At 32.5% G+C, this 144,179-nt stretch overlaps 6 protein-coding genes and 3 long non-coding RNA genes across 11 annotated transcripts; 1 reads left to right on the forward strand and 8 right to left on the reverse strand.

Moving 5' to 3' along the window:
• Positions 1–11,302: 11,302 nt before the first annotated feature.
• Positions 11,303–17,682, reverse strand: LOC136272103 (interferon alpha-inducible protein 27-like protein 2). The gene is made up of 4 exons (XM_066073067.1): positions 17,389–17,682; positions 14,123–14,275; positions 13,184–13,323; positions 11,303–11,879 (listed from the first exon to the last, which is right to left on the reverse strand). The coding sequence occupies exons 1-4, from the start codon at positions 17,465–17,467 to the stop codon at positions 11,727–11,729; spliced, it is 525 nt and encodes a 174-aa protein (XP_065929139.1). The 5' UTR covers positions 17,468–17,682; the 3' UTR covers positions 11,303–11,726.
• Positions 17,683–17,897: 215 nt separating this feature from the next.
• On the reverse strand, positions 17,898–20,449 carry LOC136272104 (interferon alpha-inducible protein 27-like protein 2A). Its single transcript, XM_066073071.1, has 4 exons — positions 20,290–20,449; positions 19,541–19,697; positions 18,440–18,576; positions 17,898–18,108 (listed from the first exon to the last, which is right to left on the reverse strand). Exons 2-4 carry the CDS (start codon positions 19,683–19,685, stop codon positions 17,956–17,958), a joined length of 435 nt encoding a protein of 144 aa, XP_065929143.1. The 5' UTR covers positions 19,686–19,697; positions 20,290–20,449; the 3' UTR covers positions 17,898–17,955.
• Positions 20,450–24,611: 4,162 nt separating this feature from the next.
• On the reverse strand, positions 24,612–29,058 carry LOC105346734 (interferon alpha-inducible protein 27-like protein 2B). The gene is made up of 4 exons (XM_011455443.4): positions 28,878–29,058; positions 25,881–26,033; positions 25,271–25,407; positions 24,612–24,922 (listed from the first exon to the last, which is right to left on the reverse strand). The coding sequence occupies exons 1-4, from the start codon at positions 28,954–28,956 to the stop codon at positions 24,770–24,772; spliced, it is 522 nt and encodes a 173-aa protein (XP_011453745.3). The 5' UTR covers positions 28,957–29,058; the 3' UTR covers positions 24,612–24,769.
• An 11,063-nt stretch (positions 29,059–40,121) lies between these two features.
• Positions 40,122–44,206, reverse strand: LOC136272490 (tripartite motif-containing protein 2-like). Its single transcript, XM_066074118.1, has 2 exons — positions 44,136–44,206; positions 40,122–42,733 (listed from the first exon to the last, which is right to left on the reverse strand). The coding sequence occupies exon 2, from the start codon at positions 42,699–42,701 to the stop codon at positions 41,043–41,045; it is 1,659 nt and encodes a 552-aa protein (XP_065930190.1). The 5' UTR covers positions 42,702–42,733; positions 44,136–44,206; the 3' UTR covers positions 40,122–41,042.
• Positions 44,207–51,608: 7,402 nt separating this feature from the next.
• LOC136272462 (uncharacterized) lies at positions 51,609–53,405 on the forward strand. The gene is made up of 2 exons (XR_010710468.1): positions 51,609–51,750; positions 52,350–53,405. It is a non-coding gene; the product is annotated as an uncharacterized lncRNA (long non-coding RNA).
• On the reverse strand, positions 52,856–86,819 carry LOC117686458 (uncharacterized). Of its 2 annotated transcripts, none has more exons than XM_066074068.1 (23): positions 86,785–86,819; positions 82,094–82,370; positions 79,833–80,531; positions 68,603–68,710; positions 68,290–68,457; positions 67,771–67,904; positions 67,198–67,392; positions 66,632–66,763; positions 66,250–66,410; positions 65,817–65,888; positions 65,210–65,386; positions 63,494–64,583; positions 62,531–62,670; positions 62,218–62,355; positions 61,398–61,527; positions 60,397–60,540; positions 59,778–60,028; positions 58,942–59,089; positions 57,967–58,572; positions 56,053–56,105; positions 55,460–55,586; positions 55,014–55,129; positions 52,856–54,541 (listed from the first exon to the last, which is right to left on the reverse strand). In XM_066074068.1, the coding sequence occupies exons 3-23, from the start codon at positions 80,474–80,476 to the stop codon at positions 54,341–54,343; spliced, it is 4,935 nt and encodes a 1,644-aa protein (XP_065930140.1). In that variant the 5' UTR covers positions 80,477–80,531; positions 82,094–82,370; positions 86,785–86,819; the 3' UTR covers positions 52,856–54,340. The 2 variants fall into 2 exon arrangements, with proteins under 2 accessions (XP_065930140.1, XP_034317218.2); XM_034461327.2 differs by having other exon boundaries at positions 56,674–58,572; positions 86,785–86,817.
• Positions 86,820–98,478: 11,659 nt separating this feature from the next.
• Positions 98,479–103,960, reverse strand: LOC105336931 (sulfotransferase 2A1). 2 transcript variants are annotated; one of them, XM_011441429.4, is made up of 6 exons: positions 103,831–103,960; positions 102,141–102,388; positions 100,805–101,122; positions 100,143–100,246; positions 99,139–99,322; positions 98,479–98,605 (listed from the first exon to the last, which is right to left on the reverse strand). In XM_011441429.4, the coding sequence occupies exons 2-6, from the start codon at positions 102,313–102,315 to the stop codon at positions 98,502–98,504; spliced, it is 885 nt and encodes a 294-aa protein (XP_011439731.3). In that variant the 5' UTR covers positions 102,316–102,388; positions 103,831–103,960; the 3' UTR covers positions 98,479–98,501. The 2 variants fall into 2 exon arrangements, with proteins under 2 accessions (XP_011439731.3, XP_011439730.3); XM_011441428.4 differs by having other exon boundaries at positions 103,742–103,870.
• Positions 103,961–114,817: 10,857 nt separating this feature from the next.
• On the reverse strand, positions 114,818–116,270 carry LOC136272299 (uncharacterized). Its single transcript, XR_010710269.1, has 3 exons — positions 116,119–116,270; positions 115,805–115,894; positions 114,818–115,007 (listed from the first exon to the last, which is right to left on the reverse strand). It is a non-coding gene; the product is annotated as an uncharacterized lncRNA (long non-coding RNA).
• A 15,576-nt stretch (positions 116,271–131,846) lies between these two features.
• LOC136272361 (uncharacterized) lies at positions 131,847–133,236 on the reverse strand. Its single transcript, XR_010710350.1, has 3 exons — positions 133,151–133,236; positions 132,836–132,925; positions 131,847–132,036 (listed from the first exon to the last, which is right to left on the reverse strand). It is a non-coding gene; the product is annotated as an uncharacterized lncRNA (long non-coding RNA).
• Positions 133,237–144,179: the final 10,943 nt, after the last annotated feature.

Here is a 144,179-nt window from a genome sequence, read left to right on the forward strand (position 1 = left end):
TTCAGCTTTCCTGGCTGATTAGTTTTTGAGAAAAAGTTTTATAAAGATTTTCTCTATAAATTCCTATGTAAAACTTCGACCCCCATTGTGGACCCACCCTACCCCAAGGGGTCATGATTTTCACAACTTTGAATCTACACTACCTGAGAACGCTTCCACACAAGTTTCAGCTTTCTTGGCTGATTAGTTTTTGAGAAGAAGATTCTAAAGATTTACTCTATATATTCCTATGTAAAACTTCGACCCCCATTGTGGCCAACCCTACTCTGGGGGTCATGAAGTTCACAACTTTGAATCTACACTACCTGAGGATACTTCCACACAAGTTTCAGCTTTCTTGGCCGATTAGTTTCTGAGAAAAAGATTTTTAAATATTTACTCTATATATTCATCTGCAAAATTTAAACCCCATTGTAGCCCCACCCTACCACCGGGGTCATGATTTTCACAACTTTGAATTTACACTACCTGAGGATGCTTCCACACAAGCTTCAGCGTTCCTGGCTGATTAATTTCTGAGAAGAGGATTTTTAAAAATTTACTCTATATATTCATATGTAAAACTTCGACCCCCATTGTTGCCCATACTACTCCCAGGGGTCATGATTTTCACAACTTTGAATCTACACTACCTGAGAATGCTTCCACACAAGTTTCAGCTTTCCTGGCTATTTGGTTTTTGAGAAGAAGATTCTAAAGGTTTACTCTATGTATTCCTATGTAAAACTTGGACCCCCATTGTTGCCCCACCCTACCCCCAGGGGTCATGATTTTCTTAACTTTGAATCTACACTACCTGCGGGTGCTTCCACACAAGTTTCAGCTTTCCTGGCTATTTGGTTTTTGAGAAGAAGATTCTAAAGGTTTACTCTATGTATTCCTATGTAAAACTTGGACCCCCATTGTTTCCCCACCCTACCCCCAGGGGTCATGATTTTCTTAACTTTGAATCTACACTACCTGCGGGTGCTTCCACGCAAGTTTCAGCTTTCCTGGCTGATTAGTTTCTGAGAAGAAGATTCTAAAGATTTACTCTATATATTCCTATGTAAAACTTCGACCCCCATTGTGGCCCCACCCTACCCCAAGGGGTCATGAATTTCTCAACTTTGAATCTAAACTACCTGAGGATGCTTCTACACAAGTTTCAGCCTTCCTTGCTAATTAGTTTCTGAGGAGAGGATTTTTAAAGATTTACTCTTTATATTCCTATATAAAATTTAAAACCCCCAATGGTGGTCTCTCCCTACCCCAGGGGTCATGATTTTCACAACTGTGAATCTACAATACCTGAGAATGCTTCCACACAGGTTTCAGCTTTCCTGACTGATTCGTTTCTGAGAAGAATATTTTTCAAGATTTACTCTACTCTATATATTCCTATGTAAAACTTCGACCCCCATTGTGGCCCTATCCTACCCCCGGGATCATGATTTTATTAACCTGGAATCTATACTACCTGAGGATGCTTCTACACAAGTTTCAGCTTTCCTGGCTGATTAGTTTCTGAGAAGAAGATTTTAAAGATATACTCTATATATTCATATGTAAAACCTCGACCCCAATTGTGGCCCTACCCTACCCCCGGGGGTCATGAATTTCACAAATTTAAAGTTACACTACCTGAGGATGCTTCCACACAAGTTTCAGCCTTCCTGGCTGATTAGTTTCTGAGAAGAAGAATTTTAAAGATTTACTCTATATTTTCCTATGTAAAATTTCGGCCCCCATTGTGGCCCCACCCTACCCCCGGGGGTTCATGAATTTCACAAATTTAAATTTACACTACCTGAGGATGCTTTCACACAAGTTTCAGCTTTCCTGGCTTTATGGTTCTTGAGAACAAGATTTTTGAAAATTTCTCGAAATTTTTCATTAATTTCTAATTATCTCCCCTTGAAAACGGCTGTCGCCCTTAATTTTCACAACTTTTAATTCCCTTTGCCTATGGAAGATTTCAGCTCAGGTGAGCTAAAAATGAGTCAATTCGTTCCTTTAGTGAGCGATTTAAGTTTTGATACACATTCGCCAGAACTCGCCAGAATGGAGTAACCAAGAACGCGGATTTACTATTTAACGAAAAGTGAAGGACGAGTTTATCATGCATCGCAGATACATTGGATCGGACTTCTATTAATTCAAAAGGTTAATAAATAAAATGGACAATTAATGCAATTTTACTATTAATGGAAAGAACTTTCAAGAACGGGGTGCCCGGAAACGGGTTGACTTACTGATATCATGGCGGAAAGTGTAGGGCGAGTTAACCATCGGCCAGATTCTTTAAATCTGACAACTTTGGTTTAAAATATGCATGCAAATGATTAATATTTTATAACCTAGCGTGTTTTAATTCATACTATTTTACACTACGTTTTACTTGAACCTTCGGTTCAGGTAAGCTTAATATAAAACAGGATTCCTTGAAAATAAATAGGGATTGTGCTTCAAACATGATTATGAATTGGACGAAGTTTGATAAACATGCTTCCGAGGTTTTTTTAAATCTTGTTTAAAAGGCCGAAATGGACCTACCTGCCTACCCAACCACCACCTACAGTGTATATCCAAAAAACCAATTTGTATGCAGCTTCACGTATTGTGAATGTTTTCCTCTTTATAAATTTTCTAATAATCAACTTAATAATAGTGATTAGCGTGATGAACAAAGGACCTAAATGAAACATTCAAATTTATGTTTTGTTTCGTCTTACATACAGAGAGACCAATAAAACGCAGTTCGACGCTGACACCATTTTATTAGATATTTGCTAGTCTGGTTATGTAAGTCTAACAAATATGGGGGGGGGGGTGTTTTTTTCACACTTCCAACCTCCGCCGAGAGACAGCAAATGGCGTAGAGGAGGGTAAAACTATAGGGAAAATCTGGCGTCAATCTAATCAAATTATACGTGTAGCACGTGTTTGAAGAATAAGCTAATATAAACAGTCATATGGTTGGCGACTTGAATTCATAATAACAAGGTTCGATTATTCGATTTTTCACCGGAGAGTTGAAAGGTTTAATAGGGTTGGAGATTTTGATTTTTTCATCATCTCTTTACCAAAAAACAGGTGACACAAGTCATTTATATTATTACGCAATTTCAAAGTTTTACCAAAGCATGAGAGATGGGCCGGAATATAAGTATTATATAATTTGGTGTATTAATTTTCAAGGTGAATTCATGTGCTGAATTTAAATTTTAATATTTTTACCGGCTTTGTATAAACGTTCATGAAAATTTGTTCCATTACTTTTGATAATAATGGGGAATTTGCGATTTTTAGCATTTCAACAATAGTTTGAGCATTTTTTATCCAATCAACAATCGGTATTTTTTTTAAGTGATTTATTTTAGTCCACTTCAACGTCAAATGTTTCATTAACAAAAGACAGATAATATTTGATTGGCGAAGAACGTTAGATCAGCCAATGAACAAGTGGGTTACATGTATGTTCTAAGTAAGTTCAGATCAAATTTCAGCGACTAAGAAGGGGTTCGGTCGCCTCGCTCCTTTTGTCCCTTCTTAGTGAGACTGAATAGACAAGTAATAAACTATTAGCCTTAGATCGATCAAAATTTTTAATATAAGATTTTTTGTAACTATTTTTTGTTAAGAAAAACCCCATTAAGTTTACTATAAAAAGGGGTATTTTTCTATATTTTTATGCAGAGCTCTTTTTTCTAAAAAATAAAGAAAATCAGTACATTCGAAAAACGGCCACGAGCATCAAACCCCCTTAATCGCTAAATTTGTACTCTCTATGCTCTATTACTTAATATTAAAACACTTCTATGAGAGGCGGATCCAGGGTTTGAGGTTAAGGGGGAAAAATAACAGGCTGAGTGTGTTTTAAGTCAAAGAATAATTGCCTTCATTTTTTAAAGTAAAAATTGACAGGAACAAGGCTTTAATAAATATGTGAAAATACTTATTTTCTAGAACGTAAGAGTAATCTTTCAAAATTAATTAACTTAAATCTACAAATCCAACAAAATTCATTTATCTCAAAATAACGATAGCAACTTGATATTTTTATATAAGTCAAGTCAAATAAAAATTGGTCATTCCTATTCACAATTCGACCAAAGACGACCCCCACCCCTCCAACCCCCAAAAAAGAAAGATAATAAGATAAAAAGATGAAAAAACTCATGAGTCTCTGAAGAGAAGAGATAATTTAATGAATTCACTGAGTATGGTTGCTTTTCAAACAGTTACACAAGCTACTCTGCTTCACAATTGGAGAGCAAAGAAAACGTCATATAGGTTATCGTCCCTGTTACAGCTCCTATAGGGACTCTCTGTGGCAACGCAAACCAATCTCCCGCCGCTATAAACGGATTCTGAAAAAGAAAGAATAATGTTTTAAAGCCATTAAAAAGTTTTAAAATATAATCTTATAATTTTATAAAAATGTTAAAATGTAAGGAACACCGATACGACTTTCTTTGTTTGCTCCTACCTGATTCAAAATTTTGAAGTTGGGTTTACTATTATTTTTTTATGGCATGTGGTTTGAAAAATAAAATTATTTACTTTTTCCAGTGTCTTTATCTGTGATTGATAAGATCATTCACCATTACGAGTGTGGGATAGTGAAATTCCACCGAGGGGCCAAGATTCACGGTCTAGGACGACGCTCTGCCGACTCCTAGACCGTGAATCTTGACCCCGAGGTGGAATTTCACTAACCCAGACGAGTATATAATGAATGATAATTTTTCTCGTATTATCTTATATTAAAAACGATGTCTGACAACTTTCTGTTATGACGTTCAAAAGATTACTTTCGGTTTATTTCTCCGCGTGCTTCTAAAAGTGCAATTCAAAATGAGAGAATACGACAGTTTCTTTTGTAATTAAGCAAAACAATAACATAATGGATAATTTCAGTCTATCTTTTTGCAGTCCCCAACAGCAACTGACAACGTTTGTTTACGTTTTAAAGCGGCGTAGTTATACACAGTGTAATACACACTGCTGTCACACAAGAGACAAACTGATCTCACATCGGTGATAATGCGAGAAAACAGGATTACTGTGAATGAAATTTGTAACGTATAGTTATATACTTTTCATCAATGACGCAAATGATTACTTGGGGTGCAAAAGGGGTTTGTATAATTATACCAAATTTCAATATCTAATTGAACAAGTAATAAGGGATCATTCCACAAATATGTATTATACATGTATCAGGTGATCAAATACGGTCGGATGTGATTAAATCTATTATTAACCCTTTTGGGCTTAGCCTTATTAAACTTGATCTTCCCTACCATATTTGATCGATTACTTATTCTTAATATGAAATCACATCATGCTCTGTTAATGATTTTATTTACGAAAATGAAAGTTTATGTTTTAAATCATTGGAGCCTAAAAAGTAAAGCACTTGTTCTGATATGAAATGATAATTATTCGAGATAAAGTTTCATGATTTCATTAAAAAGTCAGCGTTCTATAATAGTAAGAAAACAAATCCAGTCCATAGCATACGTGTACATGTCGCATAGCGGTTATAAAACCTGCTGCCACTCCTGGGTTCATGAATCTAGCCCCGGCTAAAAGCACAGGCGTGACTACCACGGCGGCGACTCCAGTCCCAACCACCATCAGAGTCTTTCCTGATACAGGCCACTCTGATAAAAAAAAAACCCTCAAAGATTGTAATCATTTAAGGAGCCTGGATGGTCAACAAATTAACCATCATATCTACCTTAAACATTTTCCACATTACATTTTAGTGTATAAACTATTGTTTAGTGAGAAAAAATTCACATGTTTTACTTTAAATCTTGACAACTTTTAACATTAATAATCTTTATGCAAAGCTCTGAAAACATTTTATTTTGATTCATGATCATATAAATTGGCTAAAAGTCAATAATAATTGAATAAAACAATTAACTACATCTTGTGTTTTTGAAATAAATGCATCCTCTTTTTTTGGCTAAATTAAAAATTTTATTTTTTGGTTTGCATATATTTAATATTAATAAACAAGTACATGTGATCGTCTTTGTTGAGCTCTTAAAATAACGCAAACACAAACAAAGATGAAGTACATTAATATCTTTTATATAACCTGAACAAAACTTTAGCATACCACAAACCTAGTTGATGAAAAGGGAAACAGTAATTATTCAGATAGAGAGTATGCAAGAATCATCAACACGAAACAAAATTTCAATTACAATGTACTACTTCATCAAAATGATACTCTAGGATCAAACAAAAATTGATCACTTTAATTAATACTCTGAAAAGACTTCTTTCCTGGAATTGGTAATGATTTCTTTTTTAATAAATAAATTTGTAAAATAATTTTAAAGTACACTTAAAAAGGTAGGTTTTTAAATCTTGAATGCAGCGTGAACCTTTATTTCTGAGGTGAGGATGTATTTAAATGTAACTTGCTCATGTCTTTTTTGTTAAAGGAGTGTGTTTGTTTCTTGTAAAGTTGGGGGGGGGGGGGTACCTAGCTTTAAAAAACAAACTCATGTCTTTACCTTTTTGACAACTAGGGACATCATGGTTCCATTTCCTTTGTTTTTGTGAGTATCGTATGATATGACAGCCTGAAGGTTCATATCCACTATCACATCTTAATATACAACGGTTATTTCTTGTATCTTCCTCCCAATAGCCATGCAATGGGTCACCTGTCAAAAGATACAAATATTACATACATGTATGTAATTGTATAAATCGATTAACATTTATAAATAATAAAATATAGGTACAATCGTGGATATATCTATGGTAGAGCGTTTCTTTACACAGGGGGTTAACAAATAATTCATTGGCAACGTTAAACATTAAGGACTCCGATACGATTTTGGTTCCTCCAACCTGATTCATTTTTTTGTAATTCGGGAAGGGGGTTAAAAGGCGTAATATAACATGTAACTTGCTCATGCCTTTACCTTCTTAGCAAATAGAAATACCATGGTTCCTTTTCTCTTCCCAGTAATTGTATCCGATAACATAACATTCTGAAGGGCGCTCACTACGAAGACATGCTTATGCAAAGGAAAGCCCTAGATCTTAACTCATAATAGTTTAAAAATCATTGTCGGAAATCCCCAACCAATCTCGCATTCAATTGATCAGTGTGTTAATTTCCAACGATGATTTACAAAGTGATTTCCCAACTAGAACATATTATCGTATTTTCGGATTAATGATTCGTATTTGACGATATAATTAATTTATTTCATTTATTTAAGGAGGCCGACTTAAGTTTTCATTGCGCATGTTTTTGCGCATTCTAGTATTCTAATGCAGTTGATTTATACTTCTTATGAGATTTTTTCGATATTATTTATAAAATTGAACACAATAAATAAAATACAGATAAAAATATTAATATTTTAAAGGAAATTTTTATTTCTAAAACTATTTTTCTGATGTGGGGAAGGGGAGCGTTTTCATTGCGCTTTTATGACGTAATGATTAAATTAAGTTTATGGGATAATGTTATAAGAAATAACATTAAAGAAAAAGTAGAGATTGTGCGCCGCTGAAATTTTATCTACAAAATGATGCTATCCTCGAAGACATTTCCCTTATTTTTGGAATGAATCCATTATACAAGTCTTCATTTGTAATGATTCAAATATATTGCAAACTTTGGTGCATTGTAATATTTTGAGATGGTCCCACTAAAATCCAGACGGTAGAATTTAGAATGTTTCACATATAAGGTAGGAAATGATTTTAATAATCATATATAACAATTGGGAAAAAATATATTGTAGTATTTTCTAAATCTGCTTTGATGTGCGAAAAATGACAGTTTCCTATGTATTCCTATAGTAGTTGTATTTAGGCCTTTACTTTGAGATGGTCCCAGAAAAGAACCAGACGGCCGGTTTTCTTGAAACTTTGCAAATAAACTAGAGTTGGTTTGAATTACATATGACTAAAAAATAAAAAGTTTTGCTATTGTAGTTTTTCTGCAAAAAAAACCCAAATCGGCCTCTTTAATGATTATTTGTAATAACTGACTGAAAAAATATGTTAACCGTGGCATCTAAGGTAGATCGGACTCCAATTATTCAAAAACACAACACAGAAACAGAAAAAAGGAAAAGAAAAGAAAAAAAACTGCGTGTTCAATACTGCAACCTTGACGTCGTTTTCTGAGCATTGTGACGTCAAAAGATAAGGACCCTTTTCTCGTGACGGCAGTCATATGTATTGCGGTCTAAGATGATAAAATTGATCAGTTGATGCGTCTTAGATCCTAAGATATGATGTCCAAAATAAATCAAGATTCTTTTCACAAAATATTCAATGTATTGTAAACTCGTGGATTACATGTTTTTGAGAAAAGTTTCACATTTAAATAAAGTGTTGTTCAGGCGTGCGTTGTCGCCCATGGGTTTCTTGTTTTCATGTATAAGTGATTAATGATTAAAATCAATAGAGTAATCTTTCACAGACATTTTAAACATATATTCTAAATCACCATTAAACTACCATTGTCACAATACTTCACAACCGCAATTATGTTAAATGTTATTTGTGTATTGCCAAACTTTTTATTATGCATTTAATACTTGAAATATCCAAATATGTGAACCTGTTAACTTGACAATTTCAATAGGCACGCCATTTAAAACTCACAATGCCTTTTAAAAAAAGATTGTTTTCAACCGACAGAAAAAGAAGTGTCATGCATTAAAAATTCTGTTTACTAGTATTCATACCTGAAGTACAAGTGATATCGTAAGAAACATCTTTACGCATGCGTGCATTGCACGTTGCCAAGGACACCGTGCAACGCCAATTAGGCCTTATTTTGTTAGCGTAATTAAAGTCAACAACAACAAAGTCTTTCAAAGAAGTCAACTTTCAAGAAGCCTTTTAAAATTCCCCTATGTTATCAATTCCCTTTTGGTTTATTTGACTACTTTATCTATTTCTTTAAATAGAAAATGCTCATGTTTCAAAAACGAATGAAGCTGAATAAGATTGGTAAAGATTGGGAAGAAAGAACCTAAATAACAATCTCTCTCTCTTCTCTCTCTCTCTCTCTCTCTCTCTCTCTCTCTCTCTCTCTCTCTGAACATCTGAATATTACAAAGTAATGAAGTATTTTCCAGAAATATTAATTCGAAAGTAGAATATAGAATGCATTGTACATGCTATGTGTTTGAACATCGTCTCGATATGCGTAAGTTAAAGCATGACAATAGAAAACTTACTTGAACATTTGGAATCAACGAATTAAGTCTGTCCCATACACAGATGACACAGGCGGAAAAAATATACACAGTTCACCGCCGACACAATGTAAAAATGGATTCTAGTCTGATTTCCCCCAAACAATTAAAACAATATGATTTTCCGTTCCAATATTTTTTTAAGAACATTGATAATGCTTTTATCCTCATAATAATAATGTGTCGGGACTATGAAAACTGTTTAAAAGACATCTGTGTTTAAAACACCTAAAAAAATTAAATTCTAAAATATTGACGATGGTTCCTCTCAAGTTAAAATAAAAAGAAACTTAACATGCTAAACAAAAATTAAAACAAGCTAAATCCACCGTCACAAATGAAAATGTAAACGCACTGAAATATTTAACCTCAATTTACTTCACATAATTGGCACAAATATATTTTGGATGTTTCAAATATTCCCTTCGCACAACAAGCAAATTCATCTCCGTTCAAGATGGCTGCTTCTAACATAGACTGGTCCTCTAAACTACTACATGAAATATCAAGGCCGAAGTTAAACTGATTGATCCCCATTCTCTCTGTCTTATTATTAGTTTTGTAAATTACTCAAATTTGAAACAGTATTAGCCCTTTATTTTTGCAATGTACATTTTGCTTCCCATCAGGATGATTTATGCTAAAATACATTGAATTTGACTCAGTAGTCCTTGAGAAGAAGATGTTTAAAAATACGCCCCCTTTTACAGTTTCGAGGTTTCTCCGCTTTGAAAAAAGATCGGTCATTCATTTCTGCGATTGATATTTGCCTTCCTATAAATATGCTTTGTGCCAAATTCGGTTGAAATTAGCCAAGCGGTTTTAGAGAAGTTCAAAATGTAAAAAGTTTACAGACGGACAGACGGATGGACAAATAGACGGACGACGGACAAAATGTGATCAGAATAGCCCATTTGAGCTTTCAGCTCACGTGAGCTAAAAATTGCTTGGAATTTCTTTCTTCACTTTATAACGAGTATTCGATTAATAAAAACAATTTAGTCGATGATTCGCGTGACCGAGCGATAGGCGAGTACTCGTTGACATCCCTAGAATTTATTGATCCCTCTAGATCTCTTTTCGCAAACCCTAACAGTGGAAAATTGATCATAGGGTGTATTGGATATTCTGGCCTCGAGAATCGAAGTTGTTTACTGTTCTATATGTTTTACTACATGAGGCTTTTAGAAGTTTACAGACTCCTGTACACAATTAAAAGCCTTAAAGTTAATAAAAAAAAGTTGTAAACATATCGCGTTGTTACAACGCACTTTGAATTAAAAAAATTCCAAGTGCGTTAGTTTTGGAACAAAGTCAACGTACTTTGAAAAAAGAATATTTTTGTATCGTCGATATTAACGCACTTTAAATAATAATTGTTCAGGGATTTGTCGAAATAAGTGATACTTTTATATATAAGAAATAATTGTTTTAACCTCGTTAATCTCAATAGGGGATGTTTAAAAAAAGAACACAAATGCATTCTCAGCTATCTTGATAAACTGTTTCTGCATTAGAATTGTTTTCCTTTCTCATAAGCTTGTGTAGTTTGACAATTTACATATAAAGAACATATCGTGAGGTTTAATTTATCCAAATATAACATAAACTGCATCGCTTAACAATTGCCTAGTCCTTTTTTTATGTATGCAGATACAAATTTATTTCATCTCTGGTACATCAGGCTATGCCAGATTGATGCACATGTGTATATATATTGATAATGGAGATCAATGTATAACATATTTATAAAAAAAAAAACAAGATGTGAAATAAGAATACAATAGTAATGTTTATCAAAAACAATACGACCTTTTGGAACTTCAGTGCAAGAAAAAAGCCCACATCTTATGCTTATTTCAAACTTTATAATTATTGAATGTTTGGCAACGTAACTTTTTTTTATATCTAATGAAGCGATATATTTGATTAGAATTTGAAAATAGGGTGTATGTTGAAACCCTTACAGACGCGGTTAAAAGGACAATATAACGTTGTGTTTTCAAGTCAAAGGATAACCATCTCAATTTTATAAAGTAAAAATTGACAATAACATGGTCTCTGTAAATATGAGAACATATTTATTCTTTAGTATGTAAAAGTAATCTAAAAAGAGCAGAACATGAGTGTTTCAAAATTAACTTAAAATGTACAAATCAAATGAAACTCATTAAACTTTAAATAACGATATCTACTTGTTATTTTTAGGTAAAAAAAAAATCCTCCCTTCCCCCGGAAAAAAACTCTTAACGTCGTGCAGGTAACCGCCCTTGTGCCAGTTCCTATAGCACTTTTTGGTCTCGGTAAAAAACCTAATAGAGAACCCTGTATAATTGTAGTATCTTTGCTAAAAAAAAAAGAAAGAGGGGAAAAAAAAGGAATTATTTAAAAAACCAACCCAAAAACAAAAATGTCACAAGTCTCAAAAGAAAGTATCTAATGGGTATAGTGATTAAGGTTGCTTGTCACAAACAGTTTATCCAGCTATTCTGTTTCACAATTGGAGAACGCAGAGGACGTCGCATAGGTTATCGCCCCTGTTACAGCCCCTACTGCCCCTTTAGTGGCGACAGTCGTCCCTACCACACCAGCACTCTGTGCCAAAGCAAACCAGCTACCCGCCGCCGTACAAGGGGCCTAGAAAAAGAAGAATAATGTTTTAAAGCCGATAAAAAGTTGATATAAGTTGATACAGGTGACACTCGATGGCTCGAACTTCGATCTCTTGAAGTGAACTCACTGTCCCGATTTTTTTCTTTATATAACTAAGCAAATTTACTCTTGGTCTCTCGAACTCCGATATCTCGAAGTTCTTGATCTCTCGAAGTAAAACCCAAGTCCCGTTATACATATTTTATTGTTTTTCACTCTTGATAACTCGAAGTGGGTGTTGCATGTGTACACAAGGGGCGTATCTAGCGTATAATTATAGCTCCGCGTGGACCCTACCTGAATGGTTGAGTGAACTCTTCGGGGTTAGCGTGATAGTGATAATTGGTTGATTACGTAAGTGACATTATCCATTGCTCACTTCAAAGGGTAGATTGGTAATTTGTTACTGATCTATGAATTTCAACAACTTGTGAAAGTTACGGTCAACTGCTCTTTATTTAAAATATTCTAACGTTATGATTAAGAAGAAATAATATGCTTGAAAGTTTTTTAACGTGAAAAAAATATACTTAATAACCACTCAACTAAGTTTTGTATTGTATAAATTGAATTAATATAGCAGAAAATACGATCGAAATCATATCAGACTATCCTTCCATGCTATAAATATAAATTTCCGGCTACTATAATTTTAGAACCAAAATGACCGGAACAAACATTTCCGGATTTTTTTTTAACTTTCGATCTCTCGAACTCTTGATCTCTCGAAGTTTAATCATGGTCCCCTGAAGTTCGAGTTATCGAGATTCAACTGTATTTCAAACGTGTACGGGTACGTGTACTAGGAGAATAACCTAAATTCTTCGCGTATTGCGTCATCAGTTTTTGTGAGGACATGGTGTCCTCTACACGTAAGTATAAACGTGTAGCTTTTTACAACAAATAATATCTTATTGCTGAGTAAATGTATTCTTGTGATACATTATATAGATATTTAAACTTCATTTGCATGAAAATTGATAAAAAATTAACCATTTATTTTGAATTAACTAATAATTACCTTATTTGATTACCTCATAATACTAGAAGAATGATTTTTAAACTTTTTTTAAAACCCACAGTCATGCTCTGATAATGATTTTTTTTACGAAAATGAAAGTTTTACGTTTGAAAACACTGGAGCCACAAAAGTAAAGCACTTGTTCTGATATGAAAAAGATAATTATAGGATATAAAGTTGCATTGTTTTTTAAAGGCAGTGTTATATTCAACAGTAAAAAAAAATTAAAAACGAATTTGTATTTAATCTTCTCCAGTTTAAATTATACCTGAAACATAGCAGCTAAAGAACCCGCTGCCACTCCTGTGGCGGTAAATCCAGCCCCGGCTAAAACCAAAGGAGTGGCTACCACAGCGGCGGCGACTCCGGTCCCTACCACCGCCATAGTCTTTCCCGAAACAGGCCACTCTGTTATTAAAAATCAGAGATTGGAATCATTTAAGGAGCCTGGATGGTCAACAAATTAACCATCATATCTACCTTAAATATTTTCCACATTACATTTAAGGGTATAAACTATTGTGTAGTATGGAAAAACTCACACGTTTTACTTTAAATCTTGACAATTTTTAACATCTCTACACGAATCTCTAAAAAAAAATTTAATTTACAAAATTTGCTAAAAGTCAATAATAATTGCATAAAACAATGCAACTACATCACGTATTTTTGAAATAACGACATCTTTTCCTCTTAATTAAAAATCAAATTTTTTGGTTTGCATATGTTTAATATTAATAAACAAGACTTAGTACATGTATCAAAATGCATGTGATTATCTTCGTGGACGCTCTTTGAATAACGCAAACACAAACAAACAAAGATAAATTACATAAATTTCTTTGATATAAGCCAAACAAACAAACTTTTTTAGTATACCACAAACCTTTTTGATGAAAAGGGAAACACTTATTATTCAGAAAGAGAGTATGCAAGAATCATCAACATGAAACAATGTTTCAATTACTACTTCATCAAAATGGTGCTCTAGGATCAAACAAAAATTTATCACTTTCATAAATACTTGTAGGTGACGTCATTCTTTGAATTGGTAATGGTTTCGTTTTCTATTAAATAAATTTGCAATTTAAAAGTACACTTTAAAACTCTTGTAGAAAGGTAGGTTTTTAAATCTTGAATGCAATTTTACGTGACCCTTTACTCTGGAGGCGAGGATGTATTACATGTATTTAGCTAATGTCTTTACTTTCTTGACAAGTAGGAATATCGTGGTTCCATTTCTCTGTGCAGCAATTGTATCGGATAACATGACAACCTGACGGTTCATATCCACTATGACATTTCAAAATACATCGGTCTTTCTCTGTGTCTTCAGCCCAATAGCCATGCTCAGGGTTTCCTTTCAAAAGATAAAAAAACTAACATACATGTGAATATAAAAATGTTTAGCATTTATAAATAATAAGATATAGGTCCAATCGTAGATCTATCCTGGTAGAGCGTTTCCTTACACAGTAAGTTAACAATTAATCCAACCTTAAACATAAGTGACGCCGATACGATTTCCTTTGTGTGTTCCAACCTGATTTAAAATGTTAATGGGGAAGGGGCTTGAGTGTGTAATACAGCTGTAACATGTAACTTGCTCATACCTTTACCTTCTTAACAAAGAGGAACACCATGGTTCATTTTCTCTTCCCAGCTATTGTATCGGATAACATAACTTCCTGAAGGGCGTTCATTAGGAACCGATAGGCTCTGTTGAGATAGGACATGATAATAGGAGATATTATTTTCACGATAAAGAAAAAAGTAATCACGATTTGAGCAACGATTAGACCCACGAACAAATTAATCAATATAGCCTGACTGATAAAAGTGGCAGGGGGTAGTTTCGAACGAAAGACCTGGTCAAAATTTGAAATAAAAGGGAGAACCTGAGGCGTGGCTGGTTATTTGAGGGGTATAAATTGTTAAAATATCTATGGCATTCATTTTGTGGTTAGAGGGGCTCATGTCAATTTCATTGATATATGACACTTTCATACTGGTAGCACTTTTCATTAGATATGGAATGAACATGCGAAACAGTGGCCAAAATTTTCACTTTCGGTTTTGTGCTTGAAAAGTAGAGTGGGTTCAGAACACGAAATGTCACCCAAAAAGGTGATTGACCCCCATCAATTGGTAAATATTTGCATGGATATACATTAAGCTACCAATCCTATGGTAGTTTATGGCAGTTGCTCGGGACTGGAGCGTGGTGCTGGACCCGTGATAATGTGAAAAAATGGCAATTTTCAGAAAATTTTGAGACCGTCCCTGGCTATTCTATAGAGTGCTATTTGTCATTTGTACTTGTTTTATTCTGAAATGTTTAAAAATTCTCAAGAGTCGGGACCATGTGTCACCTGCATGCAAACCAATTTTAGCAAATTTAAAAATCCACTGAAAAATTAAATCAAATATATGAGCACTCACATTTCCTCGACCAAAAAAACTATCCCCTGCCACCAAAATTGACACATCGCAACTGAACGCAGCGTATTGTGCAGTTTGTCTCCTCCAAGATTGATCCAGATCATCAAAAGCAGGGGCACGATTAAATGCGACATGTTGCGCTTGGTAACGATGCGATGCGATCTAATACGATGGTAACGAATAATTACGATTGAAATAGTGGTAGTGATATATGAAATCTAGTACTAGTATCTAGTAGCCATGTTAAGCATACAAATGATAATAGATAAATATTTTTTGCTTTAAACTAAAACCGAAGGTTCATATGAGTGTGTCTGATCATATCCGTCTGTTTGTAAACATTTCACATGTACTCACATGTACTATATGTACTTCTTTAGAACCACTGGGCAAATTTAATCAAACTTGGTACAATATCCTTATAAGGAGATTCTTAATTTTTAAAACAAAGGTAGATATTCACAAAACTGAAAATATGGCGTGTGTCTTAAAAAATATTCTTATCAATACAATGTAAAAAACACTGTACCAGAAATTTCAAAATTTAAACCAAAGCATTATATAAAGGAAATATTCCAAATTGTTCAATTCCTTACCTCAGACCAATATTGAGGCCCAAAAAAATCCAGCAAAAAACTAAGATTTTTTCCATAAATATTGAATGTATTGCAAACTCTTGGAAAACACGTATTTGAGAATTTTGCCGGTTTTACAATATGTTAGAAAAGTTTTACATTCAAATAATTTGAAAGGGATACACAACTGTTGTTCATGCGAGCAGTGTCGTCCATCGGCCTCTTGTTTTCATGTATAGATATTCATTAATAAACAAAATTAATACAGCAGTCTCTCACAGACTTGTCAAACAAATATTCTAAATAATCATTAAACTACCGGCATTGCCACAATACTTCACAACCCCATTTAAGTTATAAGTTACATTCAGGACGGTTACTATGTTTTCAAGCGGATCGAACGAGATCACACATTATGTTGAATTTTATTTGCGTGTTGCCAAACTTTGTATTATGCATTTAACATTTAAAATATACAAATATGTGAACCTTTCAACTTGACAATTTCAATGGGATCGCCATTTTAATCTCACCATGCCTATTTAAAAAGAAAAAAACTGTTTTGAACTGACACATAAAAAATGTGTCATGCATTAAAAAACTGATATATAGTTGAATTGGGTACAAAATTCAGAAATTACGAGCAAATTAGACATTATATATATATATATATATATATATATATATATATATATATATATATATATATATATATATATATATATATATAAGAGTAAAAATATGTTTGACTCAGTTAAAAAAAAAGAAATGGAAAAATGGAAGCGTGTGTAGGTGTGGGGGAATGCTGTGTTATAAATATTCATAAATGAAGTACAGGTGATATCGTTAAGAAACATCTTAAGCATAGAAGCATGCATGCATTGCACGTTGCCAAGGACACCGTGCAACCCAAATGAGTCTTCACTTTCTTAGCGTAATTAAAGTCAACAACAACAAACTATAAAGCTTTGGAGAAGCCTTTTCAAAATATCCCTATCATAGCTTCCCTTTACGCATGCGTGCATTGCGCGTTGCCAAGGACACCGTGCAACGCAAATTAGTCTTCACTTTCTTAGCGTAATTAAAGTCAACAACAACAAAGTAGTTAGCTTTAAAGAAGCCTTTTCAAAATATCCCTATCATAGCTTCCCTTTTCGTTATATTTGATTATTTGATCTATTTCATCAAATAGAAAATTTCTGTTTCAAAAAAGAATGAAGCAAAATAAGATCGAAAAAGATAGAGAAGAAGGAACCTAAAAAACAATATCTCTCTCTCTCTCTCTCTCTCTCTCTCTCTCTCTCTCTCTCTCTCTGAGCATCTAAACATTACAAAGTAATGAAGTATTTTCCAGAATTATTAATTCGAAAGTAGAGTTTAGAATGCAGTTTACATGTTATGTGTTTGAACAACGTCTCGATATGCGTAAGCTAAAGCATGGCAATAGAAAACTTACCTGGACATTTGGAATCAACGTATGAAACCAATCCCATTCCCAGAAAGACCAAAAATGCACATATCACCGCCGACACCATGTTGCAACAATATGTCGTGCTTGTTTGTTTGTTAGGAATTAAGCGTATTGAACTGTACACTCAAACTTTCAAAACGTTTTGATCGACGGACTGATATTAATCAGACTGACATTAAAATAAATCTAGTTCCATTTATTGATCCCTCTAGATCTCTTTCTGCAAACCCTAACAGTGGAAAATCGACCTGAGGGTATATTGCATAGATTTATTCTGCCTAAAAAATCGAATTTGTTTACTGTTCAATATGTTTTACTGCATAAGGCTTTTAAACGTACAAAGACTCCTTAATTTGGTCCCAACTTTAAAGCACCTTCAATTTTTTTCGAATGCGTAATTTTTTCGAAGTGCGTTGCAATTTTAACAGCGTATTTTAGAATGTAAACTACAAAAAAAAAATAAGAGGCGCATGCAATAAAATAATAACTCAGAGTTTCTCAAGAAAGATTTAATGAATTCGCTTATTATAAGCTTGTGAAAACAAAAGCTAGTTATTCTTTTTCACAGTTAGAGAACATAGAGGATGCTGCATAGGTTATCGCCCCTGTTACAGCCCCTACTGCCCCTTTAGTGGTGGCCGCCGTCCCTATCACACCAGCACTCTGTGACAAAGCGAACCAGCTACCAGCCGCTGTAAACGGGGTCTGAAAAAAAACTCGATTTAATCTCAATTACTTATTGCGTCTGTACAGTGCTTGCAGAAAAAAACCCCAACTAACACAGTCAATCAGTCCCCTTACTTTTTAAGACAGAACGTGTGTCATTTAACCATATAGTTACCCCATGTGCAATTCCAGATTTTTTTTCGCCAGGGGGAGGGGGGAGGGGGGGTTAAGGATCCGAGATACAATTTTCTTCTCACGGGATGGGGGGGGGGGATTCATAACTTAAATCAAGTAATTTTAAAATGTGAATTTAATAAGTTTAAATGTGTCCCGTCCCTTCCCCATTCCAGATTAGCACCATGTTACTTACCTGAAGCAGAGCAGCTATGGATCCAGCTGCCACCCCTGCGGCTGTAAACCCGGCCCCTGCTAAAACAGCGGGGGCAGCTAAGACAGCCGCTACCCCAGTCCCCACTGCTGCTACTGTCTTCCCCGACACAAGCGTCTCTTGAAAAAAAAAATGAAAAATATAAACATAAAGTCACATGGAAATTAAAATTTCCCTCGCAACGTTTCTCGAAACGTTCGAAGAACTGATATGTAACGATGGAGCTTTGTTTCAAGCTTCAGCAGAACGTTGAATTTACGTTGAAATTTTATGTTTATTATCCTATAGAAAGGAATCCTGGGTAGAAATATTTTGAGTCTTCTTATAGGTCTCCGAGATCTTCCAGCTCAACTTACATGTAGTTATAAGTTTCAATGAACATGACCAATGACCAAATATGATGCGGAAATTTCCATCACAATAAGACACTTATATTTAATATTTCTTTCAGTTTAAAATACAATAAACAACTAAATTGATGCGTCATATGTTTAAAATGCATGTAACACATAAATAAAACATGTTAAAGATAAACATACAACTAAATCAAACACATCACAGATCTCGTTGTTTGAATATGATAAAAAAGGAAATGCAAATCATTTTCATAGAACTTTAAACTTACATTTACATGTATCGTTTTGAAGGAGAGTGTTTGTTTTTTATGTAGCCGGGGAGGGGGGTGTAATGAATAAATGACAATAACAAACCGTCAACAGTCTCAAAAATCCATAAAACGAAATACAAATTCAAAGCAGAGCAACACCGACCTCAAAAAAGATAGAGGTACATGTAGGATCAGGTGCCTGGGAGGAGTGAGCATCCTCTGCTGACCGGTCGCACCCACCGTGTGCTCCTTGTCACAACTGGGCCTGTCCTAATCGAGGTCAGAGTCAAAATCGGGAAAATGTCACAATAGGGAAGAAACGAAACGTTGATGATTTGGTTTGTTTGTAATGATCAAAATACAAACATTGAGCAAACACGGACCTCCATTAATGTGGAGGTAGGATCAGGCGCCTTGGAGGAGTGAGCATCCTCTACTGACCGGTGACTAACTTTAAAAATAAACTCATGTCTTACTTTCTTGACAATCTGGGACATCATGGTTCCATTTCCCCTCTCTGTATGAGTATCGGATAACATTACATCCTGAAGGTTCATACTCTCGAAAACACCTCAAAATTAATACACCGCCCATTAAGTGTATCTTCATCCCAATAGCCATGTGTGGGGTCTCCTGTCAAAAGACACAAATAATTTCTATGTTGATAAAATATATTACTATTAATAACGGATGCTGCTTATCGCATTGTAAAGTTCGTTTAATCCCTTAGTACTTTATAATCCTTGACCTATTTCTCTTTAGATTTGATTTGAACATATTTTTATTGTATTACAAATAAATACAATTGGTACTGGGCACACGTTCCAGACTTAGACCACCCTCTCGCAATGCAATTTGCTTTTTCTCTCAGCAAACATAACATGTTTCTTAAATTGTACTTTAAAAATGAATTATCAATAAGAAGCCTCCCTCCATCCCTTTATGGAAAATAGAATTGAAAATAAGGAAATACGAGTAAAATTGAAGTTAGATGTATAGTAGTCTTCGCTACTCTCTCTCTCTCTCTGAAAAAATCTAAAGTCTAAGACAAAGTTTTAGAAATAAGCCAAAATGACATACATGTATATTTAAACCAAAATATAGACTGTGATTCAATTAAAAATTCTCTGTTGATCTCTGTGTCTCTCAGTTCAATATCAGCTTAACGTCGTCTTGATCCTTGTAAGTTTATATTATACCTGTACTGATGTCAAGAAAAACTTACTAGGACAAAAGGAATCAACGTATGAAACCAGTCCCACACACAGACAGACCAACAATACACAATTCACCGCCGACGCCATGTTGTCTGTTCTCTACCTATTGAAGGTTTTCTGAAAACAGTTATCTTTGCTTTGCCTCTAATATGATTCCATTCCATGAAGTCAGAGTTTATCAGCGGCAAACCCAGGTAATGCATGCACGAACCAACGCACTTTTTCAAAGCGCGTTAAATTTGGGACCTAGTCAACGGTCTTTGGAAAATTAAAGCGAGGTTTTAAAATCCGCGACAGTTGCTTCTCGCGATTTTACGCGGATATTAATTCCTCGTGTTTCATTGAAAATCTACTGTAATGTTCGAAATAACTTTGAAAGCCTTTAAAGTAAGTGAATAATCATTATATTAATAGGTTGTTCTGATGTAAGATTGGTTATTCTGACTATCTATGATTGGTTTTGACATTATTAAAACTCTCATGTAGTAGAGGATGCAAACATTTCCTCTTTAAATAACGTTTCAAACTTACTTTTGCATTTAGTAAATACATATCATAAAAAAGATGTGCCGGTCACCATGTTGTCGATTGAAATCACCAGTTCCTTTTTGGGTAACTAGGTAAACAGAAAACAATGCTCTTAACGCGCGGAATGGTAATTTGCCTACACGGCTTCGGTGTGTTATAGGGCCGACATCATCCAAAAATAGCCATTCAATTCTAAATTTGCTCGAAATATGCAAAATCTTACTTCAAAGAATATAATTTTAAATATTCTTAACAATGTTTTGACCAATAACTCCAATGAATTCCTCTTCATATACGGAATCATAGTGACTTAGCTTTTTTCTCAGTACATTATCTGCATTCACTTTTTAGCTCACCTGAGCTGAAAGCCCAAGTGAGCTTTTCGCATCACATTTTGTCTTTTGTCTGTCGTCCGTCTGTCCGTAAACTTTTTACATTTTCAAATCTTCTCAATAAATACTGGGCCAATTTCAATCAAACTTGACTCAAAGTACCCTTAGGCAAAGGGGATTCAAATTTGTGAAAATTAAGGACCACACTATTTTTCAAGGGAAGATACAAGGGAATTATTAAAAATGTTTGAAAAATTGGACCAGGAAAGCTAAAACTTTTGTGGAAGTATTCTCAGGTAGTATAGATTCAAAGTTGTGAAAATCATGACCCCTGGGGGTAGGGTGAGCCCACAATGGGGATAGAAATTTTACATAGGCATATTTAGAGTAAATCTTTAAAAATCTTCTTCTCAAAATCTAATCCGCCAGGAAAGCTGAAACATGTGTGGAAGCATCCTCAGGTAGTGTAGATTCAAAGTTGCGAAAACCATGATCCCCGGGGGCAGGATGGGGCCACAATGGGGGCGGTCAATTTTTTTTAATCTTCTTCTCAAATACTAATCCGCAAGGAAAGCTAAAACTTGTGTAGAAGTATTCTCATGCAGGTAGTGAAGATTCAAAGTTGTGAAAATCATGATTCCTGGAGGTGGGGCCACAGTGGGGTGTTAAAGTTTTACATGTATAGTAATATATAGAGTAAATTTATATTAAAAACAATTTCTTCTCAAAAACTAATCAGTCAGATGATTCTTTAAAATTGTTTAGACTTTGGCCCTTGAACGATTCTTTGACCTCACAAGGAGTTCAGAGTTTGATGTTGGTTTATATCCTATATATAAACAATTATTTAGGATCTTTTTGAGAACTGCAATACTCAACTTTACTAGAAAAGGGACTAATGATTATAAACACAATACTGTTATTGTGTTTCAAATACAGTGTCATTAATAAAACCAAGCAACGCCATTTCAATGAAATATATAGTAAAATGCACATTTTTACCGAGAAACGCATTACAAAACTATGCTTCAAACTTTTAAACGATTCAGACGAAATTAATCATACTCAACACAAAAACAGAGGAGATAATTATGAATCAATTCATAAAAAAATATCAGTATGTGTTCTCGGCCAATTTTTGGCAAAAAAACTTTAAAGATTTAAAAGATTTCTCAAAACCTTATATTTTCATTACGACGTTAGCCTGACGTCATCATTTCCTTACTTCTTAGAACACCAAAATTGAAATGCATTTATTGACAAGACTAGCTGTTTAACACATGTTAGAACATGTTAATGCTTATTAGGCATTATTGTGAATGTTATTTAAAAATGCAATTAATGTAAGGCTGTAAAGATACAGAAAATTGCTATTTTTGTTTTTATGAAACTCTGAGTCAATCAATGCAAAAATAAAATGCTAGGCAACTACTGACATTATAAGTAAGTAATCGAATAAAACCGTTATCTCAAGCCAAAAGAATTTTAAGAATTTAATCGGTAGTACAGATAATTACGGAAGTTATAATTGTAAAAAAAAAAGCGAAGTTAATGCATTCATTCTATTTTAAAACATGACTTTAAATGGAAGAGTTCTAATGCAAACTCATTCTTTATCTTTATAGAACAAAATGTGACAATGTATGTGACATCTTTAAATTTTCAGCACTTGATATTATAAATCTTTGTATAAACAGTCATAAACAAAATTATGAGTTTACTATGACGGTCAACATTTTACATCGATTCCTATTGTGACGTCAGCAAACCCGCGAGCTACGTTAAAACCTTCCTTCACTTTAACTTTTCTCATGAAGAAATGACGCAGTCATATGACATTCAGTTGTACACGATGGCATATACTATATTTAATATACATTTTATATCTTGGTAACACGAAAGACAAAAATTTTAAGACATATAATTTTATGGATGATTTTAACAGCTTAATATCAGATCTTTCAAACAATATACTATATTTTGGCATAAAAGAAAACTTTAATACAAATATTTTCGACTTGATATCATAATATTTTAATTTGGAGAGCAAAATTAGCTAAAAAAGCATTTACAAGTTTGAAAATATCGACTGTTACAACAAAGTATATAAGCATTTCCAACATGTCAAACTAAGTTTGCATAGTATTTGACTCAATTTATTATTCATAGCTTTAAAGTTAATTTCATTTCTTAAACCATTGCCATGACCGCAGAAAAATTTAAAATCGACCCATATTTACTAGCTGTCTATAAAGTTTTATGCAAATGTGTTCCATTACCTGGAGATATTCGTTAATAATGAAAATTAGCAATTTTAGCATTTGGAGGGTCAACAGGGTTATCAAATTGAATAGTTGAAACATGTTTTCATCCAATCAACAGTCGCTATAAATGTTACATTGAGTGGGTTTTTTTTCCAAGTTCACAGCGACGTCAATATTTGATTAGAGAAAATCTTTGATCAGCCAATAAACAAGTAGATCATGTTTGAAGTTTTAAATTTTTACGATTTAGAAAAGGCATGTAGCATCAAGGGGGGGATGTATGCCCTCCCCCTACCCCCCCCCCCCTTTTCTCGCAGCGAAAAGGAGAAGAGCCGTACAATGCCTTACGAATCCCCCACACATAGGATATTTAAACGACTCTAAATGAATCTTACATTTGCAGGTGTGCATCAGTATATGTATAATATAGAACTGCATCATCTGGCCATTAACAACACTTTTATTTTCATTTTTTATGAATATTTTCTTACATTTCAACGTGATCTCAAACAATCTTCAAATGTGTATTAGTTTCATAATTATAAATAAATGAAGTTTTGTGAAAAATATGAATTTTGACCCATAATGGGTCTAGACTCCACTTTAATAAATTAATAATAAAAAAGAATGAAAACTTAATCTTTTAATAAAAGTACTTTTAGGATGGAGTCTAGACCTATTTATACCAAAATATTGCAATTTATCACTGTAAATGGTCAAGATTTCGGCACTAAACGTCGTGTGGCTTACTTTGGAAACTTATACTTCTTGTGTTTTTAGAAGAAAAACACATTATTAACATGGATCGTGAAAATTTAAAGCATAAACAATGTATAGATGCGAAGAAAACATTATGTTTTTATTAACATTGCTGTAAGTGTAGGACACATAACGTCTTGTACGCCCCTGTCCTTTTTCTAAAATAATTACATATAGAAAACTAAATGATCGTGGAGTTGCCCCCTTTTTCGGGAGATATAAAAAAAACATGTTCAGTTAAAGAAACCCCCCCCCCCCCCAATTTATTTTTGAGTCAAAACGATGCTATGTGTTTGAGGAAGGGACTTTAATTGCTCCATCCATCCTCTTCTTAATCGCCAAAATTTTACTCAACATGCTCTATAATACAAATTGTGTATACATATATCAAGGGCGGCTGCAGGATTTAAAGTAAAAGAAGGCAAAATAATAATGTGTCTTAAAAAATATTTTTCTCAATTTCTTTTATTTTTAATGTAAAAAGTGACAAAAACAAGACGTATTTCGTAAATATTAGAAAATATATTTTCTTTAAAATGAAAATATAATTTTTTTTCAATAACGATATCAACTTGATATTTTAAAGTAAAATCAATTAAATTTTGTCATTCCTTTTCACAGTCCGACAAAAGCCCTAAGGTTGCGTAGGTAATGGCACTTGTGCTAGCCCCTACAACGCCTTTAGTAGCAAGAGCCGTTCCCACCACACCAGCACTCTGGGACAAAGCAAACCAGCTACCCACCGCCGTAAGCGGGGTCTGAAAAAAAATTGTACCCCATTAATGTCATTAAAATACTATTACTTGACATCAACAAGTTAAATCTCTAACCTTGCCCTTAATATTATAGTTGGGCAAGCAGTTACGTTGACATTTTATTTTCTACTTACATGTGAATAAACAAAATACATCAAAACACAACATACTGCCAGACTTTGTCAATTTTTTTTTCACGACCTTGACACTTTAACGTTTAAACCACTGAAGCCTAAAAAGTAAAGCACTTATTTACTTGACTTGAATCATTTTTACAAGATAAAGTTGCATGATTTTGTTTAAAAGCCAGCGGTCTATAATAGAAAAAATATTATCCAGTCTATATTATACCTGAATCATAGCGGCTATGGAACCTGCTGCTACTCCTGCGGCGGTGAATCCCGCTCCAGCTAAAACCACAGGTGTGGCTACCACAGCGGCGACTCCGGTCCCTACCGCCGCCAGAGTCTTTCCCGATACCGGCCACTCTGATAAAAAAAAAGAGATTTTCATAGTTATCTGTTATCTTTAAAGGTGGTTCTACACACCTATTTATATTATTTTATGAATCTATTTAAGTACCTTTTTTGACACATGATTTCATAATTAAAAGACTGAATCGTAACCTAATTATTTTATTTCAATATAATTTAAGTCTCAGAAACTATTGCAAAGAATGTTATGTATAAGTGCAAACACGGCATCTTAACGGCTAACTACATGTGTAGGAGGTATTATCAATGCATTAATAATAATCTAATTATCCATCAACTTGACTTAGAGAGTCATGAACACCTAATCTAAAATCAGAGGCCATCATCTGAAGGAGGAAACGAATGATAAGCTTGACATCCATAAGTCCTTTACAAAAATTAAGATTCTTGTTTTTCTTACTTCTACTTTTTTTTGGAGGTGGGGAGGGGTCTAGCGTTAGCAAACACGCCCATGCCCATGTCCTTACCTTTTTGACAACTAGGGAAATCATGGTTCCATTTTCCCTCTCTGTGTGAGTATCGGATAACATGACAACCGGAGGGTTCATATCCACCATCACATCTCAATATACATCGACCCTTTACTGTATCTTCATCCCAATGGCCATGCCTGGGGTTAACTTTAAATATATTCAAATATTCATTTAAATGGATTGGAAGTACATGTAACTGCAGTTATGTATCTCCCAGTCTGAAAAAAAAATCATCGAATCATTGAATGAAAGACAGGGAGAGTTCTACAGTTATTCGATCAATATATGCGGTAGCAATCTGGCAGAATTTTTTCGTACTGTCGTAGTTTCAATAAATACGCTTTAAAATGAAATGCAACCAGCGATATGCAAACAACTTTCAATATCACGAAATGTACATCTGCGATCACATTCAATTTTTCCCTTATTATTTTTTAGACATTTGCCTTGCCCGCTACAGTCACAGATCAGGCAGATTTCCGATTTTGTTGTATCTTTGACGGACTCTTTAGTTGTCAGTCAAAAATTTCTTTTTTCACCCACGAACTGTCTCAGTAATAACCCTCATCTCACCCATAAATTTCCCCGGCCCAAGTCAGTAAAAATCTGCATTTAATTTACCAAATGATCGAGATTTAAACATCGCTATATATTTACATTTTCCAGTGTCTTTGCCTGTGATAACACTAGACAGAAAAGCTAATATATTGACCATTTAATAAGGCAGAAAAACTGATTTTTGTGATTTTTTTCTTCACAAAAATCAATGTATAGAATGGGCGCTTTAAAAAGCTGATAAAAATGTAATTTGATATTAGGCAAATTATATTTAAAAAACATATTCTGAAACCCAAGTATCATATCATTAGTTCACATTAGTAAAAAAAAATCCAATATTAATGTTATTGTTTTTAAAATGCTAAAACAGACTCATTAATCTGCAGCAATTCTGAATTGCGAAACATGTGATATTTTCCTACGCCAATATTACACCAAAAATATAGTCCTTGTTAGATTCTAATCATTGATTACTTTTTCTATGCCAGGTTGTATAAAAGTAAAAAAGGAAGAAAAATATATCATTTTAATTTCCGTTCATCTTGATATATCAAATTTACGTTTGACAAGACGAAAACCAGAAAAGACTCCTTCCTTGAAATTATATAAATGTAAGTAATAAGGAATCATTCTTTGAATACTATGAGGTGATAATTTCGGTCGGGTCGTGATTAAATCTATCAAAAAGCCATTCGGGCTTTATTGGATTTCATCATGCCCCGACCGAAATTATCACCTCATAATACTCAAAGAATGATTCCTTATTCCTTAAATAAGATCTGTTTTCTTTAATATTCTCAACCTGCTTCCCAACCATTTTTACAAGTCAACAGTAATCAACGCCTGACTCTAGTGAAATGACTGCAAGTTAAGAATTATGTACTTGAATTTATTAAATTTACAAAGAGATTCAAATAATCCATCTAGTCCTACTTACATGTATTGTATTATACCACAGAACCTAAACCTGTATATAAATCTTTTTATTTGTTTGTATTTTTTCTCTTTTTTTTTAATATTATATTTACTAGTTACTTAACTATAATATTATAATATATAAATAGTGCCTGTTTGAGAGGGTAACAGTTGAAATTGACACCCCGAGAAAACCATTGTCAACCGACGCGAAGCGAAGGTTGACAATGGTTTTCGATGGGTGTCAATTTCAACTGTTATCCTCCCAAACAGGCACTATTTATTTTGTTATACTGAATGTCTTAATTTTAAAGAAAACTTAACTGCTTTTACATAGGAATAACGTGAATTCTTCGGCGAACCGTACGCGCATAATTTTCGCGCATGTAACAATTTTTAATGTTACCCGTTGCTAAGTGCGTTGCTAACGCTGAGGGTAATAGAAAAAATTATTAACTGCGTCTAAACCAATCAGATTTCAGAATTTAACATGAAAGTATAACAATAAGGATTATTATACCTATTGTTATTTTACTATAGCTAGGTGGATCATCTTAACATAACCAATGCTGGGTAAGGCCTAAAAAACAGTTGTGTGTTTAGGGTAACCCAACCTAACCTACAAAAATGCCCCAATCCTACCATTTTTAGATGTCTGTTTTAATCCGATTGAAAATTTTATATTAATTCTATCAAAAATTCTGTTTTTAGATATGACACAAACAAACATTCTTAAGATTCAAGCAGAAAAAAAATATGATAACAAATTTAAAAAAAAATCCCGATAGCCTATAGCTAGTACCTATCTAACCTAATTTTTTCATCAGTATTACTCTGAACCATACATTTTTTTTTAAAGGCCTACTACTTACACCGAAGAGAAAACTGTATTTGTCTGCGATGCAGGGGTTTTTGCATTGCATCAGCCATGGCTAGGATGATAACATTTTACATCATAAATCTCCTTAAGAAATGTTTCCGTTCCTGTGAACTTTTATGAGTGAAACATGATAATGTGTCAATGAAGAAATCTTGGATAAATTCCCTTTTATCGAATTGAATTGAACTTCATTGATGGGTACGCTTATCTTAATCATCAAAAAGTACGTTACATGAACTAGCCTACAGGGAAAATATCCAATATTTCTTCATTGACACAATATCATATTTCACTCATAAAAGTTCACAGGAACGGACACATTTCTTACGGAGATATATGATGGGAAATGTTTATATTTTTTTAAAGTTTTCACCATTCTTTTTCGACGTTATCATCCGAGCCATGGCTGATGCAACGCAAAACCCCAATACAGTTTTGTAAGTGATGATTGAACGTGCTGTACATCACGTTACTGAGAATGTTTAATAAAAAAAAAAACCAAAAACAAACCGAAAGTAAAGCAACATGCATATAATATCCCCTGTTTTGGACAATATACACCCCCCTCCCCCAAACAAAAAAGTGATAACAACAAATCGAAAGTAGGCCATTTTAAAAATAAACACAAAACAACCTACCAGGACAGAAGGAGTCAACCTTGGTAACCAGCCCCAGACACAAGAAGAAAAATAGAGCACAGCCTGTCCTCGGTGTCATTTTGAAGATAGGGACGTTCCTGCTCTCGGCAGAGAGGGGCCTCCTCCAATGTTACACTCTATGACGATAATCGTATTTACTCGTCAATTTCCGAACCGAAACTACTCGTTAATTTCCGCTAGGGTTATTTTTTTCGCGACGGAAAAGGCCGAGTAGTTACGATCATGGGTACTATATAGGTACTCGGCAATAAAAGGTACCCGCTTGTTACATATGTATCTTTTTTTTTTTCAAAGGAGAAGGGTTCAGAGGGATAATTTTGTTTGCGGGGGGGGGGGGGGGGGGGGGGGTTATAAAATTCTTAAATTAGACATAGTTTTGTGACTTAAAAATTATGTTAAAATTTTTTTCAAAATAGAAACTTTTTAAGTTTTAATGGCGAAACAGATTTCTCGGGCCTTTGGACATGCAAAAACGGAAAACAATCTTAATATGCTCTTCTAAACATTGTCAAAGCCCGCATGGTGCGATTGCGGCTATCAAGATTTTATTTTTTAAAAAGACGACATTCATTTTATAGTCCAATGCAAAGCAAAAGATAACTCTGTATTTGCAGGTCTTTGTATATATCCCCGAGTACCCAAACTCCGTCACTATCAGCAGAAAGCATTCCACGTTTCTCTGTAAATTATTTTTTGCGGTTTTTATCATTTGCAATTACTAAATATAATCTGAAACGTAATAATTTATAAAATTATTAACAAAAATATATTTATTATTATTCAAATAAGCGCTCTGAATACGACGTTTATCATACGTGCTATCATAACTTGTGAACCTTACTCTGTCACCCACATGATCTATGATACGCCAGGGAATGGAGACACATTAACAATTTAGTTTAAACTCAACTTGTATCTAGCCCAGTTATAATAAGTAAAATCGGTGTACATAATTGTATTTAATTTCATCAAAGTAAAATGATCGACAGAATAAAAAATGGGTCCTTGTAACAACAATCACAATGACCTTTTCGGAATGTATGGATGCCGTTTGATTTCTGTCCTTATATATTTCAAATGTATCATATCAATAATGAATATATTAATGATTATATCATTTATTTATTACATTTTTAATAAATGTAGTTTATTCTTAATACAGACAAACCGTATATATCTGTAACCAAAAGGCAAAAATTACGACATGAGCGATTTGACGTTATCATCAAGAGTAGTGCAAAAACGCTATCGCGGACTGAAAAAAAATGTATTAATAACCTTAATAAAAAATAAATTACATGTGAAATGTTTCATGTTGACCTCTCTTAAAATGACTGACCACCGTAAATCATCGAATGGGTCCGCATGTCAGAAATATCGTTATTTTAGTGCACCCGTGCAAAAGTATTAGCTGATTTCACGCAATTATTGTTGCATATTTAATGAACAAGGTGTAATTTTGTTATGTTTTAACGCATTCTTAAATTTAACCGTTGTAAATTGTTGACATTTGATTGAAGATATTTGACATGCAAAAAATGATGTCATAATCGCACGTGATTTCAAACGGCGAGGAGTTTCCCGAAAGTGACGGAGTTAGGGGGCTATGCGATATATGTAGGTTGCGGAGAAAAAAACCACAGAGTAATTTAAAAGGTAAAGACACAAACGATTCGATTCGTGCAAGATAAGAAACAAACCAGGTTGTACATGAGTGCGTACTTTAACTATTACATGTACCCAGGATTCTCGACATTTTTAACATGCGTATTTTTAGAAGAAGAAAAAACCGACTTCGATGCCAGCTGATAGGGTGCTAGCAAAACGTAATATTTTTCAGAAGAGGAAAACAATTCAAAGTAAATTTAAAATTTTAATTAACGTGGGCTTTGTATCGACTTTTCGCGTAAGTTTATAACGTTTTCTTCAAGTATAGAACACAGGTACTAGAGGACAGGATCGACCCCCCCCCCCCCCCCCCCCCCCCCCCCCCCCCGTGTATAGACCCCCGGGACTTTATTCATTTTTTGTTTGTTTTAGGCAATTTTGTGCAATGAATGTATAAATTAGATTAGAAATATTCCTAAAAGGATAATAGTCTAGCACTATAAGACTTAAAGGTTAGTTTTTTCACACTTCCAGTCTAGTTGGTTCCATAAGTCTTACAAATACTAGAATTTTTTTTTCTCTCTTCCACTCTCCGCCCACTGATATCAACAAAATGACGTAGAGAGTAGAACTATTGAAAATCGGGCGTCAATCTACATGAAGTCGACCTACCGGTATTGCTGGTAATCGAACTTTAAGCCAATCTAAACAGTCATGTCTGGCGGGCGACTTAATATGCATAATTACAAGATTCGTTTTTAGATCGATTTTTCACAGAAGAGTCATTTTGCAATCAAAAGATTTTAAAATATTTTCATATATAGGTTAGGAAATATTTACATAATTTTTTTAAAACAAAAGCGCATATGTTACGGGCTTTTATCAGTACCCAATTTCAAGGTGCTACCAAAGCATGGGATGGACCGGCATATTATTCAAAAGATATATTTGGCAGAATCTGTACATGTATTGCTAAACACTGTAGTTAAAGATGCGTTTTGACAACGATGCACAGCAGTTCGTTTAAATTGGCTTGCCGTTTGTCTTAGTCAATAAATCGACATTTCCATTATATCCTCTGGTTTCCTTATTTATTTTCAAAGTGAATTCAACTATTGAATTTGAATTTTTATATTTACTAGCTGTGTATTATAATAAACTTTCATAAAAATGACTGTTCCAGTATTTAAAGACTTTTGTTAGTATGTGTATAATGGGTAATTTGCGATTTAAGCATTTGGATGGTGAATAGATTTTTCAAATTGAAAAGCATCAAGATTTTTTCATCCAATAAGCAGTCGCTATATATAATATTAATGATTTTTTAAAGTTCATAACGACGTCCAATTTTCCGTAAACAAAAGAGAGAAAATATTTGATTGGCAAAAAACTTTAAACAGTCAATAGACAAGACGGTTAGTGGGCTATGTTGTAAGTTTTGAAATTTTGCGATGAAGAAAGTACTCGGTCCCTTCATCCCTTTTTTAATCGCAAAATATTTTACTAAACATGTCCCATTTCTTCATATTGAAATACTTAAACTAGTATCAGGGGCCCATCCAGGGTTTGAGGTTAGAGGTGAAAAATAACATTGTGTCTTCAAGTCAAAAAATGTCTTCAGTTAAATTGTTTAATTTAAAAATGTAAAAAAATTGACAGTAACAAGTCTTTCTTACATAAGTGAAAATAAAAATTTATTCGATAGTATGTGGAAAGAATATGTTAAAAGATCAACACAGGAGTCTTTAGAAAAATTAACCAAAGATGTATATTCAAACCAAACGAAATTCATTTAACTTTCATCAAGATATCAACTAAAGTCGATTTAAAGTTTGTCATTCCTTTTCACAGTTCGACAAAGGCCCTAAGGTTGGGTAGGTAATGACACTTGTGCTAGCCCCTACAACGCCTTTAGTAGCAAGAAAAGATATAATGTTTTAGTGCCATTTTAAATATATTTCTTGACATAAACAAGTTAATTTGAGACATGAGATTCTGCGTTTTTTTCTAACCCTTCCCTTAACTCAAAAGTTCGATTAGCAGGTACGTTGACATTATTATTTTTTTTTGCTTACACGTGATTGCAAAAACAAATTTCAAAAGATCGCATACTGTCACGCTTTATCAATGATTTTTTTCCCCACGACAATGAAAGTTTTACGTTTAAAGACATTGGAGCCCAAAAAGTAAATTACTTGTTCTAATATGAAACAATATTTAATAAGGAATAAGGAATCATTCTTTGAGTATTATGAGGTGATAATTTCGGTCGGGGCGTGGTCAAATCCAATAAAGCTTGAAGGGCTTTATGATAGATTTGTCCACGCTCCGACCGAAATTATCACCTCATAATATTTAAAGAATGAATCCTTACATTCATATTATTTCTATTTTGTACACTTTAAAACAAAATTATTTTAAAACCACATCTTTGTATGTACATGTAGCACATGCTTTGTATTACTACGAGGCACAGCCAATACCGTTTTTCGGTTATACTATTATAATAAGACATGCCCATTTTGTGTCACTCATGTTTTATGAATTATTGGGTTTTAGGGTTCATAATTGATTCGTAATGCTATCACAGATAAGGACAAATGAAAATGTAAATATTACAAGATAAAGTTGCATGCTTTTATTAAAAATGTCAGCAGTCTAAAATAGAGAGAAAAAACGAAAATCATGCCGCACTGAATACTCTCCAATCTTTTTTTTTACATGTACATACCTGAAGCATAGTGGCGATAGAACCTGCTGCCACTCCTGTGGTGGTGAGTCCCATCCCGGCTAAAACCACGGGTGGGACTACCACAGCGGCGACTCCGGTCCCTACCGCCGCCAGGGTCCTCCCCGATACCAGCCACTCTGATAAAAAAAGAAGAAGATATATTTAAGGTGGTTCGACCCATTTGATTACATTGATTTCCTTAAAAAGGAAAATTCTGCATCACATATTAATTCAAGTAATATATTTATATTTTACAATGCCAAATAAACCTTATTGAATAAAACTGTTAACTTTTTAAAAAATTTCATTTTTACAGGGTTTTGTAAAGGACTATATTTTGTGGCGGAAGGTTTTCAAGAAAGACATGAACAATTTTCATAACTCACTAGTTTTAGAGAACTGTTACTATAGCTTCGTCATTATTTTGTGTATAACTACATATTCATGATGTTCTAAAAACATATTTAAACAATATTTTGATATTTCTATCGATATATTTTCCATATTCATCTTATATTTCATAGAAGTTAAGAAAAAATTCACTCCAATTTTGGCCTAAAATTAGCTTATTTCATGCTACAGATGTATATCTCAAATTTATGAGATGTGACCCCTACTTGTTTTACTTTTAAATGAGACATTAAATGTATGGCTATTTGTATGCAAAGGTTTGGAAAGATGACATTACTATATCTTTATTTAATTTACGTTATTATTATAATTCGATTACTCCAAAATTTTGTTGAATAATCTGTTGTTGTATTCATTACATGTATGTACATTTGTTTGGGTGGGCGGGGCATGACACCAAACAGCAGAATATGCGAGCACACACATGTAATTATGGCGTCACTTACGTAAAATGACGACATTTTAAATCGCTTCGTGTGTCTATTTGTTTCATCAATTATTAATCTAACCTGATTTTCAGTGCAAACTATTTCATTTTTAAAGTAGTTAATCTTTATTTCATTTATTCAATACTGCTATGAGCAAGAACTCGTTCGTATCATTAACAGAGCATACATGTAACATGGAATCATTCGTGTCGCAAATTTTATTTTCTTAAAATATTACATGTAGGACATATGTACATATAAATAAATATTTTTTCTATTGTTAATTTATGAAAAAATCATATATAATCCAAAAAAATTGCAATACATTATAGCATTGAATCATGATTTTTTTGAAGCATACACTCTCATAACTGCAGCGGTGTGTGCATACAAATTGAGTAACGCGCGTTAGCGCGTTATGAAAATTTGTATGCACACACCGCTGCAGTTATGAGAGTGTATACCTCAAAAAATCATGATTTAATGCTTATATTTACATTTTCTTGCCTTGTCTGCAAATGTGATTCATACCTTAAAATTTCTATCTTATCCTATGGGTAAGTTAATATTAATGGAAGAGCCCCAGTAACAGCCACAAGCGTGAACTTTGATTTTCGCTTGTGACGTTGCAGTTTACAGCGTTCAACGCTTGTGACGTCATAATAAAACTCGTCATTTTAACCTTTGACCACTTGGTGCATTTAGAGACATTTGAAGATCACATAATTTAATGGAAAAACACAGTAGAATGTAAATATAATATTTCAAATGGCAAAAATTCCATTACTGTTATCTTTAAAACCATGAGAGATGTATAAAATATCTTATGTTTAAATCGGCCCAAAATCGGCCCCGTGGCACTCTACGCAACTGTGGGATCGGCCCAAAATCGGCCCTGTGGCACAGAAGTGGTTAACTTTTATTTTGTTCAAATACATGTAGCAGGTTTTGTCATTTTTTTAAACCAATAAATAAGTTATCATTTTCTGATGCACATTTTTTTAAACTAGAAAACATACCAGGACAGAGATAGACGACCTTGGTAGCCAGCCCCAGACACAAGAAGAAAAATATAGCACAGCCTGTCCTCGGTGTCATTTTTGAGGTAGCAGTTATTATCTGACGTAACTACGTCAGTTTCATGACGTCAGACATAGTTGCATTCTCCGAAACATTACTGCAGTAAAGGCTAGCAATATTTTCCTAAAAAAAGAATTTAAATAAAAAAAACTAACACGATGCATGTTTAATATATATGCCAGCATTTAATTCGTATTTAATGAAAATGTTATTTGGAAATTAAGAATCGACAGCTAAAAATAGTTTTCAGTCAGGTAATAGAGGTTCTCCATGCACGTGTGTAATCCTGATTTAATCAAATATTAGATAGCCAGCAGGTCTTAACGTTGGAAAGGGGGGGGGGGGTCGGTATTGACAACAATTTATCTACTGTCTACTTTGATGAAATGTAAGTTATATATGATTATCATTATTAAAAGAATCATAGTAAAGTCACTGTATGAAATATTTACCGGTGGAACTAGAACAAAACCTTGAATTTTCGGTTGGACGTAAGTATTTTTTATACCCCTGTAAAACAGTTACTATATAACTCTATACAAAAAAAGTCCAGCATTTTGACTGTTGGACTGGGACTGATGGATTGAAACGTTTAAAATCGACTGTATTAAAAGACTGCTGTCCGGTGACGTTACATTCAGCGAAAACGGGTTATTGATTGGAAGGGGTATAACAAAGCAGTTGTTGACTTTATGTTCTTATTCGTTTCACTCAAACGAACATAAAATATTTATGAAATAAACACAAACTCGTGAGTAGGATGTGAAGCGCTCTGAAAGTGCAGTTTTAATTAATTTCAATATAACAAAAATTTCTTTCTTTCTTAACCAAATCTTCCACATCTACAAAATAAAATTGCAAATTTTAGACAGTGGATACATCTATATATTATACAATATGAAGCAAAGGGCGGGTGGGTGGGACTTATATGACTGCACGAAAAAGAGCCTTCGAATGGCTTTACTAGTACACAATAACTTTCACGGTCATTCATAGCCCGTGCTATGAATACCAATATTGTCACCTGACTAGGTGACAATAATAACAACCAATAGATGTAAAGAATAAACAAACACTACCACGTGCTTAAGTAACATTAATAAATACATTTATGTTCTTATTCGTTTCACTCAAACGAACATAAAATATTTATGAAACAAACACAAACTCGTGAGTAGGATGTGAAGCGCTCTGAAAGTGCAGTTTTAATTAATTCGAAGATAAAGAAGAAAAGAAAACGCGCTAAATGCCAAGATTTTTTGTGACTTTAAGTTTTTCAGATAAATTTTCTTTCACATAGTCATCTTTTGCCCTATCCGACCGCCACCTCCCATGCTTTTTAAACAGTCTATCACAAACCCCTGCGGCTGCTGCAGAAGTAGCACCGCCCGATCTTAAACTATGTACACCAAATTTTGACTTCTCTAAACCAATCTTTTCTAGTGCGTCCAATATTATCTCCCTTGCTCTTGTATATGAAATCGGACGATTATCCGTTCTAAGTCTATAAGAATTAGACTTTTTACAAAAAGACACCGACCTAAACAAGTATTGAGAAGAATGCATGTCAGCATTTGACAATCTTAAGAACTTTTCTAAGATATTTACAGGACATGTGTCACAGAATGATCTAGCTATACAAACTTTTTGACCAGTTTTATACACATCTGTCTTGCTTTTAACAATGTTAATTTCCACACAATTATTCTGTAAACATATATCTAAATAACGAATATTTACAATTTCTGAGAATCTCAGGAACCCAGCAAAACCTAAAAAACACATAAACAACGTTCTCAAATTATACAAATTGTCATTCTTTCCAAATGTAGAATTTCTACGTCTACGAACTTTAGTAAATATGGGTACAGGGCCTTCAAATGTTCTGGCGTAATAGGTTCTTTTTTGGTCACAGGTTTTGATGTTTCTCTGATTGCCCCCTCCTTAATATTTTTGACGAGGATAGAATCACATGGGTCTACATAGCCTGTAAAGCAGTAATATTTATTATCCCACTGAAACCCTAGATAATTCTGATATTCTTCAGCTATATCTATATGATGGTATCCTGATTTCAGATCAAATTTTATGCAATAAAAACCCTTTTCGAAATAATCTAATGCCGTCTTCCAGTCTTCAAACTTTATTTTTTTCATACTTTACGTACTTATTTAACCTACTGAGATCAAGAATCAACCTCTTTTTGTTTTTATTTTCTGCGACACTCAGGGGACTGCACACAAACGGCTGAAAAGGAACTTCTATAATACGTATATATTTCAGCAAGTCTGAAATTTCTGAAGAAACAAATTCAACATTGTGAATGGCAGATTTGTTATTACGAAAACACATTGTAGGTGGATTTGAAACGAAAGGAATTTCATAGCCAGATTCAATAACTTTCAAAATGAATGGATTTGTACCAATTTCTCTCCATTTACCAATATTTCTTTTCAAATTGTGTTTTATCAATGAACTTTGGTTTAAATAATTATTCTGAAAGCATTTCACCTGGCCAGCAATAGAAGAATTGCCATTATAACCTTTATACTTATCATTGACTTTGTGACTTGTTTTTGGGACAGTTGGTTTTCCAGTGTCATGTGGAAAAACAGTTGAAGCACACGTCACTGGGCTGTGGTTGACGCCGTGCAGATTTGCCACGAAAGGGCTGTTGCTGGTATGTGAATGGCTGAAACGAAGTAGCAGAAGGCACAGAAGAACTAAGCTGGGCTGCCGAGCCTGCCGCCGCCGCTGGGGGAGTCTTGTAGGTGCCATATGGGTGAAACGCCTGTTCTGTCCTTGTTTTTGTTGTCGGAGGGCGCGGTTTTCCGCACTTCGAATTTTCTTCTCGTCATCCGAGTTGTCCGCAATTTCTCTTGACTGGTATTCATTTACTGTTTTCCACCCGGCTGGAGAGGAATCGGCGATTCGAATATGTTTCTGGCGCGTTTTTAATTTTTTCCGCAAATCTCCTATGATAGTAACTGAGTCGCTATCTTTAGTGTCAAAAGCTCTTGTTTCTAGTTTATCTAGACCCTCGAGAATCTCGGCATTAAATTCGTACTGTGCACGATTCCCTTCAGATTTAATTTTCAAAATAGAATTTTCTTTTAATTTTTTAGTGATAGACTCCGACTGTTCTGCTTTGAGCTGACCTGATAAATTTTGAAATTGGGTCTGCAAAACGCCCGTGACGAGCTTCACCACATCAGCAATATCCAGTGGAGGATTTCCAGCAGCTTCTTTTTGAGTTTGGTTGGTTTCGCCTTTTTCTAATAAGGAAATTTCGTCGCCAGAGTCGTCCATGACAAAACGTGTCTTGACTGCACGAAAAAGAGCCTTCGAATGGCTTTACTAGTACACAATAACTTTCACGGTCATTCATAGCCCGTGCTATGAATACCAATATTGTCACCTGACTAGGTGACAATAATAACAACCAATAGATGTAAAGAATAAACAAACACTACCACGTGTTTAAGTAACATTAATAAATACATGTGTCTCGGGCAACAGTTGATCTGTCGGACCGGCTCGCCTTCGGCCTTGGGCAACAGTTTGCGAGTCGGTCTGGCAGATCAACTGTTGCCCGAGACACAGTCAACAACTGTATACTATTTCTTGCGTCAAACAGTTTAAATACGACGCTGGTTTCGAGTGAAATAATTATATGCATAGATTGCAGTCTTAGCGCAAAAGTCAAACCAAATCCGAGCCATCGCCAAGTGGTCAGCAATGAATCGAAATAGACAGCCGTACGTGACATCGCTGTTTGACACAACTACCTAAAGTGCAAGGTCTTGTTGAAATGGTTCTAAATCGCCGAAACGGGGTGCTTTGTTTCATATATCAATTACCTGATTTTGTGATAGAAAGAAAAACTGATTATAACATACTTTATTGTGTAAATTACATTAGATGATTAGAAACGAGTTCTTGCAACTTACATGTTCCTCTCCTAATGATAATACATACAATTTAATGTTACCGTCATTACCGATAACCTGTCAGAACCATTGCAGCTTCAAAAGTTCATATGTTGCCTATATTGCTGCAAATGACAGCTAATCAAAGACAGGAAATTGTTTTACTAGAGCAAAAAAAAACTATCTATACATACTTTTAGGCCCACAAACAACTTCTTCAGCTGCAACCGTCAATGTAACAGGCACGCGTCGCATACTATTTCTTCCCGCCAAATTTATCATATGAATCAACCAGAGGTGTTCCAAAAAGAAAAAAAAAAGATTCCGGGGTATTTGTTTTGGGGAAAACGCAACAATTCGTAGTGAGATAATCCAATAGGGCATATTAGGGGAAAAATGTTTTTTTTTTTGGTTTATATTTCACCAATGATTTTTAAGTGTAAAGTTGTTATCGCGAATTTTCCGTGAAGTTGCGGTTAGCCCGGTAGCATGCCAATCGGCTTTCTACTAAAAATACTACCCAACTTTCACGAACGTATCTTGTATTTGATTTGTATTGTAAACTGTAAATTGTTATGTAAAAGTTCTTAAAATCCATATGGTGAATTCAGGGGAAAGCTCAATTCGTTACATTCGCTCAAGTTTACGCTGAATAAAAAAACTCCAAAACGAAACAAAAGTTCAACAAGTTGTATTTAAGTTAAACGGCACATGGTATTCCAATGAAAACCGATTCTCGGAGTTCCGAGAGAACAACTTAATCACGTGCGGAGATTCCAGCACGGACAGTCCGATATAATTCTTTGCACAAAATCGACACTAACGTGCGGAAATCCAGCACAGCTAGCCCGATATCACACACACTCCACTTAACCGTGCGGGGTTCCAGCAGTTAGCCCAACATAACACTCTATGCTAACGTGCGGGGTTCCAGTACAGTTAGCCCAACCGTTCTCTTCCAGATCTTAAACCAATCTAGATTGTTATAGATAAGTTTAGAAATCTTCGATTTTAAACTTTAAATGTAACATATATACATAATTTGCGCATGCTTTTTCAAAAAATGCAAGTGGTAGAATTATTAGGAAAGACCATAAAATGTAATATTCCTTATAACGTTGGTGCTAAATATGTATCAGAGATTGAGTCCCCATAAGACAAGGATTTTGAGTGCTCTCTCTCTCTCTCTCTCTCTCTCTCTCTCTCTCTCTCTCTCTCTCTCTCTCTCAATGTAAAAAGTAAACTACTAAAAAATAAAGCTATCAGACATTAACATTTTGTTTTGTCATTTAGATGTTGACAATTATGTACTTAATATCTTTATTGAAATTAATGTGAATTTCAAATAAAATTCACGCCAGCCACTTTTGTCTCTGTGCTGTACTAGATGAATGCAGCTTATTCTTTGCAGCTTTTCTTCAGATTGGGATGAACTAATCTAGTATCTTTATTTGTTGCCGTTGTTTTGGGAGCCTGAACCGTACACGAAGAAATGGAAAAGAACTTCGTTATTTTCGACAGGAAAGGATCTACATTTAGGATTCCATATTTGAACCATATCTGAACCTTTCGGACCCAGGGACAGACAGAGATTTTGAATACTGCTCCCAAGATAACCTTATAATATGAAATTTGCTATTTTCACCAGGCTTGCTATACTTGTTTATGGCCGTGTACACCCATTTCCTTTTAATTGAAGAATAATTGGTAGTCTCGGAACCCCATCCTGACCAAAAAGTTCATAAAATATGGAATGTGAGAGTTAATATATTAATCTGAATATTTCACAATTATGAAAAGTATAAAGACATACACTAAATCCAAAAGTCAGCACAGTATCTGAAGTTCATGATCTAATGTGTGTTGAGGGGCATCTGCATATGTTCACTCATGAACACACGTGTTACGCTTCGAATTGTATAAGCATAGTTAGTTGATAAATAGAAGCAGAGTCTCTTTACTTATAATATCGGATCTTTTTCACGTTACAGGTACTTGTTCCACATTCAGCCACCAAAAGGTTGTCTCTAGAGTCTACACATATTCCGCATGGATAGCATAAATCGCAGTTGTCAATGTAGCGGAGAAACTGTCCGTCTTTATCTATGATGTGAACAATGCAATTACACCTTTCTGATATCAAGATCCGACCCTGGCTGTCTGACGTGATGCCGACTGGATCAAATAATTTGTTAGAAACCCCTGTGTAAGTAAATCTGAGTTTTCCGGCCCTATTAACGACTACTCCTGCAGAGGCTCCATTGTCAGTTACACATATATCTTTGTTTCTGTTTTCAGTGATGTATTTTGTGTAAGCAAATGGAGGATTTGATGAAAAGAGAGGCTGCTTTCTTTCATTGAACTGAATGCTTTGTTTCTCTTTGGGACCATCGTATCGTACAACTTTTGTTTGTGTGTTATCCATTTTGAGCATAAGAACCAAAAAGTCACCAGAGGAAGTGCTGCAGACTTTTAGAGGGATCCATTCTATTAGTTTGATCACAGTTTGTATCGCACTATTTACTATATTCAATGATTTATCTTTGGGGTCAGTGTAAACTAAGTTTCCCCTCTTTGTAACTGCTATGTCTTCCGGTGCGTATCCTGACTTGGTTTTGATTGACTTTAGAAGTTTTCCCTGCAGGTTGTGGAGGTTCATCGCGGTGCTTTGACCGATGGTCCATATTCGCTCATCACTCAGACAGGCTACACTGGATAAAAATGTAAGCCCTGTGTCTACAGTTTTAACGATTCGCGATACGTCCAGTAATTCTCTGCTAAAGAAGCCCAAAGACTCTATATACACATGTCCTTGTGTTGTCATTGAAGGAACTGAAAGAGAACCGATTTGTTCGCAGAGTATATCTGTGTCAATTTTAGTTCCAGAGAAAGTTGGTAAAGAAATATTTAGTAAAGGGGGCAGTTTTCTGAATTCAGAATTCCTGGATTTATAATCAGAGACAAGACATACATCATTGGAGCGCATTAATTTTTGCAGTTCATCAATGCTCTGTGTGATTTCTGAAATATTTTGTGCAATTTCATCTTCCTGTTTTTGAAGGGCATTCAGGTACTTCACTTCCATTTCACCAATTTCAGATTTCATTTTGTTGATAATGGTGTCTATTTTTCTGTGTATGTCTTCACCACGTTTATCAATGATTGTTGTTAATTTCTGGGAGTTTTTAATCAATTCCGATTTTTGAACTGGGATTTTTGATGCTATCTCTTTATACCTGGGATAAATTGACTTTTTTAGTTCTTGTAAATCCTTTTTTACAACTTTTTTCTTGCCTTTGAAAAAATCCAAAATTTCTACGACATCATGACCATTATGTGTTTTAGATGAAACACAGAGTACACAAATATGAACGTCACATTGTTCACAGTGGAGCTCACAAAGTTTTGAGGTATGTGTCGGACATTTCGGACAAATAGGATCAGAACTTCTGTTCTTGATCGACACCACCCTATGTTCTTTGGATTCATCCAAGAGGTGTTTCCCGGCGCAGACCGTACATAGGTGTACGTGACCGAGTTCGCAGTATAGCGTTGGAGATTCTTTATCGCAGAGATGACACCTTATGATGTCCTGGGCACTGAAGCCCGTTCCCATTGCTCATGAAACAATCATAATATGGACCAGATCTAAAATGTATTCATTACATTTTTAAATTAATAATTTTGTTTTAAAACAGAACGTGTACAAGATTTTATTATCATCATGGTTTCAGGTTAAGTTAAGTTATTAAATTGTGTCAAAGTTTTAGTGATACCAGTATATTACATATAATTCATTTTAAGTGGTACAATTCTAAAAAAAAAATTCACTTTTTTTCCTCATGATTAATTCCGAATTCCAAAAATAAGAGAATCTGAACCATACTACCCTGATTGTGATCGCCGATACCAGGATTAGGTACCAAGATTTAGATAACAAGTAACAAGTACCAAGATTAAATTAACAGGTATCAAGATTAATATAACCGGTACCAAGATTAATATAACCGGTACCAAAATAAAGATCGCCGATTCCAAGATTAAGATCACTGATACCCTAACTAAGATAACTATGATCAAGACCACCGGTACCAAAATCAAGATCATCGGTACCAAGATGAAGATCACGGAACCAAGATTAAAATCACCGGTACCAAGATTAATATAACCGGTACCAAAATAAAGATCGCCGATTCCAAGATTAAGATCACTGATACCCTAACTAAGATAACTATGATCAAGACCACCGGTACCAAAATCAAGATCATCGGTACCAAGATGAAGATCACGGAACCAAGATTAAAATCACCGGTACCAAGATTAAGACCGCCGGTACATGAACCAACATAAAGATCTTCGGTATTATGATAATAATTAAAATCACCAGTACATCGATTAAGATCACAGATACCGAGATTTAGATCACCAATACCAATATGAAGATCACCGGTACCACAAAAATGAAAACACCAGCACAAAGAATAAGATCGCTGGTACCAAAGTTGACGATAGCAATTTTAAGACCAAGATCACAGGTACCAAGATTAATTCAGATCACGGGTCCCAAGATTAAAATCGCCAGTACCAACATTAATATCACCAGTACCAAGATTAAGATCACCAGTGCCAAGATTAATATCACCAGTACTAACATTAATATCACCAGTACCAAGATTAAGATCACCAGTGCCAAGATTAATATCACCAGGACTAAGCTTAAGATTAGTAGTACCAAAATTGTTACCGGTAAAAAAAGATTGATATGACTTTTGATACACTTTTAGACAAAAGACCACTAGCATGAGAAAAAAGGGTAGTTGAGATACATGTAGCTACCTAAAGGCGAATAATATCACTACTATTATAATAGTTTTAACATGTACATTGTATTTTATCTTTTTCCAATGACTAGGAATTTCAGAAACAAAACCGTTGGAGTTGGCAAAATGACTGTTAAACCTAACAATTCATTGGCATGACAAATTGTGATAAAACAATTAATAAATGATACTGTTATACCGGTACGTGTGATTTATGTTGAAATACATACCATCAAATTGAGTGGAACCAGAGTTTTTTCGTGTTACCTATCCAAGACCACGCACTCAACTAAAATACCAGGTTCTAGCGCAGTACGGGTATAGAAAGTTAGCGATGCGGGCATTAAATATGAATGGCAAAGCGGGCGCATGTCGAAATTAAAAACGGAAATGTATCTCGTTTCAATTAATACGTACATGTATTACATTACAATATTTAATTTACAGTTCCGTGAAAGTTCTTAATGTTGACAATATATAATAAATATATTGCATACCGAATTAACTATCTTCCACGATGACATAACTCATAGATAAATAAATTGCATACGGGAACATAGATATGCCATTATAGAAATTCAATATTTTGGAAAATACTGGTAAGATAAGGCTAACAATGATTACCCTTTCAAAATGATATCAAATCTTCCATGTGTTTCTTTGCTGCTCTTGCAGTTAAGGGTGTCCTCTACTTCCTCTATAATGTGTTTTGCTTATAAATATAATGTATTTATAATGTATTATAAACAAGTTAGGGTTTTGATTAAGTTCGACCCCTCCTCACTACCCATTCGCCAAGATCGTTTACATATCTATACATTAAGTTTTAAAAAGCGTATTTCATTGTTGGCCTCCTACTTCGGAAAAAAGACTTGATTCCGCCCCTGGTACATTCATTCACTAGCTGCCTTGTTCAGCATCAAGCGTTGTTAATCATTTAATGCTTCCGTAAAGAAACTAGGGAATATATGGTAAATACGATAGCTCTTATAATACAGATATTTATGTAGACAAGCATGATCCAGCGTCAAAATTGATAAAAACTAAAAGATATAAAGTTATCGTTTAACGAGGATGCCGTTTTAAGCATCATATTTTTACCTTTGAGACTGGTTAACTTTAAGTTTTCTAACTCATATTTCATAATTTGAGAGCGTGAACTAAATTATCGATGAGAATATGATCGCTTGTATAAGTCCATGCAATGACCGTTGAAATCAATGCCGCTTGATCTCGAGAATGGGTTCGGGTTCCATCCTCGAACGACCTCTTCATGAGATTTGGCATTAACTGTTATTTATCATTTTAGGTCATAAAATATTACTAAATAAAGAAAAAAAAAAGAAATGTCAATGTTTTAAAAGCTTTAAAGTAATTGAGTAATTGGTTAATTTTCTTTATCATTATACGGATCTCTTCATATACATGTATAAAGGATGCAAATGTAACCTAAAAATGGCTACTGTCCGATCCAGCCTTCGTAATTAATGCATATGCAAAGGATGTGCCTGGTTAATTGTACTTATCGTGTTATGTACAAGTCAAGAGATACACTTTTACATGTACATGACATGATTTAAATTCCTGTCTTTTTGAAAGTCATTTGAGTAAGAAGAATCTTTGTTTAAGGTATCTCACTCCTCATGTTTTGATTTCATTGCGCAGATTATCATTTTATTTGAAATAAATATGATTTTATTTATTTAATCATCACAGATAGATTATTATTTCATAATTACACAACATTCATAAAGAAAATCCATTTGAATTCAAGAAACAAACAAGTTTTTTGGGGAACTATTTTTTCGTGCGGAAGGTTTTTTAGACGAAAATGACAGAAACAAGCAATTTTATGAATTTTCAATATACTTTTCTTTTTATTATACTTTATTCATTATTCACATTTTTAACATTTGATAGGTTTGTAACATATTTTATAGGTTCTGTGTGACATGTACAAAATCAAATCTTGAGAATGTGATAGCCGTTTAGCATAAAATCATGCAAATATATAGAACATGTCTGAATTTTTTTAAGCCAAATTTTGCGAGAATTTTACCTTTGAAGCCCTATATCTAAAATTTGACATCACTGACCCCCATGTTATATTCTGTCAAAATGATACTGAATACATATCTAGGCAAGTCAGCTCATTTTGTTTATTCAGATCGTATTTCAGCGGATAAAACATAAAGGTTTTGAAGGGCTACTGAGTCTTCACATGTAGCGACTTATAGAATAAACCCAAACCGCATATTAATTGATATTTTGTTCGTTAATGAAAATCCCGATGATATGTGTATCTAGAAAAATAGATATACGTACCATATGCATATGGATATGCGTACCATCAGTAAGATATACGTACAACTATTATACAAATGATTTTGTAGATGATAACTACTTATGTTCTCTCTTACCTGTCGGTTTAGTTCATCATCTGAACTCCGAATAAAGTACTATATCATACCTTGAACTGTCAATGGACACAGAAAAATGAGAAATTTGGCATAAGACAAAAATTGTTTGATAAAAGTGTAGGAACATTAATGTACCGAAGCATACACTTTGGCATCTTGGTTAGTGATATAAATCCAAAATTAAAAATGGACTAAAATGTAATATAAATATCCAAGCAAGAAATCTTTCTTTCAAACGATCATCGCAGGAAAAAAAACCCCATGAAATTGATAAAATTACAGATAACAATTATTTTTCTGAGAGTTTTCAAACAGATACATGTATGCATGAACTTTATGAACTCATCATGCAGAAGCTATCCTAGTTTGCAAAAAAACAACATCATTGAAAATTTTTATTCCTGCTGTTAAGTGAATTTGTTCTGGCCAACGTATTGACAACATAATGATCTAATTGTTGTTCGATGTTGCTAATTTCTTTTGTTATTCCTGTTGTTAAGTGAATTTGTTCTGGCCAACGTATTGACAACATAATGATCTAATTGTTGTTCGATGTTGCTAATTTCTTTTCAAACCCCACAGCATCTTCAATGCGGTATTGTGAAAAAAATGGCATTTTGGTTGACAGTTAAGGAACTTTTCTAGGGAAGAGGAGTAATTGTTTTCGTGGGTATACTTATGGCGATGGACTGGGAAATGTTAGAAAAAGCACATCAGAATGTAAAATTAACTTCGCCGTTCCATCTGATCCTGTTTTGTCAAAAGCAGCAGCCCCTTACAGAGACGACGCCACAGAACCAGGGATTTTGACACTAATCCTTGATGCATTTACAAAAACAAGGATGTTAAATTGTCTATTGATGGGAAGAGACTTGCTATTGGATTTGGAAGAGTTGGCGATGAAGATATGATTGGTCATGAAGCAAGACCTACATTAAATGAAAAGAAATGGAGACTGAAAAATGAACTTATAATCTTGTGCAGAGTGTGATATCATCATTAACTGCTGATGATTTGCACAATCAGCAAAGTCTTAAAATATGCAAGAAAAAGCTAAGAAGAACGCATTACTCATTACAATTTCAAACATGAGTAGTATAGGATTAAGGAACTACGAAATCTTATCTTGAGCAGAAAACTATATTATTAATATGTTGAGACCAACTTAAATCATTAGAAAAAAGATGTCTCTGGGTGGAAACATAGTCCATTTACACCCTTGAAAAAAATAACCTCGGAAATTCTTCTACATGTTTCTTTGTGAAAAAAAGCTTTTGTTTTAGCGGGATAAATTTCAATAACCACTTTTCAGACCAGTTGCTGAGAATTTTAAGAGATCATGGTTCAATACAATTTCAATGTTTTAGTGTATAATATGGTGTTCCGATGGGGCCACTTCCACCTTCGCACTTTCGCCTTTAAGTCGAGATGCGATAGTGCGAAGTTGCGAAGGCGAAAGTGCGAAGGTGCGAAGGTGCGACGGCGAAGGAGTGAAAGTGAAAAGATGCGACGGCGAAGCGCGAAGATGCAAAGGCGAAAGTGAGAAGTTGCGAAGGCGAAGAAGCGATACTACTATCTCTCCTTCGCCATCGCAACTTCGCACTTTCGCCTTCGCATCTCCGCGCTTTCGCCTCGTCTTTTTATAATTGTGGAGCTCTCTATCGTTTAAAGACAATTTTAGCTGTATAAAAGGACATATGAGGCAGACGATGAACTTTTTAGAATTTATTTTCAACAGCCTGCGCAGATCCATAACTTTTTCTCGGGGGGGGGGGGGGGGTCTGAGACATATTTTGGAGATTTTACAATATATATTTAATAAAATTAAATTCTCCGGGGGGGGGGGGGGGGTGGGTGGGTGGGTGGGATCCAGACCCTCTCTCCCCCTTTACTTCATGTGTGAAATTATTAATATTGAATTTTCCGGGGGGAGGGGGGGGGGGCGGACCCCCTCTCCCCCTCTAGATCCATACATGAGCAAGGAGTGTCGCATAATGAAATTAGAATGTTACTGTGTTTGATCCACGGTAAACAGACAGCTGGTAAGTGACAGGAGTCTGGAGGTGCGTATGTATACATTATGGCAGACATTACATTTAATGTGGAGTATATAATTAGGCATAGCCAGCACTGGTTAACATATATGTCACATATACACATTAAAAAATTTATAAACATTCATAGTAAGCACAATGGCCTAGCGCATGCGTACCAATAATATCATGGATTAATCGGAAAACCTTGGCGTGTACGGTGCCAGCATCAAATTCTATGTACATGTAATCAGTAAAGGTCGAAGTGGCCCCATCGAAACACCATAGTATAAATTACAATGCTAATTGATAAATGGTAAATGACACATGCTTCCAATGGAATAAGTTTGTTATTGGGGGACACAGTAGCTCAGATAATATTAACATTGGTTCCCCAAGCGTGATTTATAGTATCATTTTTTATTGAACGAGTTTTATGCGTTTTATGAATAAATGCGTTTCCTCTATTATTAGTATCCCCGAGCTGTAGCACCGTTGACAAGTGAACTACTACATGTATTTATAATTGTCCAAAACAGCATCAGCTGGAGATGACATCTGTATACTAGTACGTGTTGATCGAACATCACGCCATAAGGACAAGTAGCTAAAGTTCAACAATATCTGAAATATACTCCTTAATATTAATATCAACTACATGTAACTGGTACTAGGTATGATTTCCTTTATTTCTTACGAAAATTAACTGTAATCCATCGCTATATACTAGTATTTATATTTTCCGGTGTCTTTTTGCGATAACACTATGAACCCGAGAGTCCAATGAGTAAAATACGTCTCATCAATGACTGTTTTAATTTTTAATCGTATTATTTCCCTATTTCTCTTACGTCGCTATAGGTTTCGACCAATCGATAAACAGGGCGTGTAGATATTAGTCCTGTTAGTTTCTATGGAGTTATGAATTGACTAGCTGCAGGTCTGTAGCTCCCGGTCTCAAAAAATTCGGATAGACGACCCAGTTCGTTCATCCGAATTTTTTTCAGACCGGGAGCTACAGACCTGCAGCTATGAATTGACTAAAGTGTCCGTAAGAAATAGAATCATACTTGGTAGATATCCACACAAAATATATATATATATATGTGTGTGTGTGTGTGTGTGTGTGTGTGTGTGTGTGATATAGATAAAATCTAATTACTTGTACTTGTAGATAAATATAGTGGAATTTAAGGATTTTTTTTTTCCTTTTTAAAACACATATCTAGTTGCTCATACTGCCCTTGTTGTATTCAAATAAAAGATATTGGGCGGGGACGGGGGAGGCAAAAAAAAAAATGCAATATTTTCAAATCAAAAATAGCTTTTAATTTAACGCAGCTGGGACAGTGCCCAGTGGCTTGTTGAAGGATTAATATTTCATTTTAAGCGGTGAACTGACAGCAAATTATACTTACTTATTTGTTTCAACAGACAGTCGCAATCAGTTCACAGTCGGTTCATCTGTTTCCTATAGCGCCATGAAAGTCGTCTGCTGTTTGTCTTTTTTAATAGGCAAGCCTTTTAAATTCCTTTTTTAACCAAAGAATTCAGGGTTGTTGTTTTTGGGTGTTTTTTTTTTATTTATAAATTTGAAGATGTGTGAATTAGATAGCGCAAAGGCCTATTTTGGTTTGGATGTAAAATAAAATTTTGAAATGTATTTGATAATATAATCATATAAGTTTGCAAAAAGACATGATCATTTTAACTATTTTCAGCTTTGAATATCTTACCAAAAGATTATTATAATAGGGATTAGAAAAAAGAGTGTATAAGCTTTGATGGTGTCGAACTAACAACCTAAAAAGTATATTTCTATACGGTTTCCTAAAGTCTGATGCTCTAACCACTAAGCATTATAGTCTCAACAAAGTGCGTTGTCTAAATGCTCTATAAGCGACTTTTGCCATGAATTTACTGACTTTTTTTTTATTTATTTTTCTTAAAACGTTACATTTTGGGGATGCAAAAAATATTTTTTAATATCTAGTGGGTAATCTCTCCACGTTTTTTTTGTTGACCGATATATATCGGTAATTTGTTTTTCATTGGGCTTTATTTAGACTATGACAAAAATATGAACACAGACCAACTCTTTAAAAGAAATTACATTTAAGTTCTAAACAATGACACTATTTAGAGGTTTTGATACGCATACACCTGTTCAAACCAACATATTCCACATATTGAACATATTTTAAGGGCAACAGCTACAAATCGATTATATGTTAAATATACGTTGTTTTTAATGATTTATTTAAAAAATAATCAGACTTGTTGATATATTAATTTTAGTGCATCATATCCGTCATATTATAGGCATTTCACACGCCTTATCCAACCATCTTCTTTATTTGACCATTTATATATCATCTCTAAACATAAAATTATTTCTGTTGTATTGCAACGTTTGATTAAACGAATGGATGTTAATACAATTCTGTAAATTGCCATATAACATTAATCACGATTGTTTTTCTAATTTACCATTTTCGCTATTTATGATTTTTTTTTTCGCGAATTGAAACACGTCGTAAATACTGTACAGTCTTGTAATATTAGTTTAAAAAAAAAAAAAGAATTTTCCTATTTAACCGAGTATTACTAAAAGCGGTTTTGGACTATAATGGTAGGGGCCGACCATATTTTTTTCTCATAAACCTCTATTATTATGTTAATCAAACTAAACTAAACAAGTTTATATAACAATCAAATTTAAAAAAAAAATTGTATACATGTACAATGTACATATACGTATATTTGACTTTTGTATATATTATTTGGTTTCTCTTATAAACTTCTAACAAGAGAAAAGCTGTTAATATGACAGCAAACCAGGTCTTGTTTTGTGTGAACTGTATTCATAATCCATTTGTCATCCCTGAATTGATAAACACAACCTTTTCAGGGAAATGGAGTACTCTATATATGAAATATTTTTGCAAAAAATTAACTAAGTTCAAAAGCTCGTCTGATATTTTTTTCCCCATAAATTATCAGAAATCAAAATCCTAGCAATATGAACACTTCTAATATATGTACAATTGATCCACAAAAGAACAACTTCCTATCTTGAAAACTGTAGGAGGAGTTATCCGCACAATAGGATATACAGCTGCCCACCTGCCATTTCAATAACCGGATTTTTCCTTCGGAAAACCTAGTTGCTAAATAACCAGAATAAACTGAAAACCAGATGCTTTTTTTTTAATTGTGCATACGTGTACAGGTACTTTATAAATATATGACTTCTGTCTATGTAGTATTTGGTGCGTTCCGTGCGGTACGCGGCGAGATATGCCATGCTGTAAGCGACTGTGATATTGACTGCGTCCCTCCCCATTACAAAATCTGTGAAGGGGGACAGTGTTACTGCACCTCATCCTACTGTAAGTAATCACTAGATATCTAAAAATATTATACAAGACAAAAATAATAATGGTCATTGAATACGCTAAAACGGTTTCCATATAATTTTATTTCATCCAATTAGCTAGGGAGGCCGAAATTGGTCATTTTATTGCCTGGTCTTTTTTTTTTACTTCTGCTGTCAAAATGTGTAACAGTTAGCTGATGAATTTGAATGCGACATAGTGTAAACTATATTTTAAGTAGTTTTGAATATGAAGATGCGCAATAAATCGCAAACACATGATGTAGACAATCTCAGCATAAATTATGTCATGTAATACGCACTTCTCAATTTAATTAAAATTAGATCCTTCACGCTCTCGAATTTGATATGTCGCTGCGAGGAGATCCTCACATGGGCGACATATCAAATACGGGAGCGTGAGTAGTGATCTAATTTTAATTAGATTGCGCAATTCTGTGCATTCTAGTTTCCTGAAAGCCCCAAAAGAAAAAAAAAATATCGCATTTTAAACTTTGCTGAATAAAAAAAAAGATATCCGTTCTATCTATGGCACAATGAGATGTAATGATTAAATTTCAAATTAGATTTTCACTGTCCTTTTCCTTCCTACAGTTTGTACAACAGACTCGGACTGCAGTCAGCAGTGTGCCGTGGATCCACGCAAACCAAACTACAGATGTCTGCAGTTCAAGTGTGTATGTTACAACCCCAGGCATTGAACGAATTAAAATAAACTGAGAAATCGTATTTTAATAAACAGTTTTCTGTAAAATTACCAAATTTTAAACTTGTTGGTAATTTATGGAACTGAACAAAATATGCACATAATATAAAAAAAACATATGTATATCCCATGCTGACCGGCAGTGTCCCAAAAGCAGGGTTAACTGCTCTTTTGGACATGAAAAAGTTTGTCTTTTGCTTCCAATGTCCAGAATCTCAGCATGCATGTCTTCTGATATTTTCAGAAATTATTGGTGGGCTGAAGTCATATTGTAAGTGTTCAATCAGATATTCATAAAAGAATCATTAAAAGACCAAGATTTTCCATGATGTTTATAACTTGGAAAATATGTTTACAGGTATATGGTTGATTTTGGAGAAGAAAAAAAACTATATATATTTCATATGATAGATATTTTATTGTGCAGAAAGATTGGAATTAAAGTGAACAATACAGACATTTTATTGTATATCACAGATTTGTAAGGTATACATTTATATGGCCCCAAAGATTATTTATAGTTGTATGGTAGAATTACATTACATGTATCATAAATGAAAAATATTGATGACAACCATTTCAATCTCTAATATCCTCCTTTCTTCATTTATAAAAAGGCAAATTCGAAAAAAAATGAATGTGAAAGTATGCCAAATAAATGAAAGGAAAGGAAAATTTGAGACTCTGGAGAGATATTTTATTCAAAAATAAAAAAATTTAAGAGGTATGAAGGCTCAACGCCATTTTCAGAGTAAATTAATCTCCTTTTAAAAAGATGGGCACTATATAGAGATTAAGAAAATATTCTCAAATTCTAAAGCTAAGAGCAATGAAATTTTTCCTTCCTGGATTACATGTATAGTTTTGAGCTAAAACTATCAAATCTTAGAGTTTAAGGTACATCTGGCAACCCAGCCACCTTAAATGGTGTAACAAACAAAAACCCCATTTAGTTACATGTAATGAATAGAGCATTTAAAGCTTAGACACTATAATCATATAATAGATACATGTAATTACATATAAGATGTAATTATATACATTGTATAAGTGATAACAAACATTTGAAAAAAAAACCCCCAGAAATAACATTTATAAAACTTGAGGAAGTTTATAGGTTCAAAATCATGGAAGACAAAATCATTTCAAATCAATATGATGTACACAGATTTAAAGAGGGAAAGTCATGGAGTAACAAAATCATAACGAATAACCTCCCTCCCTTGTAAAATCTAAAGCAATAAACATATTCAAAAAAATAAACTTTCCTTAGTACAGTATAGTATATTATGTATGTTAAGTCATGGCAAATTTTTTATACACTCTCTTTGGAAAAAAAAAAACCACATCAAAGAAACAACTGCACTCATTGGCAAAATGAAAACAAATAAAAAATAATCCTCTTTTAATTTGGATGTCTAGCTTGTAAAAGCTTTTGAAGTTTTCACAAAAATTAAATTAAAAAAAACATTTTTGGTAGATAAAGCTATGAAAAATTAAAGTAATGGAGGAATAAAATCCTTACAAAAAATAAATATCCATCTATCAAACTTTGCAATCCCTACAGCAAAAAATGTCATATTTACCAAAAAAATGATTATTGAAACAATTTTTCTTCTTTTAACATTCTAAGTTGATACCCACTCCCTTTTCACATAAACGAAAACAATTTAAAATAGAGTTTTACAAAAATCAGAAACTAGTATGTAAATGTCATTTTCACATAACAACAAGTCAAAATAACAAATGTGCCATCATAATTCAAAAGTCCTCTCTTGGTTTGCATCCAAATAAACATGACACATATAGCCACAACTTCGGTCTACAAGTTGCTCACTTCTGATTGGTTACCATCTCTACGCGTGACACGGTCCAGCGATTACACTGGGATTCCCCCGCCCACCCTGCAGATCCCATTCTGACAGTACCAAGGTAGATCGTCGCGCCCATGCTCGGTGACCTCTACGACCTTTAAGGTCACATGGTTGTTTCTCTGGCAGTCGATTGGTCGCTCCTGTAGGTCCAATGCTGAGTCGTCCAGAAAACACAGGGTCAGCATCTCGACACCATTTGTCTGCATCTGTTATAATTAAACACTTTATTCAGGTTTTCAAAAATGTTTTAAAGATTCTTTAATTAATAAAACAATATCTAAATAATTATGTAGATCTAGGGCCGAGTTAAGAAAAGTTCAATACATATTCTTGGATGTGGTAGTTATTCCCTGTCTATCATATACAAGTATTAATCCAGTAATAAGTAAAATAAAAATATTTAGTAGCTTACTAATCATTAACCAATACTAACCATGTAATAGTACACTGGTAATCAAAATTGATTTTTTTTTAATTTACATATTTACAGTACTTTTATATCATATGTCAAAAAATCATTTTGTGTAAAAAGAAGTCCAAGCATAACTTAATACACAAATGTAAATTAAAAAAAACATTTTCCTGCTGAAGGAGGTAAATATAGCCTAACAATGGCCACGCCCACCCAGCCCTCTTAATCTCATTGAACTTAATCATGATGACAATTTTTACACCTACCATGCAGAAGTTTTCCTCCACAAAACTCTTCCACGACTTGTTGCTATACTCATAAGACAGTTTTGTAGTGAATTCGCCCCCATCTAGTTTTCGAATGGCAACTTTAACATATTTTTCTATTAAAAAAGGAAAGGTAGAGATTAATTCCATTCATAACATAACTTTCTCATCATTGATCATATATTATCAAAATATCAAAGGACATGACAAAAAATCATTTCAAATGTCAACCAAAGCATTATTACTTTAATTTCAGCCAATAAGTTACAAATCATATGCCGATGGCTCATAATTCTTTGCTATATGTCATTATGGAACGATCGAGCCTTGTTATTCACCGCTTTTACAAAATTTAAGCACAATAAATTTTAAAACAACAATTAAAATTTATCAATAATCGTATTTTCCATGGCAACAGACAAGTATAATATTAATGCAGAACTTGCCATTTGTTTCCATGGTGACATATTTTCCCATTACAAGTTGAAGACTGTCTTCATAATCCTGTTCTTCTAATTTCTCGTGCAGAATCTCACCTTGTGCAAGTGAATAATATGAATCCATATAAAAATCCTACAAAAAACAAAGCACATAATTATACAACTTACGCATATACCGGTATTTTTCTCCAAAAACTCATCAAGGAGGTAATATTTTCTCAAACCAAGTACATTTTGAGAAATACGTGTAAAATTTTGGCTACATTTTACAACAGAAATTACAACAAATGACCAAATTCAAAAATGGTCATAATACCAAAGCTGGTAAATGTGATTTAAAACCAGCTAATCAAACTTACAAGAATCGAAATTATCTGGATATTAAAGGTTATACAATTGTTGAGGATTCTTTCATGATTACCATGAAAGAATAACGACTGTTAAACGCAGGTATACAAGAATGTATAAATTAATAAATGTCTATTTTGTAGAGAATAAAAACTCAACACAATTTTAAAGGCAGTAAATTGCAATAGATCACATGAGTGCATTTATGATAAAAAAAAAAACCCAAAACTTGACAATAGTTCAGTACTTACCATTTCAGCAAAATAGGTTTCACTGTGCTGTGACAAAGCTCTCGTCAACTCTTCTGTAATTTACAAAACAGCATGAAAATAACACCGCAACACATCTCCAACATGTAATTAACCATAGATATATTTGTAACCGGTACATATTTATTGACTGCCAAGTAATTCTCCAAATATATTTTATTAATATTAGTTAACCATAATTTGTACTAGCTATTCCAAACAATTAGACTAAGTATGAAAATTGCATTATAAAAGCTCTTTACAGTTTACAATGGTTTTTATGAAAAAAAAAAAATGTCAAGACTCCTTGATTTCCAACATTTTTCCACCACCCAATTAAATATCACTCAATCAGATATGTTGATCGAGTCAACTTGATTTCCAACATATCCCCCTCCCCCCTTTCCGCTAATTTTTTCAAATTTCAAGACACCTTGATTTCCAACATTTTTCCTCCCTCTCTCAACTAGTTTTATAAAAAATGTTTGAAATCATGGTGTTTAGAGATCAATTAAGACACCATGATTTTAAACATTTTTTTCCCTTCTCTGTTTACTTTTCCATATATGTTGAGGCATCAAATATGATGAGCCATCTTGACTTCAGACATTTCGTCCCTCTTACCTATTTCTTCATCCTGTTGGCTCCTGGGAGAGGATGATCGAGGCGAGGGGAAAGGACCGGGCTTCATCATGCTGTTCGGAGAGGACGTGACATAGCCAGAAGTGGGAGTGCCCAGATAATTAGGAAACGGCTTGCGTGCACTCACCTGGGGGGTGTAGTAATTCTGAGGGGTTAGTGGAGTGTAAGGTCCTCCCACATCCGGGTTGGAAAAGCGTTTGGTGTTGTCCTTGGGAGTCTTGGGCTGACTTTTTCTTAAGTTTAAGTCAAGTTTTGGGAGGGCCTTTTTGAAGGAGGTTGGTGGGTAGAGGGCCTTACTTGGGTCAGTGTCCACAACCACCTGCTGTTTACTGGGGTCACGAGGATCTTTTTCTATCGTGAATGGCCGTATAGGTCCAGCTACCATAGCCTCGTTTTGAGATGCTCCCGATTCCTGCCCGCTTAGGTTCAGGCTGGAGCTGTCTTTCAGGGAGTTTCCTGACTTGGTTTTATTGGTCTCTTCCTCAGACTTGCTGCTATCTAGCGGAGTCTCATCAACAGCAAACAGATCGTCGTCGCTGATATTCTTGTCATAATTATCAAACATGGTGTTGTGCGGCGATATATCCATACCTTGTAGGTCCAATGGAATCATCTTTGATTGTCCAAGTCCATCATTCTTTTCCTTCTGTCCTGAGGAAGCTTGAACTTCACCTTCCTCTCTCGTTACCTTGATAGATTTCTCTTCATCTGTGTTGTCTTTTTCTTCTCCATCAACTTTTTCTTTGCTGCCCACTTTTTCTTCGCTGCCCACTTTTTCTTCATTCTCCTCTGGAATATGTTCCCCAGGTGTGTGAAAACTCTCGCTCGACTTCGACTTGGAGGAATCAAAGTCAAACAAAATGGAATTGGGGAGGTTTCCTCCAATGGTACTGGTACTTGGACAACTTGTCTCAGCAGTCGGCACTTCCAAGAAATTCATTATTGACTCATCAATGGCAGAACTGGAGGAATTCCTCGACCTATTGCTGGTGCTCTCGCTCCTAGCTGAACTGCTTGGAGCCTCACTGTCATTTTCAGGTTTCTCCATGAGGGTCTGTATGATGTGATCCTGATTGAAATCGCTGCTTCCGCCTTGGCTTCCACTGTTGAATTGTGGGCTTGGGCTAGCAGCTGCAAGCAGGTCACTGTTGCTGCTGGTCTTGGAGAGTTGCTCTAAAAGAACCTTGGTGTGAAGTCTCTCTATCTCTGTCTCATTGCTTAAAATGCTCTCAAACATAGGAATATTGTTAGGGCTTTCCGGAATTTGTACCTCACCTGTCACTGTTGTGTCTAAATGGTTTGGAGCCGTCTCGTCTTCCACATACAGCGGCAACACAGCCAGGTTCGTTTCTTGGAAAGGAAAGTGATTCAAGATCAAATCATCATATAGATATTGCTTGATTAGCTCGCTGGGATCCTTTATGCTGTCTGACAATATATCCTCCTGTGTGGCCAGGGTAGACTTCTTCAGACTTTCCAGATAAAAAGAGTTTTCCCGACTCTTAAAATCCCCCTGGCCTTGTTCTACCACCGTTCCAGGTATTCTTAAAGATACAGCGGTGGCCTCCTTTGGCGAGCTTGGAGGAAAGTCCTGCGTAAAACTCCCATTCTGCAATATAGTCTGTAATTGAAAATCCTTGTCCGTGACTGCCGACGCGTCTTCTACCTTTTGGGACTTTCCCAGTATACTGGTGATGTCATCACAGAGAACCAGCCTGTTGTTAAAGATCTCCTCGATTTTCTCCGGGTGGTTAATGCTCTCCTCGATCTCCTCCAGAATTTCCTGGGTTTGGCCAGTCAGTCGCGAAGAGGGGAGGTGGGTGTCGTCCTCCGTCAGATTTCCAGAGGGGAGCACAGAATACAGGGTGTCACCACGCTCATCTGTAGTAGGTAAACAAAACAAAAATTCCAATGATTTTCCTAATTATTTCATTCCCGGTAACCTTGAAAAATTTAATAGGCTGACTTTGTTTTCTTACTTTCATTCAGTGTTTCTAACATTTCTTAACTTTTTCTACTCTGTAATTGTAATTTTACTTAATTAAAGCAAAAAAAAATAAAGATATGGTAAAAATATAGAACAAATTTAAATGATATTTTTTTTTATGAAATAAAACTGCCTTATTGGCAAACAATCTAATGACTCTAAAAAATAATGTGATGAACCAAAACCCTAATTATAACATAATTTTTTTTTTTCTTTCCATCAACCAAAAGAACCCCCGAAAAGCTAGTTTCATTTTCACTTACTGACAAGTTGGAAGGCGTGGTGTTGGAGGAGGGCTAGAGCAGTGGGTCTGTTGATTGGCTTCTTCTCCAGGCCCTGCTCAATCAGATTCCGTACATCTGTGTAGATGTTACGTGGAATGTCCTCCAGTGGAGCCGGCTTAGTGGCTATCTGCAATCAGATTTAAAAAAAAAAGAATTATAAATTTATCAGCGTAATATTACCAAGCATGTACTTTAACAGCAACCTAAATTACACATGGTTTGCATATTCTGTATATTATATTATATTTTCTTCTTTGTGACATTCATAAACCAGCTCCATCTATTTTCACAATTGTTGTGAACCATAAAATATTCATACATACCGGTATATAGGTTCCATTGGATTTATCTAATTAAACACTAATTAAACTACTGAAATATTAGAATTTGAAAATGTGATTTCCTCTCCTGTCTCTGTCTGTTTTTTAAGCAGAAGGGGAAAGCTACAACTAGCTTGAACACTTTCACTTTCTTAAATTTAATGTTAGTGATTTTGGTCCTGAAACGGATAACAGTACAGTGTATAGAGATAATCTTTGAAATACTCATTACAAACAAATTTCCCCAAAAACTCTATTAAGATTCAAAATACAGAAATACTCAAAAAAAAAAAATTTCTGTAACTTTACTCCGATTCCAAAAACAGAAATACTGGTACTTCAAAAACCTTAGCAAAACAAACAACTATTTCTATTACTCTATTCAGTTTTTAACAAATTTTACCATCACTTTTTTTCCTTAGCTACACAAACAACTTTTTCCATTACTCTATTCAGTTTCGAACAACAATCAACCATCCAAATCATAAATCATACCAGGAACTGGAGGGCAGTGGCATTGGGGTAGCGCTTCACCCAGGGTGGGTCCCCGCTCAGGATGTGTAGGAGGACACACACGGACGCCCACAAGTCTGACTTGTAGTTGTGTCCGCTGCTCTCCGCCTTCTCGGGGCTAAAATGGGTCGGTGTTCCAACCAGACCGGACACTTTCGTGGTTTGACGTCGTGCAACTCCGAAGTCGGCCAGCACAATCTCTCTGCCATCTTCTCTTAATAGAATGTTGTCAGCTAAAGAATGAATAAAAATAACGACTTGTTCAAAAAATCAATTTTATAAGCCCATGAAAATTTTGTTTTCAATTCTGTGTTGACTGGTTCATGTAACATGCTTGATGAACATAATACATACATGTACAAATGATTATTTTGAGAGTGTTTCTTTCTCAATTGGTAAATTTTTTGCAAAAAGCAATTCAATTTCATCAATGCTGCTTTAATTAACTGAACTATTTCTTTTGTGTCTTTAATTTAGAAATAGCCAAAATACTCATTCCTTCTATTATGATAATTTACCTATTTCCTAATTGTGAAGCCTATACATGTTTATGCAAAATTTTTAGGCTTAAAATCTTTTTGATCCAGCTATTTCTACTTACATTTGATGTCTTCATGAATAACAGACTTTTTCTCTAGATAAACCAAAACACGTAGCAATTGCTGAAAAAGCTGCAAAGCTTTCCTCTGACTCAGACGCCTCATCAGGGTCTTCTGTGAGTTTATGATCTCCGTAAGATTACCCCCTGTAATATTAGAAGAATTCATCAATATTTTGTATCCTTGAAAAACCTCGAGGAAAAATGACAGAAGAAGAAAAGATGCAGAAGAAGTACGGTACCATTTAGTAGAAAACTTACAGCCTGTTTCAAACCTGTTAGAAACCTGCTAGCTGCAGAACTGTAGCTCTCCGGGAAAAAAAATATTGACAGACCGGAGAGCTACAGGGCCACCCATTGAAAAAATTGTATCTTTATTGCTCAGAAAAACGTGCGCTAGTTTTGGACTGATTTACCTTATTTATACGCAAATTCTATGAAAACAATTAGTACCATTAAATTCTTCATGCAATTTACTACTTATATCGCCTCTTTATTTGCCTCAGACTTTCTCTGAAACACGCTACCGACCTCGGAAAATCAAGTATGTTGAATTTACATCGAGATCGAGAGTCGCCATTTTTGCATGTAAACAAAGTGCACCACATGAATTTACGGGACTTGTGATGGTGTTTAAAAGACTATCCGAGGCAAGTGAAGAGACGATATCAGTAGTAAATTGCATAAAGAATTTAATGGTACTAATTGTTTTCACAGAATTTGCGTATAAATAAGGTAAATTAGTCCAAAACTAGCGCACGTTTTTCTGCGCAATAAATATACAATTTTTTCAATGGGTGGCCCTGTAGCTCTCCGGTCCGTCAATATTTTTTTCCCGGAGAGCTACAGTTCTGCAGCTAGAAACCTGCCTAATAACATATTACATGTATTTTGCTTCGTTACCATCATTCAGATTCTGAACCTTTTTTGTGAACCTTTTTTGTGAACTATACCCGTATTAAGGTTACACAAACAATTCTATTAACATGCTGAACTACACGCACCTGGAATGAACTCTGCAAGAATGTAAATTTTCTCCTTTCTTCGAAGGGCGCCATGGAATCGGACAATGTTGGGATGTTCCAAGTCAGACCAGATTTTGATTTCATCCTCTCTGTACTTGGAGATGTGAATCTGTCATGAAGAGAGAGATAAAGCCAAATAAATTATAGGCATCTGTAGCCTGTCAAAACAGCGACTGAACAGATAGTAAATACATGTACCGGGGTATATCATTGTATATTGACATGACATTGTGTTATAGTAGTAAGTCTTTATTGAGTAGAATGTCAAAAAAGGGAAATTTTTCCAACTTAGGCCAAAATTAAAAATATTTATGTTTCCTTTAACGCGACCAACCCAATCAAATCCTGCCTACTGAACTGTTTTTTTTTAACACATTAAAAAGAATTTTTTTAAAAGAAACTTAATTTTATCCAAATTTGTTTTTAGAAGACCCACATCTTTTTCATTTTACAAGCATTTTGATAATCTTGATGATCAACATGGGCGAAATACTCGCTTTATGATCGGTAACTTCGCCGGAATTTCCTTCGAAAGAGTTGAAGTCGCCAAGTATTCTGAGTTCAATATCGTTTTAATTAACCCCAGATATGTTAAATTGATAATCATTTAATTTAAAGGCGTTTCCACAGCCTCCATTAACCACTGTTGTGATTTAAAATCGATTGTCTTATCTTTTATGAGTATAAATACTGGGTGGTGCAACATGTAGCCTACTTTGCATTGAAATGTCAACCGATATGTTTATTACTTCTACAGTATTTGATGCAGTATGTTTTCATTATTTGATGCTATACATACCTTTTTGATACAGAACTGGTACTCTGTATTGTAGTCGCTAGCCAGGTGACAGTTTCCAAACATGCCTCTCCCCAGATGAGTCATCCTCACCCACTGGAAGTCCTTCTGGTAGCGGTGTCCCATGATCATTAGAATTTTCTGCAGGAATAAAACCCACAAAAAATTAAATTCGTGAATCATTAGTAGGCACTGTTGCAGTTGTAATTATGTCTTCCTGCAGTCAAAATATTCTTTTCATATAGCTGTAACTGTAAATTCATTAACTGTGTCACAACTATGAAGTAAAGAAACTCTGACTCGTATTAAATCGTACTTTACAGTCAGGGTAGATAACTCCTTCCTCCTTGACGCTCCTCTGCAGCAGCTTGCCGTACTCCTTGTACTGCTGTCTGAGAACCTCCCAGTAATCAAGGACCGCCAACAAAATGTCCCTGTAGCCGTACACCACCTCTCCTACAATTTATAACAAGAGATCCACCCACATAAAAATAAGTTAAGAGGGTCTGATGGCCGTGGCCATTTTTCAACTGAATTGATCTCCTTGTAAACAAGAATTCAGTATAAAGATATATAGAAGAATGGTCAAATTTTTGGAATTTTTCTTTGCTAAATAAAAGTTTATGGCTTAATTTACGAATCATACTGTAAGTTTCTAATTAAACGCAAGGAATTAATATCTGCAAAAAATCGCGAGAAGCATCCTACGCGGATTTTAAAATCTCGCCATTATTTTCTGAGAGTTGAAAACTATCAGAAATAAGGAGAAAAGTTCAAAGTTCGCGATTTTATATTATTGCTCTTTGATACAAACTAGTGGGATTGCGGAATTAAGTACTTGCGTAATATAAGGAATTTACAGTATATACAAATTCAAGGTAGATCTCATCTGATGGATAACTTGTTGACCACCTAGCCTCATTAACATTAATATTGCTTTATAAACGCAATTCAATTCTAACAAAAGTTGCAGCGAAAATGTAAAGGTATAGGATTCCCTCCCCCCCCCCCCCCCCCCCAACCTTTCAAATAAATCTGTTTTTAAAGAAATCTAAAAGTGTGAACTTGTGCCCATTAATGCAGTAAAATAAATGTACTTTTATTGCATTCCTGCAAAAACTTGCGCTCCCAGTACATGTGCATAATAATTCGGGTAATATTGTGGTATGGACTGCATGTATCAATTAATTACTGTAAATAAGTTTTTTAAAGCCTAAACCCAACTCTCTTGACCCCCCCCCCTCCCTCCAAATAAAAGAAGATTTCATGTACAATGTACCTATGCCAGGAGATCCAGTCGGCTTCTCTTTTAGGGACAAGAATTGGGTTTCTCCAAAATGAAACGGGTTGCTTCCTTCCTTAACACTATTAAGCTGCCTGCCATAGGTTTTCTCCAAGGAAGAGGGTTCTGATGAAAATACAGATTCCTCACTTTCTACGGCAACCCCAGTGGAGGAATCCGGGAAAGCATCAGATTCCACGTCAAGGGCCTTCTTCAAACTTTCAGCCCTTTCATTTCTAAAAGAGACTTTTCGTACCAGTTTTGTCCCTGGCGCAGTGGTATTTTTTGGCATCGTAAATGATGGTGGGGGCCCTGTTACCACTGGTGATGGAGGATGGATGGGTAGTTTCTCCGAAGATGCAAATCTGTTCAAAGCTTTGGATTTTAATTTTGGTGTGCGAAAATCAATAGGCCGTAGGGCCTCAATGGTTCCATCAGGTCTTTTCTTCAAGATTGGCTCTGATCGAGAAACACGCTCTGGGGGTGGTTGGGGAATGTTCTCCTGCACATTCAGACTTCTGTCCTGGTCTTCAGGTATGATAGTTAAAGACGGCATGTACATCCAGCTGGGGCGTTTGGAAGGGGCTGGTGGATTCACTGGGTTTCCAATCCCTTGGAATCCGAAAGATGTTCCGGGATTGATGCTGGTCAAACTGGTCATGGAGAAAAATGTCTCGCCGTCATCCGCTTTGCTCTCTGCAATTTCCTTTCTTTGAATGAAACCACCGATGTACTTTTTCAGTTTTCGCCATATCTTAGCTTCCTTAGTGAAGATCAATCGCGGATCCTCGTTGATCAAAAACGAGATTTTCCTGCAGACCAAAACAGGACACTGTGCGCCGTCATTGCTTCTGGCTCTGCAGAGAAGAACGTGTTGCTGAACCAGGCGGAACAGCTGAGTGCACAGGTTGCATTTCTGGACCTCACTGTTGCAGCTTCCAAAGTGGGAGGTCAAGGCCATAAGGCAAGGACATATGTCACAGTTTTCAAGGTCGTTCCCTGACTGTGACCTCAGGCAAATAACAAGGCACGGATTGATGTCCTCTATGAAGTCTTTTATCTTCAACATTAAATCTGGAGGAATATCCTGCAAAGCAAATGCAACATTGTATAAAGAGATGAACATAAATATTAACTGACGAAATTTTTTAATCAAACTTCAAAAAAGATAATGAAAAACAATTTTAATTAAACTATTAATAGGATTAAGCTTATCGAGATTCAAATGTCAATTTTTTTTTTTTAAACCACATGCAAACTTGTATTTCTTTCCCTAAGCACATGACTAACATATTCTAATACATTATAGAAGTTATCGTCAAATCTATTGATCTGTAAAACAGTTATTTATTAATAAGTGTACATGTAATGGAAAAAAATACACATCCTCTGTTAAGAAATCCTGATCTTTGATGTGTATCAAATTGCAAGAAAATAAAATCACGAATAGGCAACTTTTATTTCTAATAGATCTGAACTTTCAGAAAATAACCATCATAGTGAGATTTTAAAATGAACAAATGCAAAAATAATTGAAAATATGGTTCCTCAGCTGACCGTCAAATTTTGGTTGCTCATCAAAAAGCAATGAACCTTATTAGATAGTTAAACGCAAATTGAAAACATACAGTGTAATAAACAGAAATATTGAAATTCAAGGATTTTCAGCTCAAATCGTTACCATGCCTCTCAAAGCAATCAGAAGCTGTTTACCTGATCCAGATTCTGTAGTATTCCCAGATAGTCAGACAGCTCATGCTGACCATTTCGTAGCTTGCCGTGTTTTCTGCGATATTTAAAATTCGGATCCACCGCCCTTGATTTACCGGAGAGATCATTACTTGGTCCCCTTCTCAACTTGGGTCCTCTTTCACTGAAAGGAGGGTCTTCCTAATCAAAATAAATTTAAAAAATGAACTTTTTATCTCTTTCTTTTTTTGACAAAGGATTAGTAAGATGCTGAATATTATTCAGCATTTTATGAACCAAATTAAGTCAATTGAATATCTATATATTCTTAATTCTGCATTTTACGGAGCTTGTTTTATGTACATAACTTTATATGTACATGTAGAAGAAATTTCTGTAAGTTGTACATGTAGAACTAATTTCTGTAAGTTAGGTTCTTTTTAAAATTATTTAGAATTAATTTCTAATTAAGGAAGCTAGTAAACCATGAATACAATAATGGAATGTAAAGATGTTAAAAACACCACTGAAAGGATTTTAAAATGATCCAATTCAAGATAAAATGATAATCATTCATAAAAAAAAAAAGTCACCATCTAACGAGTGAAAAAATAAATCTAAAACAATTCACCTTTTCATCTCTGTCTTTCTCATCATCATTGTTTCTATTTTCTTTTTCACTGAGATCTGCCTTGCTTGACTTCTGTCCACCAAAAATAAAGTTAATTTAAAAGTGCAATTAATTCTAGAGACAAACATGAAGTTAAGTGTGAAATTTCCACTTCAAATTTCAATCTTTACATCAAGTTATCTTTCTTTGTTCACATACATGTACTTGCATGAATATTGCCAAAAAAAAATAAATCTGTTCTTTAATCAGTATTTTTTGTTTTAAATTAAAAAAATTTGTAGTTATGAATCAGATTACATGTAATAATTACATAGATTTTAGTAAATTGTAAACTATTTACTTTTTGTTTAAATATGGGTAGATGTATTTATGCAATTTCTTATTTATTACATGTGCACAAGTAAAGATCCAATATATTTTCACACAGACATACCCCTGAATTTTTTCTCTCTCCTTCACTGTCCCCTGGGGAAGGGCAGACAAATTTATCCCCCTTTCCTGCACAGGTTAATACGATGATGCTGGCTTTAAAAAATGGACATACACACGGCTGAATTCTCCTCTTGGATCTTCTCCCCTTGTATTTTTCTGGTCCTGTAAAATCAAAATAAAATTTGAAAGCAAAGTGATTAATGGATTCAATATAGGCAATGCACATTACAGACTATGAGAGATACCGTACTATATCCATTTTTTTGTGTGTAACAAAATTTGTGAAAATGGAGGTAAAATATGTAAACTTCATCTCTTTGTCTCTACAGTCATTTATGAAAAAAAGTGAAAATTTGATCACTTTTTAGTTGAACTGTAGATACCTTTCGAGAACAAGTGTCTATTTTGTAACTCTGTGCAGACAAGCAAAGAATGGATATTTGCTTCCTCTGTCCAGACAGACAGCCAATTCTTTAGCTCGTCATAAGATTTCTGAATTTGGTTTAATCCATTTTCTGCAAAAAATAGATACAAGATAAATATTCATACATGTATCGGTACAGACAGACAGCCAATTCTTTAGCTCGTCATAAGATTTCTGAATTTGGTTTAATCCATTTTCTGCAAAAAATAGATACAAGATAAATATTCATACATGTACATGTACATTAAGGTATTATCAATAGATTTATATTCTGTACAGTAGATGATAGCTAGCTGACACGAGAACATTACCAATAATATATGCCATATATCTGCCTTTATTCACGTCCCAAATTTTGCCAAAATCTAGTGAATGGACTATGTTTTTTAATAAGTAATCTTTTAAATTCTTAATTTTTTTTAAGCCTACAAAAAACCAGCAAAATGATATTTTCTGCCTAATATTATTTTGCAAATATATACGATATTTATTGTGTTCATACATTACTACATTGTATACAAATACCAGCTAGCTTGATATCCTCTCGGAGACCAGACATTGATTTGTACAAAGCATGGGGGTTGGAAGAGACGTCTTTCTCACAATCATTCTCCTTTTCTTCTTCAAGATCAGCGTCAGCAGACCGTTTTAATAGGGCATCGTCATGATCCACTTCCCTCTCAGCTTTTGGTTCAGAATCCTTGGTGTCAGAAAGCTTATCTATATAATTATAAATTAGAGCACAACTTTCTTTATTGTCCATTTAATTTAAATTGGTTTTGATCTGTACAGGGCAATAAACCAGATCATTCAAAAAAATTTTCAATTTGAAAGCTGAATCATACTATTTGTACAGTGTACATGCAGATAAAAATAACATTCCAATGGTAAGAGATACATATGTACATGTACCATATATCAGGTCTATCTGCATTTAAAATTTATGCGACTCTGTATTGAATTTGAATGATTTGAATTCAATTTATCGATTCAATTTCAAAAGTAAGAAATTAAAGCAGAAATTAGATGCACATTGATATCTCAAAATATCCAGTAATCCAGTCTGACTAAAAATCAAAATACTAAGATCATTATTACTGTAAAGTTCCTTGGAAAGGTCCTCAAAGTTAAGAGAGAACAGTTCTTTGGAAGAGTTGAGAGAAACCTCCAGACTCAACGGGTGGGCGACGCCCACTTCCTTTCCCAGGTCTCCATTGTGTTCCTCAGCACTTCTACAGAAATAAAGACAATTAAGGTAGCTCACTATATCAAGACTTATACTTTTAAGAGACAATGTTAAAAATGGCGATTTAAATGTTTAATGTTAAACTGTCTGTATCAATCGATTTGTTTGCATGAATATCACAATAGTTCATTGGTTAAAGTATCCGAACTGCAGATCTCCATTGGAGAATGAAGATCTAGCTCTGAATAAAGATATATGGGAAATCGTTTCAATTTTAAAGGTAATATATTCTTTACCATATAATGATTTATTGCCAAAAAACCTAAAAGATAAATCATTATCTAAAAATTTCAGGTAGATCTAAAGAGCAATTTATTGCCCACCCAATCCTCTTAAATTGTAACCTTTATTTATAAAAATCTCAAACAAACTTTTGCCTATAGAGCTGGTATGACTTGGAGTACTGGATGGACAGGTGAGCCGGGGCCTGTGATAACTGTGTTGGCTGGTTCACTGTCATAACATAGCTGGCTGTCAAGTTTGCATGCTCTTTGGTATCTCTATTAAACATATTACTTTCTTCTTTGGCACAGCCATTTCTGCAAACAGAATTTGAAAAGCACAAAATTAATTTGTACCTCAGTTACGCTTTTCTTTTTTTTTTTTTAAAATACTGTCGGTTTTTAATTCGGGTACAGAATCACATGTGTGTTTAATCACAGGTGTACTTATTTCCCTGCTTACCTTTGGGTAGGATTTTCCTTTGGTTCGTCAAGTTGGCTTTCATTTGCACCTGTTTCTTCGTACACTTCACAAACAAGTTCTTTCGGTGATGTCTCTTTCAAATTCAACCTGTAATTAAAAATAGATTCAATTGTAATATCTGAAAGAATTTTTTTTTTCTTTTTTAAAGAATTCTAGATGTGTTAGTTGTAGTTAGTAAAATTTTCATAGCTATAAAATTCTGTAAATACACATGAATCAAATTGCACAACAATAATGTAATGTGTATATATACATTCAATGTGCAATCATATCTGTTGTAGATTGATGCAAGCTTAACAAAACATAACTGCATAATTTAATCATATATAAGCTGCCCGGCAATATTGAATAGAGGTGAATATATATTAGACACATTTTTTCAATATAAGAATTCAATAACATTACAGACAAATCATGTGAACCAAAGAAGGAAAACAAACGAGTTGCCAAATAAAGAAAGGAAGGAAATAAAAAAAAGCAATTAACATCATGCAGTCATGCACTGCGATAAATATAGTAATTACATGCTTCCCTGTGTGTGACTTCATTAACCCCGCATACATGTTAAAATACTTCCCACATTTAAGCACTTGATGGTACCTTAACATAATATTGATTGAGCCCCATAAATTGAAAAAGACCCACCCTAAATAGCTTATAATTCCTCCTGTTAACTATTACCAATAGCTTAATTGACCTCTTCATAGTAACTGCTCTCTTGCAGGGCATTTTGTAAAAAATTTTTGTTTTTTTGAAGGTTGACAATTCAACGATGTTAGTTGATAAAACAAATGCAACAACGTCATATTTCAACAAACCATGTCAATTTGCCCTGCAAAAGAGCAGTACCTCAGTTACCTGATGAAGGGGTTTATTATTACTCTACCAGTGTGAGATATGGCCTTGACTTTTGCTTCAATATTTATCTTAATTTTGGGAGTGTTTATATATGTATACCTGAACAGTACTGTATTACTGGTACTTATTTGCATAAATTTGGAATTAATTGGAATCTTGGGATTTTGGGCTTTCATGAAAAATGCCCTTTATAGTCAGTCCATAACTAACTAGACTAATGATACTGCATCGTATGATATTGTATCATATGATATGGTATGTTATCCTATGATATGGTATTGTATCGTATGATATTGTTAGTATCATATGATATTGTATCATATTAAAACATGTAACAAGAATTTTTATTACCCGGTTATAAATGCTTGATCTAAGCTATTAATTACTAGTATATGTCTTCATTTTTGGACTATTTATACATATGAATAATCAGTCTGCTTCCTTAATATGTACATTAAATTACTTTTATAAAATATTAAATGCATGTACATGAAGTGTTGGTTTGATGAAACTTGTGCATCAGTTTTTGTAATCAATAATTATAAAGTTTAACATTTCCTGCATTATATGTTTTATTTTCCATAATTTCAGGTTTAATTGTGTCAATATTTTGTATATTATAACTAGCAGGGCTTAAAAAAATCAATAGTTCAAGCTAGCTGATACATGTGCATTGCGAAATAACCACAATTCATCACTCAACTATGCTTTTAACCGCAAAATTGAATTTCAACTGCTACATGTAAGAGCCACATTGTGGTTGGCTTGGAAAAAAGTTTCAATTACTTCCAAGTGCATGGGCAATTTATTTAACTATTGCTCTATCTTTCGCAATGCTCATGATCATAACATTGGATATCTAGCTATAATGCTTCAATATGCATGCATTTATAATGTCCACATCATGCTTATAAATAAAAAACAAATGTTGTGAAATAACAAATAAATTGAAGTCCCAAATGATATTTTTAAAAATCAGTAAATATTTAGTTTTAGAAATTAAAATATAAATTAAGTGGATTTAGACTATCAAATCAAAATGCGCAGTGTAAATTAAACCTCTATTTAACTACTTTAAATACTTTTAAAAGAGGACATATGGTAAAATCATCATCTGTTTATAGAAAAACAAATTCTATGCAAAATCCCTTTTTAATTGCACTATATAATCAATTATTAATTATGATAATTGCAAATTGGTTTGCAATACACTAGCTGTCTTTGGATGAGTAATTCATTAGTAATGGTACATTAGACCTAGCTTGTAGATACAGTACTGCTCTTCCTTGAACTACTGTAAACAGTAGTTGGCCATTTCGAGTAGTCTTACTTTATATTGAATGCCTTTACATCGTTAAACGAGGAAAATTGCAAGAATATTTCATATCCTAGGATATACTACAAAGTAATATATTATTATATGTTTGCCTATAGTCATTTTTACTTTGTTGTTAGAAGTAGTTAGTCAAAAAACTTCAGGTGATATGACGAGATCTACGTTAATGTCGACCATTTTCATGATTTTGGGAACTAAATTATGGCCAACTACTGTAACTTACTAAATAATCATAAAGATTTATTTGAAATCAGAATTCATAAATTGACATAATCGCACGCATTTATCTTCAAACATGGTTTTGTTCTGTGTATTATTAGCTACAGAACAGTACAATATTAAGTAATCCCCATCACACTGTGGGAAGCATGCGGTGCATTTTGCTGCATGTTCCACTGTGCATGTACACAGTGTTTCATATGGTGCATGTATATTTCAAATATTGAACAGAAAATCCATTCGGGTCCACCAATTCTCCGAGTAGAAACCCATGGAGATGGACTGTGTTGACATTGCATACTATGTCGGGCATTTACGAAATAGATACATCAAATTTGCACACCATGTTGACATTCAGAACTATCGGAATTTCTTTATATTAAACGCACTGAGTTAGAGTCATCTTCCGTATTTTCTTTCATGAACAGAATATATAGCAAATTTTTAATGAAAATTTACACGTATTTGTATCATCGTTTTTGAGTTTATCCATGCAAATGTGATATTGTGGAAACATAAACTACAGCGCATCCCGTGATTTAGCCTAAATGTAATGCGCATGCGCAAGATTGTAAAATCTGAAAAATTCAAACGATTTCCGAATTTTTTAAAGGAATTTTCGTTGATTATTAACAAAGCCTGGTTGAGAAAAAAAAAAAAAATGGTTATCTCCAAGTACCAATGATGTTAAAATATATAAAACGATTAAAAGACAGTACTCTTCCGATTTCTCTGTATTAAAGCCCAAAATTTCGAGTCTATTATTTTAATATAGTAGTACAGATGTCTGTTAATTTATTAATATTTACATAATGTTTATCTAGTAAATCAATTCATTTGAAATTGGACATTAAGTGACCTTTTTTTTTTTTAGATAATTGCACATAGTTATTAGAACTGACCCAGGCCTATAGATATAATTAGCACAGTGTCTGGGTCCCTTCCTGGAACTTAATATTAACAAATGTTAGATTTATTTGTAATGAGATCAAAATTCATAGACACCTGCATGCATGTATCTTTAACCTAGATGCACATTGAAGACAATTGATTAATATCAAATACCATGTTGACAGTTAGCAACCCAAAGGTTCAATTCCTTTCAGTCATTTATATAAAAGTCTATGATTTTCAAATGTCAGCCATCTCACCAGGTTACTTGAAATTTCAAAAATTTTAACTTGCATATTAATATCATTTAATGATATTTAATATCCACCCCCTAAATTAAAGTTTTAATTTAATTAACAGGGTCACCATTCAGCAGGGCATTCCTTTGTGATACAGCTGTTTGTGTTTTACGAATTTAAAAGTGTAAATAAAGTAACAAATCAGGTTTATTTCTTTGGGGATCATCGTGTTCTTATTGTTATATAGTTTGTGCTTAACAATAGTCCCAATACTAGACCTTGACGGTCCCAACCCGAGTACCACAGTCCCTAGATGGACCTGTTAGGGAGTCTGGTGTTCACATTTTAAGCTTCATTTTTGAGTCTTTTAACCCTAAATCCAAGACTCCTCTGACTGTTACCCCTGTTTTTATTATTGGGTGTTTACCAATGGTAGTAAGTTACATGAGTAACTCATACGATTAAAAATAAAATACATGTTCATCATATGGCTTATTTGTCATCCCCTCCCAAATAAAAAGCCTGAGCCCCTGCCCAATAGGTAGTGAATAATACTCAAAGAATGATTCCTTATTCCTTATATACATGAACAGTGTATTACAGGTATTTATTTGCATGAATTTGGAATTAATTGGAATCTTTGGATTTTGGGCTTTCATGAAAAATGCCCTTTATAGTCAGTCCATAACTAACTAAAGACAAATGATACTGCATTGTATGATATTGTATCATATGATATGGTATTGTATTTTGTTATACTTTCATGTTAAATACTGAAATCTGATTGGTTTAGACGCAGTTCTTATTACCCTCAGCGTTAGCAACGGGTAACATTACAAATTGTTACATGCGGCTAACTGTACGTGCATAATTTACGCCCATGTAACAATTCATTGTGTTACCCGTTGCTAAGTGTGTTGCTAACGCTGAGGGTAATAGAACGGATTATCATCTGCGTCTAAACCAATCAGATTTAAGTATTTAACATGTAAGTATAATAACATATGAAATGGTATTGTATCATATGATAGTGTATCATATGATATTGCATCATATGATATTGTATCATATTAAAACATGTAACAAGAATTTTTATTACCCGGTTATAAATGCTTGATCTAAGCTATTAATTACTAGTATATGTCTTCATTTTTGGACTATTTATACATATGAATAATCAGTCTGCTTCCTTAATATGTACATTAAATTACTTTTATAAAATATTAAATGCATGTACATGAAGTGTTGGTTTGATGAAACTTGTGCATCAGTTTTTGTAATCAATAATTATAAAGTTTAACATTTCCTGCATTATATGTTTTATTTTCCATAATTTCAGGTTTAATTGTGTCAATATTTTGTATATTATAACTAGCAGGGCTTAAAAAAATCAATAGTTCAAGCTAGCTGATACATGTGCATTGCGAAATAACCACAATTCATCACTCAACTATGCTTTTAACCGCAAAATTGAATTTCAACTGCTACATGTAAGAGCCACATTGTGGTTGGCTTGGAAAAAAGTTTCAATTACTTCCAAGTGCATGGGCAATTTATTTAACTATTGCTCTATCTTTCGCAATGCTCATGATCATAACATTGGATATCTAGCTATAACGCTTCAAAATGCATGCATTTATAATGTCCACATCATGCTTATAAATAAAAAACAAATGTTGTGAAATAACAAATAAATTGAAGTCCCAAATGATATTTTGAAATTAAAATATAAACTAAAGGGATTTAGACTATCAAATCAAAATATGCAGCGTAAATTAAGCCTCTATTTAAATACTTTTAAAAGAGGACATATGGTAAATCATCTGTTTAGAAAAACAAATTCTATGCAAAATCCCTTTTTAATTGCACTATATCATCAATTATTAATTATGATAATTGCAAATTGGTTTGCAATACACTAGCTGTCTTTGGATGAGTAATTCATTAGTAATGGTACATTAGACCTAGCTTGAAGATACAGTACTGCTCTTCCTTGAACTACTGTAAACAGTAGTTGGCCATTTCGAGTAGTCTTACTTTATATTGAATGCGAGCCTTTACATCGTTAAACGAGGAAAATTGCAAGAATATTTCATACCCTAGGATATACTACAAAGTAATATATAGGTTTGCATAGTCATTTTTACTTCGTTGTTAGAAGTAGTTAGTCAAAAAACTTCAGGTGATATGACGAGATCTACATCAACGTCGACCATTTTCATCATTTTGGGAACTAAATTATGGCCAACTACTGTAACCTACAAAGATTAAAGATTTATTTGAGATCAGAATTCATAGACATAATCACAAGCATTTATCTTCAAACATTGTTTTGTTCTGTGTATTATTAGCTACAATACAGTACAGCTCACATTAAGTAATCCCCATCACACTGTGGAAAGAACGCAGTGCAATATTTGCTGCATTGTCCACGGTATACAAAGTGTTTCTAATGGTGCATGTACGTGTATTTCAAATATTGAACAGAAAATCCATTCGGGCCCACCGTTTACCTGAAAATTCACCAATTCTCCGAGTAGAAACCAATGGAGGTGGACTGTGTACCAAGGAATACTTGAGCCATTTAACCAATTTTAGCAATCTTGGTATATACCGGTAGTCTATAAAACTAATTAATTCTTTCTGTTTTTAAATTAAATCTATACACTTCCATTAAACGCATGTCTCTTCCTTGAACTATTAACTTACTAATCAATACATAAAGATTTACTTGAGATCAGAATTCATAGACATAATCGCACACATTTATCTTCAAACGGACATTGTTTTTTCTGTGTATTATTAGCTAATAAAAATAGTTTTTGTTTTCATCAATTATAAATTAAATTCATATTTGCACATGAAAAATTAATTTTATGATCAAGCAGTTCTTGTATATAAAAGCTAACTACAGTAAAACTCATTTAGTACAAACAGGTTTTTTCTCATATATAGCAAAATTTGGGGAGTTGTAGCGAAATTTACTTCTTTTAGAAGGAAGTGTTTTATAGTTTAATTTAAACAATTAGCATTAATACCAAATGAATTATTTATATTCTCTGAATAAGTTTTTTTTCACATAAATCTCTAATTTTGTTACTAAGTAAAGAGGGTAACTTATTTCATGCCACAATAAGCACAAATGGTAGTCATATGGAATAAAAACATGTATAGAGCAAATTCACTATAATAATAATTACAAATTCATTATACGGATGTAATGAATTAGAGATACAGCAAAGTAAATCTAATGGTCTCAAGGACTTCACTATACCCGAGATTTACTGTAGTAGAATGTCATACAATTATGCACAATTAGACTTTGACCTGTGCATGCACAGGTTGACATTGCATATTATGTCGGGCATTTACGAAATCGATGCATCAAATTTGCACACCATGTTGACATTCAGAAATATCAGAATTTTTTTATATTTAACGCACTGAGTTAGAGTCATCTCCCGTATTTTTTTTCATGAACAGAATATATAGCAAATTTTTAATGAAAATTCACACGTATTTGTATCATCGTTTTTGAGTTTATCCATGCAAATGTGATATTGTGGAAACATAAACTAAAGAGCATCCCATGATTTAGTGCTAACATAATGCGCATGCGCAAGATTGTAAAATTAAAAAAAATTCAAATGATTTCCGAATTTTTTAAAGGAATTTTCGTTGATTATTAACAAAGCCTGGTTGAGAAAAAAAAATTAGTAATCTCCAAGTACCAATGATGTTAAAAATATATAAAGCAATTAAAAGAGGCTGAGTGAGTACTCTTCCGATTTCTTGGTATTAAAGCCCAAAATTTCAAGTCTATTATTTTGATATAATAGTAGTATACAGATGTCTGTTAATTTATTAATATTTACATAATATTTATCTAGTAAATAAATTCATTTGAAATTGGACATTAAGTGACTTCTTTTTTTTTTTTAGACAATGTCACATAGTTATTAGAACTGACCCAGGCCTATGGATTTAATTAGCACAGTGTCTAGGTTCCTTCCTGCAACTCATTTAAATAAATGTTAGATTTATATGTAGTGATAATTATCAAAATTCATAGACACCTGCATGCATGTACATCTTTAACCTACGTACACCAGACCGTTGCATGATGGAATATTGAACTGTATCTGCAGCATGAGTCTAGGAATTAATTTAATTACTTTGTAAACAAAAATTTAATAAGAAATTATGAAATATGACGTCTTTTTGTCAGGTGATAATTGTAGATGTAGATTGATGACAATTAAGCTTAATTATCAAATACCACCATTAGCAACCGGGGGGTTCAATTCCTTTCAGTCATTTATATAAAAGTCTATGATTTTCAAATGTCAGCCATATCTCACCAGGTTGCTTGAAATTTCAGAAATTTTCATATCATTATGATATTTAATATCCTGTCCGCCCCCAAATTAAAGTTTTAATTTAATTAACAGGGTCACAATTCAGCAGACATCCCTTTGTACATGATACAGCTGTTTATGTTTAACAAATTCAAAAGTGTTAGAAAAGTAACAAATCAGGTTTATTTCTTTCGGGATCATCGTGTTCTTATTGTTATAGTTTGTGCATAACATTTTAATAGTCCCAATACAGTAGACCTTGACGGTCCCCACCTGAGTACCATAGTCCCTAGATGGACCTGTCAGGGAGTCTCGTGTTCACATTTTCAGCTCCATTTTTGAGTCTACTGTTACCCCTGCTTTTATCATTAGGTGTTTACCAATGGTAATTAGTTTAACGATTAACTCATACAATTAAAAAAAAAAATACATGTTCATTATATGGCTTTATTTGTCATCCCCTCCCAAATAAAAAGCCTGAGCCCCTGCCCAATAGGTAGTGAATTTTACTATTTAAGAACAGGACATGGCATGGCACAATTATGATGGATGAAGACCAATACCAATTCACCTGAGGGACTCAAGTGACCTTAAAATTGAGTTGAATATATACTTGAAAATAATTGGTTACCTCAAGAAAAAAATCAGACATCTTAAGAAATATTGAATAGCGTTTGACTTTAACATTACTAACAATGCTTATAAAATATATTGAGTAATACACTACTGGCAGTAACTTGTGTATGCAACAATGTACTACTGGTAGTAACTTGTGTATGCAACGATATGTTATAATAAGTTTAAAATTAATTCTAAAAGCTAAGGCTTTTCTTTCAATCTTTTGTACACTTAATGTCGGCTTGAATGGCGTCTATAGCCTTGTCAGAAATCTTGACAAGCAAAAACAAGAAAAGAAAAGAAAAGATTTTTCGTTATGGTTATATGTATAACTTTGCAAAAAAAGGAGCCCCCCTCCCCGTTCTGACGCCTATGTGCTTACATGCTTACATACTAACATACATGTACTCGATAGCAATATTAACTGTACGTGATAAAATATTCCCAGCATTTCAAGCTAGACTTTTCTATTGACCTTCCTCGGCTTGCTTACAAACTTTTGTACACTTATTAATTTAGACAGTGTCTAACTAATTAACATGCAAATGTACTGATAAATTAATTAATACATGTGCGTCTGCACCCACATATGGTTAGCAATATAATTATCAAGCATTTATTATACATAATATGTAAAAAAATATCACTAACTAATTAACATACAAATGGACCGATAAATTAACTTATTTAATACATGTGCGTCTGCACCCACATATGGTTAGTAATATAATTATCAAGCATTAATTATACATAATATGTAAAATAATATCACCAGACTTTAAAATACCACACGGAGATGTCATCAGGTCAAAAAAATGTTTTGTAAATATTGTGCTCATGAAATTCAGACTAAATTGTCATGATTAATGTTAGCTGCTGTCTGCATAGATCATTAGTAATTATTACTTATATTTTGTTGTTTGCACTTATTCATATCTAGAGTATAACTACCGCGCGGTACATTAGTCTGACCTCTTAAGTAACTACCAAAAAAAAAACCCTTTTTTATCTCTTTGTGACTAATATTGTTATTATTCAACATGTGTACCTGGAATTGTTTTTCTTTGTTTTGACAGTGTATAAATTGTATAAAATCCATTAAGTTGAGCCAGTGAATAAATTAAACTAACTGATCTAAAATTCATCAATTTTAAAAATAGATCAGTCTTATTTAACAAAAATTATTTTAAAATTTCTGCTTAAGAAATAGTTAAGCCATCATTAAAAATGTATTTGTTTCCTCTAACTCGATCCTAAATTTTGAAGTTGGGTAGGTAGGTTAATAATTTTTGTTTCTACCAGGGCAGAAAATGAAAGTATACTCTATCAAATTAGATTTCCTACAAAAAAAAAATCTATATTGTGGTAAAAAAAAATTCAGTCGGCAGGGTTTAATTGGAACGGTTGCGTTTGAGGAAATACAAAGTTATTTTTTATTTTGGCCTTACTGTACATGGTACAGCATCATCACCTCACTATAAAGTTGTTATGCAATCCTTATTTCAAAGTGAAAGTATAAACTGAAAATTCAAATTGCATAATTAAATTACACGAATAAGAAAATTGAATCTTTACGCAGTAAGCCAGTAATCGAAAAAAAAAATAATATTAAAGAAAATATAATTAAATTTCTTTAAAAAAAGTTTTTAATGAGACATTTACAGGTAATAATTATTAACCTCAGTCTACCGTTTGAGCACTTTTCAAACTACTGGCAATTTCTTATGATGGATGATTCAAGAATAATACATTTTAATCTTTCCAATTTTCCTTTAATCTTAATTGTAATAGGGCTCGATGGTCATGGCCATTTTTAGACCATTTTAATCTCCTTGAGAAGAAGAGCTCTGTATTAAAATATTTGATTAAAAAAATGAAATTTACTTAAGGAGTCTGGGTGGTCAAAAAATTAACAATCAGATCTGCCTTAAACTTTGACACGATATTTAATTATTTATGGCCATTACAAACTGCATGAACATTTAGTCAAGTAGATCGAAATCCAAATATTTTAGCTTTAAAATTTTATCATTTTCCAATTATCATTAATAAACATCATTTAAAATTATATATATATACATGCATGCATGTATATCGCATTGTTATTCCATCTAAAGTACAGATTTCAGCTGTGACATTGTACTTGACTTGAGTATAAATCTTAATTCTCCCTAACCTAAATTCAGGTAACTAATCCATTATCAAAATAAAATTAGGTCAGTACAAATTGAGCTACTTGCAGTCAATTCATGCAAATTTATGCAATATTTCAAAGCTTAAAATATCGAGAGAGCTGGGTAATTTTTCAAAATTTGTTAATTTATTCACTGACAAGATGAATCATTCTCATATATTTTACATATCCTTGCCAGGTGTATTTTGAAGAAAATGTCACATTATATAGAGATAATTTTCTTCATCTTTTACAAGTTTTTCCACTAAGGAGGTGTTTTGTTTTTTGTATACCAATCATAAATATTAACCCATCTTTTTTTGATGGGATGTAACACACATTCCAAATTTCAAAAGAACCTGCATAATATTCCAATAGGTATTACAGATAATGATAAAGAAAATGTTATAAATCAAATTCATAATATTATAAAAAAAAAAAAATACTCCCCCCCCCCCAAAAAAAAAACAAAAAAAACAACTTTACACTATCAAACCTTGAATGCATGCATGCTTACCTTAATCGTAACTGCTTAGCTTCATTCTTTCTATCAATGTCTGATTTATTCCTCTTTTCTTTGTCTTGCTTCTCTCCCCTGCACACGACCAGTCTCCTGGGTTCCTTCTTTGTCGAATGCTCTTTATCTTTGGGAGAGGGGTCTTTTCCTTTCTGGACCTGCTGATCCACCTGTTTAAAACAATTGCTTTCTTCCCTGTTGTCTTCAGTTATATTCTCCATCTGAAGATTGCCATTCTTGCTCTGATTTCTGGGCAAAATTGACATATCATTATCGTTACTATTCTTCACTGCACTTTTCTTTTTTGTGGTTATTGAGCCCTCTGTTTTGTTGCACGCCCTTACAGTTCGTAAATTTTCACTTTTCTCAGATGTGGCTCTCCCATTGGCCAGCTCTTTTTGGTTTTTCTGGCTGGGGTCCCTCAAATGACCTTGACCCTGGCAGTTATACCAAGGTTGTTTCGTAATATTGGCACCCGATGATGCAATACCGTGCAAGTTTCCTCTGCATTTGTCAGATCTGTCGATGGGGTAACTTGTATTGAAGATGGCTATATCAATATCATCCTTCTCAATGTCGTCATTTAAACAATGATCCCGCCCCCTCAAATTCTCCTCTGCCGGAAATTTTTCTAAGTCCCTCATGATCGACCCTCAAGGACTCCTCATAACGGAGTTGATCGCGATTTCAAGATTTTATCTAAAACAAGAAAAATGATTATGAAATACTACCACATCAATTCACATGACTGCATGGTTGGTGGAAGTTTTGAGAAATTCTTGATTTTTTTTAACATCCCTGTTTTTGATGCAATCACAACCAACGTGTACAATTGACTCGTGGAGGTCTCTCACTGAACGGTCATGGTTGGACTACTCAACGATAAACAAAGGATCTCTTACCAGCCGCTGATTAATGTTCTATGCAAATGAACGTCGACTGGTGCGTGAAACTTTTCTAAAGAAAACTGAAACCATACCGCGAGAATATTGAAAGTTAATTGTGTATCTATCCACAAATCGGCTGTGTCAAGTGAGTGAAGTGCACTCCAGTTGGTAAAATGATCACGCCCATGCCTGTCATCAAGAATGATCACCCAGCTAGACCTCTATTTATGAACATAATTTCAAACATGTACTGATAGAAGCTGTCCAATGTATAATTATACTGCAGAGTTTTTTTTTTTTTACTTTTGTGCAGTATGTCTTTCATTTACATATCAAATGAAAATTTAAAAGCTGATCATTAACTTAATTCAAATTTTTCTTCTTTAATCTAATTAATTCATTGACAGCCAATTGTCCATCAAACACATCAATCATTTTACTTGCAAGTTTTTGAATTTTGCATTTTTACTTTAAATTCCATTGAACCCAATGCAACAATAATTTTTAAAGCTTTTATTTTTTTAATATGAGCTTTGGAGTTAAATTACAGGTAAAACTTAATTTGAAAATATCTTATGCATATAACAAAGAACGCAATCATTTTATATTCATGCATGCAGTTCCAAATGATTTTTTCATATAATTTCAGAATTCTTAGTTAGCACATAGATCATTACATGACTTTGTAATACATGTACATTGATTCAATAAAATTCATTCTTCTTAATACTAAGTCCAAATTTTTCAAAAGCTATTTATAAAAACAAGCAATTCAAAGGCCAATGTTCTTTATATACAATACACATGATACATTTCCTCTTTCAGTTTGTACATCCATAACTTCAGAATTCCATCCCTGTAGCCTCAAACACCCATTAAGCATTGTATTGTTATTGGGTGAAATCTACTGATCCCCTCTTTCTCATTTTAACCCATCATCAAATTACTTTATTCACATTAGTTTTATAAGTTTATATCAAGCTACGTTTTGAGATAAAAATGCAAACAGAAAGCAACACCTACTTAATTCCATACAAACTTATCACCGCATTCCATTTTTCCTTTTGCCGGACTAAAAATACGTGCAATACCACTGCAGTCCTTGAGTGAATGAAGTTTGAATAAGAATTCACATTTTTTTCCCCTTTATTTAATTAAGCACTCTGACATGCACCGCCATTGTAAACCGCAATTGTATTTATTTCCTTATCAAACAAATAAACTTTGGCTTGTATAAAAATAGTCACGGTGCGTGAACCTGTATCATAATAATTATGATATGAAATCTAAGTTACTTAGTCTCTCTTAATGCCAGATACACAAAGTTTGAGCACTTAAGTTGTAATTGCTTTCTCTCCCTCATGTAGCACTTACCTTTATCAACTCGCTCCGAGGCAAAGTCAAACCCTTCCAAGTCTGCCTACAATCTGTAGTACAATGTAGTTTCCCCCCTGGAGGTTCTAATTTCCGTCTGATTGCGAGGGAGGACACAAAAAGTAGAGGTCCGTCTACATAAATGCGATATATAAACTGCGCCGGCGTGCAATGTGTGGAAATACTTCCTTATTTGACAATGACTCGAGAGGTTTTTAACAGCAAGAGAGCACGACTGTATGAATCTAGGTCAAGGTCTCTCTTTAGCAGCCCAACTCTGAAAAAATACACAAATAAATAAAAAGCCTCCTGAGACTATTATACAAAAACCAAGGAAGTTCATAGGTGTAACCTTTTATATTGTCAACTTTTAAATATAGAAAATGTTGTCTTATCACCTATGTCACCAGCATTCAATATGTAAACAGCAACTAGCTAAAGTGTATTACTGAAGATATATAAATACATTATGTTAACAGCTGCAACTAAAGTGTTTATATATATAATTCAATTGTTAATAAGATTATATTCAAAATATTTAGTAAACATTACAGCAACTAAAGTATACACCGACTATATAGTGAACAACAGTTAATTAAAGCATTTAGTGTACGTATCATTCAACATATTATAATAAAACTACTAATAAATGACCATATAATTATTAAGAATTAATTACCATCATTTTAAAAAAAAATTTCAAATATTATATATATATATATTTCCAAGGATATCTCAGGATAGATCTTCACAGGATGAGCAGGCATGATAACAAGTCTTTATTTTTTTTTTCATTTTTAATACCAAAAACTTCTTATCATATGATTATTGATATGATATTAATAACATGAATCTGCATGTGCTCAAATTTTTTTTTTGACAAATCAAAAGTATACATATCAAACTTAACTTGTATAATGACTATCAAATATACAATTTATATATATTTAAACCTATAAGTGCACATAGAAAATGAAGATTAAACAAACCACAAAATTCAGTAACGGTCTCACGTACCATATCATACAGCACAACAGATTAATTGGTAATGTGCAGATTCTTTTGAATATAATCTCAACTGTTAAAACACCAGGAAACTATAGCTACCAGAGTATTCAAATCTTATACGATGTACCAGTATTATAAGGGAACTATCAAAAGATATAAGTCTGTATTTCCCTATACTTATATATAAATTTGATATAATAAAAATAGAGCACTGTCATAGAAATTATCCACTAAATATTTTTATCTTTTGGAGAAAGATTCGATCTTTTCGTATTAACCGCATTAAATGCCATTTGTACAAACTTGAAAAAGAAAAAAAACAACTGGTGATTGATATTGCTGAAAAGTTATATGTACTGTTTGACTATAATTAGTGCAGCTTTAATATACATGTACCATTCTACTTGAAATGAGCGATAACCATACATAGAACCATTTTAACAATACCTTGGACTTACGATTAGACGTAGCTTTCTATTTCTTGCATCAAAACAAGTTAAAAATGATGCGGTTTCAAGCGAAATATGCACCGATTGTGTAGTCTTGGCTCAAAAGCGAGACAAATCTTGTTGATTTCAAAGAGTCATGGCTGAGTGGCCAGCAATAAAATAGACAGGCCTACGTCATATTGCTGTTTGACACAACTACCCAATTGGTCCAAGCTCTTGTTAAAATGGTTCTAACAGAGAGCGAGATGAAAGATCTATATATAATTTCAATTAGATTGTACGTGTACAAACTCCATGCTATATTTGAACAAGGCATATATCTGTTGATTATGCAGTTGTCTAATATGATATACATGTAGTTAAATCAATTAAGAGAGCTATGAAATTATGAACATTTACATCAAAATCTGTGGAAGCCATGCAATGTTGAAAATTCAATGTGCCATGGATTCATATAATTTTAATATCAATCTTATGATATGCCCCGACTGTCAAAAAATGACATTATATACAATGCAGAGTTAAGTCCCTTGACCTGAAATACATTGGTATTTTGTATTGAGTTTTATCTTATTACTTCAGAAAGTTTACTGGTTGGTTTAAATCAATTTAAAGAAAATAAACCAAAAACAATATGTCTGCATAATTAAGATGTCTAATAATAAAATCATGTAGCTTTGTAAATACCATTTTATACTATATAGAAGAGTGAATGGGAATCACCACGAGTCATTTTATATAAAATCAGGTCATGTTTACTTTCTAGATCAAAATGCTCCATTAAAATCTATTTAGATCCTTTAATGTATTAATTAAAGCTGTATGTCTGCTACATGTATACATGGTATATATACATGTACTGGTATATCTACTATATGTATATATATACTCATATATCTTATACATGTATATATACCAGTATACATGTAAGATGCAAATCTGGACCCCAACCCAAATGGCATTCTTTTATACATGTAACTCAAGTACATATATTGCTTTAATTAAGGTCAGACACGACCTATCTTCCATTTTTTTCTATTTTTCCTATCTCCGCAATGTGAAGATTTCCATTAAGTAATTCCATAATGGTATTTTCATGTAAATATATGATACTTTCTTTATTTAGATATAAAGTGTTCTATTCAAAATTTATACTATGACTTTATCTATAAGCATTAAATTCAAATGCATTTTGCCTGCTATTTAAGGAAATTTCTAAATATAGCTCTATAGCTCCAAAAATAGCCTGGTAATGTACCCTGAATTTTTGAGAGTTAACAGGTTTAAATGTTAATAATTATAATAATAAGGAATAATATATAAAGGAAAATTATATAAAATTGAGGAATGTCTTGTGCGTCCTTAAAGTGTGGACCCTCTGGAAAAATCATATGGATCAGACCAGGATAACCTGTCCAAAACATCTGATATATATATGACTAAATAATCAGTGTATTTATGACATTTACATGTAGTTAACTATCTGCAAATTGTCAGTGCATCTGAATATGTGATTCTTAACTTTAATAAATTGTAAATAATGTGATTTTGGCTTAATTAAGAAATTAACTTTTAAAGAATACTTTTTGTCCTTGAAATTTTAATCCTGCAAAAATTAATGGACATTGATCATTTCTCTCGATCACCATGCAATTATAATTCTGAATGTCACTCACAGATCTATAGGTATGGTCACACAGGTATATAAAACCTACGATTTTGTTACACCCCATTGCACAACTGAAACTCGTGGCTGACACGTAGTATTCCCTATATTGTCTTAGATTTTGCGCATTTATTTCTTGTTATTTGCATTTTCCGTTTGTAAATGATGCACTGAACTGTATATTTGATGTTCTTTTTCTCCTGGCTAAGAAAAAGTGAGGAAAAAAAATTGATAATTTTATCGCGATTGAATTAACATGGCATGTAAGTTGTATGTTCACATAGGTGAGACCTTTACAGCGAAATACTCTGAACTGTTAAGAGGTCTTCTGCTTATATACATGTAGAGGTTGTAGGGAGAGCAGCAATGACAGAGAAATATGGCGGACAGTGCCTTTTACGAGTAGTGTTCAGCTTTAAATATCTCTATATATAATTGCACATAATTGACCTTTTTCCTATGCATATCTCCTTCCCTAATACTGTAGCTTATATGCAGCAGTGCAGTAAACTGCACTCTTATTAATGCCATCTTTACTGAAATATATTTCAAAATATTTATGTTATTACTGCTTAGTAATACTTATTTTTTACTTAATATATGCTTCCTTATCATTATGAATTTTGTCTTCTCAAAATAACTTTCAAATTTACAGGCAATATTGAATAAAAAAAAGAACATTATCACTGATGGAAGGAAATTCCGACAGATAGAAAACAAAAAATCTATTTAAAAATTGAATTATTGATAAGGAAAACAAATTATAGCATCATGAACTACACTATTCGTGAAGTACTAGCTGCTACATTGCTTTGATCATCATACATCTAATATGATTGAGAGACAATGTAGTTAATGTACATATAATGAATTATCGAACTAAATCTTAAATTTATATTAATGGACTTGCTAACTTTATTCATAGTAAGACAATAATTCTGATATAAAAATTATTGAGCTTTCATTAATCCTTGCAAGCATCTGTTTAAGGAGATATCATAAAGAATATATAATCCGCAATTTTCAATACTACACAATTATTTTTTTATTTGAGAATGGCTCCAATGCTAATACCACATTTTGTAATGTACATTACTTATATATCTTTAGAGAGAGGGTGATCCAAATGTATTTTTAATCTAAGTAGTGTATTTGTACAATAAAAGCATGCACAAATTAATACTACAATTAACATTTGATTTCTTAAAAGAACAATTTTTAATGATCCATAAAAAACTGCGCATTGGCAAATATGGTTCAATTATTTTATCATTAAACTGGGTCTGCAGAACATTGTCATGTTACTTTGTTAATGTACATGTATTGTATGCAACACCCATTATCACGTTGTGGCTTTTTCCGAGAAATCAATTTGCATGTATGATAAGACAAAAATAGACTGTGATAACCTGGAAACATATCAATTATAATAATCTGTAAAAGCATAAAAAATCGAAGTATGACAGGGCATATCAACTTCTTTCCCCATGCTTAAATGAGATATTTTTCAAAAAGTCATATTTATCTGGATTTTCGTTTAAAATATAGTGCAAAGTCGAAACACCAACCTGTTGGGAATTCTTACTTTCGGTTTCATGTATCCCAGAATACAGTTTGGCGAGGTGTCTTATCCATTTGACACCGCATACTTTCGGCTTGATTCAATCGTATTCTTTTACTACTCTTATTGTTCACGAAACCGCCCGTAGCTCATCAATAGCTAATTAAACAAATAACAATGAAAAATTGGTCTTAAATGGTCATATTCAGTACATTTACATGCCAAACGTACGTTCAATTTTTATATATTTCATTTAAAACAATTTTAACGATCTTTGTAGTCTGATTTTTTTTCGTATGTTGAAGAATTTTGGATTGATTAACCAGTTCAAAACGCATAAATTGCAACTTTTTAACACGTTAGAAAGTGTAGCTCCCAGGTCGTCCATCCGAATTTTTTCAGACTGGGAGCTATCAGACTTGCTGCTAAGGAAATTCATGCCCAATGGTGAGAAATTCTGGTGTTATGGTTCTAAAAAATTAGATTAATAATTATTGTACTTTACTTAATACATTATTACTTATTAGGTTTGTTACTGACTGTTTAAAGAAATTTGTGGGGTCGGTTAAGTCCATAGAAGGCTCGGCGGAGCCGAGCCTTCTATGGACTTTACTGGCGTGCGACCAGTTCTCGCCGAGTACCATTTCTCGCCAGTACATTGTGACGTCATTTTTCGTCTATAACTTTATGTGTTGATAAAATGACGTCACAATGTACTGGCGAGAAATGGTACTCGGCGAGAACTGGTCGCACGCCAGTACCGACCCCACAAATTTCTTTAAACAGTCAGTAACAAACCTAATAAGTGTTTTGTTTTGTCGAGGACCTAAAGTTTAATATGTAAACAAACAAAAAATAATATATAACAATTAAATTCATATATTATTTCTCTCGTTTTTTACCTTCTTTGTCAGTCGTTTGTGCAAACCTGGATGCCATTGTAGGATCGTAATATTACGTCACGGGCAAAGGGGGGGCCACTCTAAGTATTTTGGGGCTTAAAAATCAAAAGTATGGTTGAGCGTTTGTGTAAAAAATCAGCTCAAAGAACGTTACGGCCGCCATGTTGCCGTATAAATTTTGACGCTCGCTGTGTAAAGAAATTTATAAGGCAATCACGTGACGCGATTCATCCAATGACGTCGAGACATTCTAGTCTGAGGCAAAACAAAAATTATATATTACCAAACAAATATAAATTGATAAAAATTATACAAGTAGTGCAAGTGACACAGAAAAAAAATTAAATCAGTGCTACTTTTAATTAAACGTTAAATGTAATATTAATTGTTTGTTTAAGTAGACGTAGAATTCAGTCTAATAAGAAGAAATGCAAATATTAATATTTCACTCAAATTGACATTAAATATATGAAAGACCTAGCTTATTTGATTACTTTGACTAAATCTCACTTGTGTATGAATGTGCATGTGAACTACTTTAAATTGAATATATTTTTATCCCAAGACACTCCAAATTTAGTACACACATGCGCATCAGTTATTTCTAAATAGTTTAAAAGACTTACAAGACTTAAAAGACTTTCAGGATTGGACATTAATGTGATCGATATCATTGCAATATAATTAAATACAGTTATCTGACGTATAAATCCGAATGATTTTTACAACTTGTCTGAAAATATGTAATGTCAATAATTAGGTCTAGTTGTTTGGTATCAGCAGAAAGATCATCTCATTCTGTGTCCCAAAAACCTTAATCTTTGAAGTAGCGACTTTGACAGGGGTTTTTGTGAAACCACTATTTTAGTGTATTGCGGGTCACTTTCGGATTAGTAGCTAAACTGGCACAAATCAGTTTGACAAAAATATTATGTATATTACTTACAAAAAAGACCAATTTCTTCCATTCTGCCTAAAAATAATAACCGAAATCATCATTTTAGTCCATGTTTTTGTACTTTTGACTGCTTTAAAAAATGAAAAATCTTAGAAAACGCTTCAACCATGCAAATTTCCTCCATAGATATTAAGGGGGCTAGGTCGTCAGCAAATTACCTATCATATCTGCCTATACTTTGACATATATGATATTTTTTGCCATAAAATATTATTTAGTAAATAAAAAATCCTAATATTTTAGCTTTAAAATTTGAGCATTTCACTATATATCTTTCACAGCCGCGGAGCACTCCTTTTGCAATCGAGAGAAAAGGCATGGAAAATGTTTTGCTTTCTGGCAGGAAAGTAAGGAGAAAAAATCTAGAGAAAAGTAGATGACTTTTTTTTAACCATTTATCTCTGAATCATTTAAATAATTAATCGTTTGTAAACATGTATCTTTAAAAGTCATTAAAATATGTAAATTATCATTGTTGTCGATCAGAACGTTACACAGAAGAAACAGCATTGTCAATAAATGTGAAGGTTACCACGGTAACTGCAACCAGGCCTTTTCCTCTCCGTGTCCGTCCAATGAGGACTATGGTCAATTACCACTACATGTACTCTCACATCTTTCCATTTGTAACCACTGAGGTTATTATGTCTTTAAATTTAAGTAATTGTCTTAATAGTTGAACGGTGGTTGTTGATCAATTGTGTGTTTTGAGCAGATTTAACAGCTGATGAGATAAACGCAGTTGTCTGTGCAACAAGTCGTGTTACCAAATATTTTGTATTTGCGATCTGTAATGGGGCTAATAAACACGTCTGTGTGTTCTTGTGCTGTCCTGTTGCACAAAAGGCATCTTCCATCTGAACACGTTTTAAGCCACCATTGGGAAATGGGTTGTCTAATTTCGCTCTAAATCTTTCTTAGTTCTTGAGTACAGAGTAATAGGTTGTGATAATTGGAACCCTATAATTGTCTTTTTTTTCTCTTAATTGCAAAAGGGTTTCCACGTCTTTTTGATTATATTGCAGATTGTACTGTATGGGCTTTGCAGCCTCGAATACACAAATGGGATTTCAACATGTTGCTCTGTTTCTCAAAGATTTCATTAGAAGAACAGAATCATCAAATTTGGGCACTTTATCCTTTAGAAACTCATCTAAAAGTATGAGGAATATTATTCGAAATTGACTGTGTATAATGATGATAAAATAAATGCTGACCATCGGACTTTCTCGTGACGAATCTCTATGAGACGAATCATCCGACCTTAGCGTAACCATCGGACTTTGGCGTGCACCTTACCGTTATATTACGGACACCAAAAGATCGGTCCTCTGCAAAACCACGTCGGACTTTGGCGTAGCATATCTTACATAACCCCGAAGGTTTTTTTTTTTAAATTATTCATAACGGATATATCTGCTTTATATCACTACAATATGCTTACAAGGATCGGAAAATTCGATTTTTATTTTGAAACAGCAAGGAGAAAGTACTTGCCTGTCTTCCAAAACATTAATTGCTACACAAAATTTATAAGAGACACTTAAATTGCCATCTCTCGACACACATTTTCACTAGTAGGTAAAACATGCAGTCAGCAAAAATGATATTCGGTCATTTCCGACATCGACTCCGACACCGGAAATTACTGACCGATTTACTAGAAACGAATGGCTGTAGGACTTAAATTTCGATGGTGTTCAGGAGATGGGTTCATTCGGAGAAACATAACTAAACAAATTTCTAAATGTGTGTTAATATTTTTTTTTTGTAAGAAAAATTGTACATTAAATTTTTTAGAGGTCGGTGTTATCTGTCTTATGCCATAAATGTAATGGATTCTTTTCAAAACAAATTATTGTCTTACATGTATAATTATGTTTTTATGATATTCAAACAATAAAACTTTATGACGATCTCTTTTAAGACAGGTGTTTCATGGTACGTGTGCAGATAGGTAGCTATCATTGCAGAAAAAATACATAACCTTTATTTTTTTCTGCAATATTTGCTACCTTCATAACCTGAATGAAGCATTTCAATGTTTATTTAAAAACACCTATCCGATCAATTGTCAATTAAAACGAAGTTAACATATTTTTATATTTTTGTCGATCAGTACGTTACAAAGAAGAAACAACCTATATACTGTAGATTGGCAAATCACGATGGTTTTATTTTCACTATGTTCGCGATTTATCATGTTCCCGCGAAATTAAACCAATCGGGATCATGAATACTATCATTAGTTTTAAAAAACGTATTATATTCATGTAGAAACAAAGATAAATAACTCTCGCAGCGTGAAATTGAAAACATCACGAATGGTACATTTGAGAAATCGGGACATTTTAACACCGTGGAATTAAACTGTCTTACAGTATGTGAATTTAAGGTAACAATTTTTACACTCAGTGTATATTTCCCCTTATGTTTGCTTTGGAAATCGGTGATGTTCATGTTTCTATAATTAACACGCCAAACCTGATCACGGCGTATGAACACATTGTCAAGTAACCGTCATCATGCGATTTGAATAGATTTGTCATTGTAAGATTGAATGAAATGATCAACCTTTCATAACACATTTGTTACGTACATGTACTTAAGAGAAATAATCGTTAAATCATATCTATTCGTTATTAAAAAAGAGTTTTCTCGACAAAGCTGCTCAATGACACTATATTTTTAGGTGCGGAAGCAGACCATACCGTCCGGTATAACATGTTTTAGGGCTGCTCCATCTATTATTTACATTCCTGACAAAGACCGTATATAACAACCTTGAAAGGACGGTACACAAATATTTCTTACTAATAAACATCACTATGAATATAAATCTAAACATTGTATGCTTATTTTTGGATGTCGTCGGTCCTATAACACACCAGGTCGTGCAGACAAATTATCATATAACAGTGCTTACGGGCGGTATTCAATTTATCAATTTCATACCTACGAGTTACTGGTATATAGAATACACTTTGAACAATGTATATTGTTGGTGTGATTTGATCAAGTAAATCTTAAAGACTTGTTTAAAATTACAGATAGGGAATGTTGTATGGAAAATGCCCGGAACCCGGTGATACATGGTTAAGTATTTAATGCATTATCGGTCCATCGTGGTGTGATTTTATTGGACGTTGTTGACGTCATATGAAATTAAAGTTGGTCGACAACAGAGAAATATACCGTAATTGTCTCTATGACTGATATGTATTGGCAAATGACATATCAAAATATTTGCACATCACGTTCACTCAATTCAAGTGACACGCGAAAAAATCTCTGAAAACCCAATCGTGTAGCCTTAGGCCTCCTTCTGTTTCCAATACGTTGGTCAAAATCAATTATTTGATATTTATTATGCAATCATTGTTCTAAAATAGCCCTTGCCTTTTACTGGTGGTCATTTTCAAATCATTAGGAATATTGAAGTTAAGATCGAATGTTTTGCAAAATTATTTATCTGCCAACAGATATCAATAAATAATATAGAATTATGCTGAAACATTTTTAAGCCAGACTTATACTAAATACCAAATATTCAGCCTCATTGTTCAAAAAAGGTGCAACACCTCATTCATTTCTATGTTCTCACACGAAACTGCCAAACTACTGTGCTATGGCTATTCAACGATCCAGGTCTTTGGAAAAGGTCTACGACAGAGTCAACTGAAACAGTCCATGAAAGAACGTTTAGAAAACAACAAGATACAGCCTGTAAAAGAATATGTTGGTATCTCCCTGTGATTGGTATCAAACAGATTATTCGAGAAGACATGCAGATGTTGAAAACAGTTAATTTCAATGGAAATTTTTCACCATTCACAAATCTTAACATTTACATATACTTTATTTTATGCCTCAGTATGTCAACTGCATACATGTACTACAATTAATTCGTCCACAGTTTATTCGCATTAACTGAATGATTGATGGTATACCTGATTACATGAAAATCTGGTTAATCTACTGTCTGCTAGTCACAAGTCCGCACTAAAGTCGTGACATACCATTTTTTGCATTTAATGAAAACTTATTATTTAAAAAAACAATTCAAATCAATTCATTTCAGGTTATTTGCTGAAACCATAATGGTACATGAGGTCAATCATTACATACAGTTCAAAAGTCTGAGGTACATTTTATAAATGAATAGATAATTAGTAGATACATAGTAAATAAGCATAAATATACAATATATATAATTAAGATAGGAAAAAGTATAATGATGAAGGACAGACTATTATATCAGACTGTATATTTTGATAATAAAATAACATAATTTTTTCAGGTTTGTAGCATTAGAACAAGACATAAGTGTACAAAACTTTATAGTATTTGGCGCTGACCAGTATTTATCATCAATAGCTCTTTACATTCAAGAATAGAATGGAATTCGTCAGCAATTTGACCTGAATTACACAGTTTACACACTAGTTGGTTTAAAGGAGTATTGTACCATCTCCCAGTCTCCACTGGGAGATGGTGATTTGAGGTTCTAAATTTCATATAAAAACCTTTCTGAGCTTATGTGGCAATATATTAAATGTAATTTTCATAACTAAACATTTTCTTAAAAAACTTGTAAATCTGCCCTTGCTAAAGACTTGCTAAATGCTCATAATTTGTATTTGCAGATTCGATGTCAATATATTCGCACATCTATTTCATTTTAAATGACATGCAATACATTCTTTGAAGACTTCAACAGTGTAGGGCCTCTTTATGTTTGGTCAAATTAATTTATTTAATATTTTTATGCAAAATTTGTTTTAAAATTCAAAGATTTGCGTCTGTTGATGCATATTGCGGAGAGATGATAACCAAAAATTAGCACGATAACTCAACTTTTCTTACGAAAATAATAAACAGGCAGGGGGTATTTTAGAACAACAATTGCATGAAAATATCAAATAAATGAAATTGACCAAACCCATTGGATACAGAAGGAGACCTACACGACTTGGCTTTTTTAAGAAATCACTGCGTGTCATTTAAACTGAGTGAATGTGCAAAAATGTTGATATTTCATCTGCCAATACATATCAGTAAGAGAGACAATTATATCTCTCTGTTCTTTATCACTGGGGTGGTTTCGTGGTTCTCTTGGATGTACGAGGGGGATGTATTGGAGTCTTATTTACCATGTTTTCTGAATTGTCACTGGGATTGGTATCAATTATTGATAATCGTTGGGAGGTAAATTAATTTTGCTAATCATTCATCACTACAATCTTGCTAATGAATTCAAAATGACCATCAGTGACAGGCAGGGGGTATTTTACAACAATAATTGCATCGAAATATCAAATAATTTAATCTGAACAAACACAAAGGATAGAAAATGTTTAAAATTGCGTAATTTTTCAGTGTGCTTTTTAACAAGGCCTACGCTATTGGACAGTTCCAATAATTTACTGCGTGTCATTTAAACTGAGTGAATGTGCAAAAATGTTGATATTTCATCTCCCAATACATACAGGTAAAAGAGACATTTATATTTCCAAGTTGTTAATGAACGATGACTGTAATTTTATATGACGGCAACAAAGTCCATTAAAGTCACACCACGTTGGACCATTAATTCATTATAATTATACTGATAGCCGGGTTCTGGGAATTTTTCAACCAACATACCTTGAAGACATATTCCGATCTACCGGTATATCTTTTAAAATTAAGCCTGATACTCGAACAAAAAAATCGCACCAACAATATACCTTATTCAAGTTTTATTCAGTATATTTTTATGGTTTTATATAAAAAAACATCAGGAACGTAATACAGACGTGATTAAAGAAGGATACAATATTATTCCAATTTATAAAATATTGTTTAAGAATTCATTTAATAATAAAATTTTGTCTATATTGGGCATATACAAGTAACTACGATCAAAAATGCGGGCAGGGAAGTTATTTCACAACTGTTTGCTTGTTGTTTTAGATGTGTTTTTTTTAATAATAGTGACATTTTTTCATATAGTTTTCTGATTTACACATCTGCAGAATATACTCTCCTCATATATTGTGTGTTGTGCTACGAGTAAGCAATTAATCGATTGGAACGAATTGCGATCAAATGATTAGCAATTCTGCAGCTGATTGCCATCCTTAGTTAAGAAAGAACGAGTTTGTCTAACAGTTTTAAAAGAATGAAGGAGAATTAAATGGTGAAAAAAATTAAATTAATGTCAGGTTAAAATTCTAATTATGAAAATAACCGTATCGATACTTTCACTTGTCCCCCAAGCTCTTATATGTTGCAAAGAACGAAGTCCTAATTATGAATGGGTTTCATTTAAGATGTTTAATAGCTTATCATTAACAATATGAACGAAAAGTTAGATAACGTCCCTTCTGGTGTAAAGGTGATCATATAAACAAGTCTTTATTTCTTATTTTCACGATAGATATGGCAAGCTTTGACAAAAATAAAGAGATAAGATCCATTCCTCAAACAACAGCAACAAAGTCCTTACATTTCTTTCAGCATTTTGTACATACATGTAGATGCATTCAGAAGATCAAAATGATCAATTTAAATACCCCAATGATACTAAGTATGTTTATAATTGATACACTTACTGAATTTTATGTAACAAAATGTTACATAAATGAATGAAAGATCAATACTAGGCGCCGTTTTTTTTCACCGATTGATTACCCAGTGAAGCCATTGAAATTCCAACCAAATTTCATTGATACCCTCGCGAACCACAATAAACTTGAAATGAGCTATGTGCAATGATTCATTCACCAATGAATTTTAGTTTTCCAAATTGTACAGAGACAAATCTCATTGATACAAGAATATACATGTACTTAATGAACAATTAAGTCCCAACCAGACCCCAAATAACTTTAACTTAATAATACCTGTTCCCGATTCATATCTTTTTTATGGAGAAACATTGAAAGTTCTTACTTTAAAATAAAAATTGCTTTTGACCGAAGGGTGTATCATGACCTTGACGCACGGTCATTTTTGTAAGTCCATGTTCATTGGAAGAAAAAGTACTACTTTGTGTCTGCTTCGTACTCTTCTTATGGAGAAACATAAGAAGTTCTTTTTATTTCATATAAATATTGCTTACGACCCGAGGATGTGTCATGAAATTAACCTAGGGTTAGTTATGCAAGTTCAAGGCCATTGTTTAAAAAAATGCATAATTCCTATCTGGGCCATATCTTGTAATGGAAAATGATTAGACTCAATTTGACTCAAAGATTGTTTGTTTGTAAATATGTCCTGATTTGAGCTTCGGTCATTTGTGCTAGTTCAATGTTACTTTAAGAAAAAGAGGCATATCGATTATTTTCTATCAGAGAAAGACTTCAGTTTTGATATTTTCATTTGTGATCTTGCTCGTAGTATTATTCATACCTCATAGACACGATTTAGTTATATTTCCTTATTTCATATGTCAACATAAAATTTTTTGCATGTTCACATGTTTGATAGACAGATAACTTGCACATAAGGGGTAGAGATATGACACCATACACAAATGTCAAAATTTGAAAACTTCATTTTCACCCTACAAATCTCTAGAATCCATGAGCTTTCGTTGGCGAATCTACAAATCTTTAAAAATTATAAATACTTTAATTACTTTTAAGTATAATCACGAAAAAAAAATTCAATAAGTAAACAATTTGAAGACTTCATTTTTTCCCTACAAAATCTCTAGAATCCAGGAGCTAACAGCCTCAAGGCGGCCACAGACCCCCTGCCTAAAACTGACACCCCCTCTAACTTCAAATCCTATATCCGCCAGGCCCTGCAAGTTGACGTCGACTTAAATTGTTTGACGACATAGTCGGAGATTGGAGTTGAACATCGCATACCGAACTGTACGTCATAATAGCCGATGCTTGGCGGAAAGGGGTGCGTAATAACAATTGACAATTGTTGGAGGGGTGTGTATTTAATTTTATGAACGCGGGTTGACTTATTAACATCAAGAAGGAAAGTGTTAGGCGAGTTTACAATTGGGATACTTTGGATCTAGCAAGTTTAGTTTAAAGTATGCAAATAAATGCGCAAACGCTAGCGTTTTTTAGTTTCAGTTTTATAACACGACAGATTGGTAGTTAATACGTATATTGTATAAGTTAATACATATACTTGTACTTTATTTGACGGTAAACAATGAACGGATTGTGTTCTACGTCTATACGAATAAATGATAAATGCAGTAAACGGGAAAGTTAAAAAGGAGAACCCCTCACTCCCCAATTGCTTTTTAAAATTGCTCCCCAATTGCTTTAAATTCTTATTTGGGACAGTAATAAAAATTTTTAGAGAAATTTGACCTTGGAACAAAATTGTTGCTCGCTCCTCTAAATATATTCAGTAGGAGTTTTGGTTTTTTATTTTAATTTTAAAGAATAGTTAAAAAAAGGACCCCCATGATATTAATGTGTAAACGGTGTTTATTCACACGCTTGCGCGGAACATCTGTTAACTACATGTATGCACATATTTAGTATCATTGTGGTATTTCAAAGTTAATTAGGGTATCATGGGGTTCATTGGGATATCATTTGGTATCATAGGGGTATCATTAGGTATATTTGGGTATCATTGGGGTTCATTGGGGTATCACTGGGGTTCATTGGGGTATCGTTAGGGTTCATTGGGGTAAAAAGACGCACTGCATTACATTAATAATTGTAACATTGCTATTTGTGATAAAAGACATACCACTGCTTCATTTAGAAGCGATTTCTGACCTGAAAAAAAGATAAGAAGGAGTTTTCGGAACATTACCATTCACCTTTATTTGATATAATGTATTAAATTGATTTTATCCTGTTTTCACAGTAATTTTAAAAATGTGGACATTTTAACCTTTTTATCTCAATATTCATATACATGTTTTAGTCTCAAAATTTAGAAGGAGAGTCTACGCTACTTAGACATTCACAAGCTTAAGATTACTGTATACAGGGAAATATTCGCCCCGTTTTATTTTCGCCCCTTTTGCTCTCGTTGACAGTGGGCGAATTTAAGACTGGGCGAATTCCCAGGTGTTAAGTTACCTCTCTTTAAACAAGCCTATGTCTGGGCGAATTCAAGACGGGGTGAAGCCGTTTGCGGGTGAAGTCAGACGAAAATAACACGGAGCGAAAATAACCATGTATACAGTATCTGCTAGCTATATAAAGGTACAGAAAAGTTTTCAGTGAGTTTTCAGTGAATAACATTTTATGAAATGTCATTGTAATACCGAGCTCCATATACCCTGTTTTTGGCTAGAGGAAGCATTTGCCTTGGTCAACATTTAATCCTTTTAAATGAAATAGACAATCCTAAATCTTCATTTTAATCATATTGTACTAAACATATGTTAAGTTCTATTTTCACAATGCTAACTAAAAGTCAAATTTATCTTTTTTTACTATCTTCATTTAACAATCAAATCAATTTCTAATGGAACGATCCTTGTATGGGCAAAATGTTAAGTAATGAGGGCTAAACTGTCTGGCTATTTTTTAGACTTTATTAATCTTCTTTATAAGAAGACCCTTGTATAAAGACGTACACATAGGAAAATATTGAGTTTTTATAATATACTACATTGATTTTTTTCTTTACTAAATAATACTATATTAAGACAGGTAGTCACCATATTGTAACTTGTTTTCTAGATCTGATGGGTAATTTGTTAATCATTCAACCTCCTTAGTACATGTATCATCATTTACTGTATAAAACGAGGCAATGTAAGCTTGAAAAACAATAATCTCACTGTTTGGATAAATAAAAATTTATAAAACTACTCTCAAAATCCTAGGATGTATGCTGACTGTTTTCACAATTATAATTGGTTGGTTGAATTATATTTTTTCAGGAATAATGTATCTCCAAATGTAGGTTTCTTGCTTGGATTCTCTCATCTAATGCTTCACTTTGCGCGACTGTCAACCAGTTTTTCCAGTCGCCAGCTTTTCCTATAAGATGATTAAAGTTTTAATATAAATAAATAGAAAACTTTTTCTTCATACATAATTGTAAAGCACTTTAATTAAGGTATGTTTATTATCGTCATTTTTTTATTGGGGGGGGGGGGGGGCTAACCCACCTACACTCAAAACACAATAAAACTCAAACACTACGGCAAACTCTATATTCTAATTCCTATTCGTTATTTTCTTATCTCTATATAATTACAATATTAATTAAATTTCTATGTACATGTTTATTGTTTCAAAAATGTGAGGGTAGGAGTAATTGACTTTCATACTCGATGCCTCCTCCACCTCAGCTGGGAAATATTTAGTTAGTGTGCAATGCACAGATTATCTAATATTCCCCTCGCAGTTATAAGAAATAATAATTTAAATCTAGGCAATCTAATCGAATTTCTGATTAATTTGAAATACATGTAAATGTAGTAATTCATTTTCCAAAACAAAAAGCTGTCATTCTTTTAATTTCCCAACAATACATTACAAATAAAATAATGAAATCAAATTAAACTCACCTTTTCTGTACATGATATGTTTGTCCCGTACTTCGGTTATCCTGCACATGCTCTCCGGAATGTTATTGTGTTTAAAAGCAGACATAGTTTGAAATTCACATTTGTGAGCGATTTCGTCCATTAATTCTTCACTTGGTTTCAGTTCAAGGAAGTCTGCAATGATTTTAACGTGTCCTCTGAGGTCCTGCAAAATAACTTAAACAGTTGCAAAATATTGTAATTATTTTATAGGTTTTTTTTGCCATCTGCAATTAAATAATAGAACAATTTGCTACAAAACTTGAAATGATTAAAGTATAAGAACACAAGATAAACTAAAATATTATAATAAATTGTACAGTTGTGTATTGGGTATTTTTTTTATTTTCCAAACTTTCTTACTGTTGTCATATCCTAGTCAAAGTTTTGAAAAGATAACTGTTAGGGAATAATTCTGTTCATCCATGTGTTGTCAACTATTGTAAATGTTCTTAAGATTGTTTTTTTTTGTTTCTTGTCTGTTCTTAACCCATGATGACGTTGTGTCACTTTTCGAGATTTACTTTAATAAATGACAATTTGTTTACTTTGTCATTTTTTAACTGACTACAAAAACAATATTGCAGTCGTTTTTGATATGAATATAAACTATTTCCATGTTTCACTTTCAGAATCAAACATATTTTTCTTCCAGGGAACATTATTTCTTTTTATTTTGTAATTTTAATGCAGATTTTATTAATCATCATTGGACTGACTCTAAACGTTTTAACAGTAGTTGTTATTCTTATGAGAAACCTGCAAAAGGTTTTAAATATCCAGTTTACAACATTGCCCAGAATTTTTTGATTGAGTAAACGAGTTAATGACATGCCATGAAATGTTCATATTCTGTTATATGGCAAACATTGTCTATCGGATAGAGAGAATTAATGTTCCCCTATTCATCATTTTATAAGTACATTAAAAGATTTCTTTATTTTATTTTCTACTCCACGACTTATTATGAACGTTGTTTTGCCAACCTTTTTCATGTTCTCGTAACAGATGTTCAGTAATGGGTATTTAACATTTTCTTCTTTGAAATCTGTCCATTCCTTGACGTAATCTATCCAAGAACCTCGATGTACTTTATAAAAAGAAAACAAAGCAATAAAGTTAAAGTCAGAATTAGCTCATGTTTTTCAAAATGATTAGCTATAAACTGTTATTTAGTTAAGAAATATTACATATTATTAAAGTTTAAAATTTGAATGTTTTCCTATATCTACATACAGAGCAGATTCCCTTCTTAGATTAATAAAGTCTAAAAATGGCCTCGACCATCCAGTTCTATTAAATCTCATACTGTTGAAAAAAATTTCTTCCACTGGGACAACAAAAAATGTTCTTCCCAGTCTAAATTTCTTATATCTCACATTTACAGTAACAAGCATTAGTCATAATTTTTTTTTACGCATATTTAATTTTTAACTATTTCCTTTTGCTTTAAATATCATACTAACTGAAAAATTAACTATGCCTATACCTCCCTCACGTACAAAACCTACTTTAATTTTTTTTCTGTTGATATATAGTACTGAATATGTATTAAATATATCTACAATTTAACCCCCCTCTCTCTCTCTCTCTCTCTCTCTCTCTCTCTCTCTCTCTCTCTCTCTCTCTTCAAAACAATTAATAATACACTGGTCTGTGATAAACATTTGGAAGAACACATCAAACTCCATGTCCTTTATGAGCTCTCCTTCTTTGGTCTTCTTCAGGAAGTTAAAATACGAGACGGCAACATCTTTTGGGTTCCTGTAAATGTGAATGATTTTACACCGCCTTTCGATAGAATCTCTGGGCATATGTCGGGGCAAAAGATGGGACACTCGAACCCCATCGGACACCTGCCTGAGTTTCTCGATAGGTAGCCTGTCAATCAAAGGCGGCGATTGTTTAGTGAGCTCTGAACTGTTATTTCTGAGCATGGCCACGATTTCATAACACCAGTGAGTTCCTGTGGTGGGAATGATCATAATTAATATCCATTACATTAAAGAAGTTAAAAACACTGTTACACTATCAACTTTTACTTAATCAAATATCTGATGCTTTGTTCACGAATAAAGGTCAGACGCCACCTATTTTCAGTTATTTTCTTTTTTCCCGTATCTCTTTAATGTAAGATTTCCTTTAAGTATTTCAAAATTATACATGTATTTTCATATTATATTTTTTTATTTGGATATAGAGTCTCAATTAGAAAGATATACTATGACTTTATTGATAAGCATTTAATTGCATATTGTATGCAATTAAAAGAAAATTCGTACATTCAAATTAACGATGTGTGGATCTGAGCATTCTGAAATAGAACATCGAGAGAACAGGGAACTTTAGCGAAAATTGCGTCAATAATTACCATTCAATTTACACAGAAAAACATGCTTCCTTGCTATTGAAAATAAATTAAAAAATATATTAACGTTTATGATAAATTCCATTTTTGATACACAATTTGAAATACCAGAAAAATGGTATTTATCTGGATCATCAATGTGTTTTCTTTAATTCAAAGGAAATAAATACGTTTCTAATCCTAATGGTTTAGATACTATTATATTTTTTAACTCGCTCAGGACAGTGTGCAAATTGTTGCGAAGGACTTAATTGTTATTTTAATAGATTTGATTTTTATCTATCATATATTTTTGGTATCAAAATAAAAAAAATGTTTTGTTGATTTTCTGTTATCAACGTATCCATCAGTTCTTGTTGATTGCCATATGCAGATTCAAATTAAACATAGATTTGCATCACCTACCACGAAACGAACATTTATCTATATTTCTTTGGGAATAAAGAAATTTATCTTCTTGTACCACTAATATAAGCATTCTAAATATTGATTGCAACAAATCTCGACAAACATCAATTATGATGAACAAGTGTAGCGTAAATTAAATCATGTCATACACAATATAAGTACATGTACATACAAGGATAATCATAAAAGAATTATAACATAGACTGACCAGATTTTGGATATGCTACAACAAAGACATCACTCTCCTTGAAAGTCATTCCATTGAGTTCTCTCAGTTGATTGGCAATGTTTCCAAATATAATTGCAGGAAAGCGAGTTCCATCATACTCAACAGCACGAAACACTACTTTCCCTGTCGGATCTTTCAAGTCCCGTTCAGTCATTATAGTTGGAAGCAAATTATCCTCAAAATAAATGCTTCGTCAACGATATATCTATGCTTTTGGAGTGTAAAGCCTGAAAAATATTGTTACATAAAAAAAAACAATCCCGCCTTCTCGCATTGCTGGGTTTTAACACAGGGTGTTTCGAAATATGTTTATGTTTGAATTCACTTTCCATCCGACGCTTAAAAATAAAGAACTTGTTTTAATTTTTCGGAATTGTTTCTCCTTTCCAATTTAGCAGCCAGTAGAAAGCCGAGTGGCATCCTACCAAGCTATTCCCCAACTTAATCATATTTACAATCAGAGGAAATCTCTGTGTGAAAATATATAAGATGGTAATTATTTGGCAACATTTTAACCCATCTTTCCTCAATTGGGTATTGTCTTTAATCATCTTTAATTATCATTTATAAATTGCTTCTTCTTTTCAAAAAAACTTTAAACATTTAGCTTTTATACTCTTAATTAGGTGCTTTTTCATTTTTATATAATCATGTGAAAGAAAAGAAATCCTTAAATAGCAAAAGTTCTTCTAATTAAAAAAAAATTAAATGTTTATTTCATTAAATGTAGAACACACAGAGGTGTAAGGAATATTATGTAAGAGGATTCAACAGCGAAGTGCTTTCTGTGTGTTAAAACTTGAAAGTTAAGTAATCGATTCAGAAATCACAACAAATCACAAAAGATGGACATTTGCAGTCAGAAATTGCATCCAAAGAACACCACCCCAATGTATTTGTAGTTCGGTAATTAAGCTGAACATAGGAATTCTCTTCTTGGCGATAATACACACCGATTTTACCCCCCCCCCCCCCCCCCCCCAAAAAAAAAAAAAAGAAAAAAAAGAAATGGGCAACTTAATTATGAATAAGATATAATATTGAAAAGCAAAGAAACGTTTAAATTTACCTATTTACCTCGTTAAATGTCTCATCTGTTTACAAAAATCTTTAAAATCAAAATATTATATCAGGAAACAATTCATATCATGGCTTTGCATAATTTATCTTCGTGTACTCCTTAAAGAATCACACAACATTGAAATAGTGTATGCTACAGCATGTTATACCGGTATGCAAGCATTATCTCAATTTGATCACTGCGGCTTATGTTTATTCTGTTTTATCATTGAATAAAAGATATGTACAAGTATAAAGGACAATCTAATGATATATGCACATTGTAAGATTTTTTAATCTGCATATACGTAGCAGCCAAGGCTTATAGAAAACCCTGCATTGATTGCATTGGGAATTCACACACGAACACACAAAACTACAAAAGTTCAATTGCAAATTATGGGCTTATCGTGGTTATAAAAGTGTTTCCTTCTCAACTTTGACAATAGTGAAAATCCCCCAGAATTTAGGTATAATATATCACATGACTTAAAATTGTATAAAATCCTATTAAGACTTACCTTTTTACGGAATGTTTATCATGCAATTATAAAATCAAGCATTGTTCAGAATACAACGAATGAAAATGATAACAATTAGACGCCCTTACCATAAACATAAACAGATCAGTCTTTATTATACGAGGCCGCCTCCTGCCGGACGTTGAATTTTTAAATGGGTCAAGGTTGTATCACTTAAGATGGAGGACAACTGTTAAAATGTTTACTTAAAATTTTCATTATGTCTCATATATCAAAAATAGTCAAAACCTTTTTTCTTTTGGTGTGTAATGATTTGCCATTGGGAAAAAATAACTAGTTATTAGTAGAGACACGCTGTCTTTCATGCAATATTATTTTTGCTGTTAAATAGGTGATGATATTGGAAACGTGATGAAGTAGATACACGTGATGCAAACCATGACAGGCAGACGTATTTTTAGAAAGGTGATATTGATATTGAAAAAAGATAAAAAAAAAACAAAAACAAAAACAAAAAACAAAAAAGAAAGAAAAAGAAAGAAAAAATAAAAAAAAATTAACGTGAGCAGACGGGAGTGTGGTGGTGTGCATGATAAAAAAAAAAGACAGATAAGAATTTTTTTTTACATTTCAAAATTTTGAAACTTTGATTTTTAAATTTAGAGATTTTTTTGTTTACTATGAAAGAAATTAACGCGCTTATTTTTGACCATATGCAAAATAGCACGTAAGCACGTAGGAAACGTGATGAAGTAGAGATACGTGATGCAAACCATGGCAGACGGACATAGTTTTTTGAAAGGTGATAATGATATTGAAAAAAAGAAAAGAAAAAAAAGACATATGAGAAAAGACTGAAATCAGACATTTCACATTCTCCTTGAGATATAGTATATGGTTTTGTAAAGCTTATAAAGAAAACATATCTTTTACTAAATTCAAAAAATACTAAATTAAAAATACCCCCACCTAATCCCAATATATGTGTACAGTATGATGAAAAAAAAAACCCCAGATGTGGCTGTAACATTGGGAATTGATATAAAAATAAGCACAGTTTTTAGAATATCTTTTACAATCTTCCAATTAAATCATATTTGTAAAGCTGGATCCAAGCATGGGAAATTGTCCAAAACGCTTGTGATATTGCTGAAAGCAAAATTAAATGAAAAAATATTACAAGTATTTACTGATGACGTCATTTATATTACTATTGAAATATGGGTATAACTTGCCGTTTAATGTGCTTAAAATTCACCGCTTGCAAATAAAAAAATACTTTTATTAAATATTCAAAATGTAATCTTAAAATTCATTTCCTCTTAACTCTTAATGTCAAAATCTTATGCACATTTTAAATTAATGCCATTGAGCGTCCAAAAATTGGAAATCAATACAAGTTTTAGATTGAAAATTTTGTTTGATTAATCGTTTGATATTAATCATGTATATTGCATACGTTTGTTTTACCCGTATTCATGTTACCATGTATACAATGAAAAGCACAGTAAAAGAGTACCACGGATATACTGTGGTTTCATCAATATTCGTTGAATACCAATTTTCGTGGATTTCGTTGTTAAGTTGATCCACGAAATTAAATGTTTATTGAAGTTCAATTTCCATTTACATTTTGTATTGATTGGATCATTGGCCACGAAATTACGTATCCTTGAAACTGTGGTTTTTAGAAAATCCACGAAAATTGATACCCATGAAAATTAATGAAACCACAGTAATCTTTATAAAAAGTTCAGGTTATATATAGGAAGGTTCTGTTCATGTTTGCAAGCACTATCTAGGTTACTTGTACGTGTATTACCATGTGGTCTAGGCTCTCTTACATGTAAGGTGACTGGATGGCCTCCTTTTGAAGAAGAGCTTTGTATAAAGATATACTTGTACTGTACCAGTTATCGGCTAAAACCAGTTATCGGCTAAACTGAGAGTTCGGGTTTAAAGCACGTATCAATCCAAGATTTTTTAATTCAGTCGTCTGTTTCGAATAAAGAAAAGTATATTTGCTTGGTAACTTTCTTGAATATGTTTTATACATGAGCTTAAACGATCATTGTTTACCGCTGAGTTTACATCTTTGCACTTTCAGCAGTGAGGGAAGTGACGTAATAAGTTAAAAGTAGAATATAACTCCTTTGTGATACGTTATTATATCCTTTCTATGATTTCACATATAAAATCAATACATTTAACATGTATAAACAAAAGGAATTCACAAATTTCCGACAGATTCGTAGCGCAATTGAACGCCTGATTGCATAATTATGCTTTGAATAGTCTACGATTTGGTGTATTACCGTCTGATAATAAACGAATAATTTTATGAGTTTTGTTTATAATGTATCATGACCCCGACTACTTTAGTCTGACCCCACAAGGGGCATAATTCAAACTATATTTAGTAGAGTATAAAATCGACATGAACACGGACTTTACTATGTTATTATCACGAAGCCGATAACTGGTACAGTAAATCGTAAAAACTCGGCAAAATCGGGGCGCGCTAAAAAGCACAAAAAGATGTTTTGGGTTCTAAATAATGATGTAAACTAACAGATTGATAAATAAGGAGTTCACTTTTAAAAGTATGTCAAGTTTCATCCAAAAATATCAAGAAATGAGGAATTACGAAAAGAAAACGTTAAATTTTAGCCGATAACTGGTACAGTGCCAGTAGTAAATTCCAAAGTTATAAAGCTAAAATATTTGGATTTTTTCTTTACTAATTGTTACTTTTTGGACAAAACTACAAGTAGCATATGTCAAAGTTTAAAGCAATATGAGCTGCAATTTTCAGGCTGAATTTTTTTTATAAAGAAAAATGATTTTTTCAAATCTCATTTATCATAAAAGTTTAAGTTACAGGCAGACTTATCACACTAGCGGGTTTTTGCAGCAAAATAAAGATCTAAAAATACAGGTCATATTGCTTTAAGGAAAATTTGATGGTTAATTTGTTGAACACACAGCCTCTTTAAAAATATTAAAATTGAGATTTTATTACGATGTTAGAATGATCTAAGCCGTACCTTGATGAGATTTAACTTTTGTCAATGTTTGTACATTTGCACAATTTGTTGAATCAGAAAACGTCATATCCTCCAAGGTTGCATTCATAACAGTAAGTAGAAATCTTTATTTCCTTATTCTTATTTTAATAATTCCTTGTGTTTAATAAACTCCTTTCATTATTCCAATCATAAAAACGAAACCGAGATTCAATTAAAGTTAAAACTGTGATAAACTATTGTACGGAGTGGTTTTATATCTAGATAAAACTGGTATATAAACGCATTGTTTCTATTTCACTATTATTACTGGTTTGTTAATAAAGACACGAAAAACATTCTCCTAAGGAAACCCGTCATTGTAATGTTAATTGTTATCAAAATCAGTTTGTATTCGTTTAAAAAGAATAAGTATAAATTATGAAAGACATCAGGTTACTTCCATAGAGAGATTAATTCCGTGGAAAAAAAACCCAGAAAAAAACCCCTTTACATATTCAAAACAGAGCTATCATGTATATGTACTATAAAAATTATCAATACATTATTTGCTTGCATCTTTATTGTTATGGACTTTTCTTTTTTATTTTGTAATTATCGTCCTTTAATTGTGTAAACTGTGAAATTGTATAGATGTCGCTTTATGTTGTCACGTGATGATTGTCTATATAAATGCCGATTATGATGACTTTAAGAGTCTTTGGTTTGATCAGCTCTAAATAAGAGCTGGAGTTTCCTGAATAAGGAAAACTGAAACAAGTCCTGAATAAGGCATGGTCATTAGCCCGAACAAGGCTACGACTATATGACCTACAACTTCTTAGCCTGAATAAGGCTTCAGCTATTTTTATACAGTTCATTTTGATAGACTTCTAATAAATTCATTATCAACAACTTGTTCTCTCAAATTTATTCAGCAAGAAATGTAAAGATTAAGAACCATATAAATGAAAAAAACGAAAATATGAAGAAAAAAAAATTAACAATCATCTTTCACATGTACCTTCATTGTTTCTAAAAATATCATACATGTTTCCAAAGACCCGTTAATTACCAGATGCATGTAATTTGAAAGATGTATCTATTTATTCATCATATATGTTACAAAGCACATTTATTTGACAACAGTGGGAAAGAAGCTTTAGACAGATGACGTCATATAAAAATGTTAATGAGTACCATTCTAATCAGTTAACAAAACTTGTTAATTAATTCCCATACATTTAAATAAATTACGCAACTGTTTTTTACCAACGTGGTGATAATTGCATAGATGAAGTCTGAAGATGATTTTTCATCAGATTTTTCTATCAGGTACATGTACGAACTATTCAAATTTTGAACAGTTTTCTCTTCTTTAACTTTATTTCAACATCTAAAGTGTCATGTTTTGAACGATGTGAGATCTGGCACATATTATTGAAAACGAATAAAGAACATTTGAATTTAGTTATTAACGCAAGGTATTGAACGTAAATTGGTATAACTCTTTAAAAAGTTATTCCTTCTTCTGATAACTGCAAATAACCTCAGCATACACATATCATAGAATGCGAAATACTCTTACTTCGTTTGACTTGTATATAAGCCAAATGCTCTTAGATTTGGAAAACAGACTGCTGTATTTCATATCATATTTTTTCAATTTTTTTTTAATCAGAGAAAAAGTTAAACAGTTTTCATTTTCATATATGCTTTGCAAAAGAACACCGTTTTACATATGTACCACTTAAGACAATACGGAGAATCCGAAGAATGATTTATGTAAAACTGAAAGAATCATTATAAAAAGGTAATGCTGCGAAATATCTGTAGTAAGTTACAGATGCTAAAACAGTCAGTTTTGTAGCCTTTATGCGATAACATTAAAAAAATAAAAGATCAGAGTTTAAGTGAAAAATAAAAAAAATAAAAAGGATGTATATTTAAACGTAAAAAGAAAAAATAAAAGTATAAAATTAAAAAAAAAAATGATATCAATTCTATTTAAGGTAGTACGAAACACCCCTGAAATTAATTATTTGAAATATTTTCTCAAATACACAAAATAATGACTTAATATTATGTAAAAATTAATTTCAGACCATTATCTTAAGAAAAAAATATAAACCATACCCATCAATTACTTAAGGCCAAATAAATTTAGGATACAACGCATTTCGAATATTTTGAAACATTCATTTGGATGGTGTTCATATGATTTTTGTGCAATTTAGCCTTATATCATTTAAAATTGCGTAACTTGTGTTCTGTTCATAGTAAAAACCTGGAATTTGGACACAACCACCACCAGTGTATAGGTTTTATGTCAAACAAATTTCAAGGTCATATCAACAGGTCAAAGATCAAATATGATGACGTCATCTAGGATTTTTATCAATTTATACCTCTGTCAAACATACTTAAACCTTAATTAATCTAAAACCAATGGTTCAATTTTCTTTATTTTGATATATTTTAATTAAAGGGTCATGACAATCAAACTGTTAAATTTTATTCAAATTTGAATTATACATTTTCTTTTTAGATACCGTTAAGTGCTGCAAATTTTCGTCTTAAAAGAGTATTCACAAGCACTAGTTTTACATTATATCGCATGAAAAATTATCTTAAGCTACCAATTAGAATTTATTTCAGTATCTTTAACTAACAAGAAGGTATTCTGTTTAATAAGCAGCACAAATATTTGTAATATCTTGAAAAATAACTTAATGGCATAGAAAATTATAACAATGACTATTTCGTTTTACACTCCACTGAAAGGAGGTTCCAATGGTAGGTTTGGGGCAATGTGGGCAAAAATTGTGAGGTCGGATTTTTTTTTCAAATTTTACGTATTGTAAGATTTTATTCTAAAGAAAATAATATAAAAATTTCAGAAAAATTGAATGATAGGAAAAATTTTGCTTATCTGTTTTGTACTACCTTAAATATCAAAGATTTATAAAGACGTTTGGCAACACATAAACACCAATTTTTCGTAATATTTTATAAATGAATACACATTGGAGCCTTTTTTTTTCCTTATCAAAGTCTATCAAACTGTGAAGTATAAGGAAAAATAAGTACAAGAAGATAACCACATATATGTTATCCGCTTCTTTAATAAAATTGTAGGTGGTGGAAAGCCTTCCTTATTATTTCATTGCTTACTCATTGAATTTTGATAAACGTCCCCCAAGGTTACAATTTTAGAACAAAGTAATAGGTGGAAACCATTCCTCTATTCAAAATCTCATTGTGCCTCTTTAATGTACCAATATCATGAAGCAGATTATATACACGAAGCCGAGATTGAATAATTTGTCATTAGCACAACATCATCAAACATGCATGCATTGCTTATTCATTGAATTTTGATAAACGTCCCCAAAGGTTACAATTTTAGAACAAAGTAGTAGGTGGAAACCATTCCTCTATTCAAAATCCCATTGTGCTTCTTTAATGTACCAATATCATGAAACAGATTATATGCACAAAGCCGAGATTGGATAATTTGTCATTAGCACAACATCATCAAACATGCATATAATTTTTAAAACTGTTAATAAGCCTGGTTATACATATACATTGTATTGGTTAATATCTTGAGACATGAAAACGTCGCTGTCCCCTACCTCCCCAGTTTTTTTTTCAGTTGATTTGAAGTTATCCCATTAGGTTTGCCTTTGTTTATATTTGAATAACAAGTATAAAATGTTAAAATATCATATTGTTAAGGTGTGTTGATATCCCAGGAAAGGTAAACTATGTGTACGAAAAAACCTCTACAAAATTTAAACACAGGTATCATCCACTATATCCATTCTCTAGAAACTTTTTGCATTCACAGTTATTTTAAATACAGCAAGAAAAATAAACGAAGAATTAGATAAATAAAAATTAAAACAAAAATGAAACAACTTTAAAAATTACGAACAAGTGACGTCATATTAAAGACGACAATAGCCGTTATTCCGGTCAATGCAAGGTTTTTATACGAAAACTAATGATTCATTACCACATATGAAGATTGTTTCCGCTTTTTTTTTATTTTAGTTACCATCTGGTGTTAATTAAAGATATGTAATATGACGATAATGTGCTATCTTAATTTTTTTACAGATGAAAATTATGTTAAGTGAATAAATTTCTCTAACATTTATTCCATTTGGCCTTCAAAGGTGTCAAAAATAAATAACCCAGAAATAATATAGCGGCAATCTATTGATAAATACAGTTCATCTTTTTGACCAGAATTGAAATCATTGTAGCAAAACTTTTTAATCTGTTAGTATGTAAAAAAGAACAACATGAGAATTGATAGTTATATAAAAAATAAATGATAAATACCAACTAGCCACAAATACAACCTTATAAAAGTAAATTTCTGGATTCAAGCTAATCACCGTATATAAAACGTAAAAATTGTTATTTCTGTTTTTCTTTAATTTGTGTTTTCACTTTAAAAAATCATGAAATACAATGCAGATTTCATCTTGGTAGAATTGCCCAAATCAAATTGTTTCTGTAGCCTTGTTTCACCAATGAAATACATTTTTTGCACTACAAATTTCACAAACAAAACAACTATCAAACATTTAAGAAGTTTAAGAATAAATAGAAGGTTCGGCAGACACACACCCCTAAAAAAATAAAACAAAGCAAAACCAAAAGAAAGAAAAAAACCCTCACGCTAACTTTTTTACGGCGCATATTAGTTAATTTTATAACCCTCATATTATTTTGATATTATTAAAAAATTAAGTAAATTTAACAATATGGAGATTCTAAAACGATTGTAAGAAATTTAAAGATTTCATAAAACACATTTTTCTTGTCATTTTAAAAACCAGGGATGAACATTTTTCAAACTTTCGTACAATTTGAAACAGAACAGCATCGTCATGCCCCCCTCCCCCCAAAACACCCACGAAATCAGGAAAGAGCAGCTGGTAGAAACCCTTCCTTTAAATGCCAACAATACCTTACTTTGGTTATCTCACTATGGTTATCATACATATCGCAATCTTAAAATCAGGATTCGTCGAAAGAAACACAGAATTATGAAAAACATGTATACAACGCGTTAAACTGTTTATAAGTATTATTAAATATCTAGATTCGGCTGGCTTAAACAAACATAATGTTATCAAGAAATGAAAAACTGTGAATGTCGATGGGTTATTAGGTTATCTCAATCAGATTTTATTTGTTGCTGTTTAAGGAATGGTGCTGAAGCTTTCAAAGTGTGAAATCTGTGGTGTGGTAACAGCCGGGCCAGGTTAATGTTTTAACTTATGTTAACCTTAACATAATTGAATCACACGTTCGTTAACTTTGACAACTTCGTTCCAATATATATTTTTTATTTTGCTAATTTTTAAATACATAACTTCACAATCTAAGTAAAAACTGTACTGAGTCTATTGTTATTTGACAATCAGTCCAATATACAAAAGTATATCTCTGGATTCGAACTAATCAACGTATTTTAAAACGTATAGATGAATATTTCTGTTTTGCGTAACTATTTTTACTTTAGAAAACTAAGAATTAAAATACAGACTTCATCTTTGTAGAATTTTCCAAATTAAATTGTTTCTGTAGCCTTAATAAACAAATGAAATGCCTTTTTTAATTACAAATTTAACACACAATTCAATTATTGAAAAATTTAACGAGGTAAAAAATATATTGAAGGTTCGGTAGACAAAATAAAAAACAACCAATAACAGAAAAAAAATCCCCTCTCCCAAGTAAAAACCAGAACCCCCGGAAGTAATTAAAAATCATTAGTTAATTATTTAATTCTCACGCTTACTTTTCCATCTCGAAATCATGTAATTTGATAACACTCAGCTCATTTGTGTCTTAAAAAAATATGAAATTGAGGAAAAATAATATCAAATTTTTAAAATGGTTGTAAAAATAATAAAAGATATCATAGAACATTTTTGACCTTGTCATTCTGATAGCAAGGAAAAAAATTATCAAACATTCGTACAATTTGAAACAGCATCGCCATAACCCCCCCCCCCCCCCCGAACCACGAAATCAGGACAAACCAGTAGGTGGAAACAATGCCTTGCTTTGGTTACCACAGTATGTTACTTATACATATCACAAACGTCAAACCAAGATTCGTCGAAATATACAGAGAACTAGGAAAACATGAATCCTACGGGTTAAACTGTCAATAAGTACATGTCAAATTTCTCGACTCAACTGGTTCAAACAAACATGGATGTTATCAAGAAATGAAAAACTGTGAATGTCGATGGGTTGTGGCACAGGATAAATCTGTGTCATTCAGTCAACTGAATGTTAACTGAAAGGTCTGAAAAGGTGACTTAATGCCAGAGCTATGCCATTCAGTCATCTTTCAGTTACATTTCAATCACCTTTCAGTTAACTGAATGGCACAGTTTCATCCTGTGTGGGTTATCTTAATCAGATTTTATTTGTTGGTATTAAAGGAATAGTGTCAACGGTTTAAAAGTGTGTAATATATTGTGTGGTTACAGCCTGTGCAAGGTAATGTTTTAATTTATATTAACCTTAACATAGTTGAATCAAAGGTTCGTTTACTATGAAAACAAATTGCTAATATTTGGTGTGTTTTTTTTGCTAATATTTAAATACAGTACGTCACTATCTAAGTAAAATCTGTATTTAGTCTATACGAATATTAATTATAGTTATCCGACAATCAGACCTATGTACCAATTTCTCAGCAATCACATGTACATAATTCAGCTGAAATCAATCAGGTAATCTTTAAAAAAATTAAATCTGCATTGACAATCTGGACAGGAAAAATAATTTGAGCTCTTTTTCAGTTTCAAATTGTAATAAGAAATAATATGGTTTAAAAATTTTAAGAACAACTGTTGATTGATATATCAGCCGACCGATACTATCATACAAGTATCCCCCGATACCAAACAACTGTTGAAACAGCGATCGTAAAGCTCTAAGAGAAGATATGCTTCTTTGACAGAAAAGTATGTGGATACCTCTCATAATATTTCTAAAAAAACTTCGTAATATTGCATGTATCTTATTTTTTTTTTTTTTCAGCATTGATTAATAATCAATTTATCAATCAGATTATGGTTGCCAAAGAGAGGCCAAAGACTTCCTGCAGGTAACACAAAAAATTAAACATACCTACAATATATTAATAGGTTAAAATTAAGTTCGGATCATATATCTAGATGCCAGCTGAATCATTTTCATTGAACAAAGTTCAGGAAATGTCGATGATATATCAGTATGCATTTGTTACACATGGTAAAATAGGAAGTATACTGATATGAAATCATAATTATGTAATTTTATAGATAGATCTAACCCAGGGGAGCGTTACATGTTTTCAACGAGAGGAAGATAGAGATCGCCGATCTTCAAATACGACTATTCGTAATGTAGAAAAACAGTGTTTATATATATATATATATATATATATATATATATATATATATATATATATATATATATATATATATATATATATATATATATTTATATTGTTTATTGTTAGGTCATTGTTTATAGAAGCAAAGAAAAAGAAATAGTTATTAACACATGAGCATAGATAAAAACCCGCAACAGTTATACCGTAAATAAGGTTCCACTTTAATACTGCGTAATTTTCGAAAACCATTTCTTGCTGCTTGTTGTAGCAAAACCGCAAAATGTGTTTTAAAATACGACCCTGGCTATATCATTGAACATAAACAACTTAAAACATGTAGCTTATTGTTCATGCAAAGGTTTTTTTTTTATATCATTGACCCTTAATAACTAAATAGGTCATTGTTCATGCAAAGGATATTGCAAGAGAAATACATTTCTTGATTTAGATTTTTCTTTATATGAATCATTGATATTATTTGTCTTTTACGTTGATAGTTGTGTCGTTCATTATAACACGTGATGATGTCTTCATATTTAGGCATAAGATCTGGCTTGAAAATAAGGAGAATTTTAAGTGGCTTTTTTCTTGTCATGTTAAAAAAAATCATTTTTAAAGTTTACTAACTTTTAGTATGTACTAATGGAAAATTGAACTTTAGATATAATACAATGATTAAAACAAGTCCAGTTGATTTGTTTTGTTTTTTAATCAAGATAATAACAAATACATGTTGCTTTGAATTTATGCATATTTATGTTTATTTTCAATTAATAAACACATTCGCATCGATTGCTGCTTGAACAGTGGACAAGCCTACATGCCTCTCCTAAATCCGAGATGGAAAACCCATCACAGTCCTTGATACTTCTGCATGACCCTTAAGAATACAAAGAAGAAGAAAAATATCAATAACGGGCTCTTAGGCCACGTCGCGCACATGAGCAACAATCGACCACGACTATAGAACTGATAAAAAAGAATCCATAGCATTTCACTTTGTATATAAACTAATATACTTTATGTGTGTTTTGTGGTTGTAATGCTAAACAAAAATGTCATATTTGCAGATTTAAACAGTTTAAATTTTGTTTTGTATATTTTTTTATCATGAAAATCAGGGACCGCGGGGTGGATGTCGGGAGGAAGTGGTCTGATGAAATGACCGTTGGAACCGCTGTCTGGCGTATATTTAATTTGGCATAAGGAAAAAATTAAACGAATGAGGTAATAAGAGTTTTTAATTTTTAAGATGTATTCATTCTGTTTTTTACTGTAATATTTTATTGTGGTTTTAAAAAGGAAATAAATAAACTACGTTAAAAATAATTATGTCAATGTTTTTTAATGGAAATTTTCAAACCTGTCTTCATTGTAATTATGTTAAGTATTTTGTATCAAATAAAACGTAAGAGTTTAACGATAATCACCCAAATATCATTTTTGATTGAAAGTCAAACGTTTAGCATTTTGCTCTGATAGCCTAACCCATTAACATATTTCAATATTTATCTTATGTAAATTACTTTATTTTGTAATATATTTGATTTTTCAAGAAAGCATTGTTAAATAAGGCGTTAAAATCTCGACCCAGATACGTTTTTGTACGCATTTTCAAAGAGTCGTACTTTCAGGAAATATGTGTGAATAAAATCATCATATTACTTTTGTACTTACTTCCAACTTGTGCTGGTTCTTCTTCATTCCAGAATTTTTCATCCGCCTGAAAAGAATCAACCTTGGTCCCATCTTTAGCCTTTATTCGTACTAAGTGAGACAATTGACGGTTTGATAAAGTGATGGATTATATCAAAATGTTTGAAGAAGTTTTGTTATTTTACATTAAAGTCTTCATTTATATCCAAACTGTGAAATGAATTTACTAAATTTTAATCGTTATTAGAATATATTTAAAAAAAAAAATCTAAACGATTGTTTTTTTCAGCATTGCATGAAATCGCTTTTCAACGAAAACTTTTCTACATACTTACTTAAACAGGAGATATTAGATATAAGAAAAGCTAACAGCAGAATTCTCCAACAGCACATGTTGACTGGCGGAATGCTCACGATAACGTAAAGAATAAGATGATTTTTTTTTTATAAAGTAGATACAAGAAAGCACATCAAACATCAATTAAAATTGATTAAACCAAATGCTTTTTTCTATCAAAGGACAGCTGTCTTTCACATAAACAACTGACGCAAAGTGATATCTTTCTAAAGAATCACGAAATCATTGATCAAATGTAAATCTTTTTCAGTTTAACAAAGACATAGGTTTAGATGATTATGTACATAATTGTATGGTGATCAGTTTTCAACAGAGAGAAGTCTTTCTTTACATTAATTTTGAAAGAAATGTTAGAAAAGTCGATATATTTCATTTTGACTTTGTATGGCTTTTGGAAACATGATGTGGCATGCAGTGTCAAATATTGATAATATGGGTTAACTGCATTAAGTGCATGAATACACCATTTATTGTACGCCTTCTTGCAGGCGCATATTGAATAGCCGAATAATAATTAATTTGATAATCTTTTCGAAAAGAGATCTTGAAAAATATTTGCATATTTTTGATAAAATTACTTCAAAAGGCATTGATATAAAACATAAATTTAAATTTATTTTTATGGATATTAACATTTCAAACATTCAAAAAATTAAACAGAACGAATGTGAATCCAACTTGATGTACATGTACCTGACCAACAGGAAGATTAGGGGACTGCGATGTCAAATCTTATAATAATTTGTTCTATTTTGTCATCATGGACATAACCGATGTAATATTAAAGCATAAATGGCCGGCTGCTTCATTAAATTTGACTAGAATCTGTATAGTAATTGTAATGTTATTGACGGAGATCTAGGCAACATTTGAACTGTTGGACCTTAATATCTAGACAGAAATACACATGACCATTAGTCTTTGGCAATATTTCTGTTTCAGGTTCAACAAATCATACATAACCCTTATACGCAGTCAATAACTAAGTTGACCGACATCAACCTAAAAAAATGAAAAATCATAAAATATCCTAATTCTGATAACACATCTATTCTAACTCCAAGATGTTTAAAAGAGAAAGTTTTTTTTTTAATTTCTTACAACTACAAAGACAGATGGACCATTCGAGAAAATAAAAGAACGCCATCGTTTTGATCTTCTATCATTTATTTGTTGCCGTTATGTACGCAGAAAAAAAATGATTACTGAAATCTTTCGATTGTATAACTACTGCAGTGTGGCGTTTTCAGTTTGTAAGTAAATATTATCATTCTGAAGCACATAGTACATTGATGTATACAAATTTTGCAGTAAGAAGAATCAACGTGTTACAACACAAACAATGTCATCTGTGAAATCTTGTAGCATGCGTTCACTCAATTTACAATAGATTTCCACTCAATCGCCCTTTTGAAATCATTAATTCCTGCAAGGACCTTTTTAAAATGACAAGTGTTTGACCAATCAATTATGTTTAAATCAAAGTTATCGACAAGAATGAATATTTTTTTTTTTATTTAAGAACAGTATAACTGTAAATCAAAATACAAAACAAAGCATTAATTTAACCTTCTGTAAAACTGAATCATTAGACCAGGACAGAGAAATTAGACAAGGAAAGAGCTAGGCCATGAAACTTAATGTTCGATGGCCGTGGTCATTTTAAGACTTTATTAATCTCCTGAAAAAGAAGAGCTTTATATAAAGATATACAAAAACTTTCAAATTTTAAAGCTAACATATTTTGAATTTTCTTTACTTGTTGGCAGTTTATGGCTTAAATATGTTTTTTAATGATGGATTATCTGATGGATAATTTGTTGACTATCAAGTCTCCTTAACAGTTATACGTTACTTAGGCACACAAAGCGCCCCCCTATTCAACACTTTAAAAATAGTCTCTTATAAAATCTGCATTCTTTTTAAAAGGATGGAATGGTTATGGCCAATTTTTGACTATTTTGATCTCCTTATAAGAAGAGCTTTGAATAATAATATAGGAAAATATTCAAACTTCAAACTTTGTTTTTATGGAAATTTTCATTCCTTAACCATAATTTATAGCTAAAAGAATTATATAGAAAAATTTTATGTTAATTAAATGTTAAATTTGTTGACCACTCAGCCTCCTTAAATGACCCCCCCCCCCCCAAAAAAAAAAAAAACAAAAACAAAAACAAAAACAAAAACAAAATAAAAACAAAAACCAAACAAAAAAAAAAAAAAACAAACAAACTTTGTATCATGTTTTCAGGTGGCACAACTATATCATCTCCAGTCGTAATATGTTATTATAAACGAAGCCGCAACTTGTGTTCTCTGATTATTCAATGCATAAAATGAACTATTTATCCACATAAGAGTTCTTAATCTAAAACTCATTTTAATTATGCCATTTCGTGATTGATGACATCGACGCAAGAGAATTTACAAATGGTAGTCTAATATACATTTTAATTTAAGGAATGAATTCAATATTTATTTATTTTTTTTCAATATTTTATTATTTTTTACTATCATACATAAACGAAGTTAAAGCACTAAATAAGTTCATGGTTAAGATGTAGATAGTGTACACACACTGACGTACGTTGTTCTAGTTTCTGCTGGAACCAGTTTCCTTTTTTTCTCTTGTAATGGTGTCAAGTACTGTATAATTGATTAACAATACTATTAATTTTTAAAGATGCCAATCCTATATAATACCAAACCATCAGAAAAAATACGTCATGATTAAAATTCACTGACTTTTGTAGACGTATTGACATGGAATAAGTGGCATAAAACATTGCCTACATAGAAGAAGTCTGGAACATATCATAAACCTAAATGTTAGTGGCTATTTGAATATAAGAGACATATATGCATTATTCTTTTCTGTTCTAAATATAATTCATGATATAAGCGATTTGTCCATTTTTTCATTTCTAGATACTACGTTTTAGGGTTTTAAGAATATTTTTAACTTAACAGTAAATGAAAATAACAATAATCTTAATAAACTTGTATTAAATAAATCTCATGAGTCTTGGAATATGTGTGTTTGATTTTTGCAATATGGAAATGGAAATTCCTATGTAGGGTATCACATGATCTTCACAATCCCGTATTTTGAAATATATCTTTACTCGCTTTACTCGCTATAAAAATACATATTCATTACTATTGTACATTTTGATACTTTGATTTTTAGATTTAGTAGATGGCGGACATAGATTTTTTGAAAGGTAATTTTTGCCTAGAAAATTATATTTCAATAATATTCCTTAACATGTTAGGTCAGCGATGGCACAGTTTAGGTGTGGGGTATTACAGACCCTGAAACATACTACTACACCACACGCTCGCTGCACGCTCGCTACACGCTCGTTAAACTGTTCACACGAAACGCTGAACGGTTTACACGAAACGCTGCACGCTTTGCCCGAAACGCAAAACGATTTACACGAAACGCTGAACGGTTTACACGAAACGATTCTCGCACGAAACCATTTGCTCGCTTTTCACACGCTTTGGACACGCTTTTATCCCGATCGATTCGGTTCCTCTCGGATTTTTTCGCTAACTCTGTTAGTAAGAATTAATTTTAAGAAAACACGAAATAAAAGAAATACCGATATTAGAAACATATATGTACATAATTGTTGAATTGATTAATTAAATTAATTTGGTACTTATATTTTAAGCAAAAAATTATTTATTCACAGAATTAGCCAAAAATATTACTTCTATAAATATATTTATTGCTCAAAAGAAATATTCATGATTCTTTTTAGTGCCGTAAATTTAAAAATTCCAGAGAAAAAAGTTACCGTAACACAATATTCAATACCAAAAATAAAATCCGTATGATTACAAACTGAAATCGGTTTTTCAGTATTCGGCGGGATTTTTTTTTCTTCTCACTTTAATATTGTTATTGGTTTCAGAGAATACGATAAAAAAAATACTAACAGTAAATAAACCTGTAATTATTTACATTGATAATTTTGAAAGTTATGTAAAATAAAATTATTCACATAAGTTAGAAAAATGCTATAAAACAACCGATTAATTTTTTTTCTTATCTCGAGTCATTCGCGTAAATGAATATTCCGTACATAATATCACAGAAAAAAAAATCAATCGATTAAACAATAAAGAAAGTTGTCATTACTATTTCGGATAGAACAAAAAATAAAAAATGATTTAAATTTTGGTCTCAATATTCGTATACATAACTGGCGCCCCGCATAACGGCGTACAATATATCTATCATAATCTATTTGAATTTAGTACAGTGCACATACATTCCCATAACAATTAATTGCATGTGTACATTTTAGGAAAATTTCAGTGTGTTAATTACTTGTTGTTTTCCGTTATCAGTGTTTAAATAATTAAAATAATAACTTGTAGAAATATTTTTAATCGGGATTCAGAAGAATTTACTTCCCGCATTTCATAGAAATGAACAGAATATTTCCTGTCTATGTTTACATTTAATTTTGTTCAAATTAATGTTAAATAATCTATAATTGAAATTGTGTGCATCATCAAATACTGATTCCGACTACCTTGAAGTCATTAAATTTCTATTGGCTATTGACAAAAAAAGAAACGAGTGACCATCCAATGAAAACGAATACACAGAGTTTGATTGACAGGTTCAGCCAGGTGCAGGTCTTACCCGATGTCCGAGGTTATGTGTACTGGTTGTACACAGCTGAATAGTCTCAGTTACCAGTCTTCTTTCAATACGCGTACTTTTCTTTCGTTTGTTAAAAATTAATTCAATTTTGTAAAAAGATAAGTACATCATTTGTTATAGTTTTTTTTTCACGAGAATATCTCATAGGAGTTTTGCCAATCACAAACAGTTTAAAATAATGTTTAACACGAGCGCTATATTGAAGCAATTAAATTGTCAGAGAGTTCCGAATGAAATCAGATGAACGTTTCACACGGTTCTCGCACGCTTTGCCCGAAACGATTTACACGCTTTGCCCGAAACGCTGCACGCTTTGCCCGAAACGCTAAACGGTTTACACGAAACGCTTCACGATTCACACGAAACGCTAAACGGTTTACACGAAACGCCAAACGGTTTACACGAAACGTTTCTCGCACGAAAGTCGCACGCTTTTTTGGTGTAGTAGTTCGTTTCAGGGTCTGTACCGCTGAGGACGGAGACCGGACGATTTCGGGGGGAATCCTGTCATTGAGCGCACGTGTAAATTCTGTATCTTGGACGAAATAGAGGACAAATTCCACTTTCTTCTAAAATTTGCTCTATATAACAATCTCAGAAGTGAACTTTATTAAAGTGTTAATTTTTCGAATAATTCACATTTATCTCAAAACAATCTATTTCAAACTCTCATTTGCAACTTTCCAAGACAAACTGCTAATTTTAATTTTAAACATTCTGGATTCAAATTAAGGTGGCTCTATACACCCACAGTTTATTCCAATTTTCAATAGAAGACCACAAAATATATACTTATCAAATATTAAAATGATGATAGGGGTACTATAGGTATTTTTAAAGAATTTTGAAATGATTTTTCGTGTTTTTGTAAAATCATTTTTAAAAAGTTAACTATTATCAAATTGAGGGAATTTTTTTTTCATATGATGGATATTTTCTCCGGACACCTAAAAAAAATATAATACTTCTTAACACTCAAAAATTTTATTATTGCAATTTTTTTTAGTATTTCCCCAAAACATAATTTTTCATATTTTCTTACTCTGTTGACAAATCATCTGAAAAAGCTGCTTACTCTGTTGACAAATCATCTGAAAAAGCTGCTTGATGTTTTAAAAAAATGTATTTTATTAACTGTGACATAAAAAATTTAAATAAAAATCATTGCAAATAAACACAAAAAATATTTTTAATTTTATTTGGTATGAAATTTCCTCAGGTAAGAGTTATCGTTCCTAAGTCCCAAGGCCCAAACATCTTGGGGACTTTTTATTTCTGAGTTAAAGATAATTTCCTAAATATCACGATGGAATGATACATACATACATATTTCATTATAGGCCTATATAAGTGAATTTATTAGCTTTAATGCAAAAGTAAGTAAAATAAATAAAGGGGAAAATTAACTATTAGGATTTATGTATCCCAACCTGAGAGAAATTCAAAGCCACCCTCCCATCCCCTTATGATGGTTAGGAACATCTGTCAATATTAGTGTGGATTAAAGTATATTATAATTAAAATACTTTCACCGGTTTAGAATTTTCTTTCAATTATTCAACCAAAAAATACGTTTTAGAAAATTTTGGAAAGTTAAAAATTTTATAGTCCTCAATGGGATTTGAACTCATGACCTACAGGATTGTAGTGAACCCACTAACCCACTGAGCTACGCTGTAAGATGTCGAAAATCGGAAAGAAACTATTTTAAAAATTCAACTTGATTTTATTGGTTTTTTTCTTCGATAAAAATAATAGGACACAACGTGAAGGTGTCACATTACTGGTAAGTAATGATTTTTCAATTAACAAATTAAATCGAAGACAATTCATTTAACAAATTTGTTAAAAGAGCGGTCCCCATACAATTCGCCTCAGTTTAAATCAGCCAGTACCGGAATTGCATGCTTCCAGATTTACTTTTTTGCGTACTGCGTCATCAAAAAGTGGTGTATAGAGCCACCTTAAGACAAAGTAAATTCTCGCGCATGTTTTGAAAATATTTTACTTAGTGTTCACAGTGACTTATAGGTCCAATGGGCCGGGTGTTTGATCTAATTGTATACTACTCAGTTGTAAAAGATGTGACACATGTCACTGTAATAAATAAGTGATGATGATGATGATGATGATGATGATGATGATGATGATGATGATGATGAAAGGTGATAATGATATTGAAAAAAAGAAAAAAAAGAAAGATATATGTGAAAAGACTGAAATCAGACATTTCACATTCTTCTTGAGATATAGTTTATGATTTTGTAAAGCTTATAAAGGAAACATATCTTTAACTAAATTCAAAGAATACTAAAATTAAAAAAAACCAACCTCATCCAAATATATGTGTTCAGTGTGATGAAAAAACCCAATGTGGCTGTAAAATTGCGAATTGGTGTAAAAATAAGCACAGTTTTTAGAATGTCTTTTACAATCTTTTAATTAAATCATATTTGTAAAGCTGGATCCAAGCATGGAAAATTGTCCAAAACGCTTGAGATATTCCTGAAAGCAAAATTCAATGAGGAAATATTACAAGTATTAACTGATAACGTCATTTTATTTAACTTTTGAAATATGGGTATAACTTGCCGTTTAGTGTGCCGTTTTATTGACCGCTTGCAAATGTCGAAATAAAAGAATACTTTTATTGAAAAATCAAAATGTAATATTAAGATTTATTTCATATAAATACATATTGTGACTCTCCACTTACTCTAAATGTCAAAATCTTATGCAAATTTTAAATTAATGGCATTGAGCGTCGAAAAATTGGAAATTAATTCAAGTTTTAGATTGAACATTTTGTTTGATTAATCGTTTAATATTAATTATTTATATTGCATACGTTTGTTTTACCCGAATTCATGTTACCATATATGCAATAAAAAGCAAAGTACAAGAGTATCACGGATTTAATCTTTATAAAAAGTTCAGGTTATATGTAGGATCATCTCATGTTTGCAAGCACTATCTAGGTTACTTGTACATGTATAACCATGTGGTTGAGGCTCTTTTACATGTACGGTGACTGGATGGCCTCCTTATGAAGACGAGCTTTGTATAAAAATATAGTATGCTAAAGACCTGAAGGATTAGAATTTTCATGATTATGAGAATTATCCTTCTTTTTTCTTTTTGCTTGTAAAGATTTTTTGGGTGAGGCTGCCATCCCTCTTTATTTAAAAAAAGAAGAAAACAACGATGTATATTCCTGGAAATTAACGTAATAATAGTGAATAAAATAAATGTGAGCATTCATCCAAATGAGTGCAAGTTACAACTGTTTCCTATATCTGTAGAAATGTCCTCATTCTTTAGCTTTGCAAGATTTTGAGAGGATTTTGGTAAATTCAGCAGATTTACAATAATTATAGTTATAGTAACGTTGGTTAAGTGTCGACTGACTCTTTAAAACTCCCCTGAGAAATAAAAGTACGCGAAGTTTACTGTTTTATTTACTTAAAAAGCATGATGCTCTTAAAATTACACATCTTATATGCTTCTTAAAAGTTTTTCTTTGGTTCTCGCGAGAACGTGAGGCTGGAATCCTTGGTACTTTGAATTGTGGGTCAAAATTACTGACGCCGAAAAAATCTATCGGAATATTGTGTAAACCTTTGTGACGTCACTCGATTGTTTTTGATTGAGAGTGTACTGAGGTGAACTTAAGAGGTAACAGAAACTGTATGTCGTATACATCGTTATTGTTTTTATTGTCTTGCTGATTCTCATGAGAGTGTGAAGTGATGAAAATTACCATAATTACGGTGAACTACTGGAACGATTAAAACAATGCATTACTGGTCCGATTTACTGATGCCAAAAAAATCCGTTGAATGAATGTGCAACTAAAGTCAGAATTTTCTACTCACACACGCCTTGCCAGTAGAGCTCGCTTCGCGCCAGCGTTGCGTGGCGGCGAGCTGCGCTCGCTTTAAATCATAAAAATAGAGAGTAAAAAACTTTTTCATATTCAAAACAGAGCTATCATGTAATATGTACTATATAGAATGTCAATAAATTGTTTGTTTGCACCTTTATTAAGTCAAATTAAGTCAGGAAAAGGTAAAGATAAATAGTTCTAAAGATGAAAGAAAAAGAAAATCAGAAGAAATAACATTAACAAACATCTTTCACATAAACCTTCATTGTTTCTAAGAATATCATACATGTTTCCATTAACCCGTTAATTACCAGATACAAGTAAGAACAAGTGCACTTAAGCTATAGATAATGGGCCCTTTTTCAGTGCCGTTTTTATGTAGAAAATATCAACAAATTGCTTTTTTCTCGTAATAGTTAGGCACTGATGAATACTTCCGATTTATATGCACGCTACCAAAATTAGCATTCAGTTTAAAAAATTGAGGATTTTTAAATGCTTATGAATAATCTAAATTCGGAAACATCGAACCGAACCTACTTGAATTGTGTCCCTTTAAATCAGAGGAAGGAGAGATTTAAATCAACAATGTTCTGTATGTGGATCGATTGGCGCGTTTGCTGAATTATACATTTTAACATTGTTTTACGTCTGAAAAAAAAATGAATAAAGTTTTGAAGTTGCATATTACCATAGTGACCAAACAAAGATTCCTGACCATACAAAGATGATGGAACGCGATTTAAAACGTGTCAATATTTTACCGTGAGCACATTTGACAAACCTGGATAGAACCCACGTAATTTATTCCATGCGTGGGTTCGAACATGGGTCATGCATGTCATAGCTTGCTATAGGAAAAATTTTGAAATTTTCATACGTTTTTCAATTTAAAGGTACCAGCCTAATGTAGTACACACTTCTTATTTTTACAGGAGTTTTCTAAATGTATAATGCGTATTTTGTCCACAAGTTTTTACTCGGTAGGGCTGACAGTAAACAAAGGCTTTGAAATGAATGCCCGTCCTCGATTTACTATACAAAATCACGAATGTCGGTTAACTCCTACATGTTGTAAAGCTTCGTGCTTTTTATACACAATAAATTCAGCGCTAAAACCTGTTAATTCTTATAGAATAGATATTAACAGACAATGTTAGGGGGAAAAATGCTAAATTTGAATCTTAATTTTTTTACTTTTCACCGGGGCCCATAAGTGCACTCGTCTTTTGAAAGATGTATCTGTTTATTCATCGTATATGTTACCAAGCACATTGATTTGACAAAAATGAGTAAGAAGCTTTATACAGATGATGTCATTTTAATGTTAATGAGTGCTATTCTGGTCAGTTCAACTAAACTTGTTAATTAATTGCCATACCTTTAAATTAATTACACAACTGTTATTTACCAACGTGGTGATAATTGCATAGATGAAGTCTGAGGATGGTTTTTCATCATGGTTTTCTAACAGATTAATGTAGAAACAATTCAAATTTTGGAAGAGTTTTCTCTTCTTTAACTTTATTCCAACATCAAAAGTGTCATGCTTTGAACGATGTGAGATCTGACACATATCATTGAAAAAGAATAAAGAACATTTGAATTTAATTATTAACACAAGGTATTGAACGTAAATTGGGATAACTCTTTTAAAAGTTATTCCTTCTTCTCAAAACTGCAAATAACCTCAACATACACATAGCATAGAATACGACATACACTTACTTCGTTTGACTTGTATATAAGCCAAATGCTCTAAGATTTGGAAAATATACTGCTGTATTTAATATCATATTTTTTAAAAACTTTTTTAAAAACTTTTTTTTAATCAGAGAAAAAAATAAACAGTTTTCATTTTCATATATGCTTTGCAAAAGAACACCGTTTTACATATGTACCACTTAAGACAATACGGAGAATTCGAAGAATGATTTATCTAAAACTGAAAGAATCATTATAAAAAAGTAATGCTGCGAAATATTTGTAGTAAGTTACAGATGCTAAAATAGTCAGTTTTGTGGCCTTTATGCGATAAAAAGATGCCAGTTTTGGCATTTTATTCAAAAATAAAACTTTAGAGTTTAAGTGAAAAATAATAAAAAAAATAAACAGGATGTATATTCAAACGTTAAAAGTAAAAAATAAAAAGTATAAAACAAAAATAAAATAATATCAATTCTGTTTAACTTTCAAAGATCTATATAGAAATCTGGCAACACATAGTCACAAATTTTCGTAAAATTTTATACATGAATACACATTGGAGCCTTTTTTCCTTATCAAAGTCTATCACACTGTAAAGTATGTAGAAAATCAGTACAAGAAGTTAACTACATATATGTTATCCGCTTCTTTAACAAAATTGTAGGTGGTGGAAACGCTTCCTTATTATTTCATTGCTTATTCATCGAATTTTGATAAATGTCCCCCAAGGTTGCAATTTTAGAACACAGTAGTAGGTGGAAACCATTTCTCATTTCAAAATCCCATTGTGCTTCTTTAATGTACCAATATCATAAAGCAGATTATATACACAAAGCCGAGATTGGATAATTTGTCATTAGCACAACATCATCAAACATGCATATAATTTTTAAAACTGTTAATAAGCCTGGTTATACATATACATTGTATTGGTTAATATCCTGAGACATGAAAACGTCTCTGCCCCCTACCTCCCAAGTTTTTTTCAGTTGAATTGAAGTTATCCCATTAGGTTTGTCTTTGTTTATTTTAGAATAACAAGTATAAATTGTAAAAATATCACATTGTTAAGGTGTGTTGATATCCCAAGAAAGGTAAACTATGTGTACGAAAAAACCTCTACAAAATTTAAACACAGGTATCATCCACTATATCCATCCTCTAAAAACTTTTTGCATTCACCGTTAAATTTCACAATTTTAAATGCACCAAGAAAAATAAAAGAAGAATTAGATAAATAGAAAATAAAAGAAAAATGAAACATCTTTAAAAATAACGAACAATGACGTCATATTAAATACGACAATAGCTGCTATTCCGGTCAATGCAAGGTTTTAATACGAAAGCTGATGATCCATTACCACATATTAAAATTGTTTCCGCTTTTTTTATTTTAGTTACAATCTGGTGTTAATTAAAGATATGTAATATGACGACATTGTCCTATCTTAATTTTTTTAAAGATGAAAACTGTGATAAGTGAATAAATTTCTCTAACATTTATTCCATTAGGCCTTCAAAGGTGTCAATTTTTTTTTAAAGAGTTGCCAGGCTAATGTGTAGTTATGCACATGACTCTACTTCGGGTTGTATGAGTAATTTAAAGACTTACTTATCAGAAAACTGAAAAAATAACCAAGAAATAATATACAGGCAATCTATTGATAAATACAGTTCAACTTTTTGACCAGAATTGAAATCATTGTAGCAAAACTTTTTAATCTGTTAGTATGTAAAAAAGAACAGCATTAGAATAGGTAGTTATATAAAGAATAAATGATACATACCAACTAGCCACAAATACAACCTTATAAAAGTATATTTCTGGATTTAAACTAATCACCGTATATAAAACGTAAAGATGATTATTTTTGTTTTTCTTTGTGTTTTCACTTTAAAAAATCATGAAATAAAATGCAGATTTCATCTTGGTAGAATTGCCCAAATTAAATTGTTTCTGTAGCCTTATTTCACAGATGAAATGCCTTTTTCGAACAACAAACACAAAACAACTATTCAAACATTTAAGAAGTTTAAGAATAAATTGAATTTGAAGGTTTGGCAGACAACCCCCCCCCCCCCCCCAAAAATAAAATAAAAAAACAAAACAAAACAAAGCAACCCCCCCCAAAAAAAACCCCTCACGCTAACTTTTTTACGGCGCATATTAGTTGATTTTATAACACTCATATCATTTTGATGTTATTAAGAAAATTTAACAATATCGAGATTTTAAAATGATTGTAAGAAATTTAAAGATTTCATAAAACACATTTTCCTTGTCATTCTAAAAACCAGGGATGAACATTTTTCAAACTTTCGTACAATTTAAAATTTGAAACAGCATCGTCATGCCCCCCAAAAACACGAAATCAGGAAAAAGCAGTAGGTAGAAACCCTTCCTTAAAATGCCAACAATGCCTTGCTTTGGTTATCTCACTATGGTTATCATAATTATCGCAAACTTGAAATCAGAATTCGTCGAAATAAACACAGAATTATGAAAAACATGCATACAACGCGTAAAACTGTTTATGAGTATATATCAAATATCTAGATTCGACTGGCTTAAACAAACATAAATGATATCAAAAAATTAAAAAAATTGTAAATGTTGATGGGTTATTAGGTTATCCCAATCAAATTTTATTTGTTGGTGTTAAAGCTTCAAAAGTGTGAAATCTATAGCGTGGTTACAGCCTGTTTCAGGTTAATGTTTTTTTTATGCTAACCTTAACATAGTTGAATCACACGTTCGTTAACTTTGACAACTACGTTCTAATATAATTTTTTATTTACTAATATATGAATACATAACTTCATATTCTAAGTAATAACTGTATAATGTCTATAGTTATCCGACAATCTCTCCTATGTACACAAAATATCTCTAAATTCAAACTAATCACCATATATAAAACGTAAAGATGATTATTATGATTATTTCTGTTTTTCATTACTATTTTTACTTTTAAAAAATCAAAAATTTAAATGCAGACTTCATTTTTGTAGAATTTGCCAAATTAAATTGTTTCTGTAGCCTTAATTAACAAATGAAATGCCCTTTTTTAATTACAAATTTAACACACAATACAATTATTCAAAAGTTGAACGAGGTAAAAAATATATTGAATGTTCGGTAGACAACCCCCCCCCCCCCCCCAAAAAAAAACAAAACAAAAACAAGCAAAAACAAAACAACAACAACAGAAACAACCACAAAAAAACATTCCCTCCCCCAAGTAAAAACCAGAACCCCCAAAAGTATTTAAAAAGCAATAGTTAAAAATCTAATTCTTACGCTTACTTTTCAATGTCGAAATTATGTAATTTGATAACACTCAGCTCATTTGTGTCTTAAAAAATATGAAATTGAGGAAAACAATTATCAAATTTTTAAAATGGCTGTAAAAAAGATATCATTGAACACTTTTCATTCTAATAGCAAGGTAAAAAAATTGTCAAGCATTTGTACAATTTGAAACAGCATCGCCATATACCCCCCCCCCCCCGAATCACGAAATCAGGACAAAACAGTAGGTTGAAACCCTTCCTTATATTGTCAACAATGCCTTGCTTTGGTTATCACAGTATGCTACTCAAACATATCGCAAACTTCAAACCAAGATTCGTCGAAATAAAAATAGAAATATGAAAAACATGAATCCGACGCGTTAAACTGTCAATAAGTACATGTCCAATTTCTCGATTCAACCGTGTTCAAACAAACACGGACGATATCAAGAAATGAAAAACTGTGAATGTTGATGGGTTGTTGGGTTATCTCAATCAGATTTTATTTGTTGGTATTCAAGGAATAGTGTTAACGCTTTAAAAGTGTAAAATCTATATTGTGTGGCTACAGCTTGTGCTAGGTTAATGTTTTAATTTATATTAACCTTAACATAGTTTAATCATAAGTTCGTTTACTATGAAAGCAACTTGCTAATATTTGGTGTGTTTTTTTTGCTAATATTTAAATACAGTACGTCACTATCTAAGTAAAATCTGTATTTAGTCTATAGTTATCCGACAATCAGACTTATGTACCAATTTCTAAGCAATCACATGTACATAATTTTGTTGGAATCAATCAGGTAATCTTTAAAAAAATTAAATCTGCATTGACAATCTGGACAGGAAAAATAATTTGAGCTCTTTTTCAGTTTCAAATTGTAACAAGAACTAACATGGTTTAAAATTTTTAATAACAACTGTTGATTGATATATCAGCCGACCGATATTATCATACAAGTATCCCCCGATACCAAACAACTGTTAAAACAACGATCGTAAAGCTCTAAGAGAAGATATGCTTCTTTGACAGGAAAGTATGTGGATACCTCTCATAATATTTCTAAAAAACAACTTTGTAATACTGCATATATCTTATTTTGTTTTTGTTTTTTCAGCATTGATTAATAATCAATTTATCAATCAGATTATGGTTGCCAAAGAGAAGCCAAAGACTTCCTGCAGGTAACACAAAAATTAAACATACCTACAATGTATTAATAGGTTAAAATATAGTTCGGATCATATATCTAGAAGCCGGCTGAATCATTTTCATTGAACAAAATTAAGGAAATATCGATGATATATCAGTGTGCATTTGTTTAACATGGAAAAATAGGAAGTATACTGATATGAAATCATAATTATGTAATTTTTAGATAGATCTAACTCAGGGGAGCGTTACATGTTTTCAATGAGAGGAAGATAGAGATCGCCGATCTTCAAATACGACTATTAGTAATGTAGAAAAACATTGTTTATATATATATATATATATATATATATATATATATATATATATATATATATATATATATATATATATATATATATTGTTTATTGTTAGGTCATTGTTTATAGAAGCAAAGAAAAAGAAATAGTTATTAACACATGAGCATAGATAAAAACCCGCAACAATTATACCGTAAATAAGGTTCCACTTTAATACTGCGTAATTTTCGAAAACCATTTCTTGCTGTTTGTTGTAGCAAAACCGCAAAATGTGTTTTAAAATACGACCCTGGCTATATCATTGAACATAAACAACCTAAAACATGTAGCTTATTGTTCATGCAAAGGGTTTTTTGATATCATTGACCCTCAATAACTAAATAGGTCATTGTTCATGCAAAGGATATTGCAAGAGAAATACATTTCTTGATTTAGATTTTTCTTCATATGAATCATTGATATTATTTGTCTTTTACGTTGATAGTTGTGTCGTTCATTATAACACGTGATGATGTCTTCATATTTAGGCATAAGATCTGGCTTGAAAATAAGGAGAATTTTAAGTGGCTTTTTTTTGTCATGTTAAAAAAAATCATTTTTAAAGTTTACTAACTTTTAGTATGTACTAATGGAAAATTGAACTTTAGATATAATACAATGATTAAAACAAGTCCAGTTGATTTGTTTTGTTTTTTAATCAAGATAATAACAAATACATGTTGCTTTGAATTTATGCATATTTATGTTTATTTTCAATTAATAAACACATTCGCATCGATTGCTGCTTGAACAGTGGACAAGCCTACATGCCTCTCCTAAATCCGAGATGGAAAACCCATCACAGTCCTTGATACTTCTGCATGACCCTTAAGAATACAAAGAAGAAGAAAAATATCAATAACGGGCTCTTAGGCCACGTCGCGCACATGAGCAACAATCGACCACGACTATAGAACTGATAAAAAAGAATCCATAGCATTTCACTTTGTATATAAACTAATATACTTTATGTGTGTTTTGTGGTTGTAATGCTAAACAAAAATGTCATATTTGCAGATTTAAACAGTTTAAATTTTGTTTTGTATATTTTTTTATCATGAAAATCAGGGACCGCGGGGTGGATGTCGGGAGGAAGTGGTCTGATGAAATGACCGTTGGAACCGCTGTCTGGCGTATATTTAATTTGGCATAAGGAAAAAATTAAACGAATGAGGTAATAAGAGTTTTTAATTTTTAAGATGTATTCATTCTGTTTTTTACTGTAATATTTTATTGTGGTTTTAAAAAGGAAATAAATAAACTACGTTAAAAATAATTTTGTCAATGTTTTTTAATGGAAATTTTCAAACTTGTCTTCATTGTAATTATGTTAAGTATTTTGTATCATAAATAAAACGTAAGAGTTTAACGATAATCACCCAAATATCATTTTTGATTGAAAGTCAAACGTTTAGCATTTTGCTCTGATAGCCTAACCCATTAACATATTTCAATATTTATCATATTTAAATTACTTTATTTTGTAATATATTTGATTTTCCAAGAAAGCATTGTTAAATAAGGCGTTAAAATTTCGACCCAGATACGTTTTTGTACGCATTTTCAAAGAGTCGTACTTTCAGGAAATATGTGTCATTAAAATCATCATATTACTTTTGTACTTACTTCCAACTTGTTCTGGTTCTTCTTCATTCCAGAATTTTTCATCCGCCTGAAAAGAATCAACCTTGGTCCCATCTTTAGCCTTTATTTGCACTAAGTGAGACAATTGACGGTTTGATAAAGTGATGTATTATATCAAAATGTTTGAAGAAGTTTTGTTATTTTACATTAAAGTCTTCATTTATATCCAAACTGTGAAATGAATTTACTAAATTTTAATCTTTATTAGAATGTATTTAAAAAACAAAATCTAAACGATTGTTTTTTTTCAGCATTGCATGAAATCGCTTTTCAACGAAAACTTTTCTACATACTTACTTAAACAGGAGATATTAGATATAAGAAAAGCTAACAGCAGAATTCTCCAACAGCACATGTTGACTGGTGGGATGCTCACGATAAAGTAAAGAATACGATGATGTTTTTTTATAAAGTAGATACAAGAAAGCACATCAAACATCAATTAAAATTGATTAAATCAAATGCTTTTTTCTATCAAAGGACAGCTGTCTTTCACATAAACAATTGACGCAAAGTGATATCTTTCTAAAGAGTCACGAAATCATTGATCAAATGTAAATCTTTTTCAGTTTAACAAAGACATAGGTTTAGATGATTATGTACATAATTGTATGGTTATCAGTTTTCAACAGATAGAAGTCTTTCTTTACATTAATTTTGAAAGAAATGTTAGAAAAGTCGATATATTTCATTTTGACTTTGTATGGCTTTTAGAAACATGATGTGGCATGCAGTGTCAAATATTGATAATATGGGTTAACTGCATTAAGTGCATGAATACACCATTTATTGTACGCCTTCTTGCAGGCGCATATTGAATAGCCTAATAATAATTAATTTGATAATCTTTTCGAAAAGAGATCTTGAAAAATATTTGCATATTTTTGATAAAATTACTTCAAAAGGCATTGATATAAAACATAAATTTAAATTTATTTTTATGGATATTAACATTTCAAACATTCAAAAAATTAAACAGAACGAAAGTGAATCCAACTTGATGTACATGTACCTGACCAACAGGAAGATTAGGGGACTGCGATGTCAAATCTTATAATAATTTGTTCTATTTTGTCATCATGGACATAACCGATGTAATGTTAAAGCATAAATGGCCGGCTGCTTCATTGAATTTGACTAGAATCTGTATAGTAATTGTAATGTTATTGACGGAGATCTAGGCAACATTTGAACTGTTGGACCTTAAGATCTAGACAGAAACACACATGACCATTAGTCTTTGGCAATATTTCTGTTTCAGGTTCAACAAATCATACATAACCCTTATACGCAGTCAATAACTAAGTTGACCGACATCAACCTAAAAAAATGAAAAATCACAAAATATCCTAATTCTGATAACACATCTATTCTAACTCCAAGATGTTTAAAAGAGAAAGTTTTTTTTTTAATTTCTTACAACTACAAAGACAGATGGACCATTCGAGAAAATAAAAGAACGCCATCGTTTTGATCTTCTATCATTTATTTGTTGCCGTTATGTACGCAGAAAAAAAATGATTACTGAAATCTTTCGATTGTATAACTACTGCAGTGTGGCGTTTTCAGTTTGTAAGTAAATATTATCATTCTGAAGCACATAGTACATTGATGTATACAAATTTTGCAGTAAGAAGAATCAACGTGTTACAACACAAACAATGTCATCTGTGAAATCTTGTAGCATGCGTTCACTCAATTTACAATAGATTTCCACTCAATCGCCCATTTGAAATCATTAATTCCTGCAAGGACCTTTAAAAATGAAATGTGTTTGACCAATCAATTATGTTTGAATCAAAGTTATCGACAAGAATGAATATTTTTTTTATTTAAGAACAGTTTACCTGTAAATCAAAATACAAAACAAAGAATTCATATTCTGTAAAACTGAATCATTAGACCAGGACAGAGAAATTAGACCAGGACAGAGCTAGGCCATGAAACTTAATGATTGTTCGATGGCCGTGGTCATTTTAAGACCTTATAAACCTCCTGAAAAAGAAGAGCTTTATATAAAGATATACAAAAACTTTCAAATTTTAAAGCTAACATATTTGGAATTTTCTTTACTTGTTGACAGTTTATGGTTTAAATATTTTTTTTAATGATGGATTATCTGATGGATAATTTGTTGACCATGCAGTCTCCTTAACAGTTATACGTTACTTAGGCACAAAAAGAGTCCGCTTTTAAACACTTTAAAATAGTCTCGTATAAAATCTGCATTCTTTTTAAAAGGATGGAATGGTCATGGCCAATTTTAGACTATTTTGATCTCCTTATAAGAAGAGCTTTAAATAATAATATAGGAAAATGTTCAAACTTCAAACTTAGTATTTATTGATTTTTTTTTCCTTTATCATTCCTTCATCAGAGAAAAAAAATAACAAAAAAAAAAAACAACAAACTTTTTATCATGTACTCAGGTGGCACCAATATATCATCTCCAGTCGTAAGATGTTATCATAAACGAAGCCGCAACTTGTGTTCTCTGATTATTAAACGCATAAAAATAAACTATTTATCCACATAAGAGTTCTTAATCTAAAACACATCTTAATTATGCAATTTTGTGAGTGATGACGTCGGTGCAAGAGAATTTACAATTGGTAGTATAATTTCATTTTTACTTAAGGAATGAATTCAATATTTATTTGTTTCATACGATATAAAATGGTTTGGGGCAGTTTACGCTTTATTAACCGCGAAGCGGTTGATAAAAAAGCGTAAACTGTTTCAATTATCAATGATTATCTCAAACGCAAGAAAAGTGACATTTAACAATTGTTTTTAAAACAATTTTCGCTAAATGAGTAAAAACGTTAATTCTTAAAACTTTAACAATGATCAAATTGTTTCATTATGTTTAGTTGGCAAATCAAGGTTAATCCAATACCTATTCCTTTCGAAAGTGTGAAAGACCTGTTGTACATGTGTTAACACGATTGAATAACCATCCCAATCTCAGCTACTAATTAACAACCAAAACGTGTTAAACTGTTAATACACGTGATTCATTATTATTTTCACTTGTATTTAATCCCTTTGTTTTAGTTTTTGTTGCCGAACCCAGGTCAATCCACTACTTTTTAGTTGGATAGTGTGAAATACTAGATCGTGATAACTAGATTGTCAAACTCTCTCCACCTTACATCTAAGAGGCTACTACTCACGAACAAAATGTGTCAAACTTTTAATGCTAGTGACTCATTGCCATTTTTATGATAAACTTACGAATGAAAATGAAATGAAAATGTTACCAGATTTTTACTTTACAGTAAGGTCTAATAAAGGGTCAATATATAAACCATCCCCCCCCCACTTTTTTTTTAGAGTATGATTATGAAAACTCATTTTGATACAAGGAAAATATGAGGTTTATTTTTAAATCTAAAAATATCAAATAAACAATCAAGAAATATTTCCATGAAAATTATGCCCTCGTAGCATACCTGTACAATAATAATTTAAATTGCAACAAAAAAGCGTTGTTTCAACCACTATTGAAATAAAACCACTATTGAAATAAATTATTTCAATAGTGGTTGGGAATGCATTTCATTAGCTATAGGACAATCACTTTGCAGCCACTATTGAAATACAACAACTATTGAAATAAATCATTTCAATAGTGGTTAAGGATGTATTTTATTTGAAGAATCACTTTGCGAGCACTATTGAAAAACAACCACTATTGAAATAATTTATTTAAATAGTAATTGGGAATGTATTTCATTTTATGAATCAACGTACAGACACTGTTGAAGTACAACTACTAAAAAAATATTTTTTCAATCGTAGCTTAGAATGAATTTCTTTATAAATATTTATAAATACTACTTTGAAAATTAATATTTTTTACCTTTCTCTTTGTACAGAAATATCATTATCTATGAATATTGTAAATTATTTGTACAAGAGTGAACATCTTGTAAATTGCCAACACTTTTATTCAAACCCACTGTATATTGAATGATTATTTATTGATAAATATTATTATATATATCAGCATTGAGAAAATTATTTAAATAGTGGTTGGGGGTGTACTGCATGACGACCACTATTGAAATATATTATTTCAATAGTGGTTGGGGATGCGTTTCCTTTCAACCACAATTGAAATAATTTATTTCAACAGTTGTTGTATTTAGATAGTCAGGTTGCTTAGTGATTCTAATGATGAAATAATTCCTCAACCAGTATCTGAATAATTTTTCTCAATGCTGATATATATAATAGCATTTATTTATAACAAAATATTGAATTATTATTTGCAAATTGATACTTATAATGAAATACATCCACGACCTATATGAAAATAAATTTATCATAAATGTGATTTGTAAAATGAAATTTATTCCCAACACAGCAGTTATTCTTATAATGAAATACATTTATAACCACCATTACGATAATATATTTCAATACAGATAATCATAATGATATATGTTATAAAATATTTTAAATGGTGTTTGTATTTCAATAGTAGTTGCAAATTATTTCTCATAATAAACTTCATAACCAACCATTATTGAAGTAATTTATTTCAATAGTGGTCGTAATAAAATTCATCACCGACCACTATTGAAATAATATATTTTAATAGTGATGCATATAATTACATGTAAAAATATTTTACAATTTTCATAAAACATGATATATCTTAAGAAAGAAAAAGATAAAGAAAAGAATATGAAAACAATTGGTTATTTCTGCACAACAGTGAAAATCCTAAGATAAGTACGTTAATTCATAGTCTCGATTATTATTACCGCAAATACGAGGATTGTCCAAAAAGTTCGTGGACACATGTGATTTCTTTCTAAATAACGACGCTATATTTAGAAAAGTATTAAAATATTTTAATATAGACTATAATAATGCATGTGTATAAAATTCAGAACAATGTACATTCTCATAATGTAGTTATCTTTACAAAAACATTGCCTGTACAGGCCGCACGACCCAGTCTGACGGTTACACGACGTTTTTATAACGTCGTACGTAGCGCGTTGGTTTCTGTTACTTTTCAACGTAGTCACCTTTGCACTGCAAACACTTCTCACACCTTCTTAGCCATGAATCGAACACATCCGAATGCCATTTACTGTCGATTTTAGATACAATGGTTCGAGTAGCATATTTAAGTTCATCAGAATTCTCAAATCTTACTCCTCTTAGCTGTGATTTGATGAAAGGAAAAATTGCAAAATCCATCGGAGCAAGATCCGGACTGTATGGCGGGTGTTCAAGAAGATTGAATCCTAGGAGTTCGATTTCCAGACACGTGGAAGCTGCCGTATCTGCAGGTGCATTATCTTGGTGTAGGATGATATTTCCAAGGTCCACAGCCATGGCAGGGCGTTTTTTCTTAATTGCCTTAACTAAGTCGCAGCGTAACACCTGTATTAAATAAAACCAATGTTTCGTTTGGTACACTGTATGTGGATTTAGAATATGTGGGTTTATTAATATATATAGTAATTAAATAAATCAAAATTAAGATTAGAATGTCCGGGTATTAAATTTATGAATTACGATATGCTAAATGTAGCGAAATGGACGTTTTTAAATCTGTAATTACAATTTAAATGTGATGAAATGGATAGTTCTCTACCTTGGAGTAGTATGCAGCATTCACCGTCTGACCGGAGGGTACAGCGTGGACCAAAATCATTCCGTGCCGATCAGCAAAGAATATGTACATTTGTTTACCCACGGATTTCGCAACCTTCGCCTTTTTCGGTGCTGGTAAACCCCAGTGTTTCCAAATGCTGGATTCTGTTTTTGTTTCTGGATCAAAATGATGCAGCCAAGTCTCGTCCGTAGTAATGATTCTGTCAAGCCACTTCTCTCCTTCTCTTTTGAAATTCTGTATGAAAGCCTTACTTGTCTGCATTCGTCTTTTTTGTGCTCATCGGATAAAAGTCTGGGCACCCATCTTGCGCAAACACGACTCATACAGAAGTCTTCAGTGAGGATATTAAAAACCGAAGATTTGCTAACATCACTTATTGACGCGACTTCTCTTAACGTCAGACGTCTGTCCTTCATGACAATGTCATGAATGCGGGATTTCGTTTTATCGTCACAAAGCAAAGGCCTTCCACTTCTTTCAGCGTCTTTTAAATCGCAAACTCCATCCGAAAATCGTTTGTGCCACTTGTAGACTAGTGATCTTGATATGTGTCGATGCCTTTTTGTGTTCTCCACCATTTGTTTCGTTTCGATAGGTGTTTTCTCCGAGTCTACGCAGAATTTAATGATGGCGCGCTGTTCCATGCGATCCGCCGACGTCGCTTTTTCTGGCGTTTTCAAAGACATGTTCTTGCCGTAAACTCCTTGAAATATCCTCTGCTCAATTAAAAACGGCTTTAAATAACGTATAAAAATGACGTTCACAATTCTGACTACGTCACAGTTGAATATTTTGACGTTTTTACCTGTATTAAAAATACTGTTAATATTCTTATCTGAAAACTCAATCTCGAAGTTTGGACAATTTTGACAATGGGCCGTTAGTGCTTTTCGCGACACTTTAATACAGTAAAATTTAAGTTTAATTTTAATGAAAACATTCAAAACTACTTTAATTTAATTTGTAATTTTATGACAAATATGTTGGTATACAATATGCATATATAAACCCGTTTAAAATAACAAAAACGCGATTGTCCACGAACTTTTTGGACAGCCCTCGTATGTCTTAAAAACCTTTATTATCAATTTGAAATTGTTTGTTAGATAGAAACAATTTTATGTGCACGTTAATATGCGAGAATTGGTTATTTATTTCTGCACACCCGTGACAATCGTAACATTATACCATATTTTTTTTAGTCTCGGTTATTAATACCGTAAAATATGCAGGTCTATAATACATTGTGTATTTGAAATTGTTCATTAGATAAAGTGTTTCTTGCATTTCAAAATAGTTTGCAAAAATGATGTACAACTTCTTTCTTTCCAAATGATTACAAAGAAATATTCATAAAAAGTTCATTTTCGTCTACGATTAAAAAAATAAATTAAACATTAGTCTTCAAACGTGTCTGTAAAGTGATTCTTATAATGAAATGCATCTCCAACTACTATTGAAATAATTACTTCGATAGTAGTTGTACATCAATAGTGGTTGTAAAGTGATTCTTGTAATGAAATACATCCCCAACCACTATTGAAATAATTTATTTCAATAGAGGTTTTATTTCAATAGTGGTTGCAAAGTGATTCTTTTAATGAAATACATTCCCATCCACTATTGAAATACTTTATCTTAATAGTGGTTTTCTTTCAATAGTGGTTGCAGCAAAGCATCGATACGGAACCGAAGAAATATAGTTCAAATTCTTTTAACATAACAATTGCCTGTGCAATCAAATGCTTCTCCGTGTCTTTATCAAAAATATTTCGACATTTCGATAGTGATTGATCTTTCCTTTTAGTTTGAGTGCAAAGACGGGGAAAAAGTCATTTGATTACTGTTCAAATGACTAAAAACTGTTTTCGAAATCGATCCTTTATGCAACAACCAATATTTTTAGTAGGCTCCACGGACCATTGCATTGTCATTTTTTGTATCTTAAATAAAAGCATTTTGCAGTCAAAATGGATGTTTCGAAGATCGGTGAGTTAACTTAAGAAATGAAGATATTAATTTTTCTATTGATCGACGTAATCAAAAAAAAAAATTGACCGGAAAACGTTTTCCGGTCAATTTTTTCTTTGATACGTGGATCAAAAGAAATATTATTCTCTTCATTTCTTATCATTTAATAAAACATTTTCAAATAGAAAAATGTGAAGTGTCATTGATCAAAAATGTAAATAATGTAAAATAAGCGGCGCGTATGAATACAAAACAACAACAGCAACAATATTCAAAGTGGATGCGCCTTCAGCTGATGCAGAGCTATTGAGCTGAATTTAATGGATTAAACACAACTAGTGAGTTAAAATCTGAACCGGCCGAATTGAAAACGAAAGGAAAATACATGCGATAGCTTGTGATACATGTGTATTATTCACTGTGCAGAAAAACTCGTAATAAAACTAGTTTTCATGTGAGATCGCTGGAATATGCAACTGTACATAACCATCCAAGGAGAGGCGATCTTGGACAAAAATAGTTGATATGTAGACAAAGAATAGTATGTATAAGCGACTTTTGTAAACGTTGTGGTAACTAGATAGCCAATGATGTACTTAAATGGTTTATCTGCCGCTTGGAATACGCCGAAGGAGTTCATGCATTACCCGTAGCTTTTCTTTACGATTCCTATTCTGATGACCGATCATGTACGTGTGTAAATTTAAAAATTATCGTTACCAAATTTGAACAGCAGTGTTACCGTGAAAGTGTATAGGCCTAGGCCTATATGTTTGTTATAATATTCCTGAAAAAGGAACAGCCAGCCTCGCTGTAAATGTTGATTAATCTCAAGCAGACGAAATCGTGAGAAGACGCTTAATTTTCTATTTCGTGAATCAAATAATGTGTTTTGTTTATTTTTGAAGGTTAAACTTTCAAGTTTTTATGTTTATAAAGTTGTATTTTGTTTGCTGACAATAAAACAGACACAACTTTGCATTATGTTGACAGTGTTTATTTTGGAAATTCCCGTTCTATAAATAGTGTTAGATCAAAACAGTTGCGAAAAGTGGATCCGGGAAAATTTTTATTGATACAGGTATCAAAGAAATTGTTCGACCAAGCAGAAGAGCCGATATCTCATCAAATCAATAAATATTAAATGATATAAAATTCTTTCTTTTTTAGAAACATGCATTTCAAGTCTTTTATAAAATTAATGTGTTTATTTTAACATTTTTGAAGTAAAAAATGCACACATCTCTTATTTATATATTTATTTTATTTTTATTTTACTGCTGAGAACAAGTAAGTAGTATCTAGAAATTAAGTTGTAGATCAAATAGAATAATTGATTCTTAAAAAAATCAATGTTATCCACATACTATCAGAAACACTCCTTCAGGAGCAGTGCTGTGAACATGAAATACAAATTCAATGACAATGAGTACCATATTTGATGTTGAAATTGCCAGTTTTACATCGTGGTAAGAAAATGTTAACTATCTCATGAACCCAATCAATGAACACACCATTCCCGTACTCATCAAAAATCAAGATGTTTCAGTCTTCAACGTAATTCATTATAAAAGGTATCAGGATTTTTTTTTCAAACCAAAATTTCATTTAAAAAATTTACACACTCTAAAAAATCACTTATATTATAGATGTACTGTTCTTCAGTCCTCTCAGTTAAGAATTCTATTTAACAATTACATTAAAAAAATCCAGTGTTATAAAGATTACGACATTTTTTACTATCATACATAAACGAAGATATAGCACTAAATAAGTTCATGGTAAAGATGTAGATAGTATACACACACTGACGTACGTTGTTCTAGTTTCTGCTGGAACCCGTATCCTTTTTTCTCTTGTAATGGTGTCAAGTACTGTAGAATTGATTTATAATACTATTAATTTTTAAAGATGCCAATCCTATATTATACCAAACCATCAGACAAAATACGTCATGATTAAAATTCACTGACTTTTATAGCGGTATTGACATGGAATAAGTGGCATAAAACATTGCCTACATAGAAGAAGTCTAGAACATATCATAAACCTAAATGTTAGTGGCTACTTGAATATAAGAGACATATATGCATTATTCTTTTCTGTCCTAAATATACTTAATATTGATATAAGCGATTTGTCCGTTTTTTCATTTCTAGACACCGCATTTTAGGGTTATGAGAATATTTTTAACTTAATAGTAAATGAAAATAGCCATTATCTTAATAAACTTGTATTAAATAAATCTCATGAGTCTTGGAATATGTGTGTTTGATTTTTGCAATATGGAAATTGAAATTCCTATGTAGGGTATCACATGTTCTTTACAATCCCATATTTCGAAAAATATCTTTACTCGCTTTACTAAAGATTGTATAGAAATATATATTTATTACTATTGTACATGTGGTTTTCTTTCGAATGTTCAGCTCCCATTATACAAGAATGCTATTGAAAAACATTTTATAAAAAGATATAACAAATATACCATTCCATTTATTCGTTTTAAAGTTAAGTGAAATTAGGACAGTACATACTGAGTAAAATGACCCATATAACACAACCTTTTAATACTAATAACAAGGTTAGTCAATAAATCGAGGAAAAATTTCATTAGCCTAGATTTAAAAGGAAAATATTATTAACAATTGCAACCTGGCCTATTTTTCACTTAGATAGTCGGACTTGTTTTAGTTGTAACCAGCCCACTCTTTTTTCATTAAATATTGTAAAGTACTGTAGATCTGATTGACAATACAATTATTACTATACTATATCATCACGAAAATACTTCATGTACTTTTAAGTACATGTACCCAATTCTTTTATTTAAAAAAAAAAGATAGGATATTTAACTATTTTATAATAGACGTCATTGTGAAATTGGCTTAATCTAGTTTTAATCAAAACCATATTCTTATCACAGTTGGAAATACTTTTCTTATATCATCACAAAAAGAAAGGATAAGTTTTCCAAATTTTGTCTAAATGGCAAAGACCCCAAAAAATTCAAGATTGTCAAACAATCAAAAAGTATCTTTATGAAAAAAATGCCATTGTATCATACCTGTACAATAACCAATTAAATTGTAGCAAAAAAGCGACCGAAGGAAATATAGTTCAAATTCTTTAAACATAACAATTGTCCGTAAAATCAAAAGCTTCTCCGTGACTTTTATCAAATACATTTCGACATCAGTCAACTGCGATGGTGAATGAAAATTTCTTTTAGTTAATTTGCACAACCCTGAAAATGTTATTAAATTACTGTTCAGAAGACTAGAAACTATTTTTGAAATCGATTCTTTATACAACAAATGTTTTTAGTAGGCTCCACTGACCATTGCATAGTCATTTTTGTAACGAAAATAAAAGCATTTTGCAGTCAAAAACGATGTTTCGAAAATCGGTGAGTTGACGTAAGATTTTAAGAAACTACACTGGTAAGTCAAATCTTGCATTTCAAGTATTTATAAATGTGTTTTATACATTTTTGAAAAAAAAAAATGCACATATCTCTTTTTTATATATTTATTTTCTTTTAATTTTTCTCCATAGAGGAGGTGTGGAACATATCATAAACCCAAATGCTAGTTGCTCCTTGAATTAAGAGATACACATGAATTATTCTTTTCTGTCCTAAATATACTTTATAATATGAGCATTTTGTCTGTTTATTCATTTCTAGATACTGCATTTAAGGATTTTAAGAAT

The sequence above is a fragment of the Magallana gigas genome, chromosome 10, assembly GCF_963853765.1.
Source record: "Magallana gigas chromosome 10, xbMagGiga1.1, whole genome shotgun sequence".
Classification (NCBI taxonomy): domain Eukaryota; kingdom Metazoa; phylum Mollusca; class Bivalvia; order Ostreida; family Ostreidae; genus Magallana; species Magallana gigas.

Coding starts and splice junctions, on each gene's coding strand:
- LOC136272103 (XM_066073067.1), bottom strand. CDS start 17,467: ATGGTGTCGGCGGTGATATGTGCATTTTTGGTCTTTCTGGGAATGGGA. Junction 14,276..17,388: donor CGTTGATTCCAAATGTCCAG/GTAAGTTTTCTA, acceptor ATCTTTTGAAAG/GAAACCCTGAGCATGGCTAT. Junction 13,324..14,122: donor TATTCCTACTTGTCAAGAAA/GTAAAGACATTA, acceptor TTTTAATAACAG/AGTGGCCTGTTTCGGGAAAG.
- LOC136272104 (XM_066073071.1), bottom strand. CDS start 19,685: ATGGCTATTGGGATGAAGATACACTTAATGGGCGGTGTATTAATTTTG. Junction 18,577..19,540: donor TGTCCCAGATTGTCAAGAAA/GTAAGACATGAG, acceptor TTTTTTTTCAAG/AGACGCTTGTGTCGGGGAAG. Junction 18,109..18,439: donor CCATAGCTGCTCTGCTTCAG/GTAAGTAACATG, acceptor GTTTTTTTTCAG/ACCCCGTTTACAGCGGCTGG.
- LOC105346734 (XM_011455443.4), bottom strand. CDS start 28,956: ATGACACCGAGGACAGGCTGTGCTCTATTTTTCTTCTTGTGTCTGGGG. Junction 26,034..28,877: donor GGTTGACTCCTTCTGTCCTG/GTAGGTTGTTTT, acceptor ATATATTTAAAG/TTAACCCCAGGCATGGCCAT. Junction 24,923..25,270: donor CCATAGCCGCTATGATTCAG/GTATAATATAGA, acceptor ATTTTTTTTCAG/ACCCCGCTTACGGCGGTGGG.
- LOC136272490 (XM_066074118.1), bottom strand. CDS start 42,701: ATGGGAACGGGCTTCAGTGCCCAGGACATCATAAGGTGTCATCTCTGC.
- LOC117686458 (XM_034461327.2), bottom strand. CDS start 80,476: ATGAGGGACTTAGAAAAATTTCCGGCAGAGGAGAATTTGAGGGGGCGG. Junction 65,889..66,249: donor GAGAGAGAAAAAATTCAGGG/GTATGTCTGTGT, acceptor TTTGGTGGACAG/AAGTCAAGCAAGGCAGATCT. Junction 60,541..61,397: donor TCTTGCAGAGTTCATTCCAG/GTGCGTGTAGTT, acceptor CTAATATTACAG/GGGGTAATCTTACGGAGATC.
- LOC105336931 (XM_011441429.4), bottom strand. CDS start 102,315: ATGACTGAACGGGACTTGAAAGATCCGACAGGGAAAGTAGTGTTTCGT. Junction 100,247..100,804: donor AATGTTTATCACAGACCAGT/GTATTATTAATT, acceptor CTTTTTATAAAG/TACATCGAGGTTCTTGGATA. Junction 99,323..100,142: donor GTTACGAGAACATGAAAAAG/GTTGGCAAAACA, acceptor GTTATTTTGCAG/GACCTCAGAGGACACGTTAA.